The sequence below is a fragment of the Lonchura striata genome, chromosome 1, assembly GCF_050655825.1.
Source record: "Lonchura striata isolate lonStrDom1 chromosome 1, ASM5065582v1, whole genome shotgun sequence".
NCBI classification, from domain to species: Eukaryota; Metazoa; Chordata; class Aves; order Passeriformes; family Estrildidae; genus Lonchura; species Lonchura striata.
In genome coordinates, this window is record NC_140703.1 from 101825272 (window position 1) to 101969450 (window position 144179).

General features: G+C 41.0%; 4 protein-coding genes across 12 annotated transcripts in view; 1 reads left to right on the forward strand and 3 right to left on the reverse strand.

Moving 5' to 3' along the window:
• ACE2 (angiotensin converting enzyme 2) overlaps nt 1-18472 on the reverse strand; it is a 25276-nt gene extending 6804 nt beyond the window's left edge. Inside the window, exons 1-14 of the mRNA XM_021532351.4 lie at nt 18014-18472; nt 14899-15057; nt 12869-12962; nt 12105-12248; nt 10651-10763; nt 10030-10138; nt 9218-9315; nt 7558-7727; nt 6245-6471; nt 5302-5446; nt 3722-3820; nt 2958-3080; nt 2452-2624; nt 1536-1594 (exon numbers count right to left, since the gene is read on the reverse strand). Coding sequence (XP_021388026.2) covers nt 1536-1594; nt 2452-2624; nt 2958-3080; nt 3722-3820; nt 5302-5446; nt 6245-6471; nt 7558-7727; nt 9218-9315; nt 10030-10138; nt 10651-10763; nt 12105-12248; nt 12869-12962; nt 14899-15057; nt 18014-18202 — 1902 coding nt within the window. The 5' untranslated portion in view covers nt 18203-18472. The remainder of the gene's footprint in view (nt 1-1535; nt 1595-2451; nt 2625-2957; nt 3081-3721; nt 3821-5301; nt 5447-6244; nt 6472-7557; nt 7728-9217; nt 9316-10029; nt 10139-10650; nt 10764-12104; nt 12249-12868; nt 12963-14898; nt 15058-18013) is intronic.
• Nucleotides 18473-28158: 9686 nt separating this feature from the next.
• On the reverse strand, nt 28159-54370 carry CLTRN (collectrin, amino acid transport regulator). Of its 3 annotated transcripts, none has more exons than XM_085585051.1 (6): nt 54169-54370; nt 50469-50527; nt 43814-43899; nt 36589-36705; nt 32761-32955; nt 28159-28749 (listed from the first exon to the last, which is right to left on the reverse strand). In XM_085585051.1, exons 1-6 carry the CDS (start codon nt 54248-54250, stop codon nt 28599-28601), a joined length of 690 nt encoding a protein of 229 aa, XP_085441177.1. In that variant the 5' UTR covers nt 54251-54370; the 3' UTR covers nt 28159-28598. The 3 variants fall into 3 exon arrangements, with proteins under 3 accessions (XP_085441177.1, XP_021388025.1, XP_085441171.1); XM_021532350.4 differs by lacking the exon at nt 54169-54370 and adding an exon at nt 50900-51071; XM_085585045.1 differs by lacking the exons at nt 43814-43899; nt 54169-54370 and adding an exon at nt 50900-51058.
• Nucleotides 54371-57884: 3514 nt separating this feature from the next.
• ZRSR2 (zinc finger CCCH-type, RNA binding motif and serine/arginine rich 2) lies at nt 57885-74527 on the forward strand. Of its 2 annotated transcripts, XM_021532340.4 has the most exons (11): nt 57885-57957; nt 59711-59790; nt 59936-60032; nt 60336-60444; nt 60735-60821; nt 63072-63110; nt 65226-65341; nt 68176-68389; nt 70718-70773; nt 70935-71044; nt 71676-74527. In XM_021532340.4, exons 1-11 carry the CDS (start codon nt 57911-57913, stop codon nt 72155-72157), a joined length of 1437 nt encoding a protein of 478 aa, XP_021388015.1. In that variant the 5' UTR covers nt 57885-57910; the 3' UTR covers nt 72158-74527. The 2 variants fall into 2 exon arrangements, with proteins under 2 accessions (XP_021388015.1, XP_085441160.1); XM_085585034.1 differs by lacking the exon at nt 63072-63110 and having other exon boundaries at nt 71676-73273.
• Nucleotides 74528-76563: 2036 nt separating this feature from the next.
• Nucleotides 76564-107427, reverse strand: AP1S2 (adaptor related protein complex 1 subunit sigma 2). 6 transcript variants are annotated; one of them, XM_085585070.1, is made up of 6 exons: nt 107330-107427; nt 106192-106370; nt 98952-99060; nt 97922-98059; nt 90104-90197; nt 76564-78598 (listed from the first exon to the last, which is right to left on the reverse strand). In XM_085585070.1, exons 2-5 carry the CDS (start codon nt 106368-106370, stop codon nt 90153-90155), a joined length of 471 nt encoding a protein of 156 aa, XP_085441196.1. In that variant the 5' UTR covers nt 107330-107427; the 3' UTR covers nt 76564-78598; nt 90104-90152. The 6 variants fall into 6 exon arrangements, with proteins under 6 accessions (XP_085441196.1, XP_021388018.1, XP_085441191.1 ...); XM_085585072.1 differs by lacking the exon at nt 76564-78598 and adding an exon at nt 80871-82332; XM_021532343.4 differs by lacking the exon at nt 90104-90197.
• Nucleotides 107428-144179: the final 36752 nt, after the last annotated feature.

A 144179-nucleotide genomic window follows, 5' to 3' on the forward strand; every position in this document is an offset into this window, starting at 1 on the left:
CAGTTCATGCATGTACCATTACCTGCTGATGCCATACCAGCATTCAGCCATTCCCTGGGGGCTCAGCAAAAGCACATTTGTGGGGAGGCAGAAAGCAACTGCATAGAAAAGCTTTCTTGCAAGTCGGTGATGTGAACTGGTTTTGAGAGGAAAATGTATGGCTTGCTCTTCAGAGCTTAGGAACCTACTGTCCACACAATAATTCAAATTAAGTAATCTGTATGAGATTGTTTTACAGCTGCTCAATTGCACAACAAAAGACTATGATGGCTAAAGGCAGGCATAAAAATGATATTAAGCTAAACATTAACCATAATGACTAATAAATGTGTTGTAATATGGAACCTTTTTATGCTGTTGATATCAGTTTTGAATTGTATCTAACTCGACTAGGCAGTCTAGGAAGCAATAAAACTCCAGTGTGGCTTGCGTGTGAGAGAGTGATAGAAGCAAGAGCATCAATTCATATGAAAAATGAGCCCATGGTTTGTGTCCTTGCTAGTGCAATAGGCTCAAACAAGCAGGTCTAAATGACCTGCCTGATGACATCCTCATTCTTGGAAAATTACTGATGTCCTGCAAGGTGAAAATGGCTATTAACAGAAATGAAGTGTCTGCACTTAAACCTTCTATACTGCCTCCATGAGATTAGCATAAAGAGGAAGAGTTAGAATAAGAAGTGAATTTTCAGCCGGGGTTAAGCAGATGGGCTAAGCCAATGCTCTGTTTAAAATCGTAAAAGCCATCTTCGGCTTTGATGAGATTTTTTTCATTGCTGTAATACATTTTATTGGACCAGCTGGTATAATTGGGGAAAGCAGACAAGCTCTTGGGAATGAAAGCCCTTCGTCTCATCTGAAACAGAAGCAGCTGTGCTGCACTGTCCCCTGCAATCTCAGTAACAAAGCTGTCTCTGCATCAGTGTAGGAGGGCAGGGAGGCAGCTGAACATATCAGGGCCTGGAAATACTACTGTAAACAGCCAAGCAAAAATCCACAGTGAAATTCTAACAGATGTCTTTTAGTTTGAAATCAAGAGCATTTAAGGACAGAGAGTGGGATCCATGAGCCTGCCTTTAAATGTGAAGTTAGCCACTCTAATAACTTCTGAAGGCAGCCACCATAGCCATGATAATGGCAATTAGAAGAAATCAAGTAGAAGCTTTAAGTGGAGACATCAGCAAAGCTGGGGAAAATACAGCCATTTTCAAGTACACAGGTTCCTCTGTGTTAGCCCTCCAGGCCTTTTCTGTAGGAGGCAAAAAATATTGATTGGCGTCTCTACAGAATAATAACTCATCTAGCTGAGACACCTTTCCTAAAATGGGCTCACTCAGAAGTTCCTCCACTAATTTTAGAGGCGGCCTTGACCACAAACTTAGACAAGACATCATATATGTGATAACCCTTCACCTGAGCTGATGCCACCCTTCAGACACAAAGATCAGCCATACCCTGACTCTTTTCCTGAGCCATTACCACAACAGCTCTGTTGCCCAAGCAGTAAGAAGGGTGCCACAGCACAAACACACTCACCGCCTGGTCCCCCAGAGCTGACTTCAGGCTGATGCGCACTTTGATGGCATCGCTAGAATCTGGTTCAGAAAGAAACAAGGGCCATGTTAGAGCTGCTGCAACAAAAAATCTCCTGGGAAATGCTGAAGTGGCTAAAGCTTCCTTACAGGTTTCCTTGCTCCCCTTGGAGAGCTTGGTGGGATTGATTTTGTTTCCCTTCAGTCACCTCTACTGCAAACACACCCAGCTAAGATGTCAGTTCCCAAGTCTGGTTTTGTAGCAGATAGAAGGAAAATTCCTCTCTCCCATCCCTGGGAATTAGCAGCTTAGGTGCAAATGCTGGTGCCTGGTTAGGTGAATCCCACTGTCAGAGACTGGCACAAGGCTGTAAGAGTTATGAGGCTCTCACAAAGATAACCCGGCTTGTTCAGCACTCAGTGTCACAATGAAAAGTGCATTTTTCCACAGTCTCCTCCTTTTCCTCCCCTTGAGCTCCCCTCTTTGACTAACGCATGTCAGCAAAACCACAGCAGTAATTATTTTTGTACTGGTTTGCCCCTACACCTGGCTCCCTGGACCAGTGGCTCCCAGCTCTGCAATACAGGCACACTGCTCTCAGGAAAGTGCCACATAAGACCAAGCTTGTGAATCTTTCTTCCTTCTGTAGAGCCATCCCACACTCTGAGTGCTGCCATCATGAAAAAAAAGGACGCCTCCATTTCTGAGAACTGGGTGAGGCTCTGACAAACATTCATGCTGACTTCTCCCGCTCTGGCCAGTCTTTTTTCCTGTAAAACTTACAGCTCAGTGATTATTTCCTATAATCCTGCATTTCTAGGCAGAATCACCTCCAACAGCTACGAGAGAAAGGCACTTTGCTACCCAAGGGTTGTGAAGAAGAACTCATGCCCTTAAATAACCCAAAAGCCATACGTACATGGTGTCCAGTCTGTTTTCCAGCCAACGAATCTGCCAGAATTGTTTCTTTTCAGCCACTCATATAAAGGTTCAAAGTAATGGAGCAAGGGAGCTGCATTCATGTATTTTTCTCCTGTTACACTTTCCAGTGCTCGAGTCCAGGGCTTGGATTTCCCTAATTCCAGCATTTGTCTGTATATGTGGAACAAGAAATAATATATTATTGCCATGGTCCATCTAGATGAGAAAGACACCCTGTGATCAGTATAAAGGTGTTCTTTGCTTCTGAATTCACTCCTTTCTCTCACTATTCCTATTAATGAAAAATATTTTATTCCCACAAACAAGTAATTAAACCTGTGATGTTTAGAACCTTATTGTACATAAATTTAGTCAAATTGTCAAAATGAATTGAGCAGGTATAGGATAAATTTCCAAGCTAGGTTTATTCTTGATACAACCTCATTTACTCCAGAAGCTTTGTTACATTCTGATTTATTGTATGTGAGAAATTTGCTTTGTTACCTGAGTTTCTGCCCAGCTTCAGTGGAGTTGCTAATGTCACATTTGTGAAGAGGGCCAGTATGGTTAGCTGCCTTGCAAAGTGCCTCCTGAAACTGGAACTGATAGATGGTGCGGGTGTAATACCTGAAGGAAGGGCAAGGAAAAGAGAGGGACAGGTTTATTAGCTGTCTGTCAAGGAAACCTGCAAGTTTTTGGCCTTTGTAAAGTTCTGCTGCATCAGCTGTCACTCCTGCTTGGGAGACTGCAGTGCAGGGAGTGAGGCCAGCTGATATTTACAGGCTTGGCTAACTCAAATCTAGCAACATGCCAAGATCAAGTGGACTAGAAGAGCCCCAAAACTGTTTGTTGACACATAAATTAGGAGAGGGTAGAGGTTTTAAGGTCCAGCTCTCTGCTCTGAGCCCTCTAAAATGAGGTAGCTGGGACACAGTGGATATCCAGGGCTGCATGTTCATGGCCCAAATGGCATGGGGCACAGTGATCCCCCAGGAGGCAAACACCTCATACAGAAGTGCTCCTGCTGGCTTGATGGCAGCATGAATATTTCCTGTTCAGCAAGAAGGCCAGCAGCCTCCTCACTGCTCAGAGATTATTACGGAACAACCCCTGATGTGCAGAGAAACACTCCCATTGAAATCAGCAACCTTCAGTCTGGGCTTTAAACAAAATAAGATTGGGTCCTGAGATTCTCCAGCAGATGTTTTAGGTAGCTGGGGCTTGTTCTGTAGACAAAACTTAAGTCAATGAATTAAACACTGCACTACCTTATGAAGGAGTAATCACTGGCCACGTGAAACAGCGTGGCAGCGTCGCAGTAGGTTTCGTCATGAGGGACTGGTTCCACAACACCCACTATGGCTCTCCTGGAGATGAAGGAATAACACAGGGTTTCTGCTTATAGACAATAAGCAAAGGCAATTTGACTCAGCTTTTCTTCTGTTTTGTCTGATACATATGGACACCTCTCACTTGCAAACAGAATTCCATACAGCTCCCAGTATCCCCAAGCGAGTTCTGCTCCACAGCTGGAGACCACAGAGAGGAAGCTATTTGGAAACTCATACAGCAAGGAAGAGATTTGTATGATGGCAGGGTGTGCAGGGATCAATTAGTGGTATAAAATAATCTGCAAGACATGAGGTTCACACAAACCACCTCATGCCCTGGGCCATCCTGAGTTTAGAGACCTGTATTTTGTTCTGGGCAAGGGCATGAAGAGGCTGGGCAACCCAAAAGGTTATGTCCTCCTATGCCACTGGGCTGGAGATAGGCTTTCTCTTTATTTTCCTCTCCTGAGACTGTCTTTTCTCAGAAACAAGCCCATGCCTTGAGTTCTGAAAATGGTAATAAGCTTCCAGGGAAATATTTTTCATAAACCTGTATTTCAAGCAGAGAGCTTTGCAGTGCCACTGCAAGAGATGTGATAAGCTTCCCTGAACAATTTGTCATTCTCTATTTCTCTGACATCTCTGCTACTTTTGAATACATTGAAGCTGATTGATTTTTACAGTGGGCCAGGACGCTTGCATATATCAACTTTTATTATAGATTCTGTTTGCTGATGGAGGCTTGTTGTTCATGTTCATGTTAGAGTTCAGGCTCCATTTTCAGCGTGGGGCTTGTTTGGTTTCTTTGCATTTTTCTGCCCTCATATTAAAACCAACCTGGGGAATTACAAACTTGAGTCTGAATCATATTTATTTTTAATCTTGTGCTCCAAGGTGCTGAAAATAGACTGATTGATGGGCATAATCTGAAAAGGCACCTCTAGCTGTTACTTGCCGAGGGAACTGTATTTTCTGTACTGAGAAAGGTGGTATCTTAGTACACAAGGAAGGAAATATTCAGTCTGAAATCTTTCAGACAATTTGCCTCCAAAAGCACTATATGGTGGGAAGGAAGCACAAAGCAGAGGAGTGTGCTCAAAGACTTGGTGGATTGAGATATGCATGCTTCTCTGGCTGGCAAGTACCATGAACTTCACTTTCCTCTTGTCCTTAAGGATGTGGGGAGCAAACCGGAGCGTGTGACCAACGAGGCTTAGAGAAGGGCTGTACTTTTGCTGTGAAGATGTCTTGGGGAATGTGTCAGGGGGACAGCAATATTGATCTGGAACGGGCCATGCAAAGGCCATGGGCTGTCTTTATCACGAGCTGACATGAAACATTATGAGACATTGTCTGCACCAAGCTGCGTATTTCCATCGAGCACTCTACTGGTATTTACAGAAACACCCAGACACAGATCCTGTCCTATAGGGGCACAAATACCCCAGTATGTTAAGTAACTAGGGTTGAGTTTGCAGGGTCATATGAAAAAAATCCCCTTTGTTTCTCAAACTTACTTCATCTCCCACCACCGTTTGGTCCATTCCTGCTGTGTAATCTCACCCCTAAACACCATCCACCTCCACTTCTCCAGCATGTAAGTAAAAGGCATTGTTCCAACAATCGTTAGTGCTTGTTTGAGCAGAAAGTTGATTTCAGTTTCTGAAGAGAGAAGCAGTTAAGGTAATGGTTATGGTAGCAATTACTATCTGATTAGATGGCTAAAGCGGTTTCCTTTAACAGCTAATATTTATATCTTGTCTGAATTACAGATTTTCACTAAAGAAAAAATGGAAGGAAGAATACTACTGAAAAAACATGAGATAAGATCATTTACAAAATGTATGCTGTTTTGTCTCTCTTTCCCCCAAACTGTTAAATAACCTAGTCCTTTGACATTTACATTTAGTTACCCATCACTGAGAACCATTCCAGTCTCTGAGGAATTCTGAGCTGAAGACATCTCAAAATGTATAAAATGTGCATTTTCATCCATCTAAGGCAGTGCTAAGAACCCAGATGAACTGCATTATAATGAGGGCCTACCTCTGTTGTCACTCAATATTCACTGAAGTGGGAGATGTAAATCTCAAGGTTTCAGTTTTGTTTGAACTGCTAAATACAGATCTTGATAGAGATATGTATGGATTCATGCAACAGAGATTGAAAAGAGTGTTGGAGACTCATCTAAATGAACTGTGAAGATTTAAGGATGAATTGCTCAATTCTGACAGTAGTGAAGTGCTAGCTATTTCTTTTTAAATTATTTAACAGCATTTTAAAGCAGTGATCCTTGCTTCACAATGTGATTTGGGGAAAAAAAAATTCTGGTAAATTAGAGGAGTAAGATTTTCAGAAGCCTGTCAGTTGACTGCTGGGTTTGCAGGCACAATATTCTGCCACAAAATAAGGCCAGAAAGTGCTTTCAGGTAAATGCATAATATTTATGCATTTATTTACCTCCATCATCTTGGAAAGTTGGCTCTAGGAGATCAAGAGATTTCAAGTGCTGAGGCGTGGCTGCAGAAAGTGCCATAATTTCACCCACAGCTTCGTGGAAGCCCTCGTTGGCGCCGCTCCTCAGCAGGTAGGGCTGCCCCGCGTACGCCATGTCGTACTCAATGTGGCCCATCTCGTGGTGTGCCGCCAGGAAGTCATCCATGGTCACTTTGGTGCACATCTTGATCCTACACACCAGAATAAAGTGTCTGTGTCAGAGAGAGAGTAGCCCAGAGAAAGGCTGACAGCCATTTGCCACAGCCATGGAGCGAAGCCCCTCCAGAACTTGTAAGTGCCCTTTGCAAAACCTGGGCAGCCACATCCTGGTATGCAGTGCAGATCCTTCTGCTACAGCAATGGGAAACTCAGCAAAACACCTTCAACCACCTTGAAATTGTCCAGGCAGTAAGAGAAAACTGCTGTTTTGTGAGAACAGCTGTTCCCTAAAACCTGGCAATAAACTCACTGTATGTGTGGGAGTGAGTAACCACCACCAATCTTAGTAAAAGAGTAATGTATAAAACACTGTGTGTTGGTGACTCCTGCTACTTCATCCTCCTGTAGGATTTACTATTTACTAAAGGAATGTCTTCCAAAGAGTGCTTCTTTTCACCTTCCCCAGACTGCTGAGGTGGGACACTGCTGTGCTTCACTAAAGCTCAGCTGTGCACCAGCTTCTTTCTCTGGATAACTGTGGGGACTGCAAGAGGGGTCAGAATTTCTCTGAGAAGTCTTCATTGTGTGGGAACTTGCTGTCCCACTTATTTCCCAAGTATCGAAGAGACTGATGGATTTTCATAAAACTGGATAACTTTGCTAAAGATAGACAGTGGACTCTCAGGAGATTTTCTGTTGCTACCCAGAGACCCACTGCCATTGCTGCAAGATGTGCAGTTGTCTGCAAATCTCACTGGTATCCACCTGCATTTCTGCTTATTCATTAAGCCCTAGAACATAGCTACTATTTCTCTAATTCATAAACAATATTAGTCACTTCTCAGCTAAAATTTGAGAGTAGATCTGGAGTAGATCTATTAGTAAATTTGAGTAGATCTTCACAGGAAAATTTATACAGAAAGGTTTACAGTCCCACAGGATCCCTGCTCTCTTGTGTTCCTTCTCTGTCTTTCCAGCCACGGAAAAAAAAAAAAAAAAAAAAAAAAAAAAAAAAAAAAAAAAGAGAAATTATAACTTAAGACAGCATGGTGCACCTCTAGTGAAAATACATTTGTTCTAGGAGGTAGTACAAAAAGGGGTCATAGCAATTTCAGTACCTGTAATCATTTTTGCCCAGGTCCCATGCTGTAGGATGGCAGACAACCTTCCTGTTGTCGGTCGGCTCTGTGAGCATGGAGTTTTCCCAGAAGCCGTCAGTCATTTTATTGAGGCCAATGGAAACAAAGAAGGCCTCAGCAGACTTGAATATTTTAATTGCATCCCATTTCTGGAACAGACAATGCCACCATTAACCTCTGCTTCTGCATGCAGCCTGTTCCCAATGCTCTGCTGGATATGGGGCAGCTGACTTCATATTTATTTCCCAGGAGCTTCACACCTACACCTGGCCTATTGAAAGTAAGTCCTGCCTTTGGCACTTCTGTGAATTCTGCTGGGAACTGGAATTAAGTGTTTTCCCTGCAAACAAAATAGGTTTCTGCACACAGAGGTTCAGCAGATAGCACCTGACCCAGACCAGAGGAGCTCTCAATAAAATATAAAATAAGACAAAAAATGCATTCCTGTATGCCAGATCTGTGATCCAAGCCTTCAGTCACTTCAGTCAGCCTGGGGACAACACATCTGAGGAAGTGGAGCTACATTCCCAGTAGATGAGCATGAGAGATTTCAGCCAGAGCCATAAAACCTGGCAAATGTATCTATGGGAGTTGCTTATCAGATTAAAACTGCATGGTTATGTTCAGAATAATTTTGCCATTCAGCAGTTTTATTATTCTTCCCAACAGGAGCTCTGCATTTACTGGGATGAGTCTCACAGAGACCTGGGTGGCAAACAGCTCATTTGGATGAAAATCCCAAATGGGGCACATCCACCAAAGATGAGCCCACCCATTGCTCAAAGGCTAAGTAAACAATGCTTGTCTTCTTGCAGTGGCACTTCAACAGACACAAATTTATGACTACAAGTGGGTCAGTAATGTAAAACAGAGGTGAGAATAATGCAGGCTTGTGCAAATTGCTAAGGAATCAAATTCAACTACTCCTTCTCTTACCAGCATAACATTTTCATGGAGTGCTGCCTAAGAGAAGAGAGTAGATTTCAGGTGAATTGCATTTCAGAAATCAAATTCCATCTAGTTCCATCAAATTCCCTTTAGTTTAAAAAAGGAGTAAGGCTTTGGCAAGACTACAGGGAATTATCTTCCCCCATGCTCCTGGTCTGGTAAAGGTGGTGGCACAGCTGTTAGGTCTACATATCTCAAGCACAGACCTTATGCTGCCATCCAGTTATCAAGAGATAACAGGCAGCATTGCAGTTTCTCTAGCTGTTTCCAAATAAACAAGACTGACAAAAACAAAACGGTGATATGCAAACTATTTGATTATGGTAATGACTGGCAAAGGTCATATTTGATACCAGCCACTCCAGGAGTCCTGAAATATTTATAAGTACAAAATATATCTCTTAATAGATAAGTGTCTCTGGGGAAAATAGACTTGGAGACAAGATTAAGAGGGTCAAAGAGGGTGGAGGAAAACAGAGAACAGCTAAAGGGATAGGTACAGGGGAAAATGCATAAACACTTAAAAGTGAAAAACAAAAATGGATGCTAAAAGCAACACTTTGTTGGCAGTGTGTCTGCCTGAGGGCAGCCATGGATTTCTAGAGAGCAGCTGATATGTTGTATGTATAGCATAATTTTTATACCCTCTAGATTTGCTACATAATGCATATTGCATAAAGGAATGTCTTACCTTTTCAACCATTGCAGAAGTTACATCAATGTTTGGTTTGGCTGGATAGGGAACAGTCAAGGCATACAGATTTGTCCAGAATCTACCCCACATATCACCTTCAGAAAAAGAGAGAAATAAAGAAATACTTTAAATTATTTATTATGTATTCTCAAAGGTGCCAGACAGGTCTATAAATTGTGCAGTGTCAAAAACAGGGACTCCTATTCATCTAACCAGGCCTGATCCAGATGTGTAGGGGAGCAGTTCTAGAAGGTCATGCATACGTCAAACTCAGAACTTTTATTACCCAATATCAGCAATTCTTGGATAATACAGTTTCAGGACTGATGACATTCCTAAAGGTGTATGAAAACGAAATATCCTTTTTTTTAGTCCACATGATTGTTGTGCCATGTTCAGGTGCACAACACTTATGGCAGCTTAATGCTGCATGATTTGAAAGCCACGTTATGAAATGTGGGATCTTAGAGTAAAATCTGAAAGGAAAAACAAGTGTCTCTGAAACTCTCATTTCTGAGGAAGACAAGTGCTACAGAGGGGAGGGAAATGTCCCAGCCAAGTGCTAGAATTTTGTGCTATGTGAGGTTTGGTGAGGATGAGCATACATGCCTTCCCTTCCTGCCACTGCTGCTAAGCACTTGTGTCATCTCTGCTAGGAATTTACGGATTTCTCCTCTACCCTTCTTTTATCTGTAAACTTTTTGGTAATATTCTGATTAAACAGTCATATTACTCTCCACCCATGTCTCTTGAAGATGACTGTCCAGTGTATAAAGTCAGGCCTGCACACCATGGATGCACTGACATACCCAGCAAGTGAGCAGGGAGGCCTCCTGTGGAGCTGATGAGCTTGGGGCCATACACTTGTCCCAGCCTGTGTCTCACGTAGGCATGCAGCTGCTCGTACAGAGGTTTTATCTGGAGGCAGAGGAGGAGAAGGAAACAATTTTCATTTTTCACTTTGCTCTACTCCTCTCATTGCTCCTAAACAGAGAGCGTTGAAGCTCTCTCTGACAAAAAGCCCCTGGCAGGTAACTGCACCCCAAACCTGCAGCTTGTCTTTGCCCCCTGCCTCAGGGCTCAGGCACTGAGACCAGATTCCAGCCACAGAAGTCCTGCTCAGGTATGAGTGAGGGAGCATTGCTAACTTTTGAGCTGGAGTACCAAGGATGCCATCTACCCCATGGACCCTACCTGGAGGAGAGACATGGACCTGCAGAGATCCCTCTTTGGGGACCAAGATGGTCCTTGAACAGCTACAGAGGTAGGAAAGTCATGTGTGTCTCCTCACATCTGTTTCTGTTAAACCCAGGTAGACTGAGATCAGCCAGTTTAAAGCAGGTTTCATCTTCATTCATAACATCAGCATGTGAGCCCACCACTTCAAAACACAACCCTGAAACCCAGATGAGAGCTCTTTCTGTTTCTACCTGCTCAAATGTCTTCTCCACATCTTTGATCAGCTGGTCACGGCTGTATTTGTAATTTTCTGGAGACTTTGCTTCATAATTTGCTCTCCAGTAGTCTCCATAGTCAGAGTAACCTGTAAAGCATGGATGCATCACGTGAGGACACCACATGTGGCACTGCTTAGGTCTGCAGAAGTGCAGCTCCCTGTGGATCCCATGCAAACAGACAGCCTTCCCTAAAGCAGCAAAATTCTAGATAGTTTGGGTTTAGCAGAGAGGAAAAAGACTCACTGAGTGTCTCTCTCATGAACATGCAGGTATGGGAGATTTCCAAGAAATTCAGAAATTGATGTCATGGTTATCTGCTAGTAAGGGTCATTCCATCTGGAGATGGAGGTCAAAGGAAATCAGGAATGCTGACTGGAGTTCCTGGGGCTATGAGGGACAGCTGCCTCTGCTCAGGCTGGACACTAACGGGTTTTCACAGAAGGCATAAACTGGTGAACACTGAAAATGGGCCTCCTCTTCCAGAAACTAAACCACCAGGACACAGGCAGACACCAGAAGGGAAATTCAGCTCCCAGTTCTATTACATCTTCCAATCCACTGAACTCCATCAAGCCTGGAGTAAAAATGGCTGCTAGCTGAAATCTCATCCTTAGTGGTAAGGAGGAAGGCCATAATGACCACTTCTTAATGTTTGGCTTTTTTCCCTGTCTTGCTATTTGGGCCATATTTTCTTATCCAGCTCCAGCCTGACAGATTTTGCAAAACAAGGAGGAGGGGAAAGCAGGTGATACAGCTGCAGTCTGGCCAGGAGACAGATGATGTAGCTACTTCACAAGCTACCTTAGAAGACCCCAAAAAAAAAATTAGAAGGCAGCTGCTATTGTTCCTTGAAAAGACAGTTTCATATGATTTGTGTGGAGATCTCAGACTGGAAGCATGCTTCCCTTAGCACAAAATCCTTTTTGAACACCCAGCTGCACCTGCTGTCCCAGGCCTACCAAATCTGATCATTCCAGCTAGGGAATAATGCTTATAAAATTACCAATGACTGTGGCTGCTCAGAGAAGGTCAAGGCCCATAGGAAAGAGAAGATGTTACCAAAACTCAGCAACACTCAGAAGCTGTTTAAATGGAGTGTGCTTGTCCATAAATCACAAATGGATCAGTTCTGGGTGCTATGTAATGAGGGGACTGATGCATTATGGCCCTTGGGAAAAGTGCCAACAAGGAAGGGTGCCAACAAAAAGGTACCTCTTGTTCCAGTCTGGGAAGAAACCTCTGAAATGGTCAATGGAAGTTGTCTTCATTGCCTCTTACTGTGAGACATGCACACCAAGAGCAAATTATGTGTAAATTATGTATGTGTTTTGAATTCCTGGGGAAATTGGGTAAGACTGCAAGATGTTTACTAGCTTCTGGACATGAGAAGGGGAAAAAAATAAGGAACAAAAAGAAAATTTACTTACCATTAAGCCTTGCAACCTCATTTTCAAGTTCAACATACTCTTCATATAATGGTCTCATCATTCTGCCAACATCAGCTCTCCAGCCTTCCCAGGCCCACAGTCTCTCATAATAATCAGTGCTGCCAGACATAATAGCATCCAGACCTGTCAGAACAAAAAAGTAGGTACTAGGCTTTGAAAAAGCAGAATTTTTCTTTTATAACAGATAAACTGAAGTGAAAGAAATTCATGAACAGAGAAGAAAACTCTTTGTATTTTCTATACTGAAAGATCCCATTATTTCATTGCATCCTTTCCTAATTTAAGGTTTTCCTCATGTCTTTAAGCATGGAGCACATCCATAGTCTCATAGACTCATAATCTCTTAAATGCTTTCTCCACATTAGCTTCCCTTAAGTTGGTAGAATTCTCAGGACTGGCCTCAATACAACATTAAGTCCAACATGACTGAAGACAGGGAATAAAAAATATATTTTCTGTGATATAGGCAAACCCCACGTGATAGGCAGGCTGCCAAACAAACTGAGTAGCCCTCCCAATTTTTTTTTTTTCCACAAACAGGAGATAGTACGTCTCGTGGGCAAAAGGTCCAGTGGAGATGCCTGAACTGCAAGGTGCAATTAAATTATGACAAAGCTTTAGAGAGCAGAAAATATCTGTTGAAATTACAGCCTGTTCTTTTGCAGTCAGGAGCCACACTTTGTCTTTCTCTTTCAGCACCCTCAGGGTGAAGAACACGGTAGAGGCAGTGGTTGGTGTCATACCTGGCTCCAGCACCAAACACTCCGATGGATTGTTGATTTTACAGACAGTCCCAGTGCTGTAGATGGTACTCATTTTATTTAGCACAGTGCCCAGCTGCAAGTTAGATGCAAGACAACCTGTTAGAATCCCACTCTGTGCAAAATAACAGCCAATTATGCTAATTCCTTAAAAGCTAGAATCAACACTTCACCCACCAGCTTAATATTTAAGCAGATGTTTGAGCTCAGGAGAGATTAATGAAAGAATTTGCCTAAATGCATTACTGAACCAGGTCTAGCTGGAAAAGACAGATAATCTCCCAAATATATGATATAACCTACAGGTTCTTAATATCATTCAGACAGAGCTCTGGATTCAATGGACACTGACTGTCATGAGAGAGCTGTCAATACACAGCAATATAAAAATAAAGTTATCAATGTGCATCCATAAGCATGAACACACATAAACTTTGCAGGGATTTGTGGCTTAGAGTGGCAGCCAAAAGGGCCCCTTTGGCAGGTGCTGCCAGGCTGATTGTTGCCTGTGGGTGTTCACATCATATCACATCACATCACATCACATCACATCACATCACATCACATCACATCACATCAATCACATCACATCACACTGATTGCATGGATCTGCTTGGACTCCATCACAGAGAAGCCGTGGTTCATGTCTTGGGCCAGCTGAAGGCCAAAGTGCACCTGAAATCATTCAGCTCTATCTCAGAACCTATGCTATGTAGCTTTGGTTTAAATATTTTTTAATGTTTCCACATCTTCATGTCTCAAGGATAATATGTACCACTTTTAGCTTTCCCTTTAGGACTATGAAATTTCTCACTTAGAGGTTTAAATCAGAACTCTGAAGAGCTGTCACTGAGAAGGGCAATTAGTGAGTACCTCAGACTTTACCTCTGTCAGCATTAAAATAAATCAGTGCCCAGGCAAATTTTTGTGTCAGTGAAGAATACTTAGATATTCTTATGGAACCTCATCAGACTGGATAAGAAAGTCACTTTTCAAACATGAATTAACAACTTCAGCCCCAAAGGCAATTATCTAGGAAATCCTAAGTGTCTTATCAGGGAGGGTACTGAAGACCATATCTCCTCAACAGAAACAACATTACCATTAGTGCACTGTTGTGATCCAAAATAAATACATGTTTTCATGAACTGCCAGCAACATAATCTGTTTTTCAGAAACACATATTATTTGGATCAAACAAGAAATCCATCCAATCAGCTTCTTCCCTTGCATGGTGATCAGCACTGCTGACCTTAGCAGATAAATCTTCTTCTTCTCTAATTAGGACTATAGGATCCTGCACTGTAGGTACCCATGACTCAGTGCTATGTTTCAATTTGATCTTCAGCAAAGGGAAAGTAATTTAATTCTCAAGTGTTTGGTTATAGATCCCTTTTGAGTTTGCATAGCTGCTCACTCCTATTTAACATACATATACCTGCCTCTTAGGTGAACTTGTCAGTGCAAATGTCAAATCTCATTAGGATTCTTGACAAATCTTGCTGGCCTTCAGCATCCTTCTGTGGAACCCTCTCCATTGTCAGGCATCCTAGGGTGCCCAGTGCAATGAATATTCCTTCTTTTTCCCAGTGTGATAATGTACCAAGTTCAGAGAAAGAGAGACTTCCTCCATCTCCACCTTTTTGACTCATTGAATGGCCTTGTACCCATCTCTTTCTGCTCATTGCCCTGGGTCTGGACTTCACCAAGCACCACATGTCCTTTCTTGGTTTTATGGCTAATCCAGCTATAAGTGCAAGGGCTGCTCTAAGGCGTGTTTGAAAAATATTCCATGGCAAAACTGCTGACAGAAATGGCAATCAGCTTCCTAGGCCAGACTACCCACAGTCCTGTATTGCTGTGAACACCTAGAACAGGTACACTTCCATATCATACACTGCATCATCCTAAAACAAGCAGGGTGGTGACAGCACCATGCCCTGGCTTGAGGCTGCTGTGGGAGGCGGCTGAACTCACCCTCAAAAAATTATGAACTACATTCAACAACTTACTCTGTTATATTTTTCTGGTGACAGCACAGATGATCCTCTTTCCTGGAGAATCTGGATCTGGAGCTTGGTGGGGTCATCTGCAATGCTGTCTACTTGGAAGGTGCTGGCATTCCTGGAGGCCTCCTCGTAAAACGCGGACCACCTGGCATCCGCCTCGCTCTGCAAGGGGGTCACAAAAACCTGAATTAATCCCTCCAAGGGAGTGGAGTGGCCTGACGCACTCAGTGGACAAAAATATCACTTCTAGGAAGAACTTTTGTGAAGAACTTCATTGTGAACTCCATGGGCTGTGGGCTGAGCACTTGCACCTCCCTGTGAAATAGCTAGAGAGCTTTTTGGCTTTTTTTAATTCACACATCCAGATAAGCATTTTTCTTTGGGAACAGCAAAATTAATGACTGTCTACTGACACCTTGGTTGTTATAATTGATCCAGCATCACTTTGCTGTGTCTCCTGCTATTCTAAAGCTCATTTTCTTCACCCACCTGTGAAGAAATAAGCCAGGGCACAAAGAGATCTGTAACCCAGATGTTAATCCCCATTTCTGCTGCAGTAGCAGGAACACTCAGCTGCCAAGATAGTGATACTGAGTCTGTTTATAAGGCAAATATTACTTTCTTCTGAAATGCTGGCAAATAAAAGATTATATTTGGGCAAATGAGGCTCTAAACTGGTGACCAAATGGGGTGTGCAAAATCTCAACATTTTGCATGAAATTGCTTTTAACACTTCCACAATTACAGGCCATGATATGTGAAAGTCCCAAATTTCCGTTCACAAAGTAGTAGCATTAGAACACAATTTGGAGTTGGGACTGTCTTATTCACCTTTTTCTAATATGTTTGTACACTTTTTAACACATCAGCAGCAATTCCAAATGGCAACAAGAACAGTACTAATTAACGTAGGTCCTCGGGAGAGTTTATTTAATTGCGTTTACGCAAGAGCTTCCCAGGTTGTGGATGGGGCACCTGTAACACCCATCTCTCCCTGCTGAGGGGTCTCAGAACTCAAATGTCATACTGTGCCTGAGGAGCTCTTTCAGGCACCCTTCACCCCTGTGCAACACACCAGTAAGACCAGCACTCTGTGCAGGGCTGTGCCCGAGATGTTCAGCCCCAAATGTGACAGGGGTACAGCACCCACTGCTGCAGGCTCCAGCACAGAGTGCGGTGACAGATGTAAAGCCACGATAATCCCATCCCCACATCTCCTCCATGGCTGCAGGAGAGCAGCCATCACTGGGAGGCTTTCCAAACTCTCCCCTTCATGGGAGCAAAGAGTCCTGACACTCCTCAGCAGCTTGCAGAGCCCAGTGGGAAAGAGCTTGATAAGCACCCAGAGAAGGGCACTGCTGTGCCAATGTGTTCCTGAGCTCCTTGTCCTGAGCAGGAGCAGGGAGGTGCCTCAGGAGTGGCAGGGCAGGAGAGGGGGCTTGTTGGCTACAAAAGCCAGGGGAAAGCCCAGTTATCTCGCTGTCTGATATTTCCACAATTAGAGGAATTTGTTGATAAGTCAGAGGAATAGTTGTAGGGCTTGTGACACAATTTACAAGGAAAATGGATGTGAAGGAGCCAGAAGGGACAGTATTCATTAACTCTCCTCCAGCAGAATGGGAGGAGGGGAATCAGTGGGTTTATTGCCAGCCTGCTGAAGATATTGAGAGAAAAAGTTCTCTCTGAACACTAGACTAATTGGCTTTATTGCTGGTATCTCCTCATGTATTTTATTATCATCTCATTAATGCTGAAAATACTATATAGGGCTTTCATTTTATGTGTTTGGAAACATTACAGTTTAAGTGTCTGGTGCCTCGGAAAAAATTCCAGATTGACAATGATTAGTCATTAGGATTTCTTCCAGCAACCAGTCTCCTTGCTTTAATTAAGAAATATGATAATTAAAACATGTTTTAATTAAGTTATATGACCACAAAATGAAAGACCAGCCATTAGGCAAAAATAGATGTAGGATGTTCAGCTTCATTTTTATGCTCTGAATTGTTTTCTCTAAGGCTTGAATTAACTTTAAAAAACATGCCACTTCAAAACAAAGCAAAAATCATGGTGGTTTTGTTAATTTTGAAAGGCCTTGAGCTTACAAGATCCTGAGTTGAGGCATGGCAATACCAGTAACCAGCCAGACTCTTGACAAATTCTTGCCTAGAGACACCCCAGGGCTGGGGCAGACAGAGGTTGGTGTTGAGAAGCAAGAACTGTTTTGGAAGACGGCATAAGTAAAAATGCTGTGGTCCTTCCTGCCAATAGAAATGGACTTTCAAACCAACATACAAGACCACTGTAACAGAAACTCCACTGCTGGCATTTGCTAGTCTGTGATCTCACTTCATTTTTCCCGCTCTAATACCTCCAGGCAGTCTACCAACAGCCCCGACTATGAGGAGTGATGGGGGCAAGGGGAAATGTTCACCAGTGGGTAACTGGTATGGGCCTATAAATCCATCAGCAAACATTAGCAGAATGCCTGCATCCAGAAAATATTTGCATAGTCACTGAGAAGTAAAACAACTGTGTGTGTCAGTAAAAAGCCCAGTGTTTATCTGGTCTTAGGGAAGGAAAGTTGGAGACCTGAGCCCATGTGAGTGCAAGATTCAAATCCTGTTTCCTTGCACCACCCCAGGCCCTTGGAGAGGATCTTCACCCTCAGGATATGCCCTCTCCAAGAGTAAAGGGAAACACCACTCTTGGAAAGGGAAACCCCAGAGAAACACTATACCAGGAGTCACTGGTGGTGTTGGACTCACCAGAAGAAAGCATCTCTCTCCATCCAACACAGATTTTCAGGATGAGCATGCAGTGCTCCCTTGCCTTTTTCCTCCACTCACTGGAGTGACCTGAAGGGACAGTCAAGCTTCTGGACATCCCTCTGCAGTGCAGGCAGTCCAGGTACTAACCCAAGGCTGCAGAGGCTGGTAGTGGCCCAGGCACATCCAGTAAGCATTGCTACATTAAAGCAAGCTCCTCTACCCTCCCCAAAATGAAGCACAGCTACCAAAGTAACACTCCCATTTCAGAAAAGCTTGGTGGAACCAAAACAAACCAGAAAGTGTTAGATTCCTAAGAGAACAGTAAGGATGCAGGATGGAGCACTCACCATTTTATTGGCATTCTCCTCAGTGATGTTGGTGTTGTAGTTCCATGAGGCAATGGAGTTCTCATAGCTGATATTTTCTGCCCTCCTGTTAAACTCTTCTAAAAACATTTGGGCTTGTTGTGTGACATCCTGAGGGGTCACAGCAGCACTCAGGCCACAGAGAAGCCAGAAGTGGAGCAACATATTCATGTTCAGGATGAGAACCTCTTCACTAAGTTTCCTCAGGTAAGATCCTCTGTTGGCCTCTGCCTCATCAGCCTTCAAGCATGGCCACTGTGAAGAAGAAAGGCTGAATCCAATTTGCTGGACCTTTTATGGGTTTTATTCATTATAGGAGAGAAAGGAAAAAGTTTTTTATAAAAAGCCAAATAAACAAATGTCAATAATTAACTTTGGAAAAACATAATTACTCCTGCCATTTTATGGCCTTCTTATAAAAGGCTTTTACTTTTGGTTAATGTTTCCCAAATGTGCTGTCAATGATACAGCTGGTTACTTTATCTATAGCCTACCCCTGTCTCTGGTAGCTCAGAATCTGTCAATCCTTTAACAGGCTGGTGATAAGCTGTAAAAATATTTAGAAACTTCACTGAAACACCAAGCCAAGAACCTTAACTCCCAGGCAGGAAGAAACCCCACTTAGTCTGAGATAGGGTACCTAGTTGGGTGTTTAGGGCCGTGTTTCTAAAGGCTTTGCAAAGCCCAGGTGATTTGAGGAACAGACCTCATTTTCAAAGCAATCGGGGCATATAAACCTGAATTTTAAATGTGTTCACTGAGCCATCAAAAAGCAGCAAGAGACTTTGTGGGATCACAGCATCTTGTGTAGAGACCTAATCTGAACTATAAATCAACTGGATTTAAGTGCTAAGGTGACTAAGGCTACTAAAATGACTCCATCTTAATATTTTAATACCTTTGCTAATCTAGCAAGGAACCCAGCAGTTACTGCAAATCAATGGGAAAAATCAATGCATGAATTAGCTCTGGAAATGCAGCTTGGGTTGAGTGTTATCGATTAGACAGTGCCTTAGTATTTTTTAAATTAGCCTATTTCTGCTCAGGATCACTTGGTTGGTTTTGTTTTGGGTCTTGTTGGGGTTTGTTTTGAGATGCAGCTCTGAAGCCACATCCACAGGCTTGGTTTCCTGTTCCCAGCAGTTTCTCTGAAACCACCATGAGTCTGCCTCCATAGAGCAGCAGGAATTGGCCCTTCATTGCCAAAATGTGGAGAGGTGTTCCAGCCCTCAGGAGCCCTTGGGAAACCAAGGACCTTGAGGAAACATCTTCAATATCTTGTGGTAGCCACGTCCTGGTGGACCAGGGGTGATTGAGCTGTCTCGTCCATGTGCAATCCTCTAACAATTGTTGTTTTGAGTAAAAGTTAACAACATTCACTCAATCCTTCCCCAGAGGTCATGTTCCCTAAATTTCATGTTGCTCTTCTTGGTGCCATCCAGACTTGTCATGTTTTGTGCTTCCTTACTGATGGTGTCCATATCTGCAAAAAACTGAAACTGTAATCAATGACCAGGAATCCAATCACTGGAACATTTTACATGCAGTGCCTTCTTTCTGGTGACATCAGCCAACATCAACTCATATGCCAGTTGAGACCTTTCTGGTAGTGCTACTTGCTCAGCCTTTCCCTTTTTTGTCTCTGTACATCTGGCTCTAGGGTGGCACCAATTTCTGCATTGTCAATTTGTCTGGGCTGAAGCACATCGCACTGATTTCAGTCCATTTTTCAAAATTTTATGATCATTTGGAATTGTAATCCTTTGAAGGACTCCCTTGGCAGTTCTTGGCAATGCCCAAAAACCTGTTAATAGATATTCTCTTCCCACATCCAGATGATATGAGCTAGAGTAAAGCCCAGGAGAGGTATTAATATGCCCCTATTCTTGACTGAGAACCACAAAACATGTTTTCTAAGTAATTATGTGCCTTTTGTGATTCTTGTCTTGCTCATCGCTTCTCAGTTTGCCAGTGGGACTGTCACATGGTGAAATGATGAAAGGTTTTTGTGCTGTTGTCTCAGCTGTTGCCTGTCAGAGCAGAGAATTATGTCTATTATTACCTTGATTTTTTCTTCTTCAGTAGAGAACAGGAACTATGTTGACCCTTCACTTCAACTCTCCTATTTTCTCTTCTGTGCTGGCAAGTTAATTGCACAATCACTGAACTGGGTACTTTGTAGAGTTCTGAAATGGGGCTGGATGATTCAAAACTCTCTTTTTACATGCAGGTGGTATTTTTCTCCCTTTACAGTGCTCTGCTTGTCCAGAGGCAGCCCTGGCAGCTGTCACCTCCCTGCAATGCTGCAGGAGTCACCTCTGCTCCTCACTCCCACCTGCTGCCACCACCTGTCCATGCTCAGGCTGGAACCCCAAGGGCCACATGCCTGGCCCAGGAGCCCTCAGATGGTGGGATACTTCTGGGGGACAGCGTAGGGCAGAGAAGGGTGGCACCTCAGGTCATAGGGCTTGCCTCTGCACCTGCATTTGAATGTGTGTGCAAGCCCTGTTGTGAGCAGGTAGAGCAGGTAGAGTCATGCTGAATTATGCTGCAAATTCTCAGCCCTATTTCTAAGCTATTTTCTATTGCATACCTAAATGCAAACCTTGATATATATGAGGAATAATAAAATAACTACATTCCACCTTTCTTGCCATTGCCTTTACACAAGAGGAAAATAAGGTGTGAGATGAATTAGCACAAAGCTGCGTTTTGAAAAACTGCATTGGAGCAGTGAGGAGTCACTGAGCCTCAGGCACATCAAACCTTCATGGATGGATTTGCTCCCTTTGAGAAGACATATGGGAGACAATAGATTTGTAGAATCCTAGAATCCTAGAATAGCCTGAGTTGGAAGGGATTCACAAGGATCATCAAAGTCCAACTCCTGGCCCTTTACAGGACAGCTCCAAGGCTCACATTATGTACCTGAGAGTATTATCTCAGTCCTTCTTGAACTCTGACAGGGTTGGTACTGTGATCACTTCCCTGGAGAGCCTGTTCCAGTGCCCAACCACCCTCTGGGGTGATAGAGACTTGATTGTGTCAGCCTTACTAGCACAGCAGGCTTTCTGCAGAGTGGCCAGGCTCCTACCTGGGAGTGATTTATATAGCCAGAGATGGTGATGGCCATCCATGCTTGGATGAGGAGCATTTCTTGTGGTGGACCATCATGCTGGTCTGGAAAGCTGATGAGAGCATGAAGACAGTTGTACCACAGCAAAAAGGGAAGAGTAAACAGCTGAGAAAGGGAAGTACCTTGAGCCTTCTCAGGAAATTCAAACCTCCAAGGGCAGCAAGGCAGCAGCCATGGGTTGGGGCGAGAGGAGAGCAGCTGGGGTTTAAACCGTGTCTCAGTGAAATCCACTGCTGTGTGCGATGGCAGCCAGCCTGCTTGGCAGGAGCAAAGGGCTGTGTCAGTTTGCCACTGCCACAGCACAAAGGCTGCCTGTAACCTGACATGCTGACACAGGCTCCTTCTCCTCCTGTGTGCCAATTCTTCCCCCACCCCTCCCGTCTGCAGCGGGAGCTGTGGCTCCCAGCTCCTACCTGATAGTCCCAGTCCTGTCCCCAGGGTACGAGCTGTCTGACATCTGCTGAAAGAGCTGCCCACCGAAGTTCATCTGTACTCTGGCTCTGTTAGAGCAGTTTTCTGCCTCACCACTCATGTTGAGCTGTGCTATGAAACTAGGACTGCAATAACAGAATTGCAGTTAGGACATGCCTCAATAAAAACACTCTGTGCTGTGTATTGGGCACCACACACCCTTAAAATCCCGTTCTCAGGACAAATTTTCCACACAGGAGCACTGTTTAAGCCCTCTGTTACACTTTGTCGTTCTGCCCAGTGCATAAAGAGGGACAGGAGCGTTGCTCAGCGGCCACTTTGTGAAGAAGGGCTCTGAAAGGCTGTGGCTGCGCGGCGCCGGGATTGCCTGTCCGGGAGCATCCCCAGGGACACCGAGCTGCCGTGGCGGGGCCACCGCCCCCCTCTCCCTCCGCCCTTTGCAAAGAGCAGCTCGCTTCAGTGCAATACCGGGCGAATCCCGGCTCTGAGCATTCCCGCGAAGTGGCTTTGTGGAGGCAGTGAACAGCCCTGGGGTGGCTTCAGCCCCTCCGCACATGTCCCTGCAGTAGCGCCTGGCGAGGAGCCCTGCTGCCTGGGCATCGCTGGGGGACAGCCCCCGTTCGCTCCTCTTCCTCGGGCTTGGAACGGGGGGCTGGGCAAATAGGCCTTTTAATCCCCTGGGCAGCCTTCTTCCCACATGACTGACTCTTCCGCATGTGTGCCATCCGCCTTTTCTCAGATGAAAGTGCTGGCACTGGAATGCTGGCTCCCTGGCTCCCTGACTCCCTGGCTCCCTGACTCCCTGATTCCTTGTCTCCCTGGCTCCCTGACTCCCTGGCTCCCTGACTCCCTGATTCCTTGTCTCCCTGGCTCCCCAGCTCCCTGGCTCCCCAGCTCCCTGGCTCCCTTACTTCCTGATTCCCTGGCTCCCTGACTCCCTGACTCCCTGATTCCCTGGCTCCCCAGTTCTCCAGCTACCTGGCTCCCTGGCTCCCTGGCTCCCCAGCTCCCTGGCTCCCCAGCTCCATGGCTCCCTGACTCCCCGGCTCCCCGGCTCCCCAGCTGCGAGCTTCAGCCCGTGCCACAGGGGCTTTGTGCACGCTGGGACACATCCCTGTCTACAAGAGGAGGCTTTCATGTGATCCTCATGTCCGCTCTCCCTGGGGGACCAGAGCAGTGTGACAGCGAGCAGGGGCATCTCTCCTCCGCCTGTTCAGCTCCATCCGGGCCACCAAGGGCAGGTACCCCGAGTCTCAACCCGAGCATCAGCAGTTTGGGCTTAGCTGTCTCGTCCTCTGCAGGAACGAGAAAAGGCAGATAGTGGCTGGCTGGATTAATTCCCTATTGCCCAGCAGCAATGGAGGTAAAAGCAGCTGGTGCAGAGCACAGAGACCCCCACCTGCTGCACCACACTCAGGACCTCTGTCTGTGAGCGGAGGAAGCGAGGGGAGGCTGCTGCCTGGAGAGCACCCACCTCCCACAGCTGGTTCCACTGCCCAGCCACCCCCCAGTGACCTCCGGGAGCACGGAGAGCTTTGTGCCCCACTGGTCCGAGCCTGGGACCAATGCCTTGAACAACTAATCCATACCTCTCCATAACCTCCTGTCCCATTGGCTCCCTGTTTTATTTTTTCAGACTAAAAAAGCTGTCACCTCCACAGAGCTCCATTGCATTCCGAGGTTGCCATAGGCTGATGGCTGCTTCCCAAGTCCAAGAGTGCTCAGCATTGCCAAGGGGACAGGGCCAGTCTCAGATCTGAGGACATCAGGAGCTGTGTAAAGATGCTGTCAATTTCCTGAAGCATCAGGAAACCAAAGTGTTCTTGCAAAGTTTAGGAGAAAGTTTAGAAGCTGAATGATTTTTAGGCAGATGAGTGTACAAACTGGCAAGTTAAACCAGGGTATCATAAAGTGTTACTTTCAAGGCTAAAAATCAAAACCATACGCTATAAAGGCAGAGGAGAGGCAACCACTCAGGTGCACAATATTCTGCAGCCTTTACACCTTGCCATTTTCCTAAAAAACCACCTTGCCCCAACAATGAAGGGAAAGATATTTATCCTCTGGAACATGGCTTTGCATCCAGGTAACATGTTACCTGTTTCTCACTTCAGTTTTACTTAGCAAGTGGTCACAGTTCATTTTACAGTGACCATGTGCTGGCACTCAGCCCCTGCAAAGTTGTTTAGATACAATATCATCAAGAATGTTAGTCCAAACTCTAAAATTCCTGTGGTCCAGAACTGATAAAAGCTACATACTGTCATTTGTAGCAATTGTAATTCAAATTATAGGAGAAAAGCACATAATACAAGCACACTCTTGCAGTTTTTCAAAAATTAAATGCTTTCCATTTTGTCATTGCTGTAGCTAGCAAGATGCTTTGACAACTTCAAATTGCCATCTCTAAGGGAAAGGGAAACATGGTAGGAAGGAAGAAGACAGACTAACAAAATAAAATTTTACTTTTTCATCTTAGATCAAATTCAGTTCCTACTGAACCTGCTTACTTTGCTCAGAACAAAGCTGGATCTGGGCTATAAGGGCAAAATTACTCTGGACTGATGCAAACATCAATGCAGATACAAAATATCCGGTTAAAACACAAGGCTTTCATGTGAAGTGCATCCACAGTGCTTAATGTATTCACAAAACTGAATATACTGATACATTTGTGCTGGCAAGAGTGAACCACTCATCACTGTCAATGTACTTCATTTTAATGTGGTTTGAAAAATAGCAGGTTCAGTCACCAAATTAGGCATATCTAACTGTGCAAATTTTTCATTAGCAATTGTCTGTTTGCGTAGGAAGCTGTGGTGTCATTCCATTGCACACATCCCTTCTTGCATGGTACATTAAAAGGAAACAAAAACCATGAGAGGCCAAAAGGAGCTGCTCATAAAAAGCCAAGCACAGATTGTTCATTGCTAATGGATTGTGGACAGTTGGTCAATGCATTTTCTATAAAAACCTGGTGCATTTAAAGCAGCTTATTTCATGAATCACAGATTACTGCACCAAATTTCTGAGGGCATCTGAGCCATGTTTTAAGAGTATCTAGAATCACAGCCCCCCACTTCTCACTGAGCTGTTTCACGTCTTTGTTGCACTTCTTCCCTGACCTCAAAAGTAATTTATTTTGTCTTACCAAATTTGGAAGTTTACACATGAAAAACTCTTTCTGTCAAGATGTGATAACTCTCCTTGCTTGGTCAAAACTGGCCCCTGGTTCTTAAAAAAAATTTTCAAACCAAAAGTTCTGCTGCTAGTACTGTTATCTGTATTAATTTGGGAATTATTTCGTAATGTACTCACAGTGATAAAGGAAAAGGACTTGACTCCTGCTCTGAGACTTCTTGAGCCCACTTCACCCATCTCTTTTGTGAACAACAGCAGAAACAATGGACTGACTCCCCTCAAAATGTAGAATAAAGGTGCTATGTTATGAAGGCTCAGCCAGGAAAGAGTTGTCCATGAAGATAGTATGACAGAAGCAAATGTTGTACCTGGACAAACAGGAGCATATAGGATGCATGGGCCTGTGAGCTCACCCCTGCAGGCTCTTCAGCACTGGCTGGACCCCAGGGGAACACGGGTCCAGCTGTGAGTACCAGGCTGCAAGGTGGGCTGACAGAGATGTTTAGGGCTGAGTACCACAGACAGACTCTTTATACCAACATTCTTCAGCACTCCAAATGTCTGGCTAATGACTGACAGTGTAAACAACTTGCTCGTGCATGATTTGTGCTCATTCTAGTGTAGGCATCAATGCTCTCTCTCAAGTAAGCTGAACAGAACTGTGAAAGTCCTTTCTGAAATGTTGACTTGCTGGGGATCTGGAGCTAGTGATAAACGTTGCAGATTTTCTTCAAACAGAACTTCTCTGGCTTTATTGCTTCATTTAATTGAATTTTCCTTTTTTCTCTCTTTTCTTAAATACAGCTCTTGAAAATGAAACAATTCAGTCTTGGGCATACCATGTACCTTTTTTCAAGATTCATTAGCACAGTACAAATGTAACTGAAAGCAGAACCAGCTCATTGTTTTGGGAAGCAGTTCACCATATAGTCTATACTGCTTGTTAGTCACTTTCCTGTTTATTATCACAGGCTGGATGCAGGTGGTTTAGAGAAAAAAAATAGAAGTTATATAAAACATGTGAGGCAGATCCTCAAGGGATATAAATTGTTGTACCATTTACAGGCTCTGGAGGACAGGCTGTACCTAATCAAAGTGTCCTTTGTTTTCTAATAAGATCCTACTGCATAGACTAGAAAAGAGATTTATTTCTTCGGTAGCACTGTGACCTTGATTAACCTAATTTGAAGTATCTATTTCAGTGAAAGAGATAATATCTACACTGACTTAGCAACTGCATTATTGCTAAATGCAGTATATGGCTGCTCATGTATCATTTGCTTCTCTCAAGCAATTTTCTGTCAGCAGAGAGGCAGGCTAGATGTATGCTCTGGGTGATTCCCATATCATCATTAGCAGAAAATTAAACCAAACTGCTGTAAAAGGTGAGCTGTCAGGAAGACACTGATTAAATACTTACCACCACAGTCAGCCCACATTGCATAATGTCTTTTTTAGAGGATTTCAGCCTGTTTTCAAATTGGTGGCCAGTGCCATGGGCCCAACTAACCTTCACTCAGGCCTTGAGAAGTAGGCTCAGATAAGCTTGGCCCTTTTCCATCTCAAGAGAATTTTATTTCAGTGTCATATAGTACAATACAGGAAAACAGCAATTTTTAATCTGCAGTTTGAGTGCAAGGTTGCTCTTGCACTACTAAGCTGTTCTCACCAAAATCTTTCACAGGTTCTTGCAGTGGTGATGCAGTCACAGCAATCCATTGTGGTCACACTGAGGTGTAGCTATCTGTCATGCAAAGAATGGGAAAGTGTGACTGTTTTGAAATGATGGGATCTGAATTACCTAAATAAAATTTTTCCTGCATGAGAAACCTTGGAGCAACAACTGAGACAGTAATAATAATACTGTACTCTATATTTCCCCTCCAACACTGGAAAGCTGCATCTTCAACATTCCTGTGTGAAACACATCCATATGTTGTGGATAGTAATTTTGAAGCACTGAGCTATTATCACTAATAGCCAATTTTATTAATCCTTTTCAGAATGGAGCAGCACACACTGGGACACAGAGATGATGCAGTCCTTGTCCAGAGGGACACACCAGCAGAACATCAAAGACAACTGTGACAAATGAGACCACATTATGCAAATTATTAGTGGGTTCCATGGCTTTATTTTGTATTTTGCCTTCCTCTCTCCTGCCTCCCCTAGCCTTGGGCTTCCCTTGCTCAGCTTTTCCCCTTTCACCCTGATGCTTTCCCTTCTCCTTCCCATGCCTCCCTTTCTGCTGACACTGGTCCTAAGAGCCAGTACTGAGACAAGTCAAAGGTGCTCAATACAGCCAAAAGGATGAAGGATTCCCACCCTAGGAAACAAGAAACCTTTGTACCTTCAGGACACTGGACGGTCCTTTACAAGCACCTTTTACTCAGTTGAAGACTGTTCTGTTGGTGAGGAGTCTGGTAAAATAATCCTAATAAGCAAAGAGGTTTCCTAATATTGCCTCTAAACAGGACACTGGAAACAGGATAGCTAATGGTCAAATCCTGCCTCCAGTGGTGTGGGCAGATGCTTATTGACTGCAGATATCCAATTTTGCTTCAACAAGTTTCTTTTGTCTTTTTACAGCTACCCAGACAAAACTCATCTTTTCTGTTGACCAGTGCTTCTGAAGACAGCCAGAATTTTATCACTTATCCAGGTCAGGCACAGCAAACCCAGCAGCTGGTATTTCACACCTTGAATCCTTTCAAAAGTTGTCCACCTATCCCATGAACATGAAGGTTCATCTGACCCCAGGCTGGCTATGTTGGAAATCTACTCTAGTTTTATTATTTAAAACTGTAAGCAAGACATTTCCAGAGAGCTGTGAAAGACTATTCACAAAGGGATGTAGTGGCACAATAAAGGGGAATGGCTTCAAACTGAATGAAGGCAGCTTTAGATTAGATATTTGGAAAAAATCCTTTACTGTGAGGTTGTTGAGGCATTGGAACAAAGTGCCAGAGAAGCTGTGGATGCCCACCCCTGAAAGTGTTCAAGGCTGGACTGGATGGGGCTCTGGGTAACTTGGCCAAGTGGAAGGTGTCCCTTCCCATGACAGGGGGATTGGAACTAGATGGTCTTAAGATCCCTTCCAACCCAGGCTGGCCTGTGACTATGATTAAATGATAGCGGGGTCACAAAACACTGACTGCACTTGTGGAAAATCTGCCTTTTGTTGGAACTTTTAATTTCAACAAATTTCCGAGTTTTGAAAATTTAATTTCCAGCTCACATAATCTGTAACCTTGACAGTTAAGTGAAAAATACTTCTACTACTAGATATTTGCTAGCCCCAGAGCTAGATGATCCAGGTATTTTGACCTGGTCTTACAGAGGCTGTGAAAGCTTTTTTGTTTCTCAATAAATGAAAACTTTCTTGCACTGGTGACTGTTCCATATAAAGGCATACTAATAGGAGCAAACAGAAAGAATTTTATAGAGAAACTTTTGCATATGGCTTGAAAAACAAACCCATCAAGAGTTGACAATGATAGATAATCTCCCCAGTGACATTCAGGAATAATGCATTTTCACATTTATGTCAGGAAAGAACAAACAATGGATATATTTAAATAATTATTAAAAATGAGATGCCTGGCAGAAGGCAAGTTCCAACTCTGTTCTGCCACACATCTTCTGGAAATCTTTTCTGGACATTATCTGAGGCCTTCTTATTTGAATTGCTCATGAAAAAGAACTGTAATGGAGGTTCACCCAAGTAAAAGGTTCTCTCAAGGGAAATTACATGAATGAACATTTTTCTTGTCTTCATGTTTGACATTCAGGAGTAGTGAAGAGAAAAGTCAGGCACAGGAGTCTTTCAGAAAACCACCAGAGAGCAGTGGCAGCATTTCATAGGGACGTGAACCGTTCATCATCTGCTGCAAAGACTCCATTAATGTGGCCTGCTTTTAAATCCAGTGCTTCACAAGGAATCCCATTTTCTAGTGTCACTTCAACTTTCTCTTCTAAATTTTCTCTCTCTGTTGACTCTTTATTCTTTCTAAAAACAAGAAAGAAAAGATCATCTTATTCTGTTGACCTGCAGCACTCCACCATGATTCCACTGAAAGAAAACTGTATATTTAGTTAAAAGTTTGTCATAGGTTATGCTCCTAAAGACACAATCTATTGTACTTCTTTGCTGTAGTAAATACACCAGATGGGTGTATCTAAATACAATAGCTGGGGGACCCACAGGAAGCCCTAGTTTAGCAGTTTAAGCTCAGAATTGGAGACCAGAAAACCTGAAGTAGACATGTTGTAAGTATATTTTAAATATTATTTCACTTTCTTATTCTGCAGTGTGACTAGAAGGTACAAAAGAAAAGCTGGGGCAAAACAAAATTTGAAAAAATCTCTAAATCTGTTTGGGTTTTTTACATCAGGAAGGTCTACACTAAGAATGTAATCTGACCCTGCAATGTATGTCATAGATCACACCCCATGATCTGTACAAAATAAAACATATTTTTTAAAAACAGATCAGTCTTAGACTAACTACAGGCTCCAAATGTAGAGATTTGGTTGCCCTCACATCCATGATTACGTTCTTCAGAACATTCACGATTACTTTCTTAGGTAATCTCAATGCTGCAAATCTACATTTTTTCTTCAAACTTCATTAACAGCCACCTTCCTACCAAGTATTTTATACTTTTGTTTTCTAGATCAAACAACTGCATAGTTTTCATTTTTCTAGACTCCAGCTGTCCCAAAAACATATTATAATAGTGATTGAATAAAATTATTTACATTAAAAAACCCTAGAAAATATTATCTAAAATATAATCATTCGAAAATGTAATAAACAAATATAAACAGGTCGTGATGTTCCTTTAATTCCATATTTATTCTGACCTTGAGAACAATTAGTTCATAGTTGAAAATCCTGCTGTACTTTATGGCCTGCAGCATCAGCATTTTCAGAGGACAAGAAACTCAAAGGTCAGGTGTACTGCTTCTTCCTATCTCACAGCGTGCACTGTAACAATCTGACTCAGGACAACTGTAAAAATCTGACTCAGAGTAACTGCTAATGACAGAGATATTAACAATAATAAAATTTTATAGGCCTTTGGGAGATTCTTCACTACAGACTTTGTAAATTAAACTTGGGGTGTAGTAGCTGAAACCTCTGACCTCTGGCTGCTCTTTAATACAAAACTGTGAGGACAGAACATAAAAGTTACTAAGAAGGAGGTTCAAAGGAAATGAGAGGAGTAGAAGATGTGTGAAACTCATTACCAGAGGAATTCAGAGAAGCTAAAAATCTCCATCAAGCCAAGGGGTGACTCAACCCCTTAAGGTAAGGAAAGTTAAGGGAAGAGAAAGTTAAGGGAAGAGAAAACATTGAAAGTTACCCAATACAAGAAGACCAAATGCATCTCAGGAAGGCTCACAAATTAAGCTGCAAATTAATTACTGGGAGAACTAATACAGGGAAAGACTGTGTGCTTACTCTGTTTTCACTCTTCCCAAGGCAATTTTTTATGGCCCCTGCTGCAGATTGGATTTTGGGGATGGGGAGACTTTGGGCTAGTTCAGGATAGACTGCAGAGGATGATTCTGCCCTGGGAACATGGCAAATCTATTGCTGTAGGGGGAGGTGTCCTATTACTGCAAGGAAAGGAGAACAAACACAAGGCTGGGAGACAGTGTGTCTGACCTAGCTCACTGCAGGCACTGAATTCAGCAAATCTCTCAGTTCAATAAATGATGCATGAGTCTAACTCAAATCTGAAACTCCTCTGTAAGCCAGCTCCCCTTCCCTAACACCCTGAGCACAGACAGCCTGGAGCACGTGCTTTTGCTCTTATCTGAACTGAGATATTTAAATGGTATTTCAAAGGCCTTTAAAGACAAAATGCCAGATTTATGAGAAGCTAACATGATCCTAGGGGCCAGATTCCCAACACAGCCTACTAGGCAATAGGACTCCCATTATGTAACCTCTGGACAGATTTCTAAGGAAACTAATTATTGAACATGCTGAAGTCTTTGATAACCTGGTCACTTACTTCACTGTCTGACAAAGATCAGTACTTTTGAAATCCTTTTCTCTGATTTCTGGCCTTTTTTTTTTTTTTCCAAGGAGCCAAATAACCCAGACCATCCCTTTTACCTCTCTGGTCCTTGCAACAGTAGATAGAAGAAATATATGCTTGGTTTACCCTGTCTCTTACTTCCCTGCCCCTGCCTGCAGATGTTATTGATGTGAAAGGAGGGTTACAGTTCAGCCACAGATGAACCTGCCCTGAGGAAAGGTTATATGTGATGACAGAGTAGGGAAACAGAGGGAGAAGTGAAAAAAAATACAGCAACTAAAAGGACAAGAGCATGAGACAGAGAGGGTGCCAAGTGAGCACAGGCAGGCAGCAACAAGCCATATTAATGGCAGTGTGATGATGAGAGCATGCTGTTTGCACAATATTGAGGGGAACTGCCCAAGCTCTACTGAGTTATTTTGAAAATAGAGGGGGAAATCCTGTCCTTCAGCATGATATGAAGCACGAGTGATTATTTTAGCTAGAAAAATCCCAGGTATTTATCCTAGTTTATTTATATTACACTTATGTGAAATATTCTAAGACCTCCTTAAAGTTAGGCAATATAAAAAAACACAGAGCCATGATACCACAGACATCAGGTAGGGGCTTCAGGTAGCAACATCATTCAGTTTTACAGAAGAGGTTGCCTATGCTTAGGGCATGAAATAATTCAGTCCATACAAAATGGTTGTGATAGGGCTTTATCTATCCAAGGATGCAAAATACCTTCTCAGACTCTTTCCCCAACAGCATCTTTCATCTATGGTTTGCTGAATTTTGTGGGGCTTTTTAGAAAACAGAAGGGGGTTTTGGAAATTCATGTAACCCCTCTGATTACAAAATATAACTGAAGGGATTCTGACTACACTACTAAAGGTTCTCTAGGAGAAGCACTTAACCTTCACAAGTGTTGTTCTTCTGAGGTCTTTTAAGATTCTTCAAGGTAATAAAAAGGCAAAAAGAATAAGTCTCTGCAACATACCACTTTTCATATATTAATTCCTTGTTCTGATATATTTGGGGATACAATCCATTACACAGACAATAATTTTGATATTATCTGGTTATCAGCAGGAATTTACCCTTTTCCAGTTCTTCTGCTGTTCCTGTATGAATCTATTGCTGAAGTTGTAATTTTTGTGTAAACTTAAAATCTGTGTCAGCCAAAAGCATGGTAGAAGCTGAACTTCTATGGCAAAATCTCAACTCAGCTGAGAAATTTCTATTTCTTATGCTCAACTCAGAGCCAGCAGAGATGTCAGGACCAAAACTCCACCTGCTCTCTGTGTTGCTCCCACATGTTCACACTAGGGAAGCACAAATACCCTTCTCTTTTTCACGAGTGCCACCAGGGCAGAAACAGAGAGGAAAAGAGAGCATCCCTCCTCCCAAGAGAAAAACTCCTAAGCTCATGGGGAGATCTGCTGGTTATTTTGAGATAATGAAGTCATGAATGGTAAGCTCCAGCGAGCAGGTCCTCTTCAGCCATACATTAATCATTACTGTGCTCTACTGAGCCTTCTCAAGCTGCAGCATCTCAGTCTTTTTAGCCCTACCAGCTTTTGACACTACTGCCCTGGAAGGGAGGGACACAGTCACTGCCAGCCTTCCTTGGTAGCTATGTGGGTGGTCTGGGAGAGGAGACTCACCCATGGCAGAACAAATCTTCACAAGAATGACATCAATTGTCTTTTAAAAGCTCATCTCTAGTTAGGTGGCCTCCAGGATCATATTCTTACACTCTCCATTTCCTCGTTACATCACAAAATTACTAATACATCTGTACCTTACAGTTAAAATTTTAAAATCTTTTCCTCAGAAAAGGAGAGATGGGTTATCTTTACCTAGCTAGGGAAGGATGCACAGCATTAATCTGTCTGAGGCTGCTCTGAAACACAAAACCAGCTCAGCTGACCTAACTAATCAGAATTCCATTAAAACAGAAGAAAGGCTAGGCTGCTTACTTCTTGTGTTTCTGAATCCCTGAAACAATGAGGAAAACAATCCCAGCCACAATGAGACAAAGAACAACACCAAATACAATAATCCAGACAGGTGTAGAGGGTTCAACAGGAGGTGACAAGGTTGATGTTATCTTCAGGAACTGCAGTGTCTTGTCACTCAGTAAGAAGGCATTGTTGATTCTGTTCCGGTTCATCCTTCAGGAAAAAAAACACAAAAAACCAGAAAAACATCACAAGTCTTTATAAAGGTATTTTACAAGTTTAAAATATAGTAGAAAATAAAAGGATTTTCCACGAATGTGCTGCAAGTACGGCAGAGCTGAATGTCATCCAGCATGATGAAGAAAAAAAAGCATGTTGTCTGCCTTTAGTGGGGATCAGCCTCTTCTCTCAGGCAACAGCACAAGAGGACATCGCCTCAAACTGCACCAAGGGAGGTTCAGGATGGACAACAGAAGATTTTTCTTCACTGTAAGGGTGATTAAGCATTGGAAAAGGCTGCCCTGGGAGTGGTGGAATCACCATCCCTGGAGGTGTTCAAGACACAACTTAGTGCCATGGTCTGCTTGACACAGCAGTGGTTTGGTCAAAGGTTGAACTTGATGACCTTGGAGGTCTTTTCCGACCTAAATGACTCTGTGATTCTAGGATTTTGTAATTGTGTGCTTCTGTGATGTTGGCAGGATTGCACAGACCTTTCCTATAACAGAGACCTCAGTAATCCATAGACACCCACACACTTCGAACACCAGACTTTCATATGCATTTATCTGAAAAACTGGGAAATACAGATGAGACCAGAAGTATGATATTATTATTTACTTCTGTTTTGAACCATGTCCTGAAGATATTGCAGGCTGTAAGCTCTAAGGCTGATTTTGTTGCCCTACTCGTGCAGCATTCAAGATTAGCACAGGAGTGGCAGATCTACCCTTCAATTGCAGGATTTATTTAGAGTTGCCCCCTAGTCCCTCAAACTGAACTATCCTGCATGTTATGGGCTGGTACATCTGCCCCTGCTGCTGTAGATTTTATTTGATCCATGAGGAACAGGATACAATTTGGTCTGGAAGAATCCACACCTATTGCAAACATGTCCTTCTTCCCTGCAGGATGCAGTATTACAGGCTGGGATTCCCAGGGTCCATCCGACCCCGGCTGCCATAGGTGTCCTGGATAGCGATGTCCAGCTAAGCACAGCCTGTCCAGGTCCCTCGGGGAGGCTCCCAGGCAATCTTAGCAAGCAGCTCAGCTCTTAAGTGAGATCAGCTCTTTGGCAAGTTCAGCTCTTCAGTGATTTCAGCTCTTTGCTTGCTCAGTGCCATGGCAGACACAGGGAGAGAGAGGAGAAAGCTGTGTGAGGTTCCACAGCGGTGTCTTTACTGTCAGCTCGTGTGAAGGGGTTCAGTGACAGCTCTTCTGCTGAACTGGGCAGAAATGGGGGTTTATATAGGGTATGTAGGTTTTTGGAAATGGTCCAATAGCAAGGGCCGAGGCGAATATGACCTGTGGTCTTACAGAGAGATAACGAGGGTCCAAATGTGGAAGAGGGGCTTCTTTGGTGCAGTCATCATGACTGGGCATTTCTCATCTTAGGCAAGTGACTGCCAGGGAGACCTTGCAGGGCCTCTGGCTGCTACAATGCAGCTAAAGGGATTTGTACTTTCCACATTTTTTCCATTTCCATATGAGAAACTGTAAGTCTGAAAAATATGCTTTTTCACAGAAGTAATACAACTGCTATCCTTTAGTGGATATCTTCACCCCTTTTCACTGCCTGTAAGCATTATACTGCCTGTAAGATATTTCTGGATCTAAATCTAAGCAGGCTTAAGAGGCTTCAGAAGTATCTTTCATCAGCTTTTTCAAAATGTTAAAAATTTTTAAGCAAACGGATTGCATATATTGGTCTTGAAAGATTGTTATTGATAGCAGTTGTATGAATTAATGCAGCTCTTTCTTGTATACAATTCAATTTATTTACCACAAAGCAAGTATTTCCTAAGAAAAGATGCATGGGAAATACAGGTAAGATTTAACAAATTTCTCTTCTTGGAAATCATAATGTTTGGCTGTCCCTTAAACAGGAAGTTCTTAGCCTTAATGGAAAGTCAGCATTCCTGGACAGGACTGAAAGCCATGGCATGTTTTAAGACTCATAATTCCGTAAGCTGTCTGCCATTCGGAAAAGATTTCCTTACTGATATGAAAGGATCATTGTGAACAGCTGAAATAAGCATTGTTTAGCCCCATCTAATGGCTTGAGTTTCAGAATTATGTGCTGAAACATATGCAGGCAACTACAAGCGCATTTCATGTTTCTATATGCATAACTATATCTTGTGTATCTTTATGCAAAATATTGAGCATCATGACATGGTTTACCTTCTTCTTTATTCTTTCTTTGTAAGAATCTCATACAACAAAATTCTAGTCCATGGCTAGTGTTATGTGCTATCCTAGCATGAAGAATTATAATAACGGTTTTGTAGATAAGCCTGCAATCATAAGCAATTGAACAAGAAGCACTGTAGTTTTATAGACCATTTTATTTCTTGTTTTTAAATTAGGTAGGAATTAAAATTTTTCATAAACAGCATATTCTTTATCAGGTGACAAACAACAGTTAAAAAACAAACAATAACAGCATCAAATTTCTGTGCCAAAGGGGGCACATAAAATACTTAAATAAATCAGCTTATGCTACTGAATGTATCAAAGAATAACAGAAATGCAAAACCCCTGCATTCCAGCACTCATTCAGAGAGTTTCAGTGAATAAATAATCTGCTTCCTCCACTAATGCTATGAAGCTATTGTTTGGTGTCTCTGTAGGAAATAGTTTAATCTGCTCATAAGATTAAATTAATCTTTCCAAAAGAATGCATACTCATTCATCAGGAATTAGGCATTACACTTCCATAGCGATAACAAGAATTTTCAAGACAGAGCACAGAATGCCTGAAAACAAGGAGAACCATTTTCCACTCCATGCTTGAGAAATATATGTGCATTATGCTGCTCGAGGGACTCATCCCTATGAACCCCTGGTGCAGGATTTTTTTGACCACTGAAGTCAGATTATCCCATTTTTTCTTTTTTCCTTGTCAGCTCCACATACTTCCTTTTACTTGCTCTAGAATGTGATAGTAGAAGGCAAAGTGATTTGTAGTGCACTGTACTTTGTACAAGCCATGCTCAACTGGGATATTGACTGGCATTCTAGAACAAGCTGGTATGAAAAGAATGTGAGCATAAAATTGCTTAAGCCAAGCTGGGACACAGCCAGCTCTGCTCATGAGGAGTTCACACGAGCTCTCCTCATGTGAAAGCTGACTTCTAAATTAAGTCAGATGAACTGTTAGTGAGAAGCAGTGAAAGGGAGCCTACGGTCATTAACCCAGGTGTAGATTGCATGTAGCATGCAGTGAAAGCTAAATTCTATTTTAAAAAGTGTGCCCTTCCATCACCTGAGGAAGAGGGCTGTCTCACTGGGAAGTGTGGTGGGAGCTGGATGAGAGCGGCGTGCTGCACACTGGACAGCACATGGCAGGTGGGGCTCTGGAAGGGAACTAGATTTCTTCTGAGTCTCCAGCAGCTACAGAGACTTTCCAATGTTAGAATCCCAAGGCTCACATTCTTTGCATTCTGTGGGACTGTTAAACATCCTCTAATCTCACATCCATTAAAGAGTACTGAGCCCTCAGTGCTTTAGCAACTTGGATTAGTTCATCCTTAAAGAGGCAGAGTGCTCATTCATACAAGACCCAGAGAGAGAAAACAACCTCCGTAAACACAGAAAAAAACATTGCAAAAGCAGTGATTGTACCTGATGGCTGCTTCCACCTCACTTCCAGGAACAGTTGTTACATTTTTAGAAGAATCTGTGACCACAAACCAAAAGGACACTCGGTCTGTCACGTTGCAGAGCAGCACATTGGAAATTCTGCAGACAGTTAAAACAAAAATCATCATTAAAGAAGCATGGAAGGAATTATTGAAATATTTTAGATTTTCTTAAAATATTGCTCTCAACTAAGGGGGAAAAATTTCTTATTTTCTTTCTTATTTTTAAAAAATCTAACAGTTAACACTCAAGAAAGAAATACCACTCACAGCATTTTCCATTTCCCATATGATTTTAAAGATATCGAGTTTATGAAGACCAAATGAGTCTTCAAGCAAATTTCTAAATCTATTACAGACTTTCATGGTCTTGGACATGTATTTAGCGTAATCAAATGGAAAAATACATATTAGAATAACAATCTATGGCTATAACAAAGGCCATATAATGGAGCAAGTGCATTGGTGAACTAAAAATTCTAGTTTTGATAGCAAATACCACAGGAACCCGTCATTGAGAATTGTCCACGTGATTGTTAAGTGAGTGCAGTTCTACAATATATATTTGTGGGAGGGAAGATCAGTGCAATTGATGTTATAGTTTTTGACATCTTTGTTCACAGACCCAGGCACAGAGTGGACGGAACAAGCTAAATTTAGTCATTCTACTGACACTGGCCTCTTCCTTTTAGCTTATGCTGTATCAAATATTTATATTTTCTATTTCAAAGGAAGATTGTTCATTTTTATATGAAGTTAAATGTGGAGGGGGGCACAGGCAGGCAGCTTCTCATGGCATACTACGTAAATAGTGTGCAAAATGCCTTTTAAATGGGATTTTTTTTTTCTTTTTTTTTTTTCAGATTTCAACCGGTAAATGGTGGAAACACCAGAAAACCCTTCTGGAATGACACAATCGGGAGATTTTAAGCGAAGGAAGGGAAAGACAAACCGGGCCAGCCCTGCGGGGCAGCGCCACCTGCCGGCCGCGGGCAGCACCGCCCCGGCCCCGGGAGCGCGGAGCGGGACCGGGGGACTGGGGGGACTGGGGGGACTGGGGGGATTGGGGGGGATCTAAGGGGATTGGGGGGATTGGGGGGGATCTAAGGGGATTGGGGGGATTTGGGGGGATTGGGGGACTGGGGGGATTTGGGGGTAAAAGGGACGGGAGGGAGAGAGAATATCCACATCTGGGCATTCCCCATCCAGGCAGGGATCTGCTTGTAAGGCAGATCACAGTGCCCAATTATGGATATTTTGTAGAAATGTTTTACTTCTTGATGAAAATTTCAAATGATGTTTTGGGTGCCCCAGATAGTGCAATAGATAATTTTACAGAGGTCTATCATCCATCCATCTATCTATCTATCTATCTATCTATCTATCTATCTATCTATCTATCTATCTATCTACCTATCTAATCTTTCTTTCTTTCTATCTATCTATCTATCTATCTATCTATCTATCTATCTATCTATCTATCTATCTATCTATCTATCTATCTCATTAATCATAGAAGAGCTTTGTCTGAAAAGGACCTTAGAGATTTATTCCAACCCTCATGCCATGGGCAGTGAACCTTCTACTAGACCAGGCTGCTCAGAGCTCCATCCAGCCTGGCTTTGAATGCTGCCATGGATGGGGCATCCACAGCTTCTCTGGGCAACCTGTGCCACTGAGTCACCACCAGTAAAGAATTTATTACCAATATCTAATCTAAACCTACTCTTTAACTTTGAAGATATTCCCATTTGTCCTGTCACATGCCCTGGTCAAAAGCCCTCTTTCCATCCTTCTCATAGACTCCCTTCAGGTACTGGAAGATGCTATAAGGTCATTCCAGAAGTCTCTCTTTTTCAGGCTAAGCAAACCAAATTGTCTCATCTTTTCCTGGAAAGAGAGGTGCTCCAGTCCTTTGATCTCAGAATCACAGAATATTCTGAGCTGGAAGGGACCCACCAGGATCATTAAGTTAAACTCTTATGGGAGTGATCCACACAGGAATCAAAGTCACAACCTTGGCATTATTAGCACCATGCTCCAACCAACTGAGCTGATTTCATTTTGGCTCTTTGGAGCTTGCTCCAAGAGTCCCATGTCCTTCCTGTGCTGGGGACCCCAGAGCTGGATGCAGCACTGCAGGTGGGATCTCAGCAGAGGAGAGCAGCAGAGGAGAGCAGAACAGAGGGGCAGAATCCCCTCTCTCTTGCCCTGCTGGCCACACTGCTTTGGATGCAGCCCAGGATGCAGTTGGCTTTTTGGGCTGTGAGCACTCATTCCAGAGAGGTATGCAATAAAATGGAAAGCAGTGATTTTGCAGAGCCAAAATGACCACTTTTACCTCTCTAGAACAGGATCCATTTTACAGAGAATTTTTATGGATAAAAGAGGAAAGCCACCCTCTCAAATTTGAAAAGATGTTCACATCAGTTTCTGGCAACAGTCAGAAGATGAAAGCAAGTTTATTCTTTGCAAAACAAAAAGAAAGCACAAAATTTGCAGGAGAGGGCAAAAATGCCTACTTTTAGCTTGTGGCTGACAAACTCTTGCTGACTTCACAGAATATCTAAAATTGTAAATGCAGAGGAAGTTTTCTATCTCAATGTTTATAACAGTAGGACTCAAAACTTCATGTTGCCAAAGTTCCTGTGGTGGAATCAAAAACTGGGCCAGGTGGAAAACCTGAGTTGGTGTTGCCCTACAGACGTTCTTGAAATGGGGTGAGAATGATCCCCAAAGAGAAAGATAAGGCAGACAAGGACTGGCAGAACATCCAGACTGTCATACCCTGATTCAAAGACTCTTCAAGCTAGGGTCTTCCCTGAAGTCTAAAGTGCCAAAGTTTTTAGCATGAGACAAGGCATTCAGTCACCACAGGGGTAGCATCTCTCTGTAGAACAAAGAGCACTGAAACACGGGGCAGCAAGGATTGCACTAGGATATCTAAATTTGGCTTCTTTTCTTTTCCCTGTTGGTTCTAAAATCCTTCTCAATTACAAGCATCCAAACTGTGGTTTCACTGCCATCACTTTTTCATCCGTGGAATACAAATGCCATAAACCCTTCAGGCCCCAAAGAGAATAATCCCACTTATGAGAAGTTCAAAGGGGATGAGGAAACACCAAAACAGACTGGTTCAACAAGCACCAATGTGGCAATTTCTGTGCAGTGGTGCACTTTTTTTCCTCCCATGCCCTTTGCTTGCAGGTTTGATTCACAACAGAGAACCATTGCAACTATGCCATCACACTGTATAGATCTGAGAAACCTGGCTTCTCCAGGCACTAATGAAGGGTATTTGTAAATATATATGTGGACATTTTTTCCTTTCCTTAGCAGTTGATAGACTTTTGACATGGGATTATCATCACATTATTATGATTTATCATCAAAATGACAAAATCATTATTCGGCCTTATGGCACCATGGCAAAAGTCCAAAATTGCTTTTCCTTTAATACACCAGTGAGTAGAGTGCAGGAAACCCTGGCCATTCCTTGGCCTGAAACACCATCATTGCTCCTTATGGAGATTTAAATGATTGCTTAGGGGTAAGAAAGAGCTGTCAGAGAGTCAAAGGGAGCTGAGTGCCCACAATGGCTCATGGAAGAACCACAGTCCCCAAGTCCCACGTGCCTCTCTCCAGCTCTCCCAAAAGTATCACACCTCTTCCAACACAGGACTCTGCAGCTGCTTCTGCAAAGGAACATTAATTTCTTCCCAGCAGCCATGGGATCACTTTGATTTAACAGCTTTACTCCAGACTCTTATTTTGTTGTTCTAAATGGTCACAATATTTTTAGTATCAAAAAATCCTGTCTTAGGAAGATGGATAATGTTGATGAATTTTTTTTCTGGTCACTTTGCAAGGAAAATTTCAGCTATTTTTTTTTATCTATAAATGGAGGAAAGATGTACCAAAAATAGATTCTGTTATTTGAATGAAAACCACTGTGTTCACATTCTTTCTGCTCTAAAGATTAACTAGTCTCAGGCCCAAAAGAGATGCATATTATTTCAGATGAGTCACAGATTAGAGAAACCAGGGTTACTAACACAGGCTACAACAATAATTTTTTAACACTGAGAGATCAAAGGTTGGCTTATGTAGTTCAAGACCATATGCATTGAGAATCAATTGAAAGGTCATATATAAAGCAGGAAATAATGGGGTATTAATTCTCCACTGAAAAATATTTATTTGTAACTCTAGTAATAGTTACTGAGTAAGGTGATCGATTGTACCTTTCTTCTGTTTTGTGCAAACTTGAAAATTTGACAAGCCTCTCAAACATTAAACACTGCTCCATGATTTATTAAATTTCAGTTTGGAAATTAACTTTAGAGAGGTTGAGATGTAATGTGCAATCCTCCCCATTCTGTGCTGGGTCATTCAGTGGTTACACAAGGACAACAACAGAATCAACTGCTCTTTGCAGCAGCACATTGAAATGCTTGTCATCACAGCCTGGCTTTTATCCACGTTCAGTAACCTAACAAGAGGTGACTTCAAATATCAAAAATGATGGGGCAGACTGCAACAATGGTTATCCTGATCCACCAGACAAATTATTCTGGGGCTTGATACAGCTTGCTGAAGCTAATGCCATTTATGTCTCAGGTGGAAGTTAGTTGTGGCTGTGAGTTACTTCAAGGCTGTGGGTATGTTAGAAATTAATGGGATTTTAAAGCAGAGGTTTGTCACATCTAAGCTATGGCCACATGCATAATTTATATCCTGGTAGAACCAGTATTTAGTTACATAAAATAAAAGTAATCTTTTTCACAGGTTTTATTTTGACAAAAAAATTTAATTCACCAGGTGTAAAATTTCCTTAAGTTTAGATGCTACCAGAATGCATTCACAGGCAATTTGTTTGTCCTTACATGACAGCATAATTGGTCATTGGTCTTTTACATCTCCTGAAGAAAATTTGTTGGCATTTTCCTGCAACAGCTCATGTAGTGAAAATGCAATTTATTTGCCAGCAGTGCAATCTAATTTATTTGCTACAAGCTCGTACTTGTGCCTCCCTCTTCACGTTCATGTGCACAGCATGCTTCTGTTCCCTCCATGGCTGCTCCCACACCTCCATGCCTGCTGCAGAGGGAAGGCAGCAGGACTGCACTCCTTCCTTGCAGCTGCCAGCCACAGGGCTGGGGAAAGGAGTGTGTTATTCCCAGGACATCTAATGGGATGGAGGCTCTCACAGCCTTCCTGCTCCCACGTAACAGGGGAAAGGAGTGTGTTATTCCCAGGACATCTAACAGGATGCCTTCCTGCTCCCAAGGGACAGGCAGATTATTTGAGGTGTATTGGGAGGTTCATCTAACCTCGCCATCACTGAACAGGGACTCTGAGGTCCCTTGGGATTTGAGAGAGATCTATGCATGGGAGACTCTTCAGCCTGCTGCTGAGAAGCTGTGCCAGATCTCAGAGCTCTACAGCTCTCCTTCAGGTGACATGCTGTCTATAATGACCCCAAAGGTGTCTCTAAGTCCTACATGAGTTACCAGTTATACCTCCAATATACACCCTATGAGGGGTATACCCAAGTTATACCCCATGAGAAAGTCTGGTACCATCTTAAAAAGAGGTAAAGGTCCTCACAGCTGGCTGATTCCAAATATTATGCTGACTTCTCTGACCAAATTAGTAGCAGGGAATTATTGATGTGTGCAACACCACCTTCAAACTGGAGTAACACTGGCATCATATTTGTCCAAAGAAAAACTCTCTGGATAGGAAACTGAATTAATGAGTATAAATTCTATGATTGCCCAGCATGGGTACAGGTAACTGCCATTAAAACTTCTACTCCTTCCATATTGGCTTGATTTTTTCCCATTCCTGCAGCAACCTTATTTTAATCTGCAGAAAACCACAGTGCTTGAAGAGGAAAAATATTCTCTTCTGACAGAGGATTTTTGAAATCATCTGTGTGAAAGCAGCACGGCTTTGAAGGAGGAGAATAATTTAAAAAAAGGACCCAGAACTAAAATAAGTATACAAAAGTAAATCTTTATGGATCATATGCTGAATGAAAACTCTGCTGCCTTGAAAACCTGAGAAAAGTCCTACATAATCACCTGTAATTAACTTTTATCTTGAACTCATTTTTTTAAGTGCCATTTTAATTGGGTTGAGTAGCACACTTGGCTGTTTTTGTTAGGCTTGATATAACAGCTCTTTTGCTCAAAGGAGACCACCTCTGAGGAATAAAAATTAAACAGCAGGACTCAAACACTCCTGTCACATGGAGGGGGAAATCCCCTTTCATTTAAGAGAAAGGCAGCAGCCCCAGTAATCATCATGTGACTGAAGTTAACTAATATCTTTTCAAATGTGAAATATGTTTCACCTGATGCAATGACAGCCTGAAGCAGTTTTATTTTTAAGTAAATTCAAAATCTTATCCTTGTTAGACTACCAGAACTGTCAATCTTTCATTTCGGATTAAAAAAAATAATAGGCCTATGGAAATGCACTTACAAGGTTTTTCTTTTAAGAAAGATAAGAACATTGTGAAAATACAGTTTGCTAAGTGCTCTGTCTAATCTGGTATCTTGTTTCATAGAGTAGCAAGGATCAGTAGCCAGCAAAGAACATTCAATACCTCAGGGTAGATTTAATCCCAAAACCAATTAAGGCTGATTTCTATCTGCACTACAACATCTGAAACTTTGTCATGGTAGGTAACTCAGCTGCTGGGATACCAGGAATAGGAAGGCAGAGCACAGCGCTGGCATAGCTATCCACCTCCCAGGTCTCTGAGCAGCTCATCTCAGCACACTGCTGCAGCTGAGCTCCAGGGAAGATGCCCCAGAGCTGCTCACTCAGAGATCTGTGCTGCCTTTCCTGACCTCAGTGTGTTCCTTCCCCAGTGTGTTCCTTCACCTCCTCCCACTGTGGTCTCCAGAAGGTGTCAAATCTTCCTGCAGCATTCTGCTGGAAGTGAACTGGCACCATCCCACTGAGACCCACAGCTGTGTCACTTCACATCCACAGGGACACTGCTTCAAAGACTGAACATTGTTAAAGATGGAAACAGTGGGATGTTCAATATGTATCTGGGTGTCAGAAGTATACTAGAACAGCCTTCTTTTTGAATCTCTATATAATGATTTCTACAGCTTGGTACAGCAGAGGACAGGTCACTACATGCAGCATTGTTAATATGTATAAGGCAAATCCAAGCAGATGCTTACTGAGTTGTGCTCTTGCTAGAATATCTTCTCATTGCAAAAGCCACCATTGCTCTGAAGAGGTACTCTTCATTAGCATCCCAGGCATACTGTAAGGGAAGATGAAAAATAATTACTTTCAGCACCCGTGCTGGCAGTGCACAGAGGGAAAAGAGTTGCTGAACTTGGAATGCTGTCTTGATCAAGAAAATGAATAAATTCTCTGATTGTGCTAAGAAAATAAATGCCCATTATTTAGTGTGAACAAAGGACTTTTCTAATGGAAAAAAAAAAAAGTGCAATATAATATATAATATAAATAACATAAACTGCAAAGAATGTTTCCAAAAATTGAATTAACTGAATATTTCTGAAAGGTGACCAAACTGGAGATGTAAAGTTTATTATACCAAAGACTAGGCATATTACTAGTATTCTCCCCACACAGCTGCACTCATAGCCTTGCCTCTTTTGCTGTAGAAACACAGTTAAAGTAGAAGTTTTAAATCTACCCTTTAAGACTATTTGGCTCTGGCCAAAATTAATAATTAAAAAACCCTAATATTTAAGGTGGTCTCTGGAAGTTGGACATTAGGAGACCAGGAAATAAACTGAGATTGCAGTCTTATTGCTGCACACTGTCCTGATTACAAGAAGATTTAACTATATTAAAAATTATTATACTGCACATGACATAAAAGAAAGAAAATAGCATCCTTACTATTCAGTAAGAAGAAGAATGTAGGTTCCAAAAACTGTTCTCTGTTGTCTTGATGAAAAAACATGCTTTCATAATTTAAGTTTTCTGAGACAGTTTCACTGGGTTCCTCTGGGCTTTCATTCACATATGCAATTCTACTGACCTGTAAGAACTGCATCTATTACATTCTTTTAACAGGAGCCATGACTAGGCATACTGATTGAATTTCTTCCCCTTTCAGCAGATTACAAAGATTATTAGTTTCTTGGAATTATATTAAGCGAGGTTAGAAACAGCTTTCCTCAGTCAGTCAGAGCACAAATCTAATCTTTAACTTTAGCATTAAAAAATTTTTAACTTCAGCATTAAAAAAATCTACTCTGTAATCATCCAAATCAGAAACCCAGTGGTGTGGGCACTTAACTCTGTTGTCAACTTGGACATGATCTTTTATAACACATTCAAAAAACATCAAAAAGCAATAGATAGCATTAAAAATTCCAAATCTTAATTCTGGTTTTTAAATTCTGATTTTGGGTGCATGGAGATGCAAACTCTCCACGAAAAAAAGAGAAACTAACTTTCAGGTATCTGCAGCCCTCATGCTGTACTGGCATCCTGGGAAACTGAACAGGGAAGGATGCAGTCCTTTAAAGGGCAGAAGGTGATCTTGTTCATCATCCCTCTCAGTTCCTGGGACTCACACTGGGCTCCTCCCTATTCTTGACACCCCCCCCCCCCTCCCTGGGGGCTCCCCTGTTGGGGGGAAACTCTCCTAGAGCAGTTCTGTGTCAGGAAAAGGAGAACTACAGGACTTTTTTGGTCTTCAGCTTGTTGTTTATTGTTATCTTATCAAAGTTTCAGCACGCTGTCTGCACCAGACTTTGCACGCAGGAAAAGCACTGCAAAATGGCTAACAATCTCTTGTTAGAAGGTCTTTTAAGACTAAACTACCCAATTAAGAAATGGCACCTAGATTATTTTCCCTTTTAACCCAATAACTGATCCCTCAAAGCCCACAATGCGGACTTTTCTGTCCACTCACAAGACATCACCCAAACCCATGAAGAAGAAGGAAGAAGGAAGAAGGAAGGAGAAGGAAGAAGAAGGAGCTCAGGACAACATTTGAATGCCCTCCATCTTGTTCCCATCTGCAACATGCTAAAAATCCCAAAACCTAAATTTCTCACCCAATTGATATACTTTACTACTGTATAATAATCTTTTCACACTTTTGTGGACTCTGGTCTATCTTGAAGTCTTGGAAGTCTTTCTCCATATGAATGAGGGTCAAAGTCAGTGCTGCTGACTAGTGGACAGAGAAATACTCCCTGTGCCCTGGGTTTCCACATCTCCCCCTTCTGTTTGAACCAAAACCACTCCTTTTACAGCCTCCTCCATCACCCATCGGATACACTAAAGTAGGCGTGGCACAAATATTAAAAGGACTGCAACACCAATCAGTGCATATACACCTATCTTCAAAAGGTCCCTCCATGCTGGTGCAACATCAAACACACTGAACACACCATCCAGCCATGATGAATGTTGAGTGAAATGGGCTCTCTGAGATGGGACAGGACAGAGACAACAAAGCTGAGGCAGCAGACAACTTGAGCAGCATTGAAGTGCAGCTGCACTGCTGAGAACCTGGGCTCTGACTCACCACTCGTACCTCGTAAATGAAGGGGGTTGTGAGCTTATTGTGATAATGCTTCCCAACCTGTGAACTTCAACTGAAAAAAACCCCAGAGAGAAACTCTTTGGAAAAAAGTTATAAAAGTCTGTGTTTTGAGCCCACTGCACTGATGAAAATGTGAGAGTAATGAAAGCAACGAGTACTGAAAGAAAAAGAGTTAATGTAGTAAAGGAATTAATACAGATCAGAGCCATAGAACTATTTATTATCATTTTAAAGATATCTGTATTTAAACCATGAAGCACAATTTGCATTACTAAAAGAGAAGATCTGTTCTTTCTGTGTGTGGCGCTATTGACTGAATCCCTACATGCCATCTGCAGTCTTTGAGAACAGGTCCAAAAGGACAGAAAAAATTGTAATTTGTTAGCCAGTGAATTAAACCAGCTGCAGAGATAATTCAATCAGTTGTCTTGAAAATGGATAATGATGAAGGACACTCCATTTCATGCTCATGTGGACACAAATACAATGCAGCACTACCAAGTGCATATACTCAGTATGTTTATGGTCAGTGCAATGCATATATACATGCACAATTTATCACAGTTCTCATAAATAATGCAGTAGCCTAGCATTTCTTTAAATCAGAGTAACAAAAAGGGTATCTCAAATCAGGGAAGATAATTTGTAGTGAGGAATTACAGGCCCAGTTGAAAGAGTAGGCACTCTAAGAGTAAGAAAAGAGACAGAATAAACAGAAAACTATAAGAAAGAGGGGGAAGAGACTGGCAGAGAAAGCTCAGAAGAAATCAGGGTCTGCCTGAGTCAGGAGAAGATATTGCAGAAAGGCGAGAAACCCTGAGAAAATGGAAACTAAACAGGAAGTAGAGGAGATGGAGATGGCTGTGGGCTTCAGGTGAACAAGAACCTCTGAACATGATTGCATACAGGAATATACAAGGGGGAGGCAACATAATGAAGAGGAAAAGTAAGGCAAGAACAACTTTAAGCTAACTGTATGAACTCAGGACAAGTGGGAATGACTTTCCAGAAAACAGTTTCTAATCAGCAGCTTTCAAATTTGAAACCTTGAATGATTTAGATTGGAAGGGACTCTGAAGATCATCTAGTTCAACCCCCCTGCCATGGGCAGGGACACCTTCCACTAGACCTGATTTGTTCTACTGTGGGGCTTTATCAGCTTCAGGTCTATCCTTCAAATGCAAAGGCCTGGAGCACAACTCCAGGAGTGTGGATGACTGAGGATGTCCCTGTGCAGTGCAGCTGTTGATGCACACTTTCTGCTGCTATAGAGGAAACATTAAATATCATTTGCAACCATATTTAAATATCATTTGGAACCACATGCTGTAAACATAACTGTTATGAATGAAACACTACATGATGGTATCAGAACTATTAAATTTATCATCTTCATTGTGCTACAAAGGAACCAACACAAAGACATTGGCTGAGTTGCACTTTATACATTAAGGAGGAACAGAATTGGACACAGCTAACTGTGAAAGGCAGTCTTAAATGCCTCTTGCAGAATGAAGAGATGATGAGATAATGTGTAAAAGATGATGAGTGTAGGATGCTCATGGGGTGAAATGCTGTAATAGTGCTGTAAAAGACAAAATTTAAGATATAAGAATATAATATTACAAGATTCCTCTGAGCAACCTGGCCTGTTTTCAGTGTTGACCCAGCTTTGAGCAGGAGAGGATGAGCAACAATCCAAGGTCTCTTCCCTCTTGAATGGTTCTGTGCTTAACTATACAGCCATTCAGACTGCAGAGTGGCTACAGACACACAAACACACTTCTGGATTCCATCTGGTGGCAAAACACAAGGTATATGTCAGCCTTCCTCCTCTTCATCCTCTACCCTGGAAGCAGCCTGAATGCATGGGCCAGAAGGGAAGTGCACTGTCCACTTCAGCTGGCTGCAGCCCCTGAGGTGCCAAAGCTTTGACTCTTTTGGTGAAAATGAGTGATGACACCAAGTTACACAGACTTGTTAATGCCCATCACTTCTTCTCTCTCTCTAAGTGCCTCTATCCCTTTTGAATTAACTCTCTACCCCTCTGCTGGCTCCATGAAAAGAAAGCAACTAGTGACTAACAGCTATTCCAGAAGCCACTCATAAAGTCAAAACCATGCTCAGAGAGGCTCATAAATTACTTCCACTCAGGCCTACAGGCACCATGTTTTCTCCCACAGATCAGAAAACAACACCTCTGTCAAGTACACCCATTATTTGCAAATAAAATGATAACAGCTGAATACCTACTGCATCAGAGCTGGTCTTTCCATCTGCATTGTGATAAGAACTAAATAAATACACCAAATAGAACTCTCTGCCTCAGAGTACAGCTTACCTGGTGAACAAACAAAAAATGGTGTCCTGTTTTCATCACAGGGGATGGCATGCACTACACTACATGTGAAAAGCTGCACCAAGCTATTTCCTATGCCCCTGAATGTACACTGGAGTTATCCTGCCACTCCTAGAGAAAAATTCCCACAGTATCAGGGCTTTCTGTTATCATGGAGCTTGAAGTGACCTGGAAATGAACCAAGCTGACTGTGTCCCACTGTGACACAATGACAGTATTACACTTTTCTTTGCTAAAATAAACAAGTAAAGTGCCCCAAATTCTTTAACAAAAATGAATTTCAGTTTCATAGTAGTTTCAGTTTTCAATTTCAGTTCATTCACAGAGAAAACTGCAATGGCTATGAAAAGGAACTACTACTACCACCTGTGTACTTAATAAATTGTTTATTATTTGTGGATGATTTTCTATGGCATCATACCACTTTCAGCAAGCTGTTGTTCTAAAATGCTGTTCTTGACTGTCCCATTCTTTGAGCTTTCACACACTTTGTTCTATGACATAAACAACTACAAAAAAACAACAGACTCCTCAGTTATGGCTTTTTTCCCAGCAATACAAAGAGCCTTCAAGGATAATGATTTGTCTCATACCCTTTTTGAGTGAAACACACACAAAAAAAATATAAATGATCAAACAACCTCCCCTTATTTTACTACAGCTGGGAAAGAAAATGGCACTAAAAAAGGGCATTACCGGGAACTGCAATTTTTGTTTTTTGCTACTATGTTGAACAAATATTAAATCAAAATATTAGCACTTACCATCAAGAGGAGCTTCAATAATTATTTTGACATCTTTTCAGCAACAGTATTACTCTATTTTTAATGATTAAAAAAACCCCTAGGCTTGCACTACTGTTTAATTAAAGTCTCCCACCCAAGAGAATTTACTTCACTATGAATTTTGAAACATTTACTTTAGCGGGTCTCTAGAATATTTTTTACTTTGTCTGGTTTATAAAATTACCTGTGAAATTTCAATCCCTAGTAATGTTAGTTTAAATTACCTGATCTTTCAGGATAATTTTAGAACAGCTTCTCCAGTCATAGGGAGTTTCTTGTATAACCAGTCTTCTAAAACATGTAACCTACTGCTTTTTGTTTCCCAGGGCACATAACATGAGCAGACACCAGACTTATAGTGGACATGACTGTCAAGGATGTTTTATACCTAATTATCTGCTGAGCCCTGTTAACATGCTGTGGATTTGCTCAAAGTATTCAAAACTACTAACAGAGTATAGGGCTCTGACATATTAAACAGTGCCTTAGATCAGGAAGGACCACTCAGTCATCTAATGTCCCAATCTCTTATGCATCTCTCATTGCTCACACCAGTATTTCTACATTAAGCCAAAAGATCTGAATTAAGCCAAAGCATTTCATGAGACAAGCCTGGGCACCACAGGCAGAGAAGAAAGGCCACAATCTGAAGCCCTCCATTAGCAGGGAATTGATGAGACATGCTTGATTGATCTCTACAGTTAATGCTTGTCTGAGAGACTGATATAAAGTCCCTTTTCATAAAGACCTAAAAATATTTTCCTGCTTCTCTTCCTAGACATGCTTGACTTTACAATTAGCACTCCTGAGCAGAAGTGCTTTTCCCAAAATACAGACTTATATTTATGCAGCACTTCTCATGCATAAATTGTAACATCCCTACTGCTTTTCCAGGGTGGAGAAACAATCTTTGACCAGAAAATTATCTTTATGAACAAGCAAGATTTATTTTTCTCCTAAAGGATGACATTTTAAGGAGTGGGCTAGTCAAATCTGAAGAAACGGATACCTGGATCATGACTTGAGCAAACCATTACAATTAACACTGCAGAATAAATTGCTTGTGTTGCATTCACAAATTTTATAGTATACATTACTTCTATTTTGGCAGATATTGAGTTAGGAAGAATATGTGAAGATATGTTACTTACTGCATTATCTCCCAAAGCTGTTTTGATACTAATCCGTACTTTGAAAGCATTCTGTGCATCTGACAAAAGAGAAAAAAGCAAACATATATTGTTAGTCACTCAAAATAGGATTTTAAATAATTTACTTCCCTGATTATTTCACAAATGTGAGTTTCTAAATGTGCCTTAAGAAATAACATGTTTAGGAGAACAGAAGTTACTTGCATGAAAGAAAGTCCAACAGAGTCTCAATGAGGTTTACAATGACCTCGTGAAGTGAGACCAGCTTCCATACTTAATTTGCAAACTCATAAAAGAAGTGAATGCACAGCATTTCAATCTTCAAACTGAAGGCAATCAGTTAAAATAAAAATCCTAGAAGCTGGCAGCTTTGTAGTCTAAACTGATAGCTACTTTACCTAAAGAAAGATAGAATCAGCTCCAAATCTTACCTGGCTTGCAGAGCTCAGCATGAGCAATGGCAACTACAGAAACTAAAAGCAGCAAAGCCCGTAACATCCCGTCAGCATGGAAAGATTGAGGCAAAAATCAGTGAGTCTCCCCTGTAAAGTACTCTTAAACTTTGTGTGACCCAGGATTAAAGCATCAGGAGCACCAAGTGAGCGACCAAGTAAAAGGTTTAATAATTAACCCCTGTTATTTTAGCTAAAAACAGGCACTAGAAACAACTGTCTTCTGTTAGTTATTTACTACTGTTCTTTGTAGTAAAAAAAACAAAACAAAAAAAAAAAACAAAAAACCAAAGAAACCTGCAACAAGTATTTCATTTTCCTTCTTCCTTTTTAGAAAAATACAACATTTTATAGTGTTCCAGGCCAATCTTTTTTTCCTCACAGGCATAGTGTCAGACACACGAGGTGTCTGTGGGATGTCACACCAGAGCAGCTGTCGACTGTTCCTCACAGCAGGCAAATCTGAAGCTTGGCTGCCACCGGTCTTCCATGGGAAACTGTCTGGTCCCACTGAGGGTCCTTGAGGATAAAGGAAACCTGGGCACCCTTTTCACCTCACCAAAATAAATGTGTGATGAATATAGAATACCTGGACCCAAAAAACAGGGCTAAGGCATTGCCCCTTACTTGCCCTTGAATACACAGCCCTTGGGCATAGTGCCATGTGCCCCCATCCCCACCCCAGCCCCACTCCTGTGTCCTTGCTCAAGCCCAGCAGAGCAAATGCCTTGTTCTACACAAAAACACCCCACATGTGAGGCGTTGCTTTGCATGAAAAGAACTGTTATATGTAGGGAGAAATACTTTTTTCATGTCAGAGATTTATTATGGTATCAGCTAGAATAAGCAGAGGTGCAATAAAGGACTTGGTAGGAAGCATGTTGAAAAGGAACATATTCATGTTGTGTAGACATGACCCAGTGTGTATACGTGTACACACACATGTGGAAATATTTTAATGCACTCTGCACTATTAATCAAATGTTTACCAAGACAAATAAATAAATGTGGAGGAAAAATAATTCAGAAACTGAAATGTATTGCAGGTATTTGAACAGTGTCTGCAATCTAGGCAGCAAAACAGGATTACTTTAATTATGTTGCTGTATTCCCTGTGTAGCCACTCTGATTAATGGTTAGTTCCTATCTTGAAGATCACTTCAGAATTACTTTCAGTGGTCCTTTGGCAGCAAGAAGTGTGTCTTGAGACTGCAAATCCGAAGAGCTTCACACAAATGACAAACAATGAGAAAATCTGACTTACTGTGGGGCTGAATTTTTGAAAACCAATAACCAATATTTACTGCATTAGATACTCATTCTTTCAGGTAACAGACAACTTGCTGTTTCAGTAATTTAAACTGTTTATAGAAGCCACTGTTAAAAGGACTTGATAGCCCATCTTTAAAAGTCATTCACTAAGCTGATTCCCAGTCACCTCTTTGCTCTCACTAGGCAGCCCAGTCTGGGTACAAAACTATTGGATACATTATTGGCTTAGATGTTCAATCTAAGCCTATGAAAACAAAAAAGTGATGCATTCATTTCTAATGACAGCTTAAATTAACATGCTGTATATATGCACATCAAAAGGAGCCCACAGAAAAATGTACAGATGTATGAAGTACTATCAGGTTTCTGTAGCATTTGTGGCTTAAAAAAAATCTTAAAAGAATGTGAATGTAACCAGTTTCATGATAAATTCATGTGCATGGCTTCAATAGCGAACACATGAACTTTTTTGTACCTTTGAGGAAACACGGAAGAACTTGGGTAGAGAGAAGAAAAGCCAAGCACTCTTTCCCTGCTGCCAGAAGGCAAATGAAACTGAGCGTGATACACAGCATCACCACTTCTCCCTGCTGTAAAACATCACAAATCAGTTCTGCCTCTCAGAATTGCATGGGGCCAGTGTCAAAGTGCAGCAAAGGGACACGGCACCCAGCAGGAACAAACTCAGAGGACATGACCGGATTCCCTGATCAGGGCTGCTGAATTCTAGCCAGGATGGCTGATTTTCCCCAATTTGTCTTGCTGGCAAGAAGCAAGACAAATGATTTTTTCCAGCAGAGAGGGGAGGAGGCCAGGAGAAGAAGCAGTGTGATAAACATCCTAGCTCAGAGCTCACAGGGAGAGCATCGTGCAGTTGATATATATGTGCACAGCAACGTGGATGTGTGCCAAATGCATCCATGAAGGCCCATGTGCGTACCAATTGTACATGCACAGTGTACTGCACATAAGCAACCAATTGCTACACATCTATAAATCTTTTCCCAAAGCCAGCACATTTTTTAAATAAGCCAGGTGGACACGCAAGACGACACCAGGTGTTAGTAGGAAGATAGCGTTGCTTCAAATTAATTGTATTTTTAAATTCTGTCTTAAAAAGCACTGCAACTTTTCAGTTTACAGATGGAGTATATCTATATAATCTAAAAAGACAGCCAGACATTCTCCCACCTCATATCTTTGTAATAATTCTGCATGCATGGATAACTTTCTGCCCAGACTCTCTGCTCCCATTTTGGTCAAATACGCAGCGCTGTTTAAGCATTTGTTTGCCACTGATTAATCAGTCAGGCATCAGTCTGCTTGAATAAATTACAATCCTCAGGCACATATGCAAGGTATGTTTTTAACTGACTACTTTGTGAGGTGTTAGATTTCTAAGTAGTTCCTCTTTTATAGTATCTTTGTTTTTCCTAACTACTGTGGAGAAACAAGTCATAGCCATGAAGAATTTCATTCACGATCTGCATTCCAGAAATACCACTGAATTAGTGCAAAGAATTATTTCTCTTATTGTACCAAATGATTTTTTTTCTTTTTTCAATAGTTTTGATCTACAGAAGTTCATGTGCAAACTGTATGTACATATTTAAAAATGCATCAAAATTTGAACTACAAAAAAAATCTGGAGAAATTTGTTGAAAAGTCAAGAGGCATATGACTTGCTAAAACAAACAAACAAATCCCCTCAATCTTCTCCATGTGATTAGCAATATACTTTTTCTGCTCCTTTCAGTGTCTTTGAAATGGAAAATCCCAGGGAAGTAAAATATTGATAGCTATTGTATAAGTTAATTAACAACTATGGCTAAACTTAACCTCAGTTTTCAAATTTGACAAATTAACAGCTTTAAACTCTGAGGAAGTTAATCTTTAGTCTCAAAGAGTTGTGTCCAATTCTTACGAGGAAAGAGTCAATGTGTGACTGTCAGCATTAGTCACTCATGGAAACGTACCTGATGAACTGCAGACCTGAACAGCAGCTGTGCACAGTGCTGTGCAGTTCCCTGGGTGCAGTGGAAATGACAAACACTGCATGTCCTTTCCATGGGGGAACAGGGTGTTGAATGAGGACTGCCACCACCGTCATCACTGTAACAGTGCAGAAGTGACTTGATTGTCACCAAGTTTTATCAGTGCTCACAGAAGCAGACAGTGTGAGAAATCATTTAGCTCTCAAGACAGTAGTGCAGGTGGGGGAAGGATGCACTTGCCAGCATTCCCATATTCACCTTGGAAAGGGCACTTTGCAGTGGAAAGCACCAGGGACAGCCCACAGTGGGGCTGGCACTGAGGGTAAGCAGAGACTTCCAGCATGGAGGGGGTGGGAGGATGGTGCTGCTGCCACCACTTCATCATCACATTTGTATAATAAATGTCAACACACCAAGAAGTGTCAATGAAAACTGACCTATTCCAAACCCACACTTCCTGGATGTCTCCTACTTAGCACATATCTTCTGGGTCCAACAAATCCAAGTTAGTGATTTGACTGCCATTGTATTCTCTTATTTCTATTTGCATCATCCAGGAAAAAACCAAAACAGATGCACAATCCCATGAGGAAAGGTCCCACTCTTCTCCTGGAGCATATGGCAAATACTATGGTGAGGACAACTTTTACATAATCTGTATGCATATCAAATATAACTTTCTTTTTTCTACAGAGGGCTTGGGCATACAACAGAGTGAACCCTTCTTATCTGCTTACATCAGTCTACAATGACAGAAAATACAAGAAATGGAAACCAGAAGAGCCACGGGGAAAGGAAGTTCAAATACGTGCCAGAGAGGCACTGCACTTCAACACAGAGCTGCTCTCCTGTGCATGCAGAGCTCTGTGCATACATCTTGAAAGGCACACAGAGATTTATAATGCAATGTGGGACATCCATGGTAGTTACTGCATGGTATGTAACTACAAGCTGTAAGATAAAAGCTTCTGTGTTCTGGGCTGTTCGGTACAGCACAATCTGTGTATCCAGTATTGACCTTATGAGAGGGTTCATGTTGTACTGGACCATGAAGGAGCATTTTTCTTTAGAAAATATGGAAGAGTGAGTTCCAAAACCTGAAGGCTGCCACAAAAATAAACTATGCTTATGGAGGTCTATGGTCTATAATTCCAGTGTGAGGAATAAGAGCTACTGACTGGAATGCAGTGTTACTTTCGATATGTGAATGGCTCTTGCCTGGAATTGCTGTATCTTTTTCTTTCTGGCACTCAATCAATTAAATTATATGAAACTCCACACCTGCCTTGAAAATCAAGCTGCTATATTTATATAAACTAACAAAATAAACAAAACTGAGAAAAATGCAACTATTCTATTCTTGTTTTGAAGAGAATGACAGCTTTTTCCAGAATCATTCTGGATATCTGAAATAGCTGTTATGTTTTGTGTTTTCTTAAAATGAGATCCTACTTTTAATTGCTGAAATATATACGCTTAAAATGGTGCCTTCCCCAAGAACATTGGAAAAATGCCATGATGAAATGTAGCATACCAAAAGAAAGAAATGACAGAATTTCTCAATTTAGACTCATAAATAGCTTAAAGGGAGGTTAATATGGTACTTCCTCTGTTGACGGGCGGATGAAAGTTATAATTTCTTAATGAAATAAGATTATGAAACACATTTGGTTGTTTTTTTTTCAAAACTTTCATGGGTGTCAATGGTTCATCAGTTGTTAAATGCCCAATACTGCCATCTTCTGTATCCAAGAAACAGCAAATTATCTGTTACTTTACATGTATGTTCTGCACAAGGAACAGTGGAAGTACTACTGATGACAAGTCCTTCATTTTAAGAGAGTCTAGATCTGGCACACGGTTAAGTAACAGCAAAGAGTCATGGTCTGAATATTCATTGGTCAAGTGGCAAATGTAACTGCTGACTACAGCAGTCACATGCCTGCTTTGAATAACTTCACTGAGCTTCAGAGTAGGAAAGAGGATGCTCATTATGCTGTTAATAAACAGCACAGTCAATTAGTCAGATTTTGACAGAGCCTGCTGTGGTGTGCTTCCTCGTCAGCAGCTCCGGCTGTTTCTGCAGTGTTCTACCTCCAGGATACAAGAAATAAGCTCCTACACCGTGGTTTAGGAGAATAATTTATACCTTAATCAACAATGTACATTATTAATAGCCATGCAAAACATGCCCAAATGAAAGCTACAAGCACGCTGCCTCTGAAGGCTGCAATCTATCACTCCTGTCACAGAGGAATTGATTACTGACAACTTGCAGATTTCCACCATCACACCCATGAGGGTCTAAGTGGAATAGTTTCCTGCCATGAAATGCATTTATAATCAGGTCAGGTACAATGCCTCAGAGACAATGATGGGAATATATCTGCAGTGTGAGCTAAACTGATCAATGCACTGGAACTGTGGCTTCCCTCAGCTCCAAGAGCCTGTGGGGCAGGGCAGCCATGCCCACAGCAGCCAAGGGACACACTGCAAGTTCACCTCACGGCAGGCACCGAACAGCCCGCTCCCACACACAGCTCCCAGCACCAGCCAGGCAGCTCACACACGGAGCACAGGCTGGGGACATTACAGTCAGGAAAGGCCGAGGGAACTGGGCCTGTTCAGCCCTGAGGAGACAGCCGAGAGGAGACCTCATCAACACGTGTTAGAAAGGTGTCAGAGCATGGGTCCAGCTGTGGACCATATTCTCGTGCTGCCGAGCAGAACAGGCAACAGGCAGAAACTGATGCACAGGAAATTCCACCTGAACATGAGCAAGAACTTCCTTTACTGTGAAAAACGCCAATCACTTGCTTTAAAATTTTAAAAGTTTAATAGTAATAAAATGGTTATAGAGTAGTAAGAATTTAGACAGAGTTAGGACAATGAAGGACAATAAAAACAAAGAAATACGGACAGTCTGGATGCTTTGTTCAATACAGCATGACTGCTAACAAAGGAACAACCCTTAAAAGTCATAGCGCTTTGCATATTCACATGTCTCATACATGATGCAAATATTCCTTTCAAACTAGGAATTTTCCTGTTTTCTGTCAACTCTCCCCTCATCCTGTAGATCAATCCTTTCGGTTCCGAGGTGTCCAGATGTTGGGTACGGTCCAATGAAGAGGCCATAAAATCCCATCTTAGAATTTTTGGGGGTCCTGTTGCTGTTACCTCTATGTGAACAATTTCTTGCTTCTTATCCCTTCCCTGTGCTGGTCACAAAAAGGTATCTTAAATCACATAGCTTCTATTTTAATATTACACTATAGCCTAAAACTGTACTTACCACACTTCTTTCAAAAGATTAATAAAACATTACTAAAAAAGGACTAATACAACGTTACTTTCAAACATAACGCATATAGTATTCATTTTAATACTGCGAAGAGCTAATCATAGAATATTCAATCTTTTTCACGTTTACTGTGTGTGACCAAGCACTGGAACAGGTTGCCCAGAGCGGGTTGGAGCCTCCCTCACTGGGGATGGTCCGGACCCGCCCGGACACAGCGCTGCGCCCTGTGGTGGCCCCGAGCAGGGAGGCCGGGCACACGAGGCACTGCGCTCCTCACACCCGGCCCGGTTCTGTGAGGGGAGAGCTGGGACGGCAGCTCCCGGCGCCGCCCTCAGCCGCGGCCCCGCGGCGCGCGCCCGCCGGAACCGATCGCGCGCCCTTCCGCCGCGGGGTCACGTGACGTCCCGTCGGTCCCGCAAGATGGCGGCGCCCATGTTGGTGCCCGAGCCCCCCCTGGGGAAGCCGAGGTGAGGCCGCGGCCGGGCCGGGGCCGGGGCCCCCCGGGACAAGGGGAAGGGCCCGGGGGTCCCTGCGGAGAGTCGCGGCCCCGTCCTGGCCGGGACCGCCCGGGCGCACGACGGCCGCGGCTGAGGCCGCCCCGCGGCCGGGCCCGGCAGTGGCGCAGCTCCGCGCGGACGGGGGCACTGGGCTCGGCGGTTCTCGGGACGGGAGCGCGGCCGCGCTGGGGGCGCCGAGCGGGCCCGGAGGCGGCGCAGCCGCGGGCGGGGGGCGCTGCCGGTGCCGTTCCGTGCCGGACCCGGGGCAGCGGGGCCGCCGTGCCGGCCCGCCCTCGCTGCGGCGGGCGGGACAGCATTCCGCGCCCGGAAAGCGGCGGCCCGGACTGATGTGAGGAGCAGGGCAGGAGCGGCATGTGCGTGCCTGGCCTGAGCCCCGTCCAGCCCCGCCGCGGAGGCTGCGGGCCAGGGCGGCCGCGCTCACAGCGGGATTCCCCGGTCGGGCTCTCCGGGTGTTTGCCAAGGCCTTGCCCCGGTGTCGTGCCGCTGGACGCAGAGACGGACCCAGCCCTGGGGCAGCTTGGGCGCCGCTGCTCCTTGTGCGCCAGCTGTGTGCCCACCCCCTCCTGCGCTGGCCGGGGAGTAAGGGGAGTTCCTCCCTCCCTTCCTTCCTTGGGTTTCAAGAACAAGAAGTTCCCAGGAACTGGGAAAGAGCTTCTCGCTTGTCAGCCCCAGGCACCTGCCGAGGGCTGCGATCCATTTCGGGCAGGTCCCGAGGTGAGGACCGGCCAGGCTGGCCGGGCCGGAGGCAGAGGTCTGTGCGGGTGGGCGCCGCTGGCAGGACAAGCACTGTGGTGTCACCTTGGCACGCACAGGTGTGCACGCGGTGAGGATGTGAGCAATCCTGAACAGGACTGGAGATGTGGGTGACGTTCTGGCTGGCTGAGTTGCACTTGTGGAATCTTTTAAAATTACACACTCCAAAAGGGGAAGGTTTCAATCTCCCATCAGCATTTGGTGTGGCACAGTGACAAGAGCTGAAGATCATCCCTCCTTCCCAATTCTCCATTATGACCTGGTTAAGAAGAGAAAAGATAGAATGAAACTTGACAGAAAAGAGCTTAATGGGAAAAGGCTTTTAGACATTAGAGGCATTTTAGCCAAAGTGAAAACATGGTGGTGCCTGTAGGCAGCTGTTCAAAGCTATTAGACAAGCAAGGAAGAGTCTGGCCAAGCTTCTGTAGCAGAAGAGCAGTGCTGAGCATTGTCTGTGGGGGCTGTGGAGTGTGTTTTGTTAGCTGTGCATTGAGACTGCTGCCTGTGGAGAATATCAAAGAAGAAAAGAAAGGACTTGAACTTTCATGTTCTGTAAAGGAAAGACTAGAATGTGCTGAGAGTTGCACAAAAATTGTAGGGTAGGAGATCCCTAAGTTTTACTCCCTTATCTTGTCTAGTGACTGAGTTTCAGGAGCTGAAGGAGATTTCATGGAGTTGGTGATGATATTGAGTACTGCCGAGCTCATAAAGGTGACACCACATGTATGGTGTCTTCTTGCTGCTATCCATGTGCAAGTCTGAGCAGCGCAGCCACAGATTTACAGATTTCATTGTCACATCAGATGCTGCTGTGGAGTTACTGTTTCGTATAAATGCCTAGTAATTTTGCAGTTTGTGGGATTTTGTATTGCTTAAGGAAATTAAGTGAATGTATGACAGTAAAATTTGTTTGGCTGTCTTAACATAAGTAATGTTCTCTCATCCTCAGCCATCAAAAGTACAGAGCTATTCTGAAGAAGGAGAAGAGGAAAAAAAAGCGGCAGGCACTTGCCAAACTAAGAGACTCAGGTAACTGAAGTATTTGGTACTGTCAGTGGAACTAGAAGTGACTGGGTTGTTTTTGGGTTTTTCTTTTTAAATATGTCAGTTTGTGTATCTGTGTTGGCTGTAACATGCAGTTATGTAGATATATTGAATTGTGCTTTTTTTTCAGAAGCTGCAGAAAAAGATGAATCTGTGTCTGAGGAAGAAGAGGAGGAAATGGAAGAAGAGGAGGAAGAAGAAGAAGAAAAAAAACTTGAGGCAGAAAGGTGAGAAATATAGAAAATGTCATATGGGCAATAAACATTTTTGTAATCAAATCCATTTTAGTACTTTGAAAAGTTTGAATATATTCTGTGCAACACAATCTTTATTGATTATGTCAAGCTACACAGTCCTTTCTTCTAAAGCCTGAGTGATTCCTATGGAAATTTGTATTTTCAGTAAGATTAAATAAGATGCAGCTATTACTGTAGTAATAAATACAATATTGAATTGTATTTATGAGAGTTGCATCAGTCATGGGTAGTCCTTAAGTTGATGGTTTCAGTGGTGTCTGGTTTCTTTGTTAGACAAAAACTACATGAGCAGTGGTTGCTGAGAGAAGAAAAGGCCCAAGAAGAGTTCAAGCTAAAGAAAGAAAAAGAAGAGGCTGCAAGAAAGCGTCAAGAGGAAGAAGAGGTATAAAGATATAAAACCTTACAGTAGTGCTAGACAACAAGATAGACTTAGTGTAATAACTGTGATGGACCCTTTTTCTTGATGCTGGTGTGTTTGAAAGCATAGACTCTCCACTCTTTGTATAGAAAAGCACAATTGAAAAGAGAAGAAAACAACAGCTCTTAAAATGGTATTTGTCAGATTTAGTTGCTTCTGACTGGATGAAAACTTAATGGTCAAGCAGTTGTAGTGAAACATGGTAATTTTGATTGATTGTAAAGTGTTGTTCTTTATTTTTTTTAATTATAAAGAGGAAGATCAAAGAAGAATGGGAAGAGCAACAAAGAAAAGAGAGAGAAGTGGCACAGCAGAAGCAACAGGAGAAGAGAGAGAGAGAGGTGATTTGTGGTGGTGGGAGGATATACATGTTATATGTCCTGTGACATGATCAATGCAACAGTTATGCATGCTGAAAAGCGATTTTGTTGTAATTAGCAAATGCATTAGTTAGCCCATTCTGTCTAAGTTCCTAAACCATTATTCAGTGTTAAAGAGCATTCAGGGGGTCCATGTACTGAAGTATAACTCTTGTTAACCCATCTGGTTCTTCACAGTATGTAATTGTTTATGTCAGGTGAATACAAAGGTACTGTGCCAATGCAGGTTGTGGTAAGTGCACTTTATGCATCATGTGTTAAAGATAATCCTTCCTTAATGTCCTAGTTGAACACAGTCAGTGCTGAAGAAAATGCCCAAAGAGGATTTGGAATATGGAAGTACATTGCTGCTGTTCCTTAACGCAGTTCTTAATCAAAAGATGTGTTGCAGCTCTTCTTTACCTGACTCATCCAACAGGACGTATCTTTTTTCAGAGCTCCTTGGGTGGAATAAAAAATTATATTGAAGATACAAGTCATTGATAATATTTGTGTTAATGAAACATTCATCTTAAATTTTGCAAGTTCAGTGACCTGGATGTAAGATGTCCTATACAGTAGTCCAGTGTGAGGACTGGCCTCTTATTGCCACTGAAGAGTGACTGCAGCTTTCTAGAATCTGGTCATTTTAGATTCTCCACAGTCACGAAGTTTCCAGTCATTTCACCGGGAGGTGTCTTGTGGCTGTGTCTGATAGCCACAGCAGGAGAAGAGCCATGAGCAGACAGCTGTGGCTGTCTACAGTTAATAGTTGGTTGTGCCACTGATTATGTAACTTGAATGAGGGATGCAAAGAACAGCAGTTATTGTATTTCTTGTCTTGCTCACTCTGGTGTTCAGGTGTCCATTTCTCTCTTTGCAGAGTAAGGAGAGAAGATTATTCTCGTGTCCTTTATTTAGGGTTGAGATACAGTTTGGAGAGAGTTTAACCATGGTAACAGCAGGATTTTATTCCTCCCCTCTGTCCTTGTGTCTGGGTGTCCCCAAGCCCTCAGCAGGATAACTGGCGTCCCTGAACTAGATAGAAGCAGCTTTCTCTTTTCTTTGGTTGTTGGATTCTTTGCTTTGTTGTTTTCTGGGTTATTGTTTATGGGAATAGTGAGTTAAATTGGCTCATAGAGGGCAATGGCAGGCACCCAGAGGGAAACTGATTGCCCAGCTGAGAGCAGAGCCACCCATTTTAGCAGCAGAAAGTTGTTTAATTGGTGTGGCCTGTGTCTTGAAACAGCAGTTTATTCAAATTCTAACAGTGATAAAAGAAAAAAACTAATTTCCCTCCCTAAAATGAATAAATAGATTTTCTGGTTTGATGAGTGGTGGTGGTTTGAGATGTTTTTAGAGAGGGTGAAGGATTTGTTTTGGCTTTGGTATTTTTTGTTTATGTGGTTCAGGGAGTTTTGTTTGTTTTGTCTGTTTAGCTTTTCTTTATTAGGGTGGGTACTGTCTGACATCCTTGGTGATCAATACCAGATGCTGTCTGGATCCTCATCTTTAATTGCATTTTTAAATTTTTATTTGCTCTTTTTAAATTTAATTAATTCTCTTCTGAATTAAACCAGTCCTAGCATATTTTCTTGTACTGATTATGTTAAAATATCTCTTTCCTAGGAACGTCATAGAGCAATTTATTAGAAGTAGTGTCCAGCCAGTTTTGGAGAGTGGTATTGTTATGCTCAGCCTACTTGGAAAAATTAAGGGAAAGAATATCCTCATTGCTTTCCTGTATTTGGAAGGCTAGATATGGTTAACTTATGATGTTTAAGTTTCCTACCAGTTGCATCTCTTGCTTTAACAGAGGCTCACTAAGCATTGCAATTTTCTGTGTGTTCCACAAAATGTATAAGTTAAAACATTTTGTGCAGCTAAACAATTACGGGCTTACCTGTAACCAGGCTGTGTACTAGAGCAGGAGATAGATTTAAGCATCAATAGTTTAATGATCATTTCAAAAATGAAAATTAAACTTTTATGTTGTCTATCATTTAGTTCAGAAGATCATGTATGTGAGGGTCTTGTCTGATGTATCCTTTAACAGCTTTGTAGTACATGAATTGCTACAGAGCCAAAGTAAATCTGTTTTTAAAGGAAACTCCATTACACTTCCATGATGCATAATCACTGAGCATTGTAAATTAGGTTCTTAACTAAAGAAACCAGATGTTTTGCGTATCCTCAGGGTTTTCACTAGTCCTGTGTTTGCACCATTTATAGGCAGCTGTGCAGAGGATGCTGGATCAAGCTGAAAGCCAGGTATGCTCAGAGACTTTCTGAAAAAAGAACTGAAAAGTAATTTAATTTTCATCCAGTGTTTGCCTTCTAGCATGCTGTCCATCTGCTCTCAAGAACCTAATGGCCTGAATAAATTTAATATATAGTGTCTTGCATGAGCTGTACACAATTATTTACTGGGTGGAACATAATTAAGCATATTTCTGTCTGGTTGGTGGCAGTGCAGTTGTGCATGCTGATGACTGTTCAGGAGATCTGAGTCAAAATGAAGGTAGAAATATTGCTGTGTGCTGTTAAAAAACACTCTGCATGATGGGTCTACTTGTGAATTGTAATTCTAAATAAATCTATCAGTCCTGGGTAGCAAGATAAACTTGTCTTTTTAAGCAGATGTCGGGCTCTAAATAAGAGGATTCAGTGTTAGAGGAGGGCACAGATTCTTAAGGAAAAGAAAAAAAGGTGGGGGAGGGAGAAGCTTGATTGCTTGGATGTTGGAAGAGCATGGATTTCAAGCTGGCAGTGTGTAGAAAAGAAAACTGCAGTTTTCATTTGGCTCTTAAAGATTACCTTAAAGAATAATTTGGCTTTTTATCCCTGTCACATGGTTAAACTTGTGAAGATTCTTGTTCTGTTTAAAGGCATTCACTGCATGAATCTGAAAAAAAAAGTCTTAACCTAGTTATCCATTTTTTATTGACTGCCATAGCTACCCTGGAGTTAGATTTGTTTCCAAATCATGTTTAAACTGTTCTTTAGATAGGGAATCTCTTATATAAGATGGGTAGGAAACTGCTCTGAACTGCTGCCTGCCCATAGCTCATGATGCATTAGCAGTCATGTCTGCAAAGGAATAGTCAGAAATGTGGTATGTTAGAGAGCATTAGAGTACCAGTTCAGGGTTCATTTACTGCTGACATAACAGGGCTGTTCTGGTGATAGAAAATTATGGCTGCAAGTCATGAACAGAATTGGTAGCTGGGTCAAATGCTGCCTGTGAATAAAAAGAATTTTCAGCTGATTTAAAATGAGAACTTAGGCTAGTCTAGCTTTAAAGATTGTTTGGTTAGAATGAAAATTCCTTTTTAATATGTGTCTTGATTGTAGTCATTCAATGTTTGCAAGTTGGTGAGGCCATTTTGAATTACAGAAATCTTAATTGCCCAAGATGATCAGTACAGACACTTCTACTTCCAGTGCTAACTGTGAATTTAATTTTTTTAAATTCTGGCCTTTGGAGGTTACTTTTATTTTAGCCTTTTGTAGATGCACATAAAAGTGATAATGATGAGCTTGCTGAGCTTTGGGCTGTTGCAGAGAAAAATAAGTAAATATCCTAGCTTTCTCTCTGCCAGGTTGTGGTGGTTTTGGCTGGTGTAGAGTTAATTTTTTTCATGGTGGCTAATATGGGGCTTTGTTTTGAATTTACACTTAAAATAGGGTTGAAAGTGTGGAGATGTTTTTGTTATTGCTGGGGGCTGAGCAGGGCCCACACAGACCCAAGGCCTTTTGTGCCAAGGCCTTCTCTGCTTCACTGCCACACTGGCGAAGAGGCAGAGGGTGCATGGTTGGTTGGGAGGAGACAGCCCGAACAGGTGACCCCAGCTGACCCAAGGAATATTCCAGACCATCTGACATCATGCTCAGTATATAAAGTGGGGAGAAGAAGGAGGAAAGGGGGGACATTTGGAGTGATGGTGTTTGTCTTCCCATATCACTGTTACATGTGGTAGGGCCTTGCTTTCCTCAAGACGGCTGAACGTCTGCCTGACCATGGGAAGCAGCAAATTAATTCCTGGGATTGCTTTGCTTTTTTGCCTGGCTTTTGCTTTCCCTCTTAAATGATCTTTATTTCAATGCATGAATTTTGTGTCTTTTACCCTTCCACTCTCTCCCTGATCCTGCATGGGGCTTTGTGGGGCTTGGCTGCTGGCTGGGGTTAAACCACAACACAGATGTATAAAGTGAGACCCAAGGCACAGGGCAGCTTTGCAAAACAATGCTTTAAATAGGTTCAGCTTGCCTTGTAGAAACATAGTGCTCATAACTGCATGTGAATTCAGTTGTTAAGTTTTATTTTTGACACTCCTTTTCTTTACAGTTTTCTAATTTTTGTCTATTTTAATGTTTCTTCCACAGCTGGAGAATGGTGTGAGTTGGCATAACCCAGAGCCCCCAGAGAATCTGGGAACAGAGAAGGACAGAGCAAACTGCCCATTTTATATTAAAACAGGCTCCTGCCGATTTGGAGACAGGTAATCCATTGAATATTTACCAGGACAGAAGTGTGTTGGGGAGATAAAATAGAGGCAACTTAATTCAGTCATAAGCAAACTGAGGAAAAATTGCTGCATAAAATACTTTTGTGTATTTGGATATGGATAGAGAGCAGAGCATTGCCTGGTTGGAATTGAGCTGTTTATTGCTATGGCATATTACTGATGGTGCATTCTGGTTACATTGGTCAGACAAGTTTTCCTTAGCTTAGACTCATGCAGAGATATATTCTGATAGAATGTGTATGGTTTGTTATTAGTAAAAGTCTGATATGTCAGATGCTAATTTTTTATATTTTCTAATTTGCCTATGTTCAAATCCCAAATGGATCAAAAAAAGTAAGCTAAGGCAAATCTGCACACTTGGGAAAGTTGTTAGGTAGCTTCCAGAGTTCTCACTATTTAGATGTGTGATGCATTGAGTTGTGATTCTGGTACACTGACAGGGTGTCCCTATTTCAGGAGGGAAGTGTAGTAAAAGGGAAGAGCAGAGAAACTCATCAGGATGATGAGAGATGAGCAACACCTCTGTAGAAGTGACTGACAAGTCCAGACTGTTTTCAAAGAGGGCGATGAAGAGGACTGTGGTAGATAACAGCAAACTCAGGAGTAGGGTGGGAGTGATTATTTGCAATTTAGTCAGGTGTCTTAGAATGTTCACTAGCTTTTACAAAGGAAGGACTTTCTCATGTGAAACAAATGGCAAACTTGTTCTCAGAGGATGTAGAGGAAACCAGAAGTATAAATGAGTTTATGGAATACATGTGCATTGGCGACCAGGAACAATGATGACCCAAATGACCAGCTTTTGGTTTGAAAATCCCTGGTATTTTTTGTGCTAAGGAGAAACAACAGCTTAGCAGGGAAGGATTCTGATATTTATTACATGAATCTTCAGCAAAAACTTAAGAGGTTATTTTACTGACTTGTATCACTGAAACATGTGTGGTCTAGCTATTGTCATGTTCTTTATCCTGGGAGTAATTTGTCCCAGTGTGATATTTATTGTGGATAATTAGAAGATAATTTAACTATATGGAAGCTTGAAGTTCACATCATTTTTTTCTATTTTGAAGTATGTGTTGAATTCCATAATTAAAATTTCACCAGCTATGTCACTGCAGACAGCATTTTTTTTTTTTTTCAAATGTCTGGATCTTGTAATCTTTGCAGTATTTCTGTTTTGGTGGTCTTTGATGGAGATAACTTCCATGGATTATGTATGGATTGCATAAAACTCGGTTTTGCTTTGAACTTTGCATTTGAACTATGAATAAACCTTGGAAAATAAATACTGAGAAGCATCATATTCTGCCCTTCCTCCTTCACCCCTGTTAATCTCAGCTACCTCCCTTTCATCTTCCTTCTTTTCTTTCACCTGCTTCCCTCATAATCTGGTCATTTTAATGTCTGGTGCTGTCTCCAAGTTGAAGGACTGGTACAGCTAGGGTAGGGCTGGAAGGATGGGTTGAAAGGAGTTATGAAAAACTAAGAGCCAGCATTATGAATAAATAACTGTTGAATCTTGTCAAAGCTCACTATGTCCTGAAGAAGCTGAAACTGGCTGTGTTTGCTACTACCAATTTCCCCAGTAATTCAAACCCTAACATTTTGCAGTAATACTGGATTCTTGGGTCATTCATTTTCCTTGGGTTCCTTTTCTTCTGTCATGTGAATATATCATTTTGTGTACAAACAATATGTGATGGGTTTAATATTTTCTGTTCTATTACTGAAATTGAGCAGCAAAAGGAGGCAGCTTTTAAAATGTAATGGTTTAGTTTGGGATTTGGAGATTGGATTTTTTTGTTGTTGTTGTTTGCTTTTTGAAGTCTAAGGGGTCAACCAGAAGGTGAGAGTCCTGACCTCCCTGCAGTTCTTCTGTGCTGTCCAGTGACAAAGAGACTAGACTAGTCTGGATGTTTTTCTGGTCATGTCATGAAAAGGAGAAAAGTGTTGGAGAGTGCATGACCCAGTTGCTTGGTGACATATTGAATGGGAATCACAAAGCACAGTGAAATAAACATGGAGAACATCTGTGTTATTAAGGAATCTAAAGGTGTCTAGAGGAGAACTGTATTTCAGCATGTTAGCAAGGTAGCCTGAATATGATGGATGGTGAGGGAGTTCTAATACTTTATGTCTGCCAAGAAGCTGCAGATTAAGATATGAGTAACTTAGAATAATTTTTTTGTTTAGTTTTTGGTTTTTGTAGGTTTTTTAGTTTGTGGGTTTGGGTTTCTTTTGGTTTTTTTTGTTGTTATTCTTTCCTTTCTTTTGGTTTGGGTTGTTTTGTTAGAAGTGGAAAAGTACCAGTCTTATACTTATCCAGGTGTAGGTCTAAATGTGCTGTTCTTCCCACATTGACACTTTCTACCTCCATATGATGAGAGCAACTTCAGTAAAAGTTGTTCAGTTTGCAAAAAGAAGAGCAGGGACTTGCTTTAAAATATCTTTATAGAAAGACTCCTGACAAGCTTTTAAGCCCTTCAGAAAATGGGAACACATTAACCCTAGTAGCCTAAAAGAAATTACTTCAGGCCTCATTGTGACACTGGTATCTATATCTTTTGTAGTTCTGCTTTCTTAAGCAAGAATGTGTTTGTTAATGGCATTAAGGAAGCCTTAAGGTTATGTACAAACTCACTCCAAAACATTTGGTTTAGTAATTGAAATATCTTGATCTTCCACTAATAGATTTTCTTTCATAGTAACTGTAACTGAAAATGACAAATGTTTGAAGCTTTAACAAGTGTATTTTCCTCTGAAAGTGCCAATCTTTCCACTTTTCTTTCTTCACTACACCTGTCCAGGTGTTCTCGCAAGCATAACTACCCCACATCGAGCAAGACGCTGCTCGTGCGAGGCATGTTCATCACTTTTGGCATGGAGCAGTGCCGGAGAGACGACTACGACACAGATGCCAGTCTGGAATACAGTGATGAGGAGACCTACCAGCAGTTCCTGGAGTTCTACGAGGATGTGCTCCCCGAATTTCAGAATGTGGGGAAGGTGGTTCAGTTCAAGGTACGCAACCAAGTGTGGTTTACGAGCCTTATGAGGAATTCTGTTCAGCATGCCCCAGCTAAATCCTGTGGGCAAGAGGGCACTATGCTGTGTCCTTACAGCAAACTTTGCATCTCTCATGTCACCTGTAAACTTGTCACTGCTCTTACAGAGCACCATCCTGCTCTGGGTGAATCTTCTCTCCCATTCCTCTGAAGTGTTACAAAAGCTTGTGTTTCTATATTGCAAGTTATTCACACTACTCAACAGTCCACTTATCTCATATTCCTTCCTTTTCTTATCCTGTGATAAGCCCCAGAGGGTCCATTAAGACTGTTAGATAATATAAATACATCTGAGCTAGTGTATTTGGGCTTAAGGAATGAAATAGTGGAGATATGAAATGCATTTGGAGTGTACACCCAACCAATGTCATTTTAGGACTGGCTGAATAAAATAAAATCAGATTACAATGAACTGAAAAGATAGCAGATATTTCAGTAGGAAGAATTATAGAAAGGTAAGTTACATAAATGACCTTGATATTTGTCATCCATCCTTAGTTTGTGCATTTGGTTTGCTCAGTGTTTTGTACTGATTTTTTTCCATTTATATTGTTATTTCTTATGGGGATTAAGAGGGATCTGTAAATGGAGACCTCAGAGATGAATGATGTGTGTTAACAGTCCTATGTTGCTCCAAAATACACAGCTTGGGTGGTGGAGTCTCCTTGTATCAGAATCTATTGCAGCATCCCTTTCTGCTTGCCATTCCTGAGTGTTTTCCTGCAGTCACCAGGAGGCATATAGTTTCTTTTCTTCTTTTGTGTTCATCTACTGACAGCTGCCTCAGGACTGAGATAGCATTAGCATTTCAAGCAAGAGGAAAGTAGAAAGAGTGAGTTTTCAGTAGTTGTATAATGAGCTTTATAGGTAAGAAATGTTCACTTGTTTGGAGGAGTGGAGCATCCCCTCCATATTTTGACTCATGGAGTAATAACCAGTTGTCCTCTACTAGAAGACAGAATAGAGATTCCCTATGCAGCATGGCTTGAAAAGCCTTATCAGCAAAGTCAGGTCCTTGGCTTTGTACCGTGTTTCTGTGCAGGTGTGTTAAGCTGCACCTGCTTGAGTTGCTGTGACTATTAATGTGGCATTCCTTGGCTTCTGAAGCAATTGTGTAACAGCAAGATGATTCTCATGCACATTTTCACTACATTCAAGATGCTTCAGAAAAACATGTTGGCTGCAGGGATCTTAACTGTGAGTGAGCTGAGACTCTGTGACCATTTAGAATCCGATTATACACGCCCCTCTGTCAGCTGACTTCCTTTTCCAATGTAGCCTAAGGTTTTCTTCTGTTTTTTCTGGGAAGCTGCTCCAGAATCTGGAAGATCCTGATAAAACACTGCCTTAGAACACTAGGGCTCTTTTCCCACCCAAAAATGCCTACAGCAAAATCATTCTCATTTGCTCTTGCATTGACACTGTTTATCTCAAATAGTTTAACTCCTTATCTTGTAATACTTAATTATACAGATCCTTGTTATTGTGGCTGAAGCCCTTTGCTGATCCAGCATACAAAGAGGCATTCCCTGAGGCTCAGTCAGGGTTCAGGGATGAAAGGAGCCACTAACCTTGTTTGCTGCGGATATTGCAAGAGGCCTGCGGGCAACAGAGGCTGGAATCACAGTTTGTCCTGGAGAACTGGATTCCACCTGCTTGGACCTGCCTCTTAGAATCTTTTGTAATCAACAGCAAGCTTTTTAAAAGTTTATTTTGTATTTTTGAGACCTACTACTACTACTACTGTGAATACTAAATTATTACAAGAAAGGTTTTCAGAACTGTACAGTGACAGATGGTGTCTTCAGCTTTTTGAACCCATTTTACAGGGATGCTGTGAAGATACATTGCTCTAGAGTCTCTTACTGTAATGAATCCCTCATTTCCACTGTGGATATTAATAATTATTGTCAGAACAGGATTTGGCTGTTGCACAGTAGGGTTGGCCCAGACAAGTGCAAGACAATGGAGTACAAACTTTCTTATGGACTAACTGAAGCCAAGGTCCCAGAGTTAATCAAAGCATAATGCTGGAAACAGTTAAACATAAGCCAGAAAGGATTTCTTTTTTTTTTTTTTTTTTTTTGGGTTGGGTTTTTTTTTTGTTGTTGTTGTTTGGTTGGTTGGTTTGTTTTTTTTGTTAACAGTAAGTGTTCAGAAAAACATCACCTGTAAGTTGATATGGATGAACTGTCATAAATGAGAATTGCCTATCTCAGAATGTGTGAGCTGCTGTACAACATAAACCTTCCACTGCTCTAACTTCACGTTTCCGTCCCCTCAGGTCAGTTGCAACTATGAGCCTCACCTGCGAGGAAATGTGTACGTCCAGTACCAGTCGTAAGTACTCAGTCTTACCAATTGTTAGAGCTAAACTCCAGAGTTGAGTTATATCATCCATGCAGTTCATTCTCATACTGTAGTGGGAGCCCAAAATTGGTAAGGGTGTCTGAAATAATTGTGTGATGGTAATGCCATCTTGTTATTTTCACTTTTTAAAGGGAGAAGGACTGTCAGGCAGCTCTGGCTCTGTTCAGTGGACGATGGTATGCAGGCAGACAGCTTCATTGTGAATTCTGTCCTGTGACAAGGTGGAAAACCGCCATATGTGGTGAGTCTTGGAAAAGACACTGAAAGAGTATTCATTCATGGAAGTCAAAAAGAGGGATTATGCTGTAGCTTTCAGATCTGCCTAATGTTGTATTCATTTCTGTTTGGAAGACAAATGTGCTAGCTTGCTTGTGTAGATCAAGGAAAGAAAGGGAGTATTTACACCATGTCACATGTCTGATGTTCTAGGGGATTTACCATGGTCTAGGAAAAAAGGTCTGGATTCTAGCTTTGGAAATAATAATCTTAAGGTGAAACTCCAGGAAATACTAATTTATCTCTTGAGAAGCGACAGCAGTTTCTGGACTATCAACAGTTCTGAGCAGTAAATATAACATGTTATTTATCTAGATTTACCTTCTTACATTAAGGTAAATAAAATTTAATGAAATTAAAAGTTAAATTTGTTCTAAGCTAAAACCTAATCTTCATAGCTGTTAAAAAGCTAATTCCCAGAAAAGTACACAGTGAAAATTAATCTTGTGTGAATTAAATTGATAGGTGGTCAGATGCACGTTCTTCTGTTTGGAGAAGTAAAATCCAGTTTATTACATTTCTTCCAGTTGGTACATAATGAAGAAAGAGATTTAACAGGTCTGGTTCATAAAAACGCAAACCCTAATCTGTTGCAGGCTTATTTGAAAGGCAGAAGTGTCCAAGAGGGAAACACTGCAACTTTCTTCACGTATTCAAAAATCCAAACAACGAGTTTTGGGAGGCCAACAGAGACATACGTCTTTCTCCTGAACGGACTCATCAGTTGTCTAAAAACTCTGAGAGGAGAAACAGATCGAGCCATCGTGACGACTACTACAGCCGGTCCAGGAGAAGGGGCAGCCCGAGCCCAGACCATTCCTACCGCAGAAATGGAGAATCAGAGAGGAAAAAGAGTCGCCGCAAAAACAAGAAGCGGCGCCGCTCGGGGAGGTCGAGGAGTCGAGAGAGGAGAAGGTCTCACAGCAGGGGCAGGAAGAGGAGAGGCCGCAGTCGCAGCAGGAGCCACAGTCGGACACGCAGCAGGAGCAGAAGCAGGAGTTCCTCTCGATCCAGGAGCAGGGGTAAAAAGAGATCAAGCAGCAGAGGAAAAAATAGTGAAACTCCCAAAACAAAGTGAGAATTACTTTCAGAAATTGCTAATTGATAAAAATAGAGCTGACAAAGAAATCTTCCCAATAGGGCACCAGATATATTTGAATTTCAAATAAAGTGTTCTTGCACATTAAAATGTTTCTTCCTATTAAAGGAACGTAGTTTACTGTGTGCGAAGCTTGAGAAAATTAGAAGTCCTATAGAAGGTGTGAATGTCAAGTACTTTAGCTACTCTGTCCCTCTGAACTGCTGCAACATCTGGATGCACACTGAGTACAAGTAGAGAAGTGAAGCCTCTTTGGTATATGCTTATTTCTGTTACGTGTATGTTAAGTGTTTACTGTTCCTGTAAGGAGTTAGTACCGAACAGCCAGTGTGCAGTAAATTGGCACCCCAGCACACTGCAGATCCAGGTCTGTGTAGATGGCTGCCATTTGTATTTTTCATCTGTTTATCGGAAATTGTTTTTTAGACAAAGAAAATGTAATTGTTTTATGAGTCGGAGAAAAGGGATTTCAAAGACATCACTATTTGATTGTACAGTACTTGCCCAGTAGGAGCTTTTTGGTCACGAGTGTTGGATTTTTCTTGACCCTGACTGAGTTGCTGAGCTGATCGCTTGTAGGGATTGCAGTAGACTAAAACCAAGTAGAAGTACACAGAGAAACAATCACTTTATTCAGTACCTTAATCCCCAAGTAAGACAAGAGACCATGCAACTGTAATCCTTGAGTGAGGTTAGAAATACTCTGCATACCTCTTGGTTGCACACCATTTGTACATGAAAATTACCTGCCCACCTTGTGCTGGAGGGGTGAAAAGTGTCCCATCTGGGAACCAAAGATGTGATTGTGAAGGCTCAGTCAAGATGGCCGCAGAGTGGCTGGAGAAACTGAAGAGTTCATACATGAAAGAACACTTCATGGTTTTGGGAGAGGAGGACTTAAGAGCCTTTTTAGGTTTATTTTACAAATAGTTTAAGGCACCCTACTGCCTTGTTTTCCTAAGGCCAAGGTGAAGAGCAGGGTACATAAAAACAAAATTATTGGGACAATACCTTCTTGAAATGACAGCTACAATAGCGAATAGAAATCCTTACCAATATTTTTTCACTTTTAAATAAAAAAGATTTGTGCTGTTAGATGTACTGTATTTCACATGGCTTATCTTCAAGTTTTAACGTGGGCACCTTTGTCCTCAGACACTCGCAGAGAGGTTGTGGCACAAAGGTGCAGGTGCCCTGACGGTCTGTAGAGACACCTCCCTGTCCTTAGCCTCTCCAAAGAACTCAGCTCCTGCCTTCAGAGAACCAATCAGACCCCAGGAGTTAGAAGCCTAAAGCAGGCATGAAGTGCTCCCAGATAGGAATTCCTTACAATTCCCGGCAATGTAACATAAACTCCCTTAGAAAATACAGATATCTGAACTTTACCAATTTACCAATTACAGATATCTGAACTTTACAAATTTATTATTCTTCACAGCAACAATGTTTTTCCCCAGGATAGGTAAGATCAAGTGAACATTGCTTCTGGATATGATATATATATTTGCTTTTCTAAATGCATAGTGCACCTAGCATGCTGATTATACATTTTTCTTTCTTTCTTCATGTGTAACTTGTCCAATATGGAGTAATGCTACAAAAGCAATGTTCAGTTCAAACCAAATTTCCACAATATATTGTCATAACTGTAGGCAGAGCTTAGTTAATTTGATTAAATGTTTTAGTTATTAACAGATGTAGGAATTGTAATTATCATAACTTTTGAAATAATAACTTTTTTAAAAGGCATATTTTGAAGGACAGACAGCACAAAGTTTTTAATTCCATTTGAGAAATTTGTTACTGCCAGTTTCTTATAATGTACATTTTTTTCACCACACCTTAGAGACAAATTTTCCCTGAGGTTTCTGGTTTTTTTAGAGATGCTCAGTTGCCTCACTGGGTCACTTGCAACACATGTGGCAAACTCTCGTTCAGTTGGCCAGCAGCAGGCCGGTTTCATCCTCCATTCCCTGGGCTGCCCTGCTTCCCACAGCTCTCTGGTGGGAGAGCTGGCTTGTGCCCATGCAGATGCTGCAGACAGACTGTCACAGAGCATCATCCCAGCAAAATCAGCTGTCCAACTCAAGGAAAAGGGATGGAGTTGGTGGTGGGAACCTGTGACCAGTCAGCTGAAATAAGCAAACCAGGTTTCATGGGATTAGAAACTAAGTGCCCACTAACAACCACGTGAGAATTCCATGGGTGATTAGGCTTCTTGTCTCCACAGTTTTGCAAAAGGATTTGGGAAGCTGAGTGGCTGTATTAAAAAAAAACCAAACAAACAAAAAACAACTTGCTCAGAAATGCATGTATAAATTTAAATATACTTTATTTCTGCTACTACAATGGCTGCGGCTTCAGCTTGTTTCTCTTGAGGTCTGGACCTAAACGTGCTGGCTGTACCTGTACAGTGTAGGACTGGTAGCTGTGATTATCCTGCACTTTCACACACTGTTTATTACACAGAACTTGAATGCTGTAGGTCTGACATTTAGCTTGCACTTGTTAGCATGAAACCTGGGATTCCACCAGTTTTCTGACTTTGGAGTTTGTATTTTTCAGTACTCTTTCTCTGCTTCATAATCTTAAGTAGTGTTATATGCATGGTTTTGTGTTTCCTTATTATTATGTGTGAGTTATTTTATTCTGGAGAGACAGACTAGAAGTTTTTTAATGTTAAGCCTAATTATTTTCTTTCCCAAAGGGAAAAAGCCCCAGAACACGAAAGGATTTAAATTTGTAAGGAACAGCCTATTTGCATTGCGTGTTATTCCGCATATTCCACAGAAAAGGACCTTATAAAGTGAATTAATGTGGGCCAAGTTTTGTTTTGTCTTCAAAGACTACTTAAAAGCAGCAGCTTTCAAAATACTTTTTTCAGTTGTGGATTCTGCAGGGATCACAGAGGTGTTTGGAGTAATTCTGGCTTTTACACACAGGTTCAGGGTGCCTGTGCCAGATGCCCTACTTCAGTCAGGATGGTGCTGCCCTGCCCTTCAGTGGAGCAGGAGCAGCTCAGCCAGGCAGCAGCGCTGCCTTGTTCAGCAGCACAAGGGGAACTCCTGTAGGCAAGGGCACTGTCGCTGCCCAGCAGAATTAAGGCATCAGGGGACTGGGCTTGCCCCTCACAGCAGAGTGCCTTCCCATTCAACTGTAGCTGGTGGCCACTTCTGTGGGATTTCATTCTGTCTGTCTGTGAGGAAGGGTGGCACGTGGCTGTGTATTGAATACAAGGCATTTCTTGTGGACACCCAGCAAGGTATCCTCTCTGGCCCCAGCCCTTGTGTATAGGGCACATTGTCCAAAATGCATCCCAAGTGACTCCTCTGCCACTTTTATGCCCTGTGATGGCAGCATGGCTGTTTTGCATTGGCACGTTCAGTGTATTGGAAACTGCCCTTCGGTTTATCAGTGACATTCCTGTGTGCTAAATAACTTGGTTTTTTTCTAAAGACATGCAAGAGCCTGCTAAAAGCTCCTATTGCTTCCTGTCCTGGATCAGCACTTCTTACAAAACATGAAAGATGGAAGTTTATGCTAGTTAATAACCTAAAAGCTTAATTTACTTTCTTATATAATCCAAAGGGTGCAGCTCATTTTGCTTTCAGTGTAAGCTTGTAATTAAAATGAACCCCAATTCCACATATGCTCCTGCTCAGCACTGATGTATCAGGTGAACTGAGTATCTATGGCTGAAAACCAAAACTGATGTGATATGGACAGGTAACACTGTCGAGCCGTGAGACAGACTGCAAAGCAAACTGGACAACGTAACCCATGGTACGTGGGAGCTTGACAGAGGCAGCCACAGGGTGACCATCACTGTGGCCCTACCCCAGAAGAACAGCAGATGTTTAGGAAAGCCTCTTTGAGTTAAATTTAGACTTAAATAAGTGAAGACACTCAAGACAACAATCAACTTGCCTGAACAATCCAGAAATTCCTACTTATTCTTTAGCTCTCCCCAACCCTTCCACACAAGACAGGAAATTCAAAGACCAGAATTTAATTTTAAATTAATTTTAGAAATGCCTGAAGATGTTAATTTTTCCCCATGCTTTTGCTGATAGCATGAAGCAGTTCAGTTCTTTCAGAAAGGTGGAGAACAGATTCATCTGACATACTTTTGGTCGAGACCAGGACTGTAAACATTGCATTGACTTGTTCAGAATTCTGTGAAAAGAACTGAGTATTCAGTCTCTATTATCCAGAAATCTCTCTCAACATGTAGTTTAATTTTCAAATTAAGTGGTACTACCCCACAATTTAACATCCACTTAAATAAATTTCATGTTTAATGTGGCAAGCTTTCCAAAAACTTGCTAATTTATTGCTTTCTCTACAATTTAAATGGATGTAAATAACTAAACTTGGACACAGTATCCTCAACATTTTTTAATGAAGTGCTCAAGAACAGGTTAAGCACTGTAATAAAATTTCCCTTTTTTTTAAGCCAGCACTGTGTGGCCTCTTCTTTCCTCTGTTAATGCAGGCACTAATTACATATGAACACAGCAATGATGTAAAAATGGACATTTATTACAATTAAACCAATGTGACAGAGGTCAAACAGTTTGTCACAATCACAACAAAGCTTAATCCAGCCAAGCACATATAAGTGACAGTGTAAACTTTAAAAACATGTTTAATACATATAAAATTGCTTCTGGTTTGACTTAAATCCATTTTACCACTACAATCTTACACACAGGGTCCTTTCACTACCTCTCTACCCTCATCTATCCCTGCCAACTGTGCACTGGGGAAATGCCCTGGGACAAAACCAGCCTCTGGTCATCTGGAATTTGTGTGTAAATCCTAGAATGGGCAGCCGCAGACAAGTTCTAATGGCTTGAGTTCACAGGCACCAGCCTGGAACTGCCACAGGAGTGGCACACAGCCTGGGCCTGGCTGGCTGCTGTGGTTGCTCAAGTATTGATGCTGGGGTCTGGCTCTGGGGCCTTAAAAGTGGCACCACTGCACTTTTCCTTTGGCTGGGTACTACTGAACCCACTCTCCAGCTGGCCACACAAGTGCTGCTGCCAGCAGCACTGCCAGAGCTAAGCTGTGTGAAAGCATGGCACCACTCGGGTGAACAAGCCATAACTCCTAGGGGAACCTCCCCTCCATGGGGACAGGCAACAGAACTTGGCCACTCCCAGGTGTAGACTGCCCCTGTCTCCCTCAAAATCACACACAGATCACATTTTACTGAGAGTCTGTTCAAAGTGTCAAAATATTACTGGATAACAGTTTACATGATTTGTAGTGAATATGCTATACAAATCTAATGTTTAAGAGCTCTCACTGTAAATTCATTGTTTCAACTACATCATGCAGGAGTATTGTAAGGGATGTGTCACATGTTTAACGTGTTGATCAAGAAAAGCAGTTAAATGACTTTGACTCTTAGTGTGTCCTAAGGTACCTATACACCCAATAAAGCATAACTACAAAACACCAAAAAATACAAATTAATTGGTAGACTTCAAAATAAAGTAATAAAAGGTCCCTTCAGTAAAGCTTCTACTTTGAAAGTATTCAGTTTTCATTATGTATCTCTCTATTCAGTTAGAAAGCTGACTTCCCTTTTCTTGTGTACATGGTCAAAGTAAGCCAATATCAGACCTAAAAACAGTTTCCTTATTCAGTCTGGGTTGGTTTCCCTTCTCTCCTACATGCATTCCCTTTGGAGTATAGTAACTTGCACAGTTTTGCTCAAGGTAGCTACACTAAAATACACCTTCATGTCTAGTGAGTTGATCAGTTTTCTGAAAAAAACAGTTATCACCTTAACAGTTTTTTACCAGTTTGATATGCAGATCCTGGCAGGATTCTTTGGTATAATGACAAATTCAGTAGTAAACAGATATTTCCAATCTTTATGCAACAACTGAAATAAGCAGAATAATCACAAGTGGTGACTAAAATGTAGATGAACAAATTCTTTGGTTGCATAAACATAATTTCTATACCGTAGCATTTCATATTTGGAGTTGTCCATGTAGTTTCTTTTCATTTAAGTAGTCTATGCTTATGTCATAATAATACATTTCCTGAAGTCAAATTCTCTTATAAAAAACAGTAGGCTTATCGAAGTCAAATGCAATTTTCCTATAAATGCAGTGAAGGGAAACACTGAGTCAATTTAAATCTAATTCCTTTCATTTATAAATTCTGAACTTAAGATTTCTTGTTCCCTTTTTAAAAAGAAGTATTTTTGTATTGTTCTTGTAGGCCTGAATGAAGCAGCTTAGCAAAACAGTAATACTGACAAACAGCATCTTACACCATTAGCTAAACATTACAATGAAGGCAGTGAACATTTACAGTATGAAACACTGAGATGGCATCAGCTGAAGAGAAGATTTATGTCAATCCAATTTCTTCAAGTACACTACGTGGGGTCTCTGCTTCCTAGGGAGGGAAAATTTGAGACAGTAGTAAATGAACACTGTTTCTAATGAGCAGCGCTGTACATGAGTTAGTATGGAAGATGCTGAATTGGAAAAGAAAGCTGAAAAGACATGAAAACATGGAAGCACTGCAGTTTGCAAACATGGTATTAGCTGCACTAGTCACAAAGCTGTTATTTAGTCTGCTATGGTTCACAGGAATAGCTGATAGATTTTATGGCCTTTAAGCATAATAAAAATAAAACAATTTAGATCTATCAGCAGAGAACAAATCACAAACGAGTAACAGAGGAACTGGGGAGGGATGGGGAAGGATCTTGCAATGGAGTCAGTGATTGTTGTGGTGAATAGTTTCAAGGGTCTCAAAAATCTGTTTGGGAATAAGAAATAAGTGGATGAATGAAACTACAGATGCAACTAAGATACAGTATCCCTTAAGATATTTATAAAAGTTTGTTTGGTTTTTCATACAGTGATCCCATGTTTAATTAATAAAAACAGGTCACAGTACCTTAGTATGCCTGGTGTCAAACTGATCCCTTTCAAAGATGGAGGGGTTTTTAGGACAGGAATTTTATTATTCTACACCAGGCATAACTTTTGGGTTAATTCTAATCTTAGAAAGCTTTCCTTAGATTCAGAGAAAGTTGTTTAATACCAAATTCCAAAAATCATCAGCTTTGTATTCATTACTTCCATCTGAAAGGAAACGGCTTAAACTAGAAACATTAGGCTGAGCTTTTTTTAATAACTATTAACAATGCCATGATAAATAAAAGGGGATACTGTGTCCATATCTAAACAAAAGCTTTAACATCAAGAGTATGAATAAACTTACTTTAGCATCCTAAAACAAGACATGTCATGCAGCAGAAAAAAAAAAGGCAGATAACAGTTAAGGCAGCCAAAAAATTATTTTTCAACTGCTTTGCAAATATTAATTAAAAAATAATGTAGGTAAAACACAAAATTAAGGACCTCAAACCTTGCAAATACCATCAGAATATTGTCTCTATCAGCCTTGACTGTGTCACACAAAATGATCAAGTTTACTATCATCATTCAGCTCATATATAAGGTGATTCAGCAGTGAAGTAACAAGATATGATACTTTAAGTAGACTTCATTGAAAAATCAGTCAGAGCTTGGAACAAGTATATTGAGATGGCTTCTAAAATCCAGCAGGAAATAAAAAATTGCAATAAAAAGGCAAGTTAAATCTGAAAACAAGATTCTTGGTGTATTAAAGATGTAGCGTTGGCTTATTTTTTCCCCTCACTGATGCAATATTTAAATATCCTTAGAACTGCAGTGACCTTGAAAAAGCCAGACAGGATGGCAGGATTAAAGATTTACATGTGTATTTTAACAAATCCCCAAAAGGAGGCACTGACTAAAGAAATGGCTATGTAGCATTTTTAATGTAACTTTTTGTATTATATTCCCAGATTACTTTGTTAGATTCATTTTAGAAAACACATACCTCCCCTATCCACCAACGTAAGGTATTTTACTCAAGAAATCCTATACTGTTAACTAACTATGGCACCAGAACTCAAGAGTATTCTACAAGAATACAACTTCTCAAGCATTTCAGGGCCTTCAAAATATTTGAAATAAATTAGCTTTTTAATTTTAAATTTATTAGACAGCAGTGGGCACTTAAGAGTTACTCAGGAGTACAACAGGATATTTACCAAGTTACCTGAAAACAAAGTTCTTTATAGCTGTGAAGAACTACAGAGCAGTGCTGCCACTGTTTTTAGAGCAGTTTAGTATTGTTGTTCTCACTGCCATTTCAAAGTCTGAGATGATTTTCAGAAGGCATATGCTTAAACACTACATTTCTTCATGTAAACCATGGTCACTGGCTAACCATTAAAAGCAAACCATTTCAAGAACACGAGCTACATGTCCACAGATATGTCACCCATAGAACTCAGACATATTTTAATTTTTTTTCACTAAAGTAGTAATCTTTAGACATATGTGCCTTCCTCATCATTAAAATAATCTCAAGGAACACCTAAAGGTTAATGTCTTTTGCTAGAAGAACAACTTCATTAATTATTACTTTTAAAGAAACAAATAGAATGAATTAAGTTTCATTCACATTATTTGTTTTACTAAGTGTCAAACATTTTATCCAATTCTTAGGCAAAACATTCTGCAGTGCTATATACTACCTGCAGCTCAGAATCACCCAAGGCAAACAACAAATTTAAAATATCAGAACACAGATGAGGAAAAAAGTCATTCACATGAGACAAAAGTGCATGCAATACTTTATTTCAAACATGCCAGAAAAGCTAATTCATTACCTAGTCATTTAGAAGCAAGCAGCTGTATACAGATAACAAGAAAAACAGCATCTCATTACAGCTCAATGCACAGCATTTTAAGCCAACAGGCATGAAATAATGCAGGCTAAAGCAGCATTAACAAGACATCCAAACACATTGTTAATGGCTTACAGAAAAAAGGCAAACTTGGAAATGGAAAACCACTCCTATGATCTTGTTTTCTAAGATTTCAGAATGCTGCAAATCCAATCCAAATCTTTTGTCTAATCCCCTAAATCCCCCATTTTTTTGTCAGTTTAACATTTGGAAGGTAGTGCATTACCACATATAGTACGGGGAACTAGCTTGTTTGTGATTCGTTTTAGAAACTGCCTCCTTGATAATTCATGGAAACTATTTTCAGAATCAGTACTGGTTTTAGGTTAGGTTTTTTTAGGTTACAAACAGGACACATTACATGTCCTCTCATTCTGCCCACTTTTCAACTGAATGCACTTATATTCACCCTCGTGGCAGTTTTCCCATACACAACGCAGCCTGCATTTAAAACTGGAAATGCCCATTTAAGAAGGCATATTACAAGTTAATGGACTTAGATCTTTCCAACCCTAACCATTAATGGTTGGACTCAATAGGCTTAGAAGTCTTTTCCAACCTTAATGATTCTGTGATTCCATTATTCATTTGTAAAGCAATGACACTGTTCTCTCTTTCAGTGGCAGTAACACTTAAATTACTCACAAGAGCAATCTGCACATTTAGATACAAATGTTTTCATTTCAGATTTACCCATCATTCTCTTTGACCTAAGTAATTCTGCCCCCCTCCTTCTTGTAAGGTCAGTCACACTATTGTGTCAGTCTTCAGAAAGGGACAGTGTTATGTGCACCTTTAATTAAGATGCATGGTCTACACAGAATTTAATTCAGCATCATTTAATACTTGTGTGTATACACATTTCACATGATACTTCTTCACTACTTTCTCTGTAAGTCTTATCTTCACCTACAGACTTAAATTAAGAATATGTTTAAATACCACCACAACCTATTTAAAATATAAATGTAGGTTGAGTTATGTTACAATATAGGTATTGCAGTATATAGATGTTTAGCTCAGAAAATGCTACAGAACTTTTAAGCATAAGACTTCAAGCTTACACACAATAAAAAAGTTAAACCATATGGCAACAAGCACAAGTTTTGTTGGAATGAGACGTGAAGAGACAACACTGTAAAACAGAGGGGGAAGAGAAAAGTACAACAGCAGAGAATGGTTGTGGCATTCTATTAGATTCAGGATGACTGGATTCAGCAAGCTGATGATAATGTTCTGTCATGAGTAAGTCACAGGTCTATCTCCTCTGAAATTCTGCATGCATGATGAATGAAGCCATTTAGTACACTGGTACATTAAAGTATTCATGACGTGGCTACAAAAGAAATGTACATATTCTTATACATAATAGAAAGGTGGACAGATATGCAAGAAAACAAAAATATTACCTCGCTATTGTATCTCTGACATTAAAAGGACATTTGATACAGAAATACAATATTGTATTTTTGACTACTCTAGATGTCCAGGGCGAAGGGTAGTGAGGAGAATCATAGTTTTACCCTCCCCATACTTTCATGCTGTGTCCAACAACAGACAGAAAAACTTCATATGATAAATACTTTATTACATAAGCTCAGAGTTTCTTCTTAGCCAAAAACAGTTTGATGCTCCAGAGATGGACCACCCTATCTATTACTTGTCCCTGCATCAGGCACTGCCTGTTGGCTTCCGTCAGAGACAGGCACTGAGCGAAGTGGCATCTGACATCACCCACCACATCTGCTCCAATAAAACACATGTTTAGAGATACCAGGCCTCCAGAACATGGCTGTGAGCACACCATGTCAGGGTAGTACAGCGGTGGAATTAATGGTGACAAAAATTGTATTTTGTAGAAAGAGAGTCTGTTTAGAAAAATTGAGGTCTCTGATACACCTCTCAAAGCAGGCAAAGTTTTCTTGGCTTTTGGATTATCCTGCTGAATTCAATATACTCTTGTATGACTGGTATGAACATTAGTATTCAATCTGCTGAAAGATGAGATAGAAAGAAAGCAACACTCAATCTTAATAATGGAGTTACAGTAATTTAGGAGCATCGGCCCCACATATTCTGATTAAACTTTGTCTGCAGTGAAAATATGCAAAACTCAACTTTCTACATGTCAGTTTCCATCTTTGATCCTGCACCAATTACAGTCTTCAATCTATTTTCGTATCCCACTTCCCAGAATGGCAGAAGTTTTAAAACAGAACTGAGAGTTCCCACAGACTTCTAAACTGTCTCCTCTGTGCCATTTCAGTTTATTCACATGTCCAAGCTTCCACGTTTTTAAATTCTATTCTCAAATTACAAAAAAGCACAATAAAAATATTCCAGAAGATGTATAGTTTTTATACTATTTTTCAGTATCAGTAATCTGAAGACCATGTCACAGTAGCTTAAATTACCCTGACAAGGCTAACTACAAATCCACTAGCTATAGCACCTATATAACTGTCACAGTTACAAGTAAGCTATATGATTCATGCTATAAATTTTAGATTCAAAAGAATTTGGTATATAACAAAGAATTACAAATGTGAATTTCAACACTTAACACCTCTCGCATGGCCTAAGTAAAAAGCATCAGTCTACATTAAAATCAAAACTCTGCCACATATTCCTAACTGGAAAAGGCATTGCATGATAACAGCGTATGTTTTAATGGAGTAGGATTTTTGACTAAAAAAAGTACTAACTTCAGAATTCCTGGAGCCTTCACAGACTAATATTCCCAGAAAGGTCTCTAGGGAAAACTTCTGCTGTACTTACACTGGTTCATGAAGACAAATGAAGAACAGGCATACTGTAATAATCTAAAATGCCCAAATTTTATCTGAGTTACATATGCACACATGTGATTCCCCTCTTCCTTGTACCATTGGAAATGTGGAACCATCAAAGTTGGTGCCTTCACTGAAATGCCTGTCAAAGCTCCTAACAGACTTCTTATTTTTACATTAGCTCTCTGGACAGAAAGAATGACAGCAGCTCATTCTCTTTCTTATGAAGCTGACTGCAACCCACTGTTGTATTCAAGGATTATGTGTGTACACATTCTTAAGCATCATTTTTTGGCCTGGAAACACTGACTATATCCCATTTTACACAACTGTAAACATCAACAAATGATGTTTAAATCAATAAATAAGGCCATGGAAGTGCTAATTTACGTACTTTCCCAGCTTGCACAGTCCCACACAGTCCTGGCATTTTCCCCACCCTCTTTGTATTGTCAATGGTTTATACCTTGAGGAATTTGCCATCTTTGATGTTAAAATCATGGTACACAAAATTAGATTATTGACTCACATTACTGTTGTGGGATTAGTGCCTCATCTTCACAGAAACTTAAGAGTTTACTGATAAAGCAAGACAGATTGTCAGACAACAGGAAGAAAGTGGTTATTTCACTCCTGGTGGCTTTTTAGTTTACATAACGTGTAAACACCACCTGCAACTAGACTAGCAATAAACTGACGTTTTGGAAGTTAAACTAAAAGATTAAATGGAAGACAACAGTAATGGAGACACAAAGTGGTAACGCAGCAATATTGAGAAATAAAACTGGCATTCCAGTGAGGCCTCTGTACCCCACCAAGGACACCCAGGACCATCCCACACAGAGGGCCTGGCACTGTGGGCAGCCTGACAAACAACCGAAAGGAAAATAAAGTTGTGACAAATTGTTTGCCATCACAGAACTACAGCACCTCACAAGTCTGAACTATGACTGATCTTCTTTTGTGCCCCCTACTACATTACACTCCAGAGCAGCTGGCCTGAATACCAGAAAAAGAGAGTATGGGGAATGGACAGGTGTCAAATTCCACAATCAGTATCTACACTACCTTGCTTTCCTTCGGTGGGAACGTGCAGACCTCAAGGACATGCTTCACAGGCTCAGATGCCATTTAAGATAACAATCTAGATCTAATGAGTTTATGAATTAGTTGATCTAGAAGCCAGGGAAAAGGCAATAGTATCCTCACAGCACAATATAAGGGCAAAATAACATGAAATACCATCTCTGAAAAATCATCACGTAGAACTCTGGATACAAACCATTTATCTGACTTTAACACTCAGGTCTTAGATCCTAGTACTGCCACAAAAGTAACAGCTCTACAACACAAGCTGTACATTGTAGAATTGCAATATTTTAAAAGTTACTAAAATTAATCTTCTTCAAAATGACATCTGTGTTTACAACTCATTTTAAAAAGCTAATAATACTCTCTGAAATTGTCAGCCTGAGTCATTGGAGATTTTTTAAATTAGAAAAATGGTAGAGTTTATCTGAGTAAACAGAACTATTTATCCAGTCCAACCCAACTGACATTTTCTCAAACCAAATCTGTCATGACCCAAACTAACAAAAAATCATAGCCAAAATAAAATTAGAATGGCTTTCATTTAATCCAGTCCCCCGAACAGTATACCTATAACTTTCCTGAGAGATATTTCATCTATTAAAGGCATCAAGTGATGCCTTTTTATTGTGCCTCAGGCAATCTACTTAAATGCTACATTATCATCACCACTGGAAAATTTGCCTAACATCTACTTTGAACTGCAATGTAAGGTATTTTATGTTTGTAGTGGACAAGAAAACTATGCTATTTCCTCAGGCAAGAGAGAGGAAAGAAATTCTTTATGTCTATACCAAATTCTCACAAGTTCAGTGTGTTGCAGGGCTGCCATTTTACTGATGGCATCTCCTGGAAGTGACACAGACTTCAATACTTCACACGACTTTTTTCAGGGAAAGTTTGCTTAGGTTATTATTTTAACTTCTTACCCATCAAAACCAGCACAAGCCTGTGAAGGCAAACCATGTTAAACTGCATACAAAAATTAGAACTGCCATATTTTGATAAAGATTTGGCTTTTTTCTTCACTCAGCATCTAACAAAACCCTAGCTTGAACAACATACAAGATGTGGGTTCATGGAGTGTATGATAGTTTGGGAAGAATTCTACAGAAGCAGGCTATTGGGAAATCAAGAGCAGAGGATGAGGGTTTATGTTTGGAAACATGAAGTTTTTGCACTAGGAAGAGAGTCACAGTTAACAAGCACTTCCTTAACAATGCTTCAAAAGCAATTACTTTTACACTCCACTTCTGAATCATTATTAGGCAATATTTCTAATGAACGGCTGCTTTAGGAAATTACTGTTGTTCACTTGCCTTTTCAAGGATTTCAAAACAGGAGAGTACCTGTTTCCCAACCTTTAGTTAGCTAACTGTTCAGAGACTTCTATTAGATAGATGGGTTTGGGTTGGAAGGGAGATTTTAGATCATATAGCTCCAATCCTTGTGCCATAGGCAGAGACACCTTCCAATAGGTCAGGTTGCTCAGGGCCCATCTAGTCTGGCCTTGATATTTCCCACTAGGGCACTTTTATTACAAAATTCTATCTTTACTTTCAAGGAAGAGCGAAGTGTTTCCTCAGAGAACCTAGAAGCACTGAACATCTTCAAAGGTAAGTACTAACTACAATGCTCTTACAAAAAAAAGAATAAAAAGCCCACAAGTAAACAAATAAGAAGAATATCATCTCCTAGTCAAGATCTTGTCTGCAGCTTTCTATACAGAGAAAACAAAAAAATCTTCAAGATCGATGCAAACCGGTCAACAGAATTCTCAACTAGAGTATGAAAAAGCAAGCTGTCCTGCAAATGTTATGCAGCAAAACATCCGAGCACATGGACAGACTGTGGCTCTAAAACATCGCCTCAATAGACCAGAGCAGAAGGCTGCCTGCCTCTCTCCCAAAAGCACTACAAAGATCAGTTGAAGGTTTGTGTACTATAACCGGATAATAGCAGGCGCTTCCTGCCTCTTAGCTGCTGCTCTGATCTGCCAGCTCAGAGGTGATAATCACTCTGGGACGCTCTCCTTCACATGTGCCGATCAGTTGCTACGCAGCGAGCCAGGAACAAGCAGAGCCCAGCCTTCCGCAGTAAGGATGGTTCTAAGAATCCATCAGAGGCTCCACCTCGGCACCACGAAAACACAACTACTTTAAACACATATTACGGCTGAATACTTTGTATTGTGAAGTTAGAGCCAAAATTATTAAAAATCACGGAATTCTTCATCAGATAATCCAACAGTGCCTGTATGTTTGGCAAACTGCCAAACTATGCACAATAGGATTCATTAATGTTTTCTTTCAGCACTGCAAATACAGGTTTGCATCGCTTATTCTCCTTCGCTTAAGGAAGCATTTCTCCAACTTCAGGGCTGTTATCTTTGACGAGCTGACCAGAATATACTGCTGCAATAAGCCATGTCACGTCCAATACTATATTAAGCTTCCATGGCATTTAAGCATCCCCCTTCCTTCCTGGTACTACAGCACTTTGTGTTCTTACAATTGTTTGGACAAATGTTTGCAGGCACAAGTTGTAAACATGGAAAAGAAAAGCTGCTGACTATATGTTTTTAAAAATAAGCAATCCGAATTGGATCAGTTTAAAGGGATATGAAATCCAGTTCTAGAATGGTTGTAGAAATAGCTTTTCTGGCACAATGGAAAGAGGGAGGGAAAGGACAGCTGAAAACTCCAAAAGTCAATACTGCTACTGAAGCTCCTCATTGCACTCCTATGACTCAGGCCAACAGCAGGGGTGCAGCATATGACAAGTAAATTAGATCTTACCTAGACATGCTGACTTGGGAGTTCATAGCAGACAGCGAGTCAGGACAAGATGTGTGGAACACTGGCTTTTTAAAGCACTTAGATATTGTGAATTTTTTTTTTAAATAGGATGTAATTTAAGCAGTACTATCAACTTCAGCAAAAGTCCTGGCTTGCCAAAAGCAGCTCTTTCTACTTCCCTTTTCAGTGCCACTGCTTTTTTCCTCCTGGCAATTCGCTCATGCTCCCTCTGCATTGAGCTCAAGTTTTGGCTAACACGCTAGGAGCCCCAGAACCACAGGGCAAGCAGATCAACACAAAGGTGGCAGTAAGAACGGACCCAGCTGTCTCAACAACAGTCACTGTCAGCATGAGTTTGGGTGAAGCAACCTGCATCCTGACTCAAGACCATGACTTTACCACTGCAAAATGTTCTCAGTAGAAAGCAGCATTTCTACACTGAGCAATTTGAATTAAGATGCATGGTCTACACAGCATCAAGATTTCACGTGGTTTTTCAACATTATGCAAGGCTTACCATAAATTTCACCATATTCTCTATGAAACCAACTACTTCTGAATATGTGGCTTACTACAATTGCCACATAGAACATGTAGTACTCAACACCCTAGTTTATAATAAAATCTCTCTAAAACAGCCAACAACAACAAAAAAAAACCAAGTTCTACTCATTCTGGGCTTGGTTATGCCTCAGAGTAACAAGGATTAAAGTAATTTAAAGTTGTATAACCAATTAGTTAAACATCAGGTTAATCCAAACACCAAAGCTATGAGTCAAACTCCTCCCATTGCCCTAAGGCAACCTCCTTTACCTCAGGAGATCTTTCTTTAACCCAGATGATCTTCATTCCTATATACAACATGCAGCTCCTTACTGCAGGCTAACTATTCCCCATCTCTGATTATGTGCGACCATCTATCCTGTCCCTCTCCACTCAGCCCATCAAATGCCATTTCTATTTCTCCATATTCTGAGGAACCATGACAACCTTGTAGATTAGAGTCTGAACAAAGCAACTATTCCTTCACTCCTGCCAGGGAACAGTACAGGCCAGGAAGTAGCCTTCCCATGGGCATCAGATAATACAACTGTGTTTAATGAGGACAAAGTACATTTCTTCAACCAAAACTATGCCCACACACAGAATTCACACAGGGACATACCGTAGGCAAATAAACTGGGGTCACACAATTATCTAAGCCTGAGTTTGTATGTGTCAGAATTAGTCATTGTAGCCATCTGAGACATACAAAAAAATGATTAGTACTCCTAAGGTCTGTTCATAGCACAGGTGACAAACTGTTTAGGTAGCTTTTTAAAGTTCTGAACACAAGGGAAGTTTTATAGGCACAGTTTCAATTCTAACCTCACCATGAGAATCACACTCTTTTTAATGAACTTGCTATTATGAAGAGCATAGAAAAAGCAATAAAATTGAGGGGAAAATGTGGTAAGTATCAAGCTTGAGCACTTAGGTTTTCCTTACAGTTGTTTTAGAATATGTCCAAGTTCATAAAGAAATTGTTTCCAAAAAATGACTATTGGCTGCTCCCTTCTTCCCAACACAAATCAATGGCTGTATCATATACTAGGAAATTCTTAACTGGTACAAATACCCATACACCAACTGTTAATTTGGTTTTGAACATGTTACAAATACTTTTGCCTACTACAATTATTTTCTTTTATCTGGAAACTAAATCCTGGTATTTATAAAGCTGCATATGAAATTAGATCTATTATCACAGTTCAACATTACAAAAGCCAATCTGTTTACTGAACTACTTGTTTATCATTATATCAAGTAAACAGCACACTAATTAAGTTTTCTCCAGCAAATCATTTTCATGTATGTTGTAAACTTTTTTTATGCAAATTAAAATCTTACCTTTATTAGTAGGACTGCCACAACGTATTCCACTTATGCTTTGGACAAAAATATGTTGCAATGCACTATATATGCAAATAAGCTTTGTTCTGTCATGCAGCATCCGGCATTTTGATACACAGTCAATTGCAGCAGCACCCAGTCTTTTTAGGGCCCATTTTCTTTGCATAGCAGATGTAAACAGCTCATTTCCCAATAAATACATGTTTATATGGGCTGATTGTAAGTAAATAAAGCCAAACATCTGTTTAGTTATTAGCTTTGGTATCCATTTCTCTAACTTGCATTATCCCACTTAATTATCAACACCAAAGAAAGCCAGTAGAAGTCAGAGATTTCAAGTTGATGCGGTTAGTACATAAAAGGAAAATAAAAGGAAACACTCAAAGCACTCTTCAAAGACCATCATGCAAGTGTTGCAGAAAGTTAAGCCCATCACCCATTTTCTGTTTACCCTTGCAAGGACTTAATTACACGTGCAGCACTCTTTGCATAGCACCCATTTAATCCATGCCACCAAAATGGTAAACTTGGTAGTTACCAATCATTTAGATGGGGTCAAAAGGGCAAATGCCTTAGATTGCTCTTAATCATAAGATATCCTCAGACAAACCTCCCCAGTCTTCATTCTGGCTCTACAAACAAAATCAAGCAGCAGTGAAAATGTAGTATCAACTACTGAATTTAAAAAAAGGCAAATAAAAACTCAACATCCACCCAATCATGTACAGCTTATTTACATTTAAAATAAGACTTAAAAATATTCTAAACAATATACAAAAGCATATTTAGTTATTTCACTTAAATCTGTTTCAGCTAATGCTATTCTTTAGATTAATACAATTTTAATAGGTTTTCCTAAAAGTCCACTGTTAAGAACGCAAATAGAAATGCATCAGAAAAAAACATCTGTTCAAAGACTTCAAGGAGATGCAATAAAAATCTCTAAAGCTTACTTTTCATTTCTTAACCAGGTACAGGATATTGGAACCTTAAAAGAGTATGTTATAAAGAGTTCTTTAAAAAGCTTCAGTTGTGCATGAAGGAATATTAATTCAAATATTTTACTTTTTTTAAAGAGCAGTTGTTCATTACTGGAACAGATTAAAAGCATAAAAGAATACAAAATCTACATATATTTCATTCAGTAATTAACTGTCACACAGCATTATTATTAACATTAATAATAAGACTTGTTTCATGAAGAAAAGTTTCATTCAACCTATCATCCTTTAAGTAATTTAACAATTTAATTAAAAATTCATATTTATTAAATCACCATTGTTATTTGCTGAGTAGTCACTTTCATGTTGTATTTTTTAGTGCAGAAAGTTCAACATTTTCACTTTAATCAATCCATCAAACAAACTTAAGAATTCTCAGAGTTGTGAACAAAAGGTCTCAGATTTTTTTTGCCTTTTAATATCAAATTTTCAGCCTTTATAAAATGTAATATACACACTTTTATTGTATCTTGATATCCATCACCAAAACTACTACTGCTGCTAGAGAGCTTGGCAAAAAAAATACAGCTTCTCCCTTAAAAATAAATAAAAGCCCTAAAACACATATCAGCAATGTGCCCCAACATCTGTACAACACACAGAGAAGACCACAAAGAAATGAGAATCTAAAACCAAACACAACAGGATGCCTCCTGGGGACATTCGTATTCTTTTCACCTAATATTCTCTGGCACTCTAACACCATCTCACAGGTAGTGAAAATTCTAGGAAAGGATAGTAGCACTGCAATGTGACACATCATCTCAGACAACAGAGTAAAAATGGAATTTTCTCCTCACAATCCCAAGATCCAAACATTAACATTGATCTTTTCAACATCCTGCCACATCCAATGAAATTGTTCTATTAAAACGCAGATTAATGTGAGCATTCAGAAAGAGCACCTGATATTGAAGATAAGATACTCCTTACTCTCAAGCAGCCTTCTGCAATTGTTCACTGAATTTACCATGTTAATTGACAAGCAGCACATGACTAAACTCCTGAAAACAGCTATGGCACGTGCAGCCATAGCTGCTAAAATACTGCCAAAATTTTCACTGCACCGCCCTGACACAGTGCTTCTATTGCTGAGGACAGGAGACTGTCTCTGGAAAAGAATCTATCATTTTAATGTACAGAATAAATACATCCTTATTAGAATTACAATCTGCAAATACTTTCAGTGTATTGTTAATATATCCCCAACAGTTTTACAAGAATTCCTTATATCAATAAATGATCAAGTTCACAGTTTGCAAACTGATCAGTATTGGAATTCACATCAGAGAGGGTACTGCAGTTATGAGACAGCAAGGACTGCCTATGCTACTTTGTCTTATTTTTAATTGAAAGTTTCTGATGTTTCAATTTGCAAAGCTTAATGAATGCATATTTAACACTTTTCTGAAATACTCCTTCAACTTGAGTCTAAAGATCTTCTAATTTTGATTTCTTTGATGCAATAGAATTAGTCACATCTTACACGCATACAACACTTAAACAAAGAAACAACAACAAAAAAATCAGACTGAGCACAGGAAGAGGTCAAAGCATGATATGCTAATTTCCTGGATACTCAATGCCACTTTTTCAAGAAGATATTTAAATCTCAAAAGTGTTAACCTCCTCTTCTCCCATTAATATTCGGGAAAAAGAGACACAGGTTCTACTATTGATTTTCTGGAATACTTCCTATTGCTTTAAACATGAAAGTATGATTTGGTCAGTATTTGCAGGAAAGCCTATTTTGCTTTCCTGCAAGAAGGAAAAAATTAAAATTATCTATTAAAAATACAGAAATATCAAGGTTTCAGACCTGTCTGCTACAATTAAACTCACAGTCTTTAGAGGTTTTCTCCTAAGAGCTGCATGCAGCACTCCAAGGTAGAAGGGCAGAATCCCCTCCCTTGGCCTGCTGGGACACTGCTACTGATGCAGCCCTGGTTAGAACTGGCTTCCTGGGCTGCAAATACACATTGCCAGGCCATGTCCAGCCTCTCATCCACCAGCACCCTCAAGTCTTTCTGAGCTGCCCTTGACCTGCTCACCCTCCAGCCTGTACAGATACCAGGGATTGCCTTGACCCAGGTGCAGCATCTTGTACTTGATCTTATGGAACTTGCCAAGATTCCCAGGGGCACACTTCTCCAGTTTTGTCCAGGTCCCTCTGGATGGCATCCCATCCTTCACACGTGTCAACTTGTACCATTCAGCTTGGTGTCACCTGCAAATTTATTGAGGGGGCACTCAATCCCTCCATGTCATTCACCAAGACCTAAAACACCACTGGTCCTATTACTAACCCCTGAGGAACACCACTGAAATTCACTGGGACACCAAGCCACTGACCACTATCCTTTGGATGTAAATGTCCCATCAAATCCACCCTTCTTGAATTTAGAGAGAGCAAGATAAATTACATCTGTAGCCCTCCCCTGGCCCACTGATGGAGTTGCTTCATTATAGAAGGCCAATCCATATAAGGGGTTGGCAGGACTTGCCCTCGGTGGAGCCATGCTGGCTGACCTAAATCACCTCCCTGCCTTACACATGCCCCAGCACAGCTCCTTCCAGCTGTGGACAGCAGTCTGGATGACAGGTTGGTAGTTTCCAGAGTTCTCCTTCCTACGCCTTTCAAAATGGGTACAAAGCTTCCCTCACCTGGGACCGCATCTGATTGCCATGACTTTTTTGAGCATCATGCAGAGTGCCAAATACTCTTAACAGCACTATAACCCCTTTCTTCTATAAATACATCTCCAGAGACTGAGTTCTGAAACACATTTTACAAAAGCTACCAAAAACACTACAACTTGTTCTTCTGTGAGTTGGGAGGGATTCCAAATCCATAAAAATCACAGCCATTTCCTAATCCCTAAATAATGTACTAACAATTTATCATTTCTCATTCACAGTAACTCTGGGATGTCCCCATATATATGTAGCTTCTAAAATGTAATTGTAGATCATTATCTGTGTCTAAAATCAAGCAGATACATGTCTTAAAATTGCAGTGACCAACTGATCAACAAAGCTGACTACCTGAAACTGAGATGGAAGTTAAATGTGAAGAGCAGATGGTAGTCAAGGCAGCTGGATCTCCATGATAATAAAAGATTCCATTATTCATTCTTGTTTCACATTCAGAAGAACACAGGCACAGCCAAGGCAAATAATGCCACTGCCAACTTAGGAAGGCAGTCTATTTCAACAGTCCATATTTAAGAAACTACATTAAGTGAAGAATGAATTAATTGCATTCATTGTGGTCAGTTTCTCAGGCAAATGGTAATAAAAAGGTGCTTACAAATGTTGTTTCCTAAACCAGACAAAATCCCTTATACTCCCACCCAGTGGAGGCTTAAATTTAAGAATTTTCTTTTGCCAATGTTAATGACAAAATGAAGGAGTTTTGGCATATCTCAAGAACAACGTAATACCTACTATTATGCATACTTTCAAACCTATAGTCTCCAATAAGCACATTTCATCTCCAGTAAGAAAATTCTCATAGCATATGCAGGAAATTCAACAGAGTTTCATTTCCAAATATGCTAATTCTAAAACCAAAAGCTTTCATCTAAGTAGCAACCCTAAACATCTAAGGCAAGTCAGCCGACATGAACACTGTCAGCACCCTTCTGGATGTAGGACGAGGCAAAGGTTTGAAATAGCAAAGAAAATAAGGTTAATTGATAGCTTATCTTTCATTCTTCATGTGGAAGGACTAGTAAATACTGCCTGAGGCCAAACTGCAAGAGCCTAAGGGGAAAAAAAAAACGTTCACACAGCTTTTTAGTTTTTGATCATTACTGAAATAGTGACAGAAACAAGCAAGTGTGATTTGTGGATAGACTCATTGGCCTTTTTATTTAGAAATCCCTTTAAAAAAATATGTATTTTTAGATATTTAGATGTTCTGCAATCAAATACTAAAAAAAATCAAAAATATCCTACAAAGGAACAGTGGTGAATAAAATGGGGATAATTTCCAAAATACTTTTCTACAATTTTCCTAGGATAATCAACAAAAACCATTTTCATTCATAACCAATGTTTAGGAAATTTTTCCTACTTCAAATGAAGAGGAGCAAGTCTGTACAGACTTGCTTTAAAATACATACATGACTGCTCAGTTTAAATATTATAATTATTAACTCCTTGATTTCAGCATTTTAGCACAGTAAATGACCACACACTTCTAAGCACCATATTGAGTTACTCAAGCCATCAAAAAAAAAAACCAAAAAACAAAACAAAACAAAAAAAAAAAACCACAAAAAACTGAGCAATTAGACTTTTGAGAGAAATAAATCAAATCCTCTCTTTTGTATAGAACATCTATCATTGGTAGTTTCACGCCTTACAAAACTCAAGTGTCACAAAATTATGCACATTCTTATCTTTTAGCTGTTCCACACATCACATGTATATATTTAATTCATGCAACAACACACTGCATCTACCAATTTCTTTCAGTATAATTGAGTTGTTCACACAAGCAAAACCCATTTTTCAGCAGTGCATGCCTTTGTAATCACTAGTTAAGTATTAAAATCTCTCCGGCAAACAAGATACAAAATCATCAGCAACATGTAAAAACATTCTTTTCAACAGAAGCATTTCGACAATAGAGAGACAAGGAAGAATGGAAGCACTGGAGTTAATTACCTTTTACTACCCTTCATCTGGGTACCACTGCCAGTATTGATGACTGACTACTGATAAGTTATCAGGTGGTAATAAATATGGGGGAGGGGGTAGGGAATGAATACTTGAACTAAGTACATTCCTAAGGAACTAACAAGAACGTGAAGGTGAGAGGGGTTTAACAGGCTGGTGTGTTTCCATCACACCAACTGTAGCAGTCAGTGAAGGTGCTCAGACATAGAAGTACATCCTGGAAAACTCCAACAGAAAATGCACATAGGCAAGGCTATTAAGAACTAATTCACTACTCAGCAATTTATGCTTTAGTGTATTTCCTCTTACCATTACATAAACAGTCACTTAATGGATCTGTAATGATTTTCTTTTGTATAAGTATTCCATACAGCTCTTCATCTTTAAGGTACTTCTGACACCAATGCCTGTAGCATTATTAATTAATAATATTGTGTATTCAACTATATATATGTGCATACATATGTACATATATATATTTGGCAATATGAGTATTCAGGGCCAAATAAAAATTACTTTGTTGTACATAATTCAAAACTGAATGGTCAAAAACAAACACATGACAACCCTGCTAGAAATATGTTTTGCATTTGGAATCACACCATGTTTCAGTCTGGTAGTTCTGAAGTATTCTGGGAAGCAGATATTAACTCAAAGTATTAGAATTCTCCACATGTGAGAAACTTATTTTAACAACTCTGTTGATCAAACCCAGCATTTACATAGGAGCAGTTGATACAAAACCAAACTTCTATAGAAAAGAGTCCAAATTTATTGGAAGCTCAATTTAAATATGAGCCCAGACTTTTACAGGGCTTATAAACTAAAATACAGGTATAGGGAGTATACCTGTATATACCTTTATACTTGATCAACAGTCAATACAACTAAGATTGAAAAACACGGAAGCTCAACATTGGACTCCAGCAGTGCTGTGATACACTGCTACATTCCAAGTTAATCAAAATTATTTAATAAACATTGGCAACTGAAAAATCTCCTAAACATGGGGAAAGGAACAGTAATCAGAGTGAAGCTACCAGGGTTAGAGAAAAGTCTCACACTGAGAAAGTGATATTTCCCTTTGCCTAAGATTTTTAACTTGAAGTTATATTAATACATTAAATTATATTCTCTGTAAAAAGAAAAGGTTTGTTGCTTGGAAAGAAAAATTGTAACAAATTCCTAGAAATATATTTTTTCTTTAGAACAGCCCCACAGAAGTAGTGCAAAAAAGTTCAAAAGCAGTAACAATGAGAAAGAATATAGTTATTCTACTTTATGTGCAATTAACTGTATTTGCAGGAGACAAACTGGAATATATAACTAATTTGTTATATCTGTTTTCATATAAGGAGCAAAAGATCTTAAGAGAATAAACAGATTCTTTGTAAACTGCAACAGGACTTCTGGTTAAGATAATTCCTACAAAGAGTAAAGAAGGACTTAAATTGAATCAGAACACAAGAAGTAAACAGGGTAGCAAATCTGTGTGTAATGGCTGACCTTGTTCATGACAAGAACTTTAATGTGCGGTGGATTTCCATGTATTCTGAAGGGATTAAAAAAACAGCTACCAGGCTAAAGAACACCTTGTGTTTCCCCATCCTACTAATACTATGTCCAACAAAAGACTACCAAGTAGAACACAGAAGGCTTGTAAGACTATTAAGCAATTAATTCATAGGAGAAAATATCAAATTGAAAGTTCACATAAGGGAAATAGAGCTCTATTTTCTCTAAGTTGCTCTATTTCCCCTATGTGGACTTTCAACTTGGATCTATATAGCATCTAGCCAGTAAACCTCAGTACACTTTAAAAAATAAATGTGAACCATCCCTACTAAAACATATGCTCACTGACTTGCCACAAGACTGATGATTCCCCCAGCACACCAGCATTTTTGATTCCCATTCAGACATTCAAGGACCTTAACAGTGTACATTTCAGTAAGAAAAAAAAAAAAAAAAAAAAAGATAAACCCAAAATAACCAGCATAGTATGGAGAAATATGGAGAAATTATATTAAGTTTTTCTATGCCATTGAACCCCTTCACATCAATTTTTTTTTAATGGTAGACATGCAATCCATCATTCCTCAATGATAATAACAAACAACAAAAGCATTCAAAGTGAAAAAACAATGTTCTTATACTTTATTCTGTATATTTCTATGGCACTAATTTACTGCTTTGCCAGTTTGGAAATGTTCCACAGTAAGCAGCCTATAGCAGAAAAGCAGGTCTAAGAACTAATTAGAACTATACCTGAAAAAGTCTCAAAGAAGAGAGTCTAGCTTCTGGATTTCAGCAATGAAAAAGTAAAGAGGTGAACATGCATCAGGTATGACAAAAAAACTAATGGTTAATAAATAAAAAGAAGGAATGGAAGACACATGAACAACACTATGTTAAATAAGCACGACCTACAATTACCTAGGTATAAACACAGAACAGCCACTTGCATTTACTAGCAGAACACGAAGTCACAGTAGGTTACAAGTCAACATGCCAAACAGCTAATATCCTATTGCACACTTATGACAACTAGCTAAAACTACATGCTAAGCATGCTAAAAAGTACCTTCTAGAAGCTTAGAGGAACATGAAGTTTCTGAGTCACAGCCTACCATGCTGACACTTTGGCCAGAGAAGGTGGATTTCCTTACCTCCTGTAAAAGATCGGCTTGTTCGATGGCTTTAAGAACATTTTTCTTGGATGTCTCCTGAACTTCCCCTCCTAAAAGGAACTCATCCAAAATGAAATAGGCTTTTTCAAAATTGAAGATGATATCAAGTTCACAGACCTAGAAAGAACATCAAGCATTACTGCAAAGTGGGAGGATACTCTCACTTGAGGTATATCCTCTCACAAAACTTGTTCAGTTTCACCAAACTTTACCAAAATAAGATGTTAGCCTAAGGTTGTAACCCTGTAAGGACTAGGGCAATAATAAAAATCACAGTTTGGAGGAAAAAAAAAAACTATAGTATTTTTTCTTCAGTTAAAAACAGCTACAGCAAACTCTGAAAAAAGCTTTCACTGTTTAAAAGGCTTCAATTCACACAAGTCTGTAAGACACAGCTCTTCAAGACACAAGAGAACATTCCCTATAAAAGTTATCTTGTTGCGTGCAGTACGCAAAGGCAGCTCACGCAACCTTACAGAAGGACATGAAAATAATCTCAAATTTCTTGTTCAGTCTGTGCATTTCATAGCGAGAAGGACTACAAAGGAAGGCAGAATGAGCATCAGTTTTTCTAGGAGTGTTCATGTACATTACTGTAGCTGTTTGTGATTGCTGTCTGGGTAACCAGATGTCTCTCTCATCTTTCCTTACCATCCCTGCCACTTCACAACCAATTGCCCCCTTTGGAAGCAGACGTAAGAGGTGCCCACACTAGGGCAGTGCCAGGGAGAAGAAAAGCTTCTTGCTGAGAGTAAGATCTTATATGACCCCAAGTGAGACTACCATGAAATGAAATAAACACAGGCAATTAACACCAGATTAATAACCATTCTTCTACCAATCAATAATTTAATTTTGTATTTTAATAGAGGTAACCATCAGTTTGGTTTGGCCAAGCAAGCCACACAGAATGTATTAAAAACACCTTTTCAATTACTAGCTGGTTATGCTCTTGTAAAAGTGCTGTGGGCATAAAACAAAATGACAAAATATAAAGAATCTAACTCACACTTCCAAAATACTTGTCAAGAAGTTCTACATAGCGATGAATAATTTCCAGAGTTATTAGTTCATTGTCCTGATCTTCAATAGCACAGCAGAAATAGAGGCTTGCATATCTGTAATAACAAAATATTCCTGATGTTAGCATATGAACATAAGCAAATGAATGCACTTGAGGAGCATTACATTCTCAGCAGTCCTTCATACTCAAGTTCAGCATTTTGGTACTTCACAACCAAGCCATTCCTACCAAAGAATGGCTGAAAGACCAGAAGACAAACACATGTACAAGGGAGTTGCGTCTCTGACTCAAGCATGACTTCACTCTTTGCCATCCTTTAACTGACAGAACTAAAATAGCCAGAGAGATGGTTGGATATTTCATTTTGTGGCATCATGGCAGAGTTCTGAGATGGCATACTTTCTTTTCTTTCTGTAACATCCATAAACCAGTATACTAATTAACTGATCCAGTGTTCAACTTTCATCATGTAAGCTATACACAGATAATAAAAACCATAGAAATGTCTCAAGAAAGACAGACTGAATTAGCAGGTTTAGTCTTTATACAGAATTTTAAAAATTCAAAAACTCCAAAACTAACACCAACATCATCCACCCCAACTACTACTAAGTAAACAATGCAATCCCTACTAACTGTCCTGGTATCAGACTGATGAGAGGCCATAAAATAGTTTCTAGCAATCCTCTTCCATCTTGGAAGACAGGGAAGTCATAACTTCAGATGTGATTGAGTTGAACTTTAACAAAAAGACCATCCAATTCTACTGTGCTCTCTTATATTTTTGTTCAAGCCATGTTTAAAGAAAGCTGACTAAAAAAAAAAAACAGGAATGAAAGCTGAAAACCCCATTTAGTTTTTTCTAACATGCCAAAACCATACGCCTTTCAGTCACACATGGCACAAACCAGATTTCAAGTACCACCTGTTGTAACTGCTAATTTACATTAACCACAGCTTTTGTTTGCCTCTTTAGAGGAGACAATCGGCCACATGAAGCACTCCTCAGTAGCCAGCCTTACTGAAAAATAAGTAATTCAGATGTGAATACCTAGTTTAAGGTGCATAGTTGTTTCCCATACAGAGAACTCTATGCCTCTTTTAAAGATTACACATATTTTATCAGCTGGGACTTGTCAGATTTTTAGAAGTTAGAAGTTCTGGGAAAACTCCACTGTATTTTCAGTTACACTGAAATTAATCTCCAAGACACCTATACAGTACCATGATCTGAAAATGTCCCCCTTCTCCCACTCTGCTCCAAATGAAATTGCTACGGCTTCAACATGAAAGAATAATCAGAATAGGTTTTACACAAAATCTTTAAACTACTATAAGACATTATTGCCTATCCTACCACAAAGCATGATGGGGGAAGAGAGGAAGACACCTCCAGTGAAGGACACCTTCATTCCCTCTCTATTTCATCTCTTCACCACAGGGATTCATCAGCTCATCAGAAGTCCTATCTGAGAAAAGTTCTTTTGATTTTACATTGTTCTGTTTATGCCTAACTTTTCAAGGACATTTGCAGTCATTGTAGTAACTTGCAACATTCAATCTGTATAAGGAACCTAAACTATTTTTTAAAGTATTGGAAAGAGATATTATGAAGAAAAAACATGCTTTCAAACCTACTAAGGAATTTGTAAGTCAAGCTACATGTTATCATATTTCATTGTAGCAAAAAAGAACATTGACACATTATTTGATATTTGCACTAATCACCAGCACTCAAGCCAAATCCATCTAAACAAAGCCTTTCATTACCTTCAGAAGAGCAGCACTGATTATGATGAAGTGCAGTTAAACTGTTTCCTTATAGTGCTTAAACACAAGCTGAACCATGTACCAGCAGACCTTATCAAATCTGACTCAAATATTTAAAGTTTAGCCACATGGGACAGTCCTTCTCTGCTCCTCTAGTACTTAAGAGTCTCTCTTGACACACAGAACTATTTTATGGAAAAAGAAGGGGGAGGGGAGAGAGGGAGACCAACACAAAATACTTTTTCAGAACATGGTCTGCTCTCAGTGTCCTCATTTAAAAGAGAATGAAACATACTTTCAAAAGACCGTGTTTGGCAGCTAGCAAGTAGACTGCACATTCAAGCCCTGCCAACTGCAGTTCTGAAGAAATAAGACGAAGAAACACACAGTACTCAGTGGTTATCAACACAAAATAGAAGCCTGGGTATCTATTATTATATGCAGAGAATATTTTGGTATTTATTTTTTAAGTAGCAACCATAACTAATGGATCACTACTCAACAAAAGAAAACAAATGCAGATTTAATGAGCCTGAATGGCAAAAGGCAGAAAAGTATAAACAAGTCATACCAAAGGGCATAAGCATACTACAAAGGAATGCTTCAAATCCAAATTCTTAGAGGCATTATTTTAATTTTTTTTCCCCTGCAGGAAGGGCTTCAGAAAAAAAGTGTTCACTTATAATTCACAGCAGACACTGGAGGTTTTGCCAAGTGCAGAAGTTTACACGGACAGTATCCACACAAAGACAAGTAGATTACTCAGGCTCAGAAAGATCTCTGCTCTGCAGAACAGCTTCTTCCTAATGAGCCTGACAAAAACTTTTACATGCACCCAATGAAAAGGCAAACCTTGATAGAAATGTACATACCCAAAAAGTAAATAAAAAGTAAATAAAGTGTAGTGAGTAAGAAAAATTCTGCCTTTTTTATTCCTATTGCAGTTCTGGTCTTTTTCTTATCTCAATAAATATTATTAAAATAATCATTAGACTCAACTCAGTTGCTTACCCTCATTTAGAAAAGTATTTTATGATAAATATCCTCCATTTACCAGAAAGGAGACCAAAACCAGAGAGACCAAAAACTGTTTGGACCAAATCACCTGAAAATGTAACAGGATTAAAGAACAAAAAGGTAGCACAGCAGGTATAAATACTTATGCAAATTCCTGCCTTCCAACAGATGGCCTCGAGATTTTTTTTTTTCTTTTTTTTTGATAGGAAACAAATCCATGCATCTTCCCTCAAGAGTTGCAGTAATTCAGCTGTGGGAAGCCTCAAAACAGGCAGGCAATGTTTCAGCAGAGTTCTCTTCTGCTCTCACAGCCAGGTTCAGTAACTCTGCTGAGAGAACAAGTCACTGTGGGCAGAGCACAACTTACAAATCCTACCAGCTCAGTGGTGTTCTCCTCCTAGATAAAAGAACACCCTGCTTGAAGTCATCCCTGGAAGTTCATCACCACATAAGCCTGCAAACAAACCATGGATCTGTCAGCATCTAAGTCACTTTGCACATAGATCCCAACTGTGGAAGTTTAAAGCTCACAAATTCGGTACAAACAGAACTGAACTCTAAATGACAACGAGGAGGCAGACAAGTGCTCAATGACCCCAAGAATATGTCGTTTGCTGATAGCTAACCCAATGAAAATTGGGACAACTAATAAGCTGTGCCTGACGTAAGTTTTTTTTCTTGCCCCACAATTTTATGCATTTCTTTAATAAAACATGAACTTCTGAGGCTCCAGGACAGAGTCTACCAAAGTGAAGCACTTTTCCAGTTTCTTATTTCAGCAAGCCTATAGCCCCCAGCAGTTTCAAAATGAACAGGAACTTGATACTGCTAATTCTCTAAGAAAATTCTCTCTGTACCTTCTTGATACTGAGGTCCTCCTAGTGCCACATAAACTGGAACCCTGTACAAAGAAAACCTGATCTAATTAAATTTATCAAGCCCCAGTATCTAATTCACTATAATCACTGCATTCAGCCAGTTTTACAAAGCCACCTAACACCACTAATAATTTTAAAGAGGCACAACTGGCTGCTAATTTATACATAAGGAGAAAGAGGGATCATGCCAAGCTGGGCACATCCCACTGGCTACATGGCTGTACCTTCAGTTCACAATCCTTTAAGAGACCCAGTACCCGCACAATGGCCTCTTTCATGGCTTCTTTCAGTGGAGGGAGAGTAGAAAGAAAGTTTTAAAACTTACCTTGTTTTAAGTCTTTAATATAACCTCTGATTATGCTTATGTTGTGCAAAAGTAAAAGATAACTGACACATCAAGAGCAGCAAAAGCTATGGTAGCTCTATAATACCATATTCCAAATACAGTTCCAAACTGACACATAAAAGCAAAGTCACAATCCTTAATCAAATAACTAATCAACAATAACTACACCCCATGAATGCAGCTAATCAAATGTTAACAAAGTAAAATTTATATAAAATAAGTTTTTCTCCAAGTTCTCCACTTTGACTGCAATATACTACACAATGAAAATAACTCATATTGCCAGAAGCTAAAATCGTGAACAGAAGTCTTCAAAAAAAAAATCACATCCTAAGTTCCTTCTTTAGAAAAACTATAAATGTTAACATTTAATAAATTTTTTCTGACACAGGGGGAAAGCTGCATATTCTACCCTATATGCTCCAAAACCACTATGTACCTTTTTAAATTACAAAATGTGAAGAGCAAACACATCAGTTGTGTTTGTTAAATTTCTAATCAGCTGTCTGCAGATGACTCCCCCTCTGTTTTCATAAAGTGTAATTGTTGTCAGCTTCCCATATTTAATTTTTTATTTTGCCAGCAAGTCACTTCAAATCTCTATGCTTCTTGAAGTTAGAAGCTCACATCCTATTTTTAATCTTCTGGTGTGTATCAGCCTGAAAAACTATCTTCCAAACCAGCTACAGAATTCATATAAGCCAATTCACACACCATGACAAAAGCTGGGCACCTTTCTGTCTGTGTTTTGTAGTGCTGAAGGAAAAAAACTTAAGGAGGCAATGACTGAGCCTATGTTGCAACCATTATAAATGCTACATGTATGAAACCAGAGGGAAATAAAAGCTACATCACACAAGTTTAGATGAATTTTAAGATCCATTTCTTTGAAAATTCAGAAAACATCCTTTAAAGACAAAATGCTACAGGATTAGCTAAGGAGGCTAATCAAAATAGTCCAGCAGTTTTAATAAATGTTAAGTATCATAAGGAAGCTAAATCTACTGTTTTGCCAACTTCTGCGTTTGAGTTCATTTTGCTCCTGCAAAAAGGTATGATGAGACCCTCAAATACAGTTCTGATACTGCCAATCATTCTAGGTTCAATTCTCCTACATGTGAACAACAAATACACTCTAAAAACAAAAACAGCACTTAAACTTCAATAATTTAAGATGCAAAATAGCAATAGGCACATACTTTTAGAACTTATACTGAAAAACATTTGCACCAGCAGGTTCATATCATTCCCAGCAATAGATCAGACAAGAACAAATGGTAGCAGAGATCCTCAAGAGGAACTGGGAGCACCTTTTGCAATTTCACAAGCCACAAAGTTCCTTCTGGTGTGTTTTTCTTTTAGCCACCACCTTCTCAGTTACAAAAAGTCACCCTTTACAAAGAAATCATACTAGCTGGTGCTCATCATCTCGAATTATGATGCAATGATGGGAACAAGTCCCACAAACCTAAGAGCTGTTAGTGTTACCAGATACAGACATTTAAACTACCACCTATTACACCTAGTCCTTCTGGTGATGTTACAGTCAAAAAAAAAGTTGAGATGTTCATTAGCTTGGTACAAGCTCATCTTGAGCAGTTTCATAGGCTGTCTGTGCCAGACTGGTCTGCAGAGAGTGAAATAAGCTACTGCAGTCAGCTGTGCACACCAGCAGTCCAGCAGACAGACTGCAGTATTTAGACCATTTTTAGCCAGACATAGACGTCTCCCAGCAAATTTCTTCATTCTCCTTGACCACAGGACCCACAACACACCACTGAGATGCAAGACCTCCACAACATTCAGCAACTCAAACAGTTCTACCCCAACTTCCACCAGCTCCCTAGACACAAAAGGACATGGCAAATAGTTGTTAACAGCATCAAACAGGGAGGAAAAGAAGCTGTGTGGAATCATCCCCAGAACAACTACTGCTGTTCAAGACTGGGTAAGGAAGGAAACAGACTGGCCTACTAATGCCTCATTTTTCTGACTTAGTCCCATGAATGCCCAGCTGAAAAGGCACTTAAAGGCATTAATATAGAATTTCAACAAGTATATGAGCAAGCTTGTCAACATACATGTTCAAGGTGTTTTATGAGGAAATCAAGAGGCACAAGAAACTGTGTATGCTATCAGCATAGCCTCATGAATTGTTTCTCCTTTCTCCTCATGTTGAAGAACTACATGCATTAGGCAGACCAGCAATACTCACAAGCATGTCTTTACACAAAACGGTGTATATATATGAGAGCAGCACTTAAAACATCTAAATATATTTGATACTATCCATTTGTTATGCTGGAGAAGAGTTACAAACTCCTCATTTCTGGTCCAGACCTTTCTGTCCTATCTGCAGGGAATACAACAATATTTACCTATCATCTCCACTCGGAAACAGGAATGAATAAACATTCTCAGGTTTACAACTAACTAGGGAAGAGAGATAACTCAAGGCTTTGTAGCACCACCTTTAGCCAGAAGAGATGCAGCATACCACATCAGGAGGAGGATTACTGTTATTTCTGCAGAAGACTTATTTCTGGAGAAAAACTACACTCTGATACATTCTAAACATCAGCACAAAGCTAAAAAATGCCTTCTAAATACTCCTACAAAGGTTAGGGAATAACTGATAAATTAGGTTATCATGAAGAAAATTATACAGTACTTCCACTGAAAGAAAACTAGCCATGATTTTTGCAATAATGAAAAATCCCTTTTTGTACATACAGGGAAAAAAAACCAAAAACATAACAATACAACACCCAATCCAAGTACTGTGAAAAACTATTTCCTGATTTCTAGAATCCTTTGAAAGCAAGTTACATTTTCAGGTGATTTATGAAGCCACTTCTTGAGATAAGTATAAAATTTTTATCACTTATTAAATCCGAAATGCATACAAATATGAAGCATGTACATACTGCGTGAACCTAAACAAGCTACCAAGAACTGCCACTCTGTATAAAAATAGGAGGAAAGCTCATTTCTTCGGTACATTTCTAAATGCATGAGTGATTTTCCACACATGAATGACTCCTGCCTGGTTATCAAATTAGATGCAAGGGAAAAGTCAGTCTTCTCTGTAACCAGCAGAGGGAAGAAAAAAAAAAAAACAACAACGAAACAAAAACAACTTTCATTATTTTCTTGCTACCTAATACACGGTTTGTAATGTATGGCAATTTCGAGGTTAGTGAGACAGAACCACCTTTTGTAGACAATCTTCAGGTCTCTCCATTCCAGGAAGCTGCACATTTTCGGTTTGCGGGCTAATACTGTTTGAACAAGTTCCCTTGTGATTTTCTTCTTTTCTTTGTCAGATAATGGGACATACCACTTCTGGAGTCTCAGTTTCCCCTGGCGACTAAAAAGCAACATAAACTGCATCTGTTGAATTGGAAGGAGGGGGAAAAAAAGAAAAGCGTTAATCTCAGTTTCCGAGTTTCAAAAAGATCTGAGAAAAACCAAGCAGGAAGCAAGACAGACATCCAAAACCCTAACAAATTATGTATTTCTATAGCACTGGCAGATGTTACACAAGATTTGGAAGTAGCAATGATACAAAGGATTCCGCTGAGCAAGGTCAGTCAAGCCAAAGGCAGAGGAAAGCACGTACAAGTTTCAGAAAGGGGTGTCAGAACCATGGGCTGGGGAGTGAATATACCCCAATTTCAGACCAGCCACGACCAGCACAAGTATGGTTTCATTTGCGGTTTCTACCCAAAATGACAGAAAAACAGCATAGCAGACTCTTCCAATACCTAACCTCATTTCCAATTCACCAGATTAGAGCCTTAGAGGAGCAATTTACACTTAAAAACCTTTCTGAAAAGCCTCGGAATACTTTAAAAGACATCAAACCTCCCAGCGGAGAGTCCTACAGCACAGAAAAGCCCAGTCTTTTCCCACATTACACAAAAGGAGAGATTAAGCGCTTTCCCTGCGGTCCTATGTTCCAGGTCTCGCTTCCTCTAAAGGAGTGATGTTGCAATTATATTTTAAGAGGAACTTGCCAGGCTATGTTTTCCAGCGGCCGTAATATTAAATGGAAAGGCTTAGGCTTTTTTCTTTTGCCTTTTTGCTCGAAGTTGTATCGGGCTGGAGAAGTTTCCCAGGCAATATGACACACATGAAATACGATGCGAAAGCCCAGCCTGGTCCCGGGTGACAAGCGCGACCAGCGCCAGCCGCGACGAGCGGCGGCCGCGCCCGCAGCGGCTCCGCGGTGCCGGGCGGGGGCAGAGCCCCGCAGCCTCCCCACATCCCGCCTCGCCTCCCCGCCGGCCCCAGCACCGCCCCGGCTCCCTCGGCGGGAGGAGAGCCCGGCTCCGCGCGGCTGTGCTCACCGTGCCCGGGAGAGAGCGGAGCTGAGGCGGAGAAGAAGGAGGCAGCGCTGCCCAGACCGGCACCCCCGACGCTGCCGCCGCGGCCGCCGAGCGGGACTGAGGGCGGGGCCGGGAGGGGCCGGGAGGGGCCGCCGCCGCCAGCGCGCGCGCGCCTCAGCGGCCGCCCCCCTCGGGCAGGTCAGGGGCGGGCCCGGGACCGCGGGGGCGGGGCTGGGGCGGAGGGGGCGTGGCCCCAGCGCCTCCGGACAAAACTTTATCGGCAGCCGCGGAGGGCGGGGCGAGCTCGGCCGTCACCCAATCGGAGAGCTCAGCGCGCGGGCCGCAGGGAGGAGCGAAGCGGTTTGGACCAATGGGAGGCAGGAGAAGGCGGGGAAGGCGGAGCTGGCGCTGGCGGCAGGAGGGGCTGGAGCAAGAGGCGGGGTTTAGACGCCCTAATCCGCGTGGCCCGAATTGCGATAAGGCAACGGCCGGCGCGGCAACAGCGAACCAGGCGGCGCGGTGCAGATAGCGGTCCGCGAGCAGCCAATGGGCGGGCGCGGCACGGAGCCGGGGAAATGACATCAGTCAATCAGGCGCCCGGAGACTGAGGCTCCTCCTCCGGCCCCGCCAGCCCCGAGCCGGGAGGGGGTAAAGGAGGGGCGGCCGAGCCGCGCATGCGCCGCGTGGTGTTTGCTTCCAGCACGTGCGCGCCCGGGGGGCGGGGAGGAGGGGGGCGGAGGCTGAGGGGGCGCGCGCCGGGCGGGAGCGGCGGGGCTGCGTGTGAGGGGACCGAGCTTGTGTCCTGAGGGGACGGACCCTGTGTGCGGACTGTCCTTCTGTGGGGACTGTCCTTCTGAGGGGACCGGCCCTGCGAGGGGACTGTCCTTCTGAGGGGACCGGCCCTGTGTGGGAATTGTCCTTATGAAGGGACCGGCTCTGTGTGGGGATTGTCCTTATGAAGGGACCGGCTCTGTGTGGGGATTGTCCTTATGAAGGGACCGGCTCTGTGAGGGGACTGTCCTTCTGAGGGGACCGGCCCTGTGTGGGAATTGTCCTTATGAAGGGACCGGCTCTGTGTGGGGATTGTCCTTATGAAGGGACCGGCTCTGTGAGGGGACTGTCCTTCTGAGCGGACCAGCCCTGTGTGGGGATTGTCTCTGCAAGGGGAATCTTTTCCCCTGAAGTCACCGTGATTGCGAGCTTCAATTAGATTGGCAGGACCAGCCGCCGACAGGGATTTAGCAGTGTTGTGTTTCATTAATGCTTGGTTTTTAAATTCACGTGTGTCTACAGAGGCTTTGCGTGCTGAAACAGCTCAGTTTGGGGGTTTAGTTGGCTGGCCGGTTTTGGTTTTGTTGTGGATTGGTTGGGTGTTAAAATTCAAATGGAGATGGGCTGAAAACACATTAGTTAGTTGAAAGAAACAGCGGTGTCTCTGCAAGCCGAATTCGGAGTCCCTTATTGTAAAAACAGTGTTTCAAACACCTGAAGCTGTCAGCCTCCTCGCTGCTCACCACCGCCCCGCAGCACTGAAGGAACAACAGTACCCTGACCGAGCTGATCCGATAATGGTGTGGCAGAGACCGACAGAACCCGGGAAAGGGTCGTGCTCCCAAAGCAGCGCTCCCTCGGGAGCAGCTCACTGCGCCTCAGCATGTGACACCCTTTTATTACTTTCTATTATTGACACTTTAAATAAGTGCCCATTCTTCTGGCTACGAAACGGCTATGGCAGCAGAAACTGGGGCTGGAAATGCTTTTGTGTAAAAAATGTGCATGGTCTGAAAGGAAAGCCAATTTTCTGGCGTTTCAAGGAATGCCACAGCCAATTGTACTTGAGGAAAACTGCAGATGTATTCCTGATTTTATAGAAAGAGGTTATAATTGTAGGAATGAAGTGGCATGAGGACAAGGAAGCGTATGTGAAACCAAGCTGAAAGGATCAGGCAATTGCAGTATTAGAGGTCGTGTAGAAAATGAGAGCTGCTGTTGTAGGGGCTTGTTTCTGTCACATTTAATGTTCGTTGCGCAGCTGTCCCGTTCTCATGTTAACCTGCATTTCATCAAGCACAGGAACAGTTGTGCGTGGATCTGTTACCTCAGAGAGTCTGCTCTTACACCAGGCTGTCACTTTGTCCTCAGCAGTTGCCCGGCTTTGCAGTTCTGCTTCTTCCCTGTGAGGTTATTCCATGGTCTAAAATACCCTGTTTTTCAGAAAACTTTCATAAACAATCTCTTTCCTAATCAGCATTTCACTCATCTTTGAATTCAGCATCACTTATTTGGTGATTCTCTGAGTGCATGTACAGTTTAGAGGCTTTGAGACTTCTAAATCATAATTTAGAATCATAATAATCATAACTAACCAACTTTTATTTCTCTTCATCTGTGCAACTTCCAGTTTATTAGCATTGTTATGGTAATGGGAGCTCAAAAATGGATTTCTGAAAGTGTTGCACCAGACCTGTGTTATGATTTGTCACTTCTCAGCTCAGCGAAATATTTCTGCATAGGGATCAAACCACACACTTTGCAAACACATAGTTGATTGAAATCAAGCTATCCAGATGGTTCAAGAAATGCCTATGTTTTGGTGACGTAATGTCTTGAAGCTTCAGCTTCAGATTCTCTTTTCATTTTAGAGTCTTGTTTATTTTTTCTTTTTTCATCTTTTTTTTTTTTTTTTTTTTGCCAGATTTTACTACTCATTCACGGTGTATAATTTCATACAGTGATACAGGAGCAATTGTTCCATTACTTTTTTCCCTTCTCTCTTTTACTCGGTTGGATTTCTTCAGACCATGACCTGGAGTTTCTTCATTACATCTCCAGGGCAGAATCACTCTGCTATATGCAATTTCAGGTGCTGTGATGAGGCATGTGAGACCTGTGCTACATGCACCAGTGGAAGCACTGGTGGAAACTCTAGCGAGGTCCAACTCTAGCCTGTCCTGCCTCCTCCTCCCTATTTCAGACAGAAGATGCACTGTTCTCAAGCCTGCTGGGATTGCCACTCATATGATCATTCCTTAACTCATTTCTCTCAAAATGACCCTGCTTATTTTAGGCAGTTTCAGGTGTGATTCCTTGTCAGTTTCTGATCATCTAAACACCAACTTCTCCCACCCTCTCCTTTCAATCCAACCTCTGTGTTCCCATCTCTTTTCCTGTGCTGGCGCTTTGCTGCATCTCCTATTGCCAACAAGGCTGGTTTTGGCTGTACAGGTGACTGAGGGAATTGGCTTCAGGACTGAGCACCTGTGCTGGGGGACAGTGACAGAGGTAATGCTGTCCCTTCTGTTCATGCTGTTTCTTTCAGGAGCTTCAGAAGACTTGCTGTTTGCATTTTTTTTCAGTGTTACAATTTGCACTAATTGTCCCTCTTAATACCGACTCCATCATTTTTTCCTCTATGAAATTATCCTGTCACTTACCCATTGAACTAGCAATGTACTGAACTAGCTCTAATTATCAAATTGATATATATATGATGCTTACAAAAATAATATGTCTTTGAGTAGTCCACAAACCCGTGACAGTGCAAATATCAATGCAGTCTAATTTTAACATGACACAGTGAGTCTTCTGTTCATTAGCTTTTGTTCATTGTCTTATATCCAGCTTGATAATAATCCCCTGATTTATTTTGGATGGATTTTTTTTTAGCTGCTATAGTTGTATAATCCTTTGTATAGTTGGAAAATCCTTTGTATTCCATTTTAGATGTGAGGCAGGTCTTTGGGGGATATGTTCATTGACCATAAGACACTTGGGGTCCTCAGCCAAGAGGTTGCTCTGTAAGTTATTTCCAGCATGACTTGAGAGACAGAAGAGAACTGCCTGGAGCTGGGGAGAGACACAGGAAGGATGCTTACATCAAACAAGATTAAATTTGCTTGGGTTTGACTGGTATGGTTTATGTCAATTTTGGTGTGTTTGTCTGTTTGCTTTTAATTAATTAGACTATAGTTTTGTCTGTAATAGTGGGTCTTATATAAAAAATAAAAAATTAATGCTATAACCTCCTGGCATTTGGGACTTCATGCATGTTGTTATTGCCAAATCTGAAGCTCATAAAATAATTTTGTTGTGTTTTCACTCTCAGCCAAAGTGATGGGTAACATGAACTTTATAACATGAACTATTCATTAATTCAAATGGAAAATCTGCTTACTAAATGTTAGCAGCTTTTTTTTTCTTCACACAGTATTTAGTAAAGAAAGTGTTTGCTCCTGACTCCTTTTCAGCCATCTCAGCACCCTACAGAGGAGGGCAACATACTTTAAGAGTACATGCTGTTTTTGCAGTCCTCTGCTGAAGTAGGCCGTGGACGTGTGAGTAAGACTCACTTTACTGTTAATTTATCTTCTTGATGCTCAATATCAGGCTACATTTTCATCGACTGAATAACTGTGGAGTCATTATGAAGGCAATAAGAACTGAGTTACTACCCTTGGAAGTGATTACTGCTGGATTTTTGCCTCTTAAGCCTCCAAACAGGATGTTACGTTACTATATGCAGTTCCCTTCCCTGATGTGCTGTCTGAGCATTGGCCAAGCTATCAGATTCATGCAGAACACTAATCCCAGTGGAACCAATGGAAGTATAAATGAGACCACAAAGGACAGTTTTCATTTGCTTTGCTTCTTTTTTTTTTATTCACACGGAGTGATCCCTCTTAATGAAATACTATTTAGTGCAATCTAGTAGCCTGATTGCTAGCAGCTATTAAATCATCAGATTTGTCCTTACTCCTCTGTCTTTTCTTTGTTACCGGTTTGCCTGTCTTCTTCTTTTAAACACAGTTGGTTTTCAACAAACACATATGGCTCTCAGGAACACAGATGCCAGGTCACATGTGTGATAGGCACAGCTCCAAAATTATCATCATGGAGGTTTATCCCTGAAGCTGAATTTTCAGAGCTGAAGGAATAGTTTGAGGCTGAAGTGTGCAGCCTGGTTATGAGAATTACAGTCTAAACCATGCCTTACATGTGTCCTTTGCTTTGGAAAATAAAAACTTGGTTTTGAAAGTATCTGGATATGCAGAAATCAGGAAAGGGAGTGTGGTAGATGCCAGTCAGTGAGGGCTTCCTCTTAGCTACCATATTTATTAGCCTCAGCCTGGTGCAAGGCACAGGAGCCATGTGAATAGGAAACGCACAAACCAGCTGGCAGCGCTGGCTGTGTTAGGTTAGCGAGCAGCAGATTTCTCTCTTACTTAGGTCATATTCTTATCTTCTGCTTGTCCATCTTTATATTGGAGTAGTGTTCAGAGGCCCCAGAAGTGAAGAAAATAACTGCATTGCAGACATTTATGAAGAAGTTGTTATGACTGCTAATGCTTCTTCCTGCTCCACTGCTACAAACTCTGATATAGTGCAGCAAAGAACTGATCAGTTACTGAAGGAAGTGTGTGAGGAAACCTGAATTTTTAGCCTCACAAAGAAGTGGCTGGGAGGCATGGAGAGAGGAAAGGAGAGGAGGCTGGGATTTCTGAGACTGCATCAATACTTTAAAGAGTTGTTCAATGCCACACCTCACGTATATCTTGCTCATGCTTTGGCAATCCTAAGAAAGCAGTTGCTGCCACTGTAGTTTCTGAAGTGGCTGATGCTGCACGTTAATGTGCTTGCTGTATACATTCGCTTATATGAAGGAGTATCTGGACAGGCTTGTGCAGAACCACTCAATACTTCCCAGGATAAAGATTTTTTTTTTTTTAATATACTGGGGCATGACTTTGGATAGGGCACCTGGGAAATCAGGCACATTCAGAGGAAGACACTGCAATAGGTTTTCTGGTACACAGTTTGGTCATCCTTAATCCCCTGAAGTCCTCATGTAGGCATCTATGTCCACTTCTGTCCTTGCTTTGAGACACCTGGTGATCCTGTAAGGCCTCTTGATCTGTGTATGAAAACTGATCTTACATACCTTAGGAGGTACTGCCTGTGGGACTCAGATTCCATCAAAGAAAGAAACTGACAGTTTCTAGCCAGGTAGACGCCTGGGAAAGAGCTGGATAAAAATGTAAATAATTCTTCATCTCTCTTGTTTTTCACATTGTTTATAGTTAAGTTCTATCACTGTGCGTTAAGCACTTTGCACCAATGCTTTGGGTTGTTTTCACTTCAGAACTAATGGATTTGGTCCTCACAAAGCTCTGTATAAAAGAGCGGTGTATTTTGAATCAATCGGAGTTTTGCTTTCAATAGCCTTCTGATCTGGTCAGAGTCTCTTCATTCCTGTCCTGCCTCGACAGCGACAACTGCCCTTTGCAGCAATGAGATAATCCAGTTTCCAACCTCTGATTTTCCTGCACTGGCACATTGCTTTGTGTAGTCAGGAGATACAGACTTCCACAGCAAGTATCTTAATTTTCAGCACATAGAAACTTTTCATGAAAACTTGGAAAATGCTCTGACTCTCAGGTGGCAACCTGAAACCAGAATTTTTCATGTTGCAATCAAACTCATAAATCTCCCAAACTTCCACACTGATTCTACAGTATTACACTAAACTTTAATTTCAAATCATTCTGGAAGACTCAGTATAACTTCCTCTTTTATTTTAAAGAAAATACACTGCATGTTCTGCCACTTCCATAAAGGGATCACATAATCTGTAAGGTCTTCATTTGCTGCTATTTTCTTCTTTAGTTGAAATGTTTTAAGATGATGAAACTGGGACAGTCAAGGCCTGTAATCCATTTACTGTCTAGTTTTAAAGGCTTGAGAAGAATTTAAATGATGCGTAGTGATTGTGCTGGCTGTCCACTTGTGACAATTTTATCCATGTGAATTCTCATTCAAACTGCCTAGACCACCTCTATTGACATGGCTTTGTGAAGCCAATATTTGCAATGCAACCCTCCCTCTTCCACAAAGCTGCAGAACAGCAGTGACAGCAAACATCTCTGCCAGGGGATCATTTACCTGGGAACTCAAGGTTTGGACAGATTTTGAAGAACTAGAGTGCATATGGAATGAGTGTGATAAAGCTCAGCATAGTATCTCATGGAATGGGAAGGATATTTTATAGCAAAATCTCTTTAAACTGTTGACTGTTTCCTTTTATGCTTTCACACTCACATACTAGGAAATACCAAAATGTGTGTGTGTTTAATTGCTCTGGCCAAGATCATGTGTGTGATCACACAAAGAATAAGGATACTGTCTATTATTCCTCATTGTGCCTCTGGGTTTCTTGGTTGGCAAGTGACCTGATTTTGAACTTGCTTTTTATATTCTCTGGGAGGGAGTGGTGTTTGGGATACTTTGCCTCACTATTTTGTTTCACTTTTCACAAATCAATGAATTTCATGAATGTGTTTTGCCTTTGTGTATTATTTTGCCCTGGAACAAGGTATCTTGTTGGATACCTTATCTTTAGGTCAGTTTGTTATTCCTCTCTGTCCACATAACTTTTTAATACATCCAACTGCTTCTTCTGGTACTTTCACACACACACACAGACACTTCCACTCTCCACTCTCACTCCATTAATGCCAATCATAATACTTTTTCCAAATCACTGAAAAGAAACAAGGAGCTTCTCCTACCTCCCTGAACATTTTGTTTGAGTGCAAACCTCACTTTTTATTTAATCAGGATTTATTTAATACAGCAGGATATCAAATACACTTAGAAGGCTGTCCCAGTAAGAAGGGACCCCATTTACTCTCTGACTTTAGGACTCTGTGCTGTTCCAGAGGGTCATTAGTGGAACAGAGCCAAAAGGACATTCAATTATTTGCTCAAGTCTGAAAGGCCAATGTTTCACAAGTAGAGAGCATGCTATTAACAAGGATGAATCCTTTGGCAATGTATCCTTTCTACCGCAAAATACTTGCCATGTGGAACCAAAGACCCTTATTACAAATTCATGAATTATTTTAATGCATCCTGGCAGCTTTCAGAAGCATTGCAATCGTGTGGAAGCAAGAAAAGAAATAGAAAGATCACTGTTTTGTGCAAAATAATACAGCTATGCTCATATTTGATCTAGTTCTCTAGTGGAAAAGGAATAATTGAACTTTTCTTTAAAAAATTGAAAGACATTTCTACTACATTACATCTGACCAGTCATTTTAGAAGTCTCGTTCACATAAGACATAACTCAGTGTAGATCATCAATAAAAGAGAAAAGATGTCTAAAACAAGGACGGTCCTTGGTGTGTTGGAGGAGTTGTAAAATCACGTGTAAGTACGCCTTTCCAGAAAGTAATATTCTAACAGAAAAATCTAGCTTGCAAGAAGTCCTTTCATTTCTTAATAATATTTTAAACATTCTCCACAGATTGTGGGTTTTGCTTAGAGCGCTCTTAGCTTGGAGGCAGTTTTTGTTGCAGAGACAAAGGTGTCAGAAAGGAAAGTGGATCTGAGAGTGAACAGCATGTGTTTCCCTGGGGCAGTCTGGTGCAAAATCATAGTGACAGTCAACAAGTAACATTTTTTATGGTAGATGCTTGAACAAGTATCCAGTATTTGATTTCTAGTACAGTTTTCATATAATATTTTTCCCATTTAGCATCTGTTTGGGAAACAAAAGAGATATTATGTGATCACAAGCCAGAGAGGAAGTATTGAATAGGATGCATTGAAATGAAGAGTGTTGTGTATAACATAGTTGGCCCTTATGTAAGGCTGAAACTAAAGATTCAGACTTTCAAAATTCTATCCCTTATTTCTATAGAGCCAAACACAGTTGAGCTGTGGATGAGGTTCTTAAATGCTTTAAAATTTCTTCCTTTTGTAAGAAGATCCCACTTGCTCAGATTTGCAGAAAAAAATGATGTAAAGAAAGCTTAAAATTAATCTCTCTAATCAGTCTTCCATTAAGAATTCAAAGTTTAACAGTTTGCTTTGACACTGATAAATAATATGAATAATAATCATCATTATCATTGTCTTCAAAATTAAGCATCTTCCCTCCCTATTCAGTCATGAGTAATTTGCATAGAGGGGTACCAAAAAATAGTGTAGTGAAATCACCCCCGGGTAGCTAAATAGTCTGAAAAAATTAGACCTGTGTATAAACTATCGGTCAATTTTAATAGGTTCCTCAGACAAGAGAGCCATGCCTGAAACAGAGCAACAAGCCAGGAAATATTTAAGTTGGTTTATATTTATTTACAAATGTTTGTAGCAGATGGTTACCAACATTTCATCAGTGTGGCTGTTTAAGCAACTTAAAAGCTGTAACAAACAGCCCAATTTATGTAGCAGCTCGCCTGCTTCAGCCCACTCTCACTTGTGTTTCCCAGAATGGTTCCCATTACAATTCATCACAGCTAAGTAGCTGAAAAAGAAAATAGTGCAAAACCAGGAAAGTAGCCTGGTTGTCCAAAGCTAGCGATCAGTGGTTTCCCCATCACAGCTGCCTGCTTTGGGAGAGACATCTGTGCACAGCAGCTTGCAGAAGATTTCTCACTCTCATATGTACACAGTGTACCTGGGTTTTTACAGCTTGTAGAGACTACAGATGCAGACACTACCTTAGGAGCTAGTTGGGTATCATTTACCTCACCACTTTCTTTTTAAGAGAGCACATTTAGCAGATGAACTAAGCTCTTCCCCCACATTACCCACATTTTCATGCAACAGCTGAGGTGGTTCGGATGAGGTGGTGGCTTACGGGTGAAGGTGGCTACTCAGATGGGTGACTGTGGTTGGGTATGTGTGTATAGGTGAAAAAATACTGTCTGAACAAAAGAGATAGAAATTATGGTCTCAATTTAAGTTTCCCCAAAGAAGGCCTCACACCTAAGAATATTGCATTTCAAATTGTCATATAGAATATACAGTTTGTATATTATATATCTATATTCTACATATTCTATCTATATATCCTAATGAAACAGAGAGCTGGATTTCTCTCTCTTAGATACCTAATTTGTTCACAAATTCAAGAATAATGATTATCTCTTCATAGGCAGCTGGACAAAAGTACTTGTGATGCCAATGGAGGTAGAAGAAAGCATCAATTTTATCACCAAAAAAAGGATGGGTAGTATGAGTAAACAGTGATTTAAAAATGGAAACAGGACTGCTTGCTTTGTAAACATATATTGTGAATCTGACTTTCCTGTTTCTTTTCTAGAAAGTAGTAAGGAAAAGGGTAGTTGCTGGTTGAGGAGAATGTCACTGAAGTTGGCTCAGAGTAGAGTGTACCACCATCATTGCACTGCCTGACTTGGCCTCAGGGGCTGCCTGGTGTCAGAAACTCATGCTCAGCAAGAGCTCAAAGTGTGTGCTCACATCAGTGTCTGAGAAGGTGTTATTGACTATATATTTGCACTCATTCCCTGGAAAATTAGTTCCTTCCTGGGAAAATTCTGTCTACAGTGTACAACACATCTACATTCTATCTACAATGTGCAGCATCATGCAAACCAGGTGGAGTTTGAACTGGAAATGGTTATAGTTTATGCTGATTTAATTGATTTGGTTGAAATTACTAAAATGCTGAGAATAAAAGGGTTTTTATTCCTTTTCTATCTTTCATTTATATGTGTGCTCAAAACAATTTTTATGAGAAAATCTCCTAAATTAAGAATGATGTGTTTTAAAAGATCTTTTCTGTGTGACTTGGCACATTCTACAACAAGTTTCATTTAAGACCAAGATGTGCATGGTTAGATCTGATGCTTGCCCGCTGTACCCTTTGCTGAGGTCCCCCCTCAGAGCTGAGGAGATCTAAGCTTACACATTAGCCCAACGTGGGAACATTTCCATGTCACAGCGTGACTGATGCTCCCATTGACTCGTTATTGCTGTACCCATTCATGTGTACTGGAGCATTAGCCAGTAGCTCTCTGTGTGCCAGGACCTGCCATTGTGCCACCCAGGGGAGCCCTGGCATGCCTGGGAATGACAGGGCTGTGGGTCAGGGATGCGGGACTACTGACACAGGCTTGTCTGAACCTTCATTGCAGATCCACCCAGTTCTAGAACCAGACAGGCTCTATGTTAGTTAGTTTTGGGTTTTAAAGCAGCTCCAGACTGATATTGCCAGACTCAGGAGGGGATGATAGATGTGTGCAGCCTGGAAACTGGCTGGGAGCCCTGAATAACTCTCCAGCATAGACACTGACACTTTGGAAACTTTGGCAGCATCTCTGCTTACCTTCTACTGAGTGCTGAATCATCCTGCCCAGCTGGGATGAGCAGCACCTGGCCAGAAGAGGGATGCCAGGGAAGCCGCTGTGCTAAGGGGCTGTGCCTGACTGGGGCCCAGGGTGAGCTTTGAGGTTCAGGGTGAATTTGGGGATTTGGGACACTCTTGATTCCTGGACATTCCACGCATTCCAGACATTCTCCCAAGCACACAGGGCAGATGCCCCCAGAACCAGGCAGAGCCAGGCATGCAGGGTCCATATCAGAAAAAGGCAGATTCACCAGACACCAGGCAGGCAGACTTATGTGCTTGCCCTTTTCTCCCTTTGCTGCAGAGTGGAACCTGTGCCTTGCCATCTCTTAGGAAGCAGAAGCTGTGGGACTTGCTGCTGGTCAATGCAGCCAGTGCTGTTAGACTTGTCCTAGAAATTCCTGGTAATTACATATTTAAAATAGATCAGATTACATTTTCATTAGTGTTGCCACTTCTGGAGAAAGAGGAATGCCGAGTGGTGATTATTATTATTGTTTAACAGATTGTGTCTATGCATGGCTGCCACCTGCCACTCTCAGTACTGTGCTGTAAGATTATTTCGGTGATGCTATGAAAGCACTAATTTTTTTGGGGGGAAAATACAGTGCTCTGACCTTTGTCTTGATGCCCAATTTCCCTAAGACTTGTCCAAGCAGTCACCTGGGTCAGCATGAAATATGGTATAGATTGTTTAGAAAGTGTGGATTTGAATCCTTCTGCTGTGTAAATCCCGCATTCAGCAATTTAACAGGGATGTTCAAATTTGCACCAATGGCAAGTTTGGCCATGTCTTTAATTTATAATACAAAATCTTTGTCAGAAATCTGGGGAAAATTACTCCAATCTTTGATCTTCAACACTGGAAACGGTTATCATGTAAATGCAAACTGTGGATGGGCTGTGGTCAGAGGTTTATGATATGCATTGCTCCCATTTTAAAAATATGTGGAAAGAATGGATTTTGTAGCTGAAAGCCTGATAATTCTGTTGTCCTTGTTCAGTTTTTTAGCACCATCTGTTCTTCCGAATCAGAAATTCCTGACAAATCATATGAGCAAATGCTTACTTTATTTCTCCATGCAGTAGGCAAATCATTAGAATTACCAAAATCTGGTTGGACAAAGAAATATGTTTATAAAATGATTGGTTTAAGTCTTTGTTGTCTGAGAAAATTACTTTTTAATGTATTGGCAGCTGTCTCCCTCTGGCATGTTTTCAGTTTAACAGTTTATGTTAGAGCCAGATCATTTGTTTCATAACTGTCTGTAGCGTAACAAACAGCACTTTTAAATCTCCCATCAGCCCACACACCATATAAATGTTGTCTGTCCCAATTGGGATACTTTTCCAATCACTGTTTTCTTAATTGTGCCTGAAAAATGCTTAAATAATATGAATAATATGGTCACATTATAATCCTCTTTTAAGGCCCACAGAGTCATCTGAAATATTTGGATGTTTTTATTAGGTCATTTTAATTTAGTCAAGGAAGATACCCAGCACATTATTGCTGAGTAAGTAAATAAATAAATAAATGAAATTGCTAAAGTGGTTCTATAATGCTTATTTAAATCACATCTAGGGAAAAAATAGTGTTATTTTCTGGTTTCTATACCTTCCAAAATCTAGTGTGTTAGGCACTCTGCAAATACAATCTGGATGCTTACAGGCTAAATCAGGGTTTCAATTAAATGTCTTCAAACTTTCCTTTCAGATATGAGAGCAATGGGTTTCATGATTTCCTTCTTTTCGTATCCAGTGGTGTTCAGTGTATCCATGCTGGTTTTGTGAGTTAACCTGCACAGGGTTAGCTGTCCATGCTTCCATCCCTTGGGCATTGTACAGGACATCCTCACTATCACTTTGGTGCAGCACCTGCACCTTGGATTGAAAACTGCATTCTGAGCACTGAAATGAAGTAATAGGCCTGGCAGCTAGAAGTGAAACAGAGAGAAGCTCTCTTATTTTCCATCTGAAGTGATATTCTTACATCATTTTATCTCCTTAACTGTGTGTTGTGGATATGGCAAAGCAGTCTCAGCATTGGATTAATATTTCTGTTATTGGCAGTGTGGTGCTCCCTTTCCCTGTTCCATAGGGAAAAGAGAAGATTATAGGTCAATTGATCTATACAGTCTAATGCCACCAATTTGCATTTGTTATTTGGTAAGGGTTCCTTACATCCTTTTGAGGAAATGTTACTGATCTTACTAATTTATTAGATCTCATGGAGCCAGAGCAATCCTCAAGCACCTTAAGGCTTAAAGATGTTCTTTGATCAAAACAATAGCATTTGTACCATCTCCTAAGTCCCATTCTTTTAATAAATTTTGCAACCAAGTTAGGAAGGATCTACTGTAAGTAGAAAATTTTCTTGCTAACCACACAGTAAATGTTGCCAGTCTCTGGTATATTTCTGAGATGCATCTGTGTCTATGATCTCGCCCCAGGCTGTACACATTTGGAACTGAAACACTTACTCTGTGTCACAATAATGTGCTTATGGACCATGTAAAAACAGAACAAATATTAAAACCTTTTCAAGTCTTCTACCACAAATGAATTGATGCATAAGGAGGGAGAAATACAAGTTCTCTCTAGGAAGAAGTGTCTGGATAAGGCATCTATAAGGGAAAATGTATCTGGAAGGTGGCTTTTTAGGTGAGAAGCCGAAGCCCCATAAAATAAGAATATGTTGAAAGGCTACTGCCATGGGCAGAAAAAGTGGTCTTCTGGTCTGTGGCTTCTGAAATTTTCACTATAATCTGTAACTACTGATGTGATACCAATATGAAATGTGGAGTTACAAAGGCAGAATTGCCAAGGTAGTACTGTGCATTGCTTCCCTTCCCTTCCCTTCCCTTCCCTTCCCTTCCCTTCCCTTCCCTTCCCTTCCCTTCCCTTCCCTTCCCTTCCCTTCCCTTCCCTTCCCTTCCCTTCCCTTCCCTTCCCTTCCCTTCCCTTCCCTTCCCTTCCCTTCCCTTCCCTTCCCTTCCCTTCCCTCCCCTCCCCTCCCCTCCCCTCCCCTCCCCTCCCCTCCCCTCCCCTCCCCTCCCCTCCCCTCCCCTCCCCTCCCACAAGTATTTACCTGCAGATACTTTGCAGCTCTCGTCAGAACATTCTGTCCATGGGAACCAGAGTGGAGGAGAGACACCAATTCATCATTGGTGCTTGCTTTGGTTCAGGCAGTGTGCTTCCTGGTAACAGAGGTGGAAGCAGGGGTAGTTTTCAGGGCTAAACAGTTTTATTGTGAAGTCCCAGCTCTCAAGTGTTACTAAATGGAGGAGCTACTGGCAAGACCATATGCAGAGATCTCAAATTTGACTCATTTTTTGCTTCCTCTCTGACTTGGGATGCTCAGACTCATGGTATGTAGGCAAAGCAGTCATGTCTACCTGAGGAAGATTCAGTTCTGCAGAGCTCTGCCAACATAGTGGCATTCAGTGTGGGCTTTTCTCCAAGTGTCAGGGCTTTGGTGGAACAAGATGGAATATAGCTCTCCTGGGTGAAAGCAATGCTGATGAGAAAGCTGCAATTAAGCCACACTACTAGAAACAAAAATACAATTTTTTCTGAATACAATTTTCATAATTAATTTTTTAAAAATCCCTTCAATTCAATGTTTTAAAATGTGGAAGTTCTTGCAAGACACTCTCAGCTCTGAAGTGTGTCATAAAGTATTTTTTCATCTATTCAGATGGCAGTGGAGTGTCAAGAATGTCATATTCTGTGTGTGCAGATGTGTAATAGCATTCATGAGCTTCTGTGATGATACAGGTTTTGTTGGAGCTCTCTGACTATAAGAGATCTCAAATGAGCGATTGTACTGAGTAAATTGTCTATGCTATTGTTTTCCCACTGCAAACAGAACAGATCCATTTTTAAACAAGATGGATAAAAATGAGACAAAATTCAATGTGGGGAAAAAAGGACAATTTCAATTATATTTTCCCTGATATTTCCTGAACTCTTGTCATAATTGATTTTTTTTTTTTTTTTTTTTTTTTTTTTTTTTTATTGCATGGTTCTTTCTATTCAACAACAGTCAAAACTTTGGAAAGTGTTTTCTCCCATTAATAAACATGGGAATAATACACAATCATTCTCTTGATGTTTTGTCTCTTACATAGATACAAAAGAAGGCAGAATTTGGGAGAACTTTGATAAGGCATTTCTCCAAGCCACAGCTGAAGAGAGCTGTGCTTTTGTTTCCTAGATTTCAGATGGTAATTGCAGCAGGATACTTGTCCAGTGCATTAGTGAAAGCCTTCAGTAAGGACAAAGGTACTTGAGCAGTCAATATTCACGGTTGAGCAGATGAGCTGCAGCCTGGGTATTTTCCTGAGGAGCATGGTGCTGTCTGCCTGATGAGCCATTGCAGGGGGTTCGTGACCTCTCATGGTCATTAGAGGGCCCGTGTAAAATTTTGTGAAGAGGTGCTGTCAATGCAATACAGATGACAGCAGCCTGACTCTTGAAACTCTCACTGCACTTTCAGCCAGATGCAGTATTGTCTTGGATTATGATTTACAGGACATCTACAAGATATTTCACTTCAGAGCAAGCAGAACAGCAGCAGCAAGTAGGGCAGCGTGCCTGAGCAAGGTCTCGTATATGTGCACCCTTAGAAGAACAGCCTTTGGAAGGACCACAATTTACAAGGCACTCTCTTGCTCAAATATGCTGCTGGTTTTGGGGATATCACAGGCCACTCTATCCACCTTTCAGCTCATCTGCTTTCTGTCCACTTGGCCCCACTCCCCTGCTCTTGGGGCTGCCTGGAACCTCGTCCATCACCAGCACACAGAGGCATGACCTAGGGCAGCTTCTGGCTAAGCAGGGAACTGCTGCTTCCCTACCATGCCTCTCATCTCATGGCTCCTGGTTAAACCCTAGCTGAAAGCAGATGGTGGTGAATGTGCTGCTGCTGCTGCTGCTGCCATAAAGCAGAGGGCAGTCTGGAGGGAACCTTGCTGCCTTTGCTCTCCCTCTGCTCTTGGAGGCACATCCCCCAAGGCACTGAGGTCCCCAGTGTACTGTTTCTGGTGCAAAGGTGTGTAGTGTTACTCAGGGAAAATAAAATGTCTGAGGCCAAAGAGGACCCACACTCATGTCTTTAATACAGTGCTTTGAGACTGCAAAGGTTTTACTTAATAGGACACATAAGAAATAAAAGACATTTATGTTCTAGAGCCTTCTGTTTTAAACTGCAGTGTCAGCTAAAATGTGTGTATTTTTAAATTTAGCTTTCATACTATATCAATTCCAGAGCCGGTCACATTTTTCCTGTGGTAATATTACTAAAGTAATTCTCAGCTGAGCCCATAGCTTTATTTTGTGTCTTGTCACTCTGATAACTGGAACATACCACAGATATTATGCATGTACTGGAAATAAAGAATTACAGGAAAGAGTTGTTTCATCCATGAGAGTGACGAAGTATTTTCCTGTTAAGAACATCAGCCACAGACTGTCTTTTGGAGTAATTCATACTCAAAAGGTTCTGAAATTGGTTTTAGTAATCCACTTTCCCTTCAATAGCCCCAAAGTGCCTGCATTATGTTCATGGTGGATTCAGACTTTTTTTTTTCTATTTCAATTGCAGCAATTAAAAACATTAGATCACAACCACAGTTTGGGTGGGGTGAGAGGGAGATATGCTAATTTCTCCACATTTTACTTTGTTCTCATGCCAAGCCTATTCTGGGCTGCTGTATGAGCAAATGTGCTGTCTAAAATGGTTTTGTTTTACTGAAATGCCTATCACTTCATTTTGTTTTCAGCAATATGCCTGCCCATTGCTGGATGTTCCTGTGAGAACAAGATGCCATCTTGTGGTTGGATTTTCTTCTCCTAAACCTGAGCTTGCTTTTCCAAGAAACTAGTTCAATTGTCCTGACAGCTTGAGAAAGCAAAATAATTAAACCTGCATTTTTGGATTTAATTATGAACTCAAGTGCTCCACTAAGACCTACAGACTTTTACAATGAAACCTGGACAATTTCAAGGTAAAATTAGTCATTATGTAGAATCTGACATTTGGAGATAATAATTTTTAAGTTGCTGGAACAAAATGCTGATATGGGCAAATTCTTTTTTTTCCAAAGTCAAGCAAACATATTAATTTTGGAAAGTGTAATGATTTTGTGCAGCTGCTTGCAAAAAGGTGGTGCAAGCATTATTCAAGTGAAAGCTTATGTTTTCCATAATTTAGAATTATATAAATAGCAGTTAGGACTACCTATTTTCCACCCAGTTTCTCAAACTCAGGTACAAAGCTGAGTAATAAGAATACCAAAAATCAAAATCTGCCTGGAGTATAAAGTTTATAGAATTTGGGAATACTTATGTAAATACAGATTTTTTTGCCCAGTTGGTTATTCAAATATTGCCTATGAAGTTAAAATCTATTGCTTTTTTGATGCTACTCCCAGTGCTCTCATATGTTTTGTGCAATATAAAGATCCACTTTCTTATTCCATTCTCTTCAGTAAATGAAGGAAAAGCCAAGGGTATGATTGCAGAAATCTAGCAATAGAGAATAACTTCTATCAAGGTTTCTTCACAAGGACTCTACCACGAGCTCTGTAGGCAGAGCCATAGAGCCCTAATTATGTCAGAAACAACTCCAGTCTCTGGAACAGCTGAAGAATGAAAACAATAACATGGAAATGATGCTGCTTTACTTCCCACTCCTTTTAGGCTACAAGCTCAGTCCAGCTTGGTTCTAAAAAACAGTTTACATCTTTTGGACCTGCTGTCAGGGCGCAGCTGTGCACAGTCTGCGGACAGACACTGCCTGTGTTGGGGCTAAGTGGACTCAGGGGCATGCTGACCACAGACATTTGTCTCTACTTAAAAGTGAAGCATGCCCAGAAACTTCCCTGGGAGTCAGGGCTGCCTGCTGTGGGTCAGCCCATGTTTGTGCCAGTTCACCATCTGGCTGGCAGATGGAGGTGGCTGAAGGCACACTGCCTGCTAGCCAGGGCCACGCTGCTGCCTTCACTGCCGGACCGTGCCTGGAAGCAGCTCTGGGGAGCGCTCGCAAGTTAGGGTGGTCCTGTGCTCAGGAGCCTGCTTGGATCGACAAGGTGCACAAACATCAAGTAGTAGAGGAGCTATGTTTGCAGTCAGGGGAGGAATAGAGCAACATGGATTGTTATAGACTGTTGCCTTGTTATTTGGTGTAATTCTGTGCATTGCACAGGAAAGGACCCCCAGACCTGAGGAGCTTGTAGGATGAGGGGAGAAAGGCAAAGGCTCAGGGATGGAAATGCCTGGGCAAAGCTGCTGAGGCAGCCTTTGGCTGTGACTAAAACCCATCTGTGCAAAGTGGAACCTGCAACCAGCTTCCACTGGTGCTCCTGACCCAATCAGCACCTGGCCTCATGCTCCAACTGAGTAGAGGGATGCAGGAAGGTTTTGCCACTTCCATGTCCTATCCATGCTGGAAGGCAGGTGTTCAAGATGAGTTAGGAGAGTGGGATGCTCTCCCAGGCCAGCCACGTAATAGCGTCAGACAACACGTGCTGCCACATCTTAACTGATGTCAATTTGTGGAGGAACATAAGTAAAAGTGTAAGTGTAAGCTGAGGATACAGTGAAGAAAGAGCCTCTATATTGCTGCAAATTGATTTTTTCCTTTTGGCAGCAAAGAAGCTTTTATTCTCACTGCATTGCAATGAGGGCTACAAAGCCCATTTAAGTGCTGTTTGCCTTTCCTTTTACTCTGCATTGCAGCTGGCATACCCAAGGAAAACAGCTTGCTCTGAATGCACATTAAGGGTTGGCCAGTGTATGTGTAAAGCAGAAGTGCTACAGCACCATTTCATAGCCAACAAGCATCAGGACCAGAGAAGAAAGCAGAGGACATGATGGCAGTTCCATTTCTCTTGGGTGCATCTTCACCCATGTCAGCCAAGGCACAGCCACCAGCGCTCTGGGCTTTGCTCAGACATGCCACATGAAAAAGGATAGCACCAAAGGAAATGCAAACTGCCAGAACTGGGTTTTTCCAATCTGCCTGACCTCCTTCTGTAGAATTTCTCAACATCCAAATATCTGTTTTAAAAATTTTGCCAAACAAGCATAAAATTCTGCACTAGCTATTGCTTTTTAAAATTTTATTTTCTTTCTTTTCTTTTTTCTTTTCTTTTCTTTTCTTTTCTTTTCTTTTCTTTTCTTTTCTTTTCTTTTCTTTTCTTTTCTTTTCTTTTCTTTTCTTTTCTTTTCTTTTCTTTTCTTTTCTTTTCTTTTCTTTTCTCTTTTCTTTTCTTTTCTTTTCTTTTCTTTTCTTTTCTTTTCTTTTCTTTTCTTTTCTTTTCTTTTCTTTTCTTTTCTTTTCTTTTCTTTTCTTTTCTTTTCTTTTCTTTTCTTTTCTTTTCTTTTCTTTTCTTTTTTCTTCTTTTCCCTTTCCCTTTCCCTTTCCCTTTCCCTTTCCCTTTCCCTTTCCCTTTCCCTTTCCCTTTCCCTTTCCCTTTCCTTTTCTTTTTTCTTTTCTTTCTAGCTGCTACACTGATTGGTATTAGAAAAGAGAAGTGAGGGAAAGGCATTTTTAATTTTTGCAAATGATCCATTCCCCTCCTCCCTATAACTGCCAAATTTGACAAGTAGCAAATGGAGCAGCACCACATCCTGCCTTGAGTCAGCTTGGGAGCACACACTACTGCAAAGTCAGCATGATCAGGAATTGAAGTGTATATAAACATCAGGAGTATTTTTCATAGACTGTAGAGGTGAAAGGAACCTCTATTTTTTGTCTGGTCTTCTGCATAAACAGAGCATAAAGCTATTCTCTCCAACTGGATTACAGCCTATTTTGAAAGACAATTTCATTTTAGGAGCCTGTGCATTTCCCCTGACAAGTCATTCCAGCTGTTAATTACCTTATTTCATAAAAATTCTGTCCCATTTCAAGTCTGTCAGAGTTCAGCTTCTACCTACTGAATCCTGGTAACCTGCTGTCTGCAGAATGGAAGAGCCAAACTGGAGGAGTTGCACCTTTTTTGCAGGGAGGAAGGGGAAATGTGTGGGTGTAACTCTTGTATCACTATAAAAGCAAATGGGCAGCCTCAGACAGTGCTGACAGCAGATTGCAACCCTGTTAAAGTGTCTTCCTCCCTTTTTCCCATTAATTTATGCTTGTAAAAGTAACCCCCAAACCAGCACTTTTTCACGTGTAGATATATACATCTAAAAGATTGTAAGATCTCTTTCCCCTTCTCAAAACAGCTGAATAGCTCAGTTCTAATAATCCCTTCCTCATTCTGGATCCTTTTTTGTGTCCATTCTTTGAATCTCCCCCCTCCAACATCATCCTTGGCAACACACTACTCTAGCAGCAGCCTTACAATTGTCACATACAGGATAAATATAACCTTAGCCTGACATTTCCTTTTATGTTTTTTTCTCTGTGTTACAGCCCTCACCAAGCCCTTTCCCAGCTCACTGCTTTTCGTGAGAAGCAGTCTGTTCCCTCAGCTGACACAGATACGTGGACATATCTCCAACAGGGTGGGTGCAAAGTCTCTCCAAAGACAGACCTGCCTTGCAGCAGGGCGGTTGTCCCCAGGCCATGCCTGGAGTTCTTCTCATGCTCTGACATCTTCAGTCCTTCCTTGGCTGGTCATGCAGAGCTGTGAGTGCCGGCCTTGCTCCCTGGTGGTCTCTAACGGGTTAAACCCCTGTCCTGGTTCAGGGAAAATTTGGGAGAGAACCCCAAAATGGGTTCTTCTACAAAGCAGAGTCAATCAGCCTCTCCCCTAGCCAGTTCAGGAAAAATACGTCTTTGGAGAAAAATGGAAAAAATTGTTTATTAAACAATAAAACCTGAACAGTATTAAATAATAAAACTTCTTGCCATGCCAAAGAGAGACAAACTCAGAAATTCCCCTCCCTGGGCTGTAGCTGGGCTCACTCAATCTCTGATCAGTCCCTCCGGCACTAGAAATGCCGCGGCCCAGGCCCGGTCCACTGGTACTGCTGCTGCTGCTCTTCTGGTGTTCAGTCCAGAGCAGGTCCAAAGAAAGGGGAAAAAAACCACAGTCCAGGGAACTTCTTTGCCTCAGCTAGCTAAAACTAACTAAAAGCAAAGGATAGCTCTGTCCCGCTGTCTGTCCATCTACAGACAACACAGTCCAGGAGCAGGAATGTGGAGGAGTGAGCGCAGTTTCTGGAAACAAACTCTGTGCTTCTTCTCTCCCCGCTTCACTCTCAGAACAAGTCTTAAAGGTGTAAAACTTACTATTCTGTATAAACAGAACAGACAACTGGGGATACAAGCATCTTATAACCATCCCAGGACAGCACCCCAGATGCTTCTGCTGAAGTTTGCATTTCTGCTGCTCTCTGAATCCAAACATCCTGTCACTGGTTATGAGTTCACACTTATACATTGATATTAGGAAGAAATTCTTAACTCTGAGAGTGGTAAGGCACTAGAACAAGCTGCCCAGAAGAGCTGGGCATGCCCCATGCCTGGAAGTGTTCAAGGCCAGGCTGGATGGAGCTTGGAGCAATCTCATCCAGTGGAGATCTACCAAGGGCAGAAGAGTAGAATTAGATGACTTTTAAAGGTCCCTTCCAGCCCAAATTATTCTGTGATCCTATATAATGTATGAAAAGTGCATAAGCCATATTAAGTGATCTAAGAAGCTTTTAGCAGTCCAAAAATGGAGAGAAATACTTAATCTGGGTGCCCCCAGCACACAGCAGCCCAGAGAACCCACAGCCTCTTGCACCCAGACACCCACCACAGCTCTCAGGGAAGATTCCTGTGGCAAAATAACCTGTGTAAGTATAATCACAGAGTTTGCACCAGATCCAGCCCTGCTTCCCTGCTTACAGTGGAGTTTGTAGAAGCTGGTCAGGATTATTTTGCAACTGTAACAGCATAGATGATACTAACAAGACACCACTGTAGTATCTCAGTTAATTCTGTCTGAAGTGACACTCCTGGAAATATCAAAACAGACAACAATTAATTGAAAACTCATAAGCTATTACCATCCTCCCACATGCTAGAACAGTCTTCTTGTTACCACTAGTTAGATTTCTTGGGTAGAAAAGCCATCACAAACTAGTATTCAGATTTTTTGTTAAGTCATTTTTTAAAGTGTATTTTAAAATAATTATTCAATAATGTTTATCTGCAGTGTTAAAACTGCCAAATGTGAGACACTGCTTACAAACCGGAAAATTTCCTGTTATTCCCACTTATTTTATGTTCTGACAAGAAGTCTAACCATTTCAAATATCAAATCGGCATCCACTTCTCTGCTTTCACCTCTGAAGTGTAACAAACATTGTCAGTTCTACTCAGCCCCAGCATGAAGGGCTTGTCTCTCACTGTACCTGCTCCCAATTCAAGCTAATAATTTCATAGCACTTGTCTATTAATATTTAACAGGCTCCAACACTCTGGAGTCAGTGACCAAAACCAGCTCTTGTAAAGTCATCCTGTAGCTGGATTTTTTTTTAGTTTCTAATGCTTAATCATTCCCATTGTGAAATATTTTTCTTACTTAGAAATTCTGACATGACCTTAAAACATCTTTTGTAAAGAATTACTGCAGAAGTGGCAAGTTAATTTTGCAGTGCAAAATATGAAGACAGTAATAATATATTATTGGCAGGATTTAGTCACAAATAGGAGATAATTCTTCTACTAATAGAAACATAATTTTATACTTCAGTTATTTATTTATTTTACTTTATTTGAATATTTTGTGTTTATTTAATTATAGCTTTCTACTCCTGAACAAACATATTTTTATCTTACGTTATCTTATTTAATATAAATAAAATATTATCTGTATTCAGCAATTAATGACAAGTAACACCATTAGGACTTTTAATAATTCAACATCAGAATTTATTTCTTGCAATAAGACATGAACTAAAACAGAGGTAAAGAAATTCTCAGTCTACTTTTCCATTTTTAAATATACTTAAATACTATATTCATGTCAAGCTCAGAATTTAAATGCATTCTTTGGCTATCCATTGTAAAAATTATAATCTCAGTAAATTTGCTTGGTAATGCTGCAGAAGCTCTCAAGTAGCTGTATCATAGGAATTACACAGCATCCAAAATATGACAGTGAAAAGAGAATCCCTCAATTCTTCAGTGCACTTTCACAAAAGTAAAAGGCATTTCAGTTTATTGGTTGTCATTTATGTGTCCTACGCAAAAAAAAAAAAAAAAAAAAAAAGGCTCATTAACTATGCCATACATCTGTCTTCAAGCTTTTTATTGAACCTGCAGCTGTGCAATCCAGTCCCTGAATCTATGCTTTCTTTTTCTGTATTGTTTCTCTTTCTCTGTCTTGGAAGAGAGTTATATTAATAGATTATTGCCTAAAAGTAATAGGACAAACAAAGGTGCATTTACCCCCCTGCTGTTTGGCAGGGGGGGGGTTGGGGGGGGGGGTTAGTTTTCACTCTAGCCCTTAAGGTGGAGGACAAAGAGCAGTGATACATCCTTTCTTCCACCCACAGTTTATGGACTCTGTCTGATGCCTAGATGGCAGAAGCAGAGTTCCCACTGTTTGGGCAAGAGAAAAAGGTGCCTTGGATGGCTTCATTTGTGGAGCCTTCCTGGCCCACTCCTCATCACTGCTGCCAGATGCCATCTCACTTGGAGATCTGGGTGGAGAGCTGACTACTTTTGACCAAGGAAGATGGGCAAGGTGTGAGGAGCACTCAGGAAGGTGAAACAGTAGTGAAAAGTATAAATTGATCAATGTCTAACTTGTTCTGCTGCTGGTGCAGCTGAGGGAGTCTTAGAGGCCACTGGTGGCCCTGGACCCATGCCCAGGAGGCCACTAGTGTTGGGGCTGTCGGTGAGGATGTTCACCCTGCTGGCAGCAGCTGAGGCTGGACAGGGCTATGGCTGCACTGCAGGGTGCACCTGCATTAGTTCAGCTCGGGGCGGGGGGAGATGTGACAGCAAATATCCCAGCCCAAACACCCCTCCAGCACAGCACTTCAGACATCACAAAACACTTCTAGGTTGCAGGGTCTGGATTTCCTTGGAAAAACTGGAGGGTTGGTGCTGCTTCAGGAGTGCAGTGAATGTGTCACAGCCAAGATGTGCTTTCATTTTACAAAGCTGGGCTAGGGCTGGAAACATGGCCCATCCAGGCGAGTGCAGTATAGGCACCAGATCCTCAGCACCAGTGTTTCACTCACCCGCTCCTATTGATCCACAATATTTACTGATACAAAAAAATTATGGAAGACTGCCACCCCCTCAACCTCCTGTCTCTGCCAGCCAAGGTCTGAGCTGTGACTGGATCACAAAAGAGCCTGGGTCAAGGCTGAGAATGGGTTGTATTCTGTCTTGAGCTGAACTGCTTGTTTGGCAGGACTGAGAATGCAGCAGTGTCTTCCCTGAGCACAGGAAAGAACAGCTCAACACTGGGGAAGGCCAGTCATCCCCTTAGTGTTGCTGAGAGTGCAGAAACAGCTTTTTCCTCTCGGCCTGACAAGAAAATGTAATGCACTTCCAAGACCCATTTTCACATCAGCCTCCTTTCTCTTATTTAGTCCAATTAGTAGGAGTTTTTGAGGTCAAGTCAGTTAATTTAGGAAAAATACAAACACCATTGACAACTGACACTTGAAGCTCAATAGCTGTGCAAAGGTTGCTCAGTGAGAGTAGGTATTATATTCCTCATTATGCTTCTGTGACCTGGCCCCGTGATCCATTCATGAGAGCAAAAGTATTTTAATACATTAAGTGGAACCTCTGCCAGCTTTTGGATTGATATAATTTGTGGTTGATGAACTCTTGTTCATCATCATTGAATTCTGTAATAAGTTCTTTCACAGGCTGCTGTTGGGGAAAACTTGCCAAGTTTGAACATTTCTTTTTTCTTGAGGCCTTTCTGTATGCTTCTAAACCCCTGGGTGAAGCTTTAAAGGTTAACAGGGAGACCTCAGGAAATAATTACTGTTTCTCAAAGGACACCCTCTGCATGGCATCTTCCTGAGTTACTCAGTGGAATTGCTGAAGGCATAAAATCCAGTTATTTTAAAGTATCTCCCAATAGATGATTCCACATGCTGTAATTATGAACTGAGGTAAAAAAAGGTGTCTGTTACATTGATGAAGTTGCCTAGGTGACTAAAGCTACCTTTTTTTTTTAAATTATTTTTGATTATTAAATCTGTTTGATGTAGAAATCAGGATTGAAATATTTCCCCATCAACTTTCTGAAAACTGGGCAAACTTGCATCTTGCCAGCACAGCTGGAAACAAAATTGGGATGATATGAAAAATGACACAAGTAAAGGATTTTCTAGAAAGGTTTTGTACAGATGAAGGTCTGCTGATGAATTGATATTTGTGTAGAAGTCTTACTAGAAATGGCAGTAATTATAGTTAGAAGTCATCAAAGCTTCTAAGATCTCCACTCTTTTGTAGGAACATGTGCAGTTGTCTGCCTCTTCCCCTAAGAAACAGAATGAAGGTTTGGGGGTTTGTTTGCTTGTTTGTTTCATACCATGAAGGGTTCCTGAAGCCATAGCTTACTGGTTGGTCACTAACTGATCTATGTCAAGAGGGACTTAGCTTTGATAAGAGATAAACATGAGAAGAAAAAGGAAATTTATGCTATAAAAGTATTATGACATTTGATGACAGAATTTGGTATTAAAATGCATGAAAATGAAAAAGTACTCTTTGAAGTGCGGTTCTCCATGATGCTTAGCAATCTGAGCTGTTCACACAACTCAGGTAATCTGAGGGCCTGGCACTCGACTCCTCCCACATCGAGGAGTGTCCTTTGTGACTGGATTTTCTCTCTTTGTCCAACATGCAGTCTTCTCCTTACCTGTCTTGTCAGCCTGCAGGATGCCCTTCCCACCTTTTCTTCCATTCTTCATGACAGTTTTAACATCACCGAACTCTTCTATTCCACCTGCTTGTGATAATTTATGGATCTTCCCTCCTGAGCCTAGAGACTCATCCTCCTCTCCCCTCCCCTGGAATTGGATTTGGATATTCAAGCTACAGAGGCTTTAAATGGGATATGTCCCAATCCTGGCAACTCCTCTGCATGTGCACTAATGCTGCAGCCATTACCCAGCAGATCTTTCCTGCTTAAAGAACCTCTCTGCTTCTCATATAATTTTCAGGATTGCTACAGCACTTTATAAAGCCTGTGCTATGAGAGAAGTGCTATGTCACAGTGCTGATACCTGATTCTATTCACAACCTCTTGCTCAGTGCTAACACGTTACCAAGGGTACAGGTGACAAATTAGCGACTGGGGCGACAAACTCAGAACTAAAATGAAACTATGCAGCTTTTCTAGCATGTCTCTTTTCTCCCTTCACCTTTTACTGGTTTTAAGAGTTCTGTTTATGTTTTATAATTGGACAATCCCAGCTCAGCTTCAGTGGCTGCAAAGAGCAGGACTCGGGCTCTGGAGCACTGGAGATCTGTTTAATTGCTGGCAAAACTGCTTCTGAGCAGCCACTTCTTGCAGGTCCAGATCTGTGAGAAAGGGGGATGTGGTGATTCCAGGCAGGAGCTTCACAAGAGCAGGGAGTCAGGAATGCCAAATCCTGCAGATGGCAAATCCTGCTGGTTCTAGGGGAAAGATGCATGCACCTTCCCCAGCCAAATCCTGCCATTAATTGTGGCCCTGTGTGGGGAAGTTTTGCACCTTGCAGAGCTCTGTGCAAGGCACTTGTGGAACCAAACCCCAACAGGGGGGAGGTACCAGTGATTCTTGTGTTGGTAATATCCTGTTGTCATGAGAAGCAGAGGCTTTTTGACCAATTTTGCTCCATGGCACTTCCAAGAAGTTGAACTAACCAGAAGAGTTCCTGGGGGCTCCTTGAATACTAGAGGTGTCATTATGGCAAACATAAGTGGGGCTGTGGATCTTGTTCATTCACATTAGAGCTTATATTCAGCACGTGCTGGGTGCCTTGAGTCTTTCCCAACCTGTGTCACATATTACTTGTGTGCAGTGATAATTGATGCTTTGGGAGAGGCTGGCACCTGACTCCTGTTTGAATTTGTTTGGTTCACAAAGGTGAATGGGCAGGAAGTGATGCTGTGTCTAGCACCTCTGTGAAAAGCTGATTATAAATTCAGCCAATCCAGTGTCTCCTAGAAGATGTACATCAACCAAGGAGCTGGAAAATACAGTTGGCCTCATTTCTGTCAGAACTGTCCTGGCAAAATTTACCTGGGAAGACAGTGGCTGCAGAGCATCAATCCAACCTCATACACCGTAGAGGGCCATAGCTGAAGATTATGCATCCTTGATGGAAGTTAGAAATCCATTCTCAGGGGAAAAGAAAGTTCACTGTGTCCTCAGTGAATAATTCAACTAAGGAGTTTTGCTATGGGCAACTTGTGAAAGTAGCAGATCTCCATGTATAAAATGGTATTTCTGAAAGCTTTACCCATTAATTTAACATGACTTAGCTCAATTCCAGCCTTCCTTATCCAGCACAGTCAATCTTCTGCTTTGCCAGTCAGGACCGATGTATTCCTCTGTGGCACAAAGTACAGTTCCAGCAGTCCCAGCTGCTTGCAGACCTCAATAACTTGCTTCCATTGCAAAGCAGAGGTGGAACTTTAGAACAAAAAAGAAAGTAATATAGATTTTCCCCTGTACTCAGCATTTCTAGTTCATTCAGTGCTGTGCAGTATTCATTGATGGATAAAGATGTTACAAGAGCCATTTAAATATATGATTGTAGTAAATACACATAATGCTTTTTGCCAGGCTTTTTAGAAATTTATCTTTGAAATACTAGCAAAAGCATTTCAGAACTTAATGTATCTGTACAGTTTTAGAGATACCAATACTTGTGAAAAGCAAGAAGCAAAGGGACCTGCCTAATTGTAAGTGACAGCAGAATACCTGCATAGGTAGATCATGCAAGATGGGGCTCATATTTAAATAAATACAAGATGGGATGTTGTTTGTTTTTTGGGGTTTTTAAATACGTAAATACATCACCTTAACTCCACTCACTAGTATTGAGGTGTTCAGTACTAAAGGGAGACATACAGAAGTCTGGTGGAAGAGTAGTTCTAGGAAAAGGGTACTGAAAGGAGACATAGAGAAATCTGGTGGAAGAGTAGTTGTAGGAAAAGGGAGATGGATAGTGCAAAAAGCAGGGTCTAATGCAGCTTTAGCACTGGCATGGATATCATGGTTGTACCTTGCTGGTTTTTACATGTTACTTCACTGTAAATGCTGAATTTTTGCAGGCTGTTTAGGTGTTCAGGCTTGGCATTTTGGGGAGTGGCAGGCTGGAGACTCCAGGGGAAACAGAGTTTCAAGAAAAGTGGTCTGGCCGTTTTCAGTACTGAAATTAGAAAAGAATGGATTGTTCTACTGAGTCGAAATTGTTTTACAAGGGATTGCCTTCAGCACCGTCAGCAGGCATCTTCCTGCTTTGGAGCAGGAACTTGGACTTTTCCAAGAACAGAAAACTCCCCCGGTTGTGAAGGCATACCTGTTTCTTTCATTGAAAAATTATCTGCAATTGTGGAATTACAACATTTAAACTGGTATAAACTTGCAAATGCTGAAGACTTTTCAGCTGTACCCTCTGAAATCTATCCAGCCCAAGTGTGTTTCTGCTTCTCAGAGCTGAAATTGGCATAGTATCACAGGGGCAGTCATCCTCAATTCATTCAGTAGCAAAAAAAGTTTAGGAGCAAGAATATGGAGCAAAAGAGGCTGGATGACAGAAGAGAAAGGCAAAAAGAAGGTCTGGATAAAACATGGTATAATAAGAGGCTTAATTCTTTCAACCTATTTAACTTATCTAAAAACAAGTTTGTGGGTGATGTGATTTCTCTGGTTATTTTACCCAGAGGAAAATGCTAGGTACTAAAACAGTCTTTGTTTCTTGAGAGAAAGATTCAGTGGTGTATTATAACAACATATGATAAAACTGGATTCAAATAAGAGATTAGGTAGGGGTGTTGAGAAAGGAGGGGAAAACACCGGAACTAATTCCTAAAAGAAGCAACAAATTTACCTAAAAGTGTATTGCTTTTGGTGTCTTATCCAGACTGTCTCCAAAGAGTGTGCTTTGACCACTACAGTATCTTGGGTTTCCTATATTTTTTCAGTTGACAATCTAGAGCTAGTTTTATACATTAAGTAAGAACTGGTGTCTTTTATTCTTGAAGTCTTTGAATGGAGAAGAGGTAGATGAAGGTACAAACTGAGAAAGAGGAAAGGATGAGGAGAAAAAAGAATGTATGAAGGAGAAGAATGATGAAGGACAGGAACTATACAGGAAAGAGGTACCTGGATCTCAGCTGTGCAGTTGGATTATTAGATCATAAACCAGAGAGGAGCCAGGTATACTGCATGCCCTAAGATTTCCCAAAAACCATCACTATTTAAGCCAGCTCTTCTTGCTTCTTGTTTTAGAAACAGAAGTACCCTACAAATTAATTTTTTTTTTTAATATTACCAGCAACTGAGTAGCACCACATCTGTTGTCAGAGTGGCTGAGTACATTTATTATTAAAAGCGAAGGATATAGTTTCTCTCCAAGATGGCTTTATCACTGGCTATATGATGTAAAAAAGAACAGAAGTATAATCTGCACAAATGAGAAATCAAATGTTACATTTTCAGTCCATTTGCTACATTTTTCTCTTTTATTATCTAAAACATCCTTTTTGTGATGTAGTGAAGCAATGAATACTTAAAAATAGCAAACCTTGACTTCAGTTTTACTGCTTCAAGCTTTCTATTAAAAGAAAATCAGCAGGCATTTCTTCAGTTTCTTCAAATTATGATTCCCTTTCCCAGGGGTCTATTTCTGTAAAGATGTTTTCATAGACTCGGAATAGTTTAGTTTGGAAAATGTTGTTAAGACCATTGGGTTATATGTCCCTAAGTGCCACATCTACATGTCTTTTAAATACCTTCAGAGATGGTGACTGCAACACTCTCCTGGTCAGTCTGTTCAATGCTTGACAATACTTGACAATTATTTCAGTGAAAAATTTTCTCTAGGAGACAATTTAAACCTCCTCTGGTGCAACTTGAGGCCATTTCCTCTAGTCCCATCACTTGATATCTGGGAGAAGAGGCTGACTTCCACTTTGCTACAAACTCCTTTCAGGGAGTTGTAGAGAACAATAAGATCCCTCTTGCCTTCTCTTCATATTCTTTCTTATGTTTGAAGACCATTTTAAAGAAAAAGCCTGAGATTTCAGTTTTCAGGACTTTATTCATTAAAGTCCTCATTTGTTTATAATTAAGCACATTGAACTTCATCCTACCAGTAATGATCTTCAGATCTGCTTTTCTCTAGAATACTGTTAGCACTGACAGCAAATTGCAAATAATTAATGAGACAAATGGTAAAGTACTCAGGTCTGAAACATCAAATTTAGGGATGATACCAGCAGAGGGCAATAAATAGACACTGTCCCTGGTACCCAACTCTCCTGCAGTCTGGAGGCTGGGAGCTCAAGACCTGGTGTCCACCATTTCTGGAGAACAATCTTAGGTGCTTTCAATAAATTAAAAAAGAAAAGTCAAAAGATACTTCCCTTTACAAATTCTGTTTGTTGTTCCAGAGTCTTTTTATAAAAAATGCTTGGTAAGTTTTCATAACCAGCCACAATAAAGACTAGTAAATAAATAATAGTACACAGTAATAGGTGGAACAAAAATCTATGAACCATGGCATGCTTGGGTGAAGAAATTCATACAGCTGGTATGTGCATATGCAGTAAAGTAAGTACTTCATTTACAGCTCAAGAAAAGCTTTGTATTAATTTGATTTACAGCAGCTCCTTTGCCTTTGAATAATAGGAAATTCAGTACTGGAAACTACATCAACAACAAAAATGGATGCTGTAAAAAACTTTGTAATTGGCATCCATGGAGATACAGAGCTCTTCATGGCCTTCAGTATGTTTTCTTTAAAATATAATTTCTAAGTTGAAATGTCTCTTTTGTGTACACAGCATATGATGGTTTTACTCTTTTACTTCAGTAGGATCGTGTCAAGGGACCATTAACCAGTCTTTAACTTCCAGCTTGCACATTTTATTGGTTGTTGAGGAGGCATTTGCTGAAATAGGAGAAAAATTGCATTTCTATCCTAAAGAGGCAGAAAGCACTATTGGAGTCCCTTGGAATCGTGTTTAAATAATTAAGTGCCTTAGGCCTACTCAGCATCACCAAACTTTTTAGCACTAAAAATTATTTAAAGGTAGTTAAGACCAAATATTTCATCCACCATCAAAGGGGATGCTCTATTTTGTCTGTCTTAAGGATATTTCAAGGCAGATTCATTAATCTAGGAAGACTTGCAAACATTCTAGTCCATGCAACCCCTGTGGCTAATTCTAACTTGCATGATGCAAAGCAGCCCCTAGGCTGTTATTTAAGGATGTGAAGTGATAGCAAAATAATTCTGCTGTAAGTGTATCTCATGAAAATCATAGAATTTGACACTGGAAATTACCTCAAGGATCATCTGGTCCGACCTTTCTTGGCAATAAAACAGTCCAGATGGCCCAGTACCTTGTCCAGGTGAATCCTAAAAGCTTCCAATGTTGGGGAATCCATGACTTTCCTGGGGAGATTATTTCAGTGACTGTGTTGTGAAAAATTTTCATCTTGCACGCAACTGGAATCTCCCCGGGAGCCACTTGTACCTGTTATACCTCATCTTTTCTGTATTTTCATCCTAAAACTGATGTTTTCATAATGCATTTTAGTTCAAAAATCTGTATTCTGACAGCAGCAATATATCCAGCAGCTGTGTCTGAATAGCTTTATTGAATCTTCTTTTGGTAGTGATGTGAAATTCCACAGGGAGTCAGACTGGGAAATTAAAGGTGTATGTATGTTAGTTAGGAAAAAATAATCTGCAGTTCTCTTTGTTAGCACTAGCAGTGGGATTCATGTTTTGCCAAAGTTATTACTAAGGACTGTAGCAGAGGGGTTGTATCAAGTTCAGCCCTTAGTCTGTCTAATCCACTGTTTTGGAGCTAGAAATAGCCAGCTAATTCTCTCTGTGTCTAAAAATACAGAGTATGATAGATTTACCTGTAACAAAAGCTGTTGCTTAGGGTGAAGTAGGAAAGTTTTTTTCTCTGTAGCAACCAAGTTTGTGTACATCCCAATGGGTTACAAAAAGTGAGAGAGTCAGGGAAAGGATGTCCTAGCAGCTTATTAGTATTCATCTCTCTCTTTCTGAAGAGGAAGGAGGTATTAGTCTTCCCTCTCCAAAGGATCATGCACAGTACTATCTGCCTATACTTTAAAGATAAAAAAGATCGCTTGTAAAATAACCCAAAACCCCAAAACCAACCAAAAACAAACAAACAAGCAAACAAACAAACAAACAAAACCCAGAAAAAAACACACACACACACACACACACACACACACACACACACACACACACACACAAAATCAAACATAAAAGGAAGTCTGATAATTGGCTGAAATTATTCTCAAGTTCTAGTCAAATTGACAGAATCATTCAGAATATTGGAAAAATGAACAGTGAACATTTTTGAACCCTTAAACAAAATACTGATTTTTTATTTCAAAGAGGGGTTTTGTTTTAGACTTCACCTAAATGTAATTTTGAAATGGCTAAAATTATTACCATGGCAGTTTAATGATTTTTTTTTTCATTCTTCTTGGACTTTATATTCTTTGCCTTTTGGTAGGTAATGCATATTTTGGCAACTTCTTTCTTTGTCTTAACAGTCCAAAGATTTCTTATGTTTTGGTATTTGGCAGCTCTCTTCATTCTTCATCACAGAGAGAAACATGGATTTGTTTTACTGTATAGGTGATGGGAGAAGTAGAAAAGCAAGAGAGTCTGTGGAGCAACTACAGGTCTTTCACTGAGTAGAGAATTCACAACTTTCAAAATTCAGGATGTGTAGGAATTGCCTTTTCCTCCAGCAACAAGAGTCTAGAGAACTCAGCAGAAGGATAGCTCTGCCTGTATGAGACTGATTCAATCTGGACCAAACCAACATGTAAGGAACACGAGGCAGTGTTGGGAAGGTCTCATCATCTCAGGAGTTTCATGCATGGCTCTCTCCTGAAGATAAATATAAAGGAACCTCTAATAGCTGTACTAATCTCAAAAGAATTCCACTAGCACATTTCCACAATTTCACTAGCACAAAAGATACTAGCACATTTTTCAATAAAACCATTGTGATAAATATTCAAGTTTTATAATTTGTTTCTCTTTGTAGCAGTGGCTATTAGAATATAGTACTATTAAATGTTTACAGCAGAATATTGCTCTGAACATCACATTTGAAAATGTAAGCATGTTCCTCTGCCAGGCTCTAGCCAGCATCAGCCAGCCTGATGCTGTTTTTCCAAGGCTGCAGAGTGCTGTGGAGTCATTTTAACATGCAGTTAGCTGATGTGGTTCTTCTCAGGGGTGCCCTGTTACAGCCAAGAGCTGTAGCAGCGTTGCAGCCAAGGAGATGTGATGGCACAGCCTGGGGCAGCCCTGCAGCTGAGCAGTGGTGGCTGCTGCCAAGGCAGTCTGGAACTGCCTTTCACAGGGAGCACATACATGTGTTTTTTAAACCTGGATTAAGGGCTTGGCTCTTGCTCAAGATCGAGTCTGGTCTGTTTATATTGTCAGTCTTTTCATAATGTGAGCCTACTCTGTGGGAAGTAATCACCTTGCTGAGAATAAGAGTGATACATTCAGCTCATTAGTGCTCCCAAAGCTCTTTCTGTCCTAGGCTTGCCAAGCGATTGCAATGCTAGCAAAGGTTCACATCAGCTATCCACTTATGCTGCCTATTCATAGTTAACTTCAAGTGTAAAAATGTCAGTGACAAATTAGTGAGAGCTTGGCATCACATCCTTCTGAAATGCTCAAGAAAGGCTGCTTCTTGCTCCTAGGTATCAACCAGCCTTTAACGATCTCGTGGTAGGGTGTTACTGTATGCCTTTTTAGCTCCTCTTTTTTCCAGGCATGTCATTTATCTTTTTATTTCAATATGAATGTTTTTAACTTCCCCTTCCAATCCTTGCGGCTCATTATACCCTACAGTCTGAGAACTCTAAAAGTTTTGTTCTCATGTAGGTTCTTAGAAATTTTGCTCACAACCTTAATCCTATGTTGTAGAAGATATATGAACTGACACCTCTTTTTCATCAGGAAAGCATATTTTCCATTTCTTTGATTTTCTTTTTCCCTGATTTTCTTCTTGTCTGATTTGCCTTTTTTTTTTTTTTTTTTTTTTTTTTTTTTTTTTTTTTTTATTAACTGCTTTATTTTCCAGCCCTCTCTGGAGCCAGGGGCAGCAAGACTGGGTGTGGAATTGTACACACACCCCTGCTCCGGCCAGAGAAGGGGAAATGGTTTCATTTCATAGTTGGTGAGCCATGTCAGTGCTTTAGACTCTGGGGTTGCAGTGAATAAGTGCACCTGGTTAAGAAAGGTACACAGGGAACAGTCACAGCTTCTCAGCTCCCAATGCTGTGACAATTCCTGTGTTTTTACACACATGTGACATGTAGTGTTATAAAAACAGAAACTTCTGAATTTCATCGCTTCACCAACCAATTTTGATTATTCTGCAAGAGTGACCTACACTTTCCATTATTTAGCACTGCACAATCTTTTATGTCACCTACAAACTCCAGCAGCAATTTGTCATCGATGAGTGTTTTGATTTCTTTTTTCTGCTATGTGACTCATCAGCCTTTCTGAAAGATATGGTGACAGAGCATGATATTTCAAATATTTTAATCTTAAATATTAAAATTAAGTCAGGAAAAATTTGCCATGCTTCCAGAAAAGAGAGAAAGCTTACAAGTCCTGAATGGCTCTGGCTCAGTGAGATGGTGGAAGAACAGGAGGACGAGAAAGGGGAGAGAGGAAGGAAGGGAAAGAATTCTAATAGAAATCTTCTTTATCTAAATAGATTTGGGGGCCACTTCTGCTATTACTTACACCATTTTCCACACTAAAGTGGTGTGATCTCCTCTGGAATAGCTGTTATGTGGAAAATAAGAGGACAACCAGGCTTTCACAGGGAAAGAGGAAGGTCACCCTGGTGCTGAGACACAGCCACCCTTAGAAAGCATCTCAACGTGAAGGAGGCCAAGTGAATGACTATGAAGGATGCTAACATGGAACAGGTGTCAAAACACATGAGGGACCAAAGTTACATGAATTGGATCCTATTTGTGATGTTTGACATACTGCTCTGCATTGCTTTGTGAGAAGCAGTGCCTCACCTTGCAGTTGATAAGGGAGCTTTGGTTATATGTAGCATGGCACTAGACAAAATGCTTTTACATAGAACACGAAGGCATCCTGTTTAACCCAAGCAAATAGATTGACGTTCTTATTTCGCATGTGTACTGTGAGCTTCTGGCAGGCCAGGCGCAGGGGCTGGGTGTGGGGCTGCAGCCGGGTGTGTGCCAGGAGCACGGGCCAGGTGTGGCCAGGAGAGGGCCACCCAGCCCTGGCAGTGCCACCGCGCCCTGCTCTCCTGCAAACAAGCTCTGTGAGAGCTTAATTGCAAGGTACCGACCGCAGGGAAACAACTGCACGTTGTCATGTAACAGAGGGATAGAAGAGAAACGTTCTTAACATCTGCTGCAGATGTTAATTTTAGGAAGCAGAATTTAAAAAAATATTTTAAAAGGACATAGAAAATGCTATAAAAAGTGCAGGGAATCCTTGCCTTTCATCCTATTAGCCTCTCTCTGATAAATGTCCCACAAACCAGAGGTTCCTTCATCTCAATTCCTCATGTTAACTCTCTCAAATGTCCCCCAGACCAAGCAGGACCATTCCATACCTCCTGCCCCATCAGGAGCACGTAGCCCAGCCATAGGCAGTCTTTGCTAACCTGTTTTTCTCCATTAGGACTAAGACAGGTTAGCAAAGGAACTACCTATTCCTGTCTATCCCACATGCTGAACATGTCCTAAGTGAGGGAAAATCTTTTAAAAGGACTGAGTAGGTAGTAAATCACTACCTGCTTCAAGGCTTCATGCAGGACACTTAGAGGAGGCTCATGCCTCACACAAGTGCTGCCAAGGCATTTCCACACATGGTAGAAAATGGATGTGCCAGTCCCATCCCCACCTGTGCCTGCCACAAGCACAGACAGCCTGCAGTGCTGCAGCCTCTCATAAGGAGTGTGGACATGCTCCTCTAACCTAATTTTAAGCACCTGAAGGATGAGTATGGCTCTAGTATATCTTTCTGAGCTGGCTGCAGTTGGTAGGGTATGTGTAGCACTCCACTCTAACAAATGGAGTGTTTCAGGCTTTCATGCTTCTCTTCATACAAATACACATAATGCCCTATTCAGTGCCTCCTCAAATTACTGAGTTTAGAAGCTGCTATTGTTTTTATCCAACAATCACATTAATGAACATATTTGGTCTCTTTTCCTTGCAGCTCCCATGCCAACCATGCCAGGTCAGTGCTGAGCAGAGCAGAACGGAGCTACTGGGGGTCCATAAACATGTGCCTCACACAGGGTTTTCCTTGGGCAAGCCCCTCATACCTGGTGAAAAATCCCTGCTGCCAAGCCTTGCCTGTGGCACAGTCAGGCACGGTGGGCTTGTGCAAGTTGAGCTTGGGTCTCATATACAGGAAAAGCTACTCAGAGAACCTGCCCATCCCCAGGCCAAACTCTACACCTTGAACCCTGGCACCTCAGTGTCTGCAGGAGGCTAC

Coding starts and splice junctions, on each gene's coding strand:
- AP1S2 (XM_021532343.4), bottom strand. CDS start 106,370: ATGCAGTTTATGTTGCTTTTTAGTCGCCAGGGGAAACTGAGACTCCAG. Junction 99,061..106,191: donor CTGAAGATTGTCTACAAAAG/GTGGTTCTGTCT, acceptor TTGTTATTACAG/ATATGCAAGCCTCTATTTCT. Junction 78,599..97,921: donor AAGCCGATCTTTTACAGGAG/GTAAGGAAATCC, acceptor TTCCCTCCCTAG/GAAGCAGAGACCCCACGTAG.
- CLTRN (XM_085585051.1), bottom strand. CDS start 54,250: ATGCAGTGTTTGTCATTTCCACTGCACCCAGGGAACTGCACAGCACTG. Junction 36,706..43,813: donor TCTAGCAAGAGCACAACTCA/GTAAGCATCTGC, acceptor AACTGTCTGCAG/AATTTCCAATGTGCTGCTCT. Junction 28,750..32,760: donor GGGATTCAGAAACACAAGAA/GTAAGCAGCCTA, acceptor TCTTGTTTTTAG/AAAGAATAAAGAGTCAACAG.
- ZRSR2 (XM_021532340.4), top strand. CDS start 57,911: ATGGCGGCGCCCATGTTGGTGCCCGAGCCCCCCCTGGGGAAGCCGAG. Junction 60,033..60,335: donor AAAAAACTTGAGGCAGAAAG/GTGAGAAATATA, acceptor TTTCTTTGTTAG/ACAAAAACTACATGAGCAGT. Junction 60,445..60,734: donor AGCGTCAAGAGGAAGAAGAG/GTATAAAGATAT, acceptor TTAATTATAAAG/AGGAAGATCAAAGAAGAATG.